At 38.7% G+C, this 144179-nt stretch overlaps 2 protein-coding genes across 4 annotated transcripts; both read right to left on the minus strand.

Annotated features, from left to right (window-relative positions):
* Nucleotides 1–17409: 17409 nt before the first annotated feature.
* On the minus strand, nucleotides 17410–39183 carry MFAP3L (microfibril associated protein 3 like). Of its 2 annotated transcripts, none has more exons than XM_064510962.1 (3): nucleotides 38916–39183; nucleotides 25931–26339; nucleotides 17410–22736 (listed from the first exon to the last, which is right to left on the minus strand). In XM_064510962.1, the coding sequence occupies exons 2-3, from the start codon at nucleotides 26211–26213 to the stop codon at nucleotides 21874–21876; spliced, it is 1146 nt and encodes a 381-aa protein (XP_064367032.1). In that variant the 5' UTR covers nucleotides 26214–26339; nucleotides 38916–39183; the 3' UTR covers nucleotides 17410–21873. The 2 variants fall into 2 exon arrangements, with proteins under 2 accessions (XP_064367032.1, XP_064367031.1); XM_064510961.1 differs by having other exon boundaries at nucleotides 17410–22739.
* A 28608-nt stretch (nucleotides 39184–67791) lies between these two features.
* AADAT (aminoadipate aminotransferase) lies at nucleotides 67792–85940 on the minus strand. Of its 2 annotated transcripts, none has more exons than XM_064510964.1 (14): nucleotides 85825–85940; nucleotides 84269–84337; nucleotides 82465–82633; nucleotides 81302–81434; nucleotides 80577–80651; nucleotides 79017–79226; nucleotides 78453–78518; nucleotides 77121–77203; nucleotides 75765–75861; nucleotides 74846–74907; nucleotides 72436–72500; nucleotides 70881–70987; nucleotides 70121–70222; nucleotides 67792–69478 (listed from the first exon to the last, which is right to left on the minus strand). In XM_064510964.1, exons 2-14 carry the CDS (start codon nucleotides 84333–84335, stop codon nucleotides 69437–69439), a joined length of 1278 nt encoding a protein of 425 aa, XP_064367034.1. In that variant the 5' UTR covers nucleotides 84336–84337; nucleotides 85825–85940; the 3' UTR covers nucleotides 67792–69436. The 2 variants fall into 2 exon arrangements, with proteins under 2 accessions (XP_064367034.1, XP_025978680.1); XM_026122895.2 differs by lacking the exon at nucleotides 85825–85940 and adding an exon at nucleotides 85310–85328.
* Nucleotides 85941–144179: the final 58239 nt, after the last annotated feature.

Below are 144179 nucleotides of genomic sequence, written 5' to 3' on the forward strand. Positions count from 1 at the left end.
CTTGGTTAAAACTATAAAACTTAGATGTAAAGGAAAAGTACAGTTTTTCTGTGGTTGAAACAGAAGTGTCTGTTATTGCTATTGTACTGTCTACATTTCATGGAAACTCTTGTATCTGATGGACTAATCTTTTTTCAAACTTCACCCCTTCTATTTCTAATTATGTACCTAGATTGACATGTGAAATTGGGATCAACTTTTGCTGCCTTGTTGCAGGCAGAACTAATATTAGCACCTGAGGTGCTTTCAGTATGACGATATGACACCTGTTTGTCTCTGGGTTCTCAGTGCCTCAGCTAAAGGAGAAAATCTAGTAGAAAAAGGTACTGGAGTAGATACATAATCTCAGGATACAGAGTGATGTAGCTCTTCTGTTTTGATGTGACTGTTTCACTAGCAAAGGATAGTTCAAAAGCAGTCTTGACTTTCTGTGCCCCTATTTTAGGAACTCATAACTTCTCAGAAATTTGTCCTTTGGGCTGAAGTTCCCTACTTTTGTTTGGAAGTCAAGGATGATTTTCAAAAATCCAAATCCAAAAAAATGAAAAACCTAAACAAAAAAGCACAGCTTAATCAGATCACAGAGTTTTTGGAAATATTGTTCCAGAGAAGAACAAATTTCAGTGGCAGACTGGTAGAAACAACGGATCAGGAACTTCAGCCTTCAAAGGCAGTGACCTCTACACAAATAGAAAAAAACCCCAGACTTTTCTCTGTAATCTCAGATACTGCCCTTTAGATACTCAGGCAGATGTTTATGTATGTGTATGTGCAACATACACATGCCTGATCTGTTCACGTGTGTAGCAAAGGGTAGAAAGTTCTTCAGCCGGATAGATTATGGAAGTGCTCCTAACTCCCAACCAAGCCAGCCAGTGCTCAGGACTCTGGTAGGAGCCAGGTTCTTCCATATCCTCCCTGACCCAGAACAGACCAGGCCCACCTTGGCAAACAGTAACAACTGGCAGGGGGTCTGGTAAACATTGTGTTTTCTTTCAGTGAAAATTTAGCTCAGTTTAACTGAAACAATAGGAAGTGGTACTTTAATCTTAAAAGAAAATGTTGCCAACTTTTAAAGAAAAAGAATGATATGTTTGTTACCTTACACACGTAAAAGTCTGAGCTCAGGATATTTTAAGCTTTGATATTAGACAGGCAAAATTTGACCTGCAAACTGGACATTTGGATTGAAGCTTTGTTGCTTAGGCCTAACTCCAGTTATTAACAGAAATTGAAAGTCATATCAGTAGTAGCTATGCTAATAATACTATCTCTGCTTTTAAGTGACATTTTTCATTGATAGATCACCAAAAAGGTAGATATCTTTTTCCTTGTTTTGTGGATGGTGACTCCCAGACACAGAGAAGTTAGTCACTTTTCAGGCTGTTAGTTCAAGTAGTTACAGAGTTTAGGTGCTCTGAATTCCGGTTCAGTGCTCTGTACTTTGTTCTTATAGAGCTGAAGTATTTCATTTGAGTGAGTGTGTGTGTTCAAGTAGCATTGGAAAACTCTGAACTGGTTATTAAAATGTAAACATTCATCTTGTTTAAGCTTGTAATCTATAGCCTTTCTTCTTGAACAAGGTTAGTATAGATCTTAGTCACAGTTGCTGCTGCAGGCAACTGTGAGGCACTATAATCTAGACAGCCACAGAGCTTGAGCACATAGGCAAATCAGGCAAAGCCTTGCTCTGCAGGGCATGGAAGAGTTGAACAGCTTAGCTTCTTAGAAGTTGTGTTGCCAGCAGCCTTAAACCATACAGAGAGGCTGCTAGTTGATAAAGCCTGCAGCAAAGAATTGCTAAGTGGCATAGTTTGTTTGTCTTCAGTAGAGTTATGCATCCTCCAGCAAAGCTGAAATCAGGCTGTGCTTAATACAGCCAAGTTTGCAATAAGGAAGAAGCTCTTTTCATTTTAAGCACTGTTTACATCAGGACCTATCCTGTAAAAGGTAGTATAAGTAAAAGGTAGAATATGAATGAACAAGCAGTATGACCATGTAGACTGAGTTTCTGCATCCTACAGCTAAAGATCCTCTTAAAATAATTTCTACATAAACTGCTCCATTTCCCTTTGAGCCATTGTATGTCTTTTTAGGAATATATCCACTTTTGATCAGGAATTTGTAGGAATATAAGCCTAGATAAGTTAGTCCAAAATATTGTTTCAAGCGTCAGTATATATCCCTTAAAATTACTGCTGCAATACATACAATGAAACTAACAACAAATTAATATGTTTGAGATATATTGTAATGAGAGAGAAAACTTAGGCCTGAAATGCCATGAAAGTTCTTGGTTCAGACTAGCAGGACTTAATGTAGTGTGTAGTGTAGCTAGTTAATACTGTCAATCACTTTGCATGAGAGAAGTCAGGCCAGCTTTTCTGGAATTCTCCTTTTATAGCTACGAATATAGCTTAACTCAAAAAAAGTACAAAATCTGTTAGCTGAGATAGTAGTTATTATTATTCACTGCATGGATATATCACCTTCTATTTGTGTATCTCAAAGAATGACATGAAGGTAGGTACTGCTCTTATTAGAACTGGTTGGAAAGACATCATGGGAGATACTGTCTTGACAGGATTTTGAAAGCTTACCAGTTCTGCCCACTTTTATTTTGGAAAAAAATGGAAACAAAACAAAACAAGAAAACATTTGACTGAGTTTTGGCATATTTAGAATAATAGGTTTTGGTTTTTTAAAGTTTGAAATTATGTCAATTGCTCATTAAGTATTTATTATAAAATAACAAAACCTAAAATCAAACCAAAAGACTTTGATGGAGCAGAAATGAATTTTGATTTTTTTTATTTCCTTTAAAATTTTTTCTGTGTGTAGAATTTTGAAGTTTTTGAAGGGCTTCTTCCCAATTTGAAATATCACAGTCTTTTTTTGGGCAAACTTCTATCTTCCATCCAGATCTAGCCCTTGTTAAACACTTGCAAAAACTCTTTCTCTAGTAGCTACCAAATGGGGACACTTGTAGAAGGATTTGCCCAACATAATAATGGCTGCTGGTAAAGCAAGTCAACCTCTTGATTCCAAAGCCACTTAGCTCTAAGTATTAGATTTTAGGATGGAGCTCAGATCAGCTTAGCACATGTTCTCTTGTAGGGTGCACACTTTTTTTGCTTGAATAGTGAAATCATAGATCTGAAGAGGTAGCTACCAACCTACCAGCATCTGTGACAAATCATCAAGTTCTTTGTCTCTTTCTCAAAAGTGAACCAGCAGGTATTGACACTTACAAATTACTGAGTTAGTTATAGCTACGTTTTGTTTTCCTAAAAAATTCCAGGCCAACATCAAAACCATTAGCTTTGAGGTTGTTGGGGTTTTTTGGATATAAGTATAAAGTATATTGTACATTATGCACTATATACACACTGTACTATAAATGGCATAATAGATATAGAATGTGGATAATATATAAAATATACATAATAATATTACATACTATAGGTAATGTGTATATATACTGTGTATATTCATGCTATACAGAAGTATTTTGTTCCTCACTAATGGCCAAAGAAAGAGTGGCAGCATTACTGAATGGCATGAAGCAGATTAGGGTTCAGTCCTGCTTTCTGCCACAGATGTTCCATACCTCTTTGGGTAAGCAATGTAGAATGCACTCCTATCCTTAGGTATATTTGTGACAAAACATCCCTCAGATTTAGCAGTGCACGGTCATGCCCTTTATAGTGTTGTGCCTCAACTCCCCACCTGTGAAATGGGTATTCTGATTCTTCTTTTTCCCTGACAATTTTGTTGCCTTGTCTCTTTAGCTCCCAAGTTCTTTGCTGTCTGGAACAGAGTTGATACTTTATTATGTGTGTGCTTGTACTGCACAGCAGGGACAAGGATCTGAGTTGGGGCTGCACAAATAAATGGAGTAATATGAATAAAAGTCATCATCAGCCGATGTATCAAAAGCAAATATATAAAAAGAGCAAAAGACATTCATGCTTTACAATAGCGCTTTAGAACAAGCCTTTTGCTTTAGAATTAGAAGATCTTTTTTATGGTACAGCAGTACATTCTTTATTACCTCTTGGAGCCAGTAATCAGCTTTTGTTTATGTTTTGCTCAGAGATTAATGTGAGATTCCACCCTTCCACGAATATTTTGACTTTGTTGGATTAAGCTTTTGTTTGCCTGAGCAGTTCAACTCACCAAACTAAATTAGCTGCTTTGAGAATACACTCAAAGCAAAGCATTTTTGTATGGTTTCTCTCATAAAAGTTTAATGCAGTGTATAATTAGAAGAAGTTGAGTGCTTCCATTAATTCTGCAAAGTTTTCTCACACATATATTCCGATAAGCCTAATATTTTGCTGACAGATTGAATCTAGGCCCAATTAAAGATGTATGCAAAGACATATATCATTGACCCCTGAAAAAACATCCCACAGGAAGGGAAACAAAGCAGGAGGTTTCAGGAGGCTCGGCTGGCATCTGCTGTCCTCTCAGAGTTTTAGGGATGGTGGAGCACTCTGTGGCAATGTCTGGGAATCCCAGATATGTGGTTAATGGAGTCCAGCAATGTGCAGATGAGCAAGATGTCCCTGTGGAGTTGATGCCTCTCTGTTTCTGCTGCAGATTCCTTCCCCTAATAGCAGGGGCTGGGCAGAAGCCATGGGGTTGCTATAGTTGTGAAGCAGCAGCAGTAGAAAGAAATTTGGAAGAGTTAATACTGCTTGAGGCATCATTAGTTGCTAATGGGGCTTGAGGAGGACAATATTGTGGAGATCCTCTCCTACTTGAAATCCCATGCAGTTTCATCCCTCTGCGTACTTGTAATAGTACTGCTGTAAACATATGCATAGCTCTGTTATTACTCCTTCTATTTTGCTTTCCGTTTGCCTCTTTTTATTGGAAAGATGGCTAAAATTAGGCTTTCTCAGGAATTGACAGAAAGGTTTATCCTTAGGATTATGACTTCAGTGCTCCACTATATTTTGTGTTTATACCAGCTTCCAATGAATCTTGGAGAGTACCATGTCTCTTCTTACTGAAATCATTATAATACTGTTTCCAAAAAGTATTGCTAACCCTGAACAAAGTTAATATGGAGCAAATCAATCAGTAAGTGTGTCTTATAAGACTCATTCCCCCTGCCCTTTTTAGTGTGAAGATTTGCTTTCACTTTAGTGTGAAGATTGCACTTTCAGTGCAAGATTTCACTAGAATGCACACATTTGCATGTTTAGTACGCTAAGCTGCAGTATAGTCTTTACTATAGACACATTCAGCTCTGATCATCTCAAGGTGATTTTGTAGTCTCTGTTGGGTAGCCTCATGTGTACACAAGTTCTTGATTCTTCAGAACCTGAGAGAATGGCAGTGTCTTACCTCTCCTTAAATCACTTTAGACCCGTCAGCAAAACAATAGTTCAGTGATTCCTGAGCTAATAAATGGACTGCTGCATCAGTTTCTAGCAAAATAAGGACTGCAGCATGTTAGAAGTAATGGAAGGCAGCTTTGACAACAGATATATATTGTGATTTGACATACATTGGTCCCTCAGAACTGTTCCCCTCTTCTGTAAATATATATATATGTAGCTTTTCCTCCTTAGGTTTGGTTAGTTTAGCACTGGAGTGTGAATGTAAGGAAGTTGCAAGGCTATCTGCCTTTAAAAGAATGTTAAGAAACAGGCACTAAACGTGTTGGAATTGTTTCAGTGCTCCTTACTGCTTTCTAAGATGCCTGTCCTCCTCTCTGCCCTATCTTCCTCTCTGCACAGGTAGAGAGATACAGAATATATAGTGAAAACTGTTTGCTCTCCACTACAAGTCATCTTTCTTTGAACATCTGGCCTGCTTTCCCGTTGCAACAATGTAATTCTGTGCTGTTCGTACCCATCCAGAGTTTCTGAAGGTCTAGGGAAAGAGGAGGCAAGGCTCAAGAATTGACTGTCTTCCTAAGAAAAAAGTTAGTAACATTTCGCTAGAACAAGTGGAACGTTAACCCCAGGCAGACATCCTGTTAGCTGTTTCTGTGAATTAGGTTTGCAAAATTACTGCAGTGCTTCTAATTTGTAGCAGAGCATCTAGCATGTGGGCTATAATTATCTCTGCTACAGTGCCACTGAAATTAGTCAGGGACGTCAGGAATGAATTTGGCTCCACTTTTTGTTGACCTTTTGTACTTTGTCAAAAAGATTTTCCATTGTCTGTTTCCCAAAACAGTTGTGTCTTTCCATAGAGGGCTGTGTTGAGTCCATAGGAGAGGGAACAGATAACTTAGCATCCACTCCAATTAAAGAATTTTTAGAGGAAAGGAAATCCTGCTATGGTGCCTGAGTCACCAAGCTAACTAACATCAAGGAACAGCAAAGTGTTCCCATTGTGTGCTGGATTGGTACTTCCTATAGTACGCTTAAAATTGTATTGCTTTCTCTGCTCTTAGGAATGTGAAAAAATTATTCTGAGTTTCTAGTTGCCTTATAGTTGGTATCTTTTAACAGAAATTTAGGATGCAACTCAGAGATGCCAGTACTAATGCACCTTCTGAGCAACTTTTCTTAGGCAACTTTTGTGCCACAGAATTTTTGTTTTAATTAAAAAAATGAACCTGAAAGCAAAACAAATCAAAAAAATTCCAAGGCCCTCATTGTCATGCTTGTAAGAAAAAACTTAAAAATATGTCCCAGGCTTGGTTATATGATGTTATTCAAGAACAGCTATTCCTGAGTAATTCTTTATGTGGATATTCTTGTTCCAGAATCATCATGACTTTCTCTAAGACTTTCTCTAATTTTCAAAGTGCATTAAGTTGAGCAAGAACACAGCAGTTTGGGAAGTGAAATTTAGATCCAGGCTCCTGAAAAATGCTTTCTTGGATACCCAGGAGATGTGCCTATTATTAGTGTCATCAGTTACAGGATACTTAGAAGAAGGAAGATAAGGAGTAATCATCCCAAACCAACTGTCAGTTCAAAATGGTAGCATCACACTTGCAGTACAGAGCTAGTAAGGAGCCACATCTTTTATCTATTTATACAAATTTAAAAATACCTAGTTTGGAAAATGAAGTTCAAGAGGGAAATCCTTACAAATGAAACTTGTGCACTTGTGCACTAGTGGGGACAGGGACAGAACTTTACTCCTTGTTGATGGAAGGAGGTGTTAATTAGCCAGTCAAGTACAGGACCCCATACGTTGTCTAGCAAAGAGATTATTTTCAACTCCAAGGAAGAGAAACCATGCTTATTTTACAAAGTGAAATGGTCAGCTGATGTCCTGGATAAGAAGAAAATAAAAGAAGTTGCACAGACCCTGAGAGGATTTTAAATGGGAGGTGGCCTATAGAAGTTGTCACTCTCCAGCTGGATGAGGCTGAACATAATGAGCATAATCTGAGATGTGTGGGTCACTGAAAGCGGGACCCTTTTGTCAAGAAAATGTGCAACTACTCAGCCGTATTGTGACAGGGAGAGAGAAATCTTTCTGATTTAAACTCACTGTAGGTAGAAAGATGCTTTTATTTGCATCTTACTTGACCTCGTTATGTGTTAAGAGTGATTTAAGAGTAGCTGGATAATAAGGAAACATTCCACACCCAAAACTATAGTATCTCTATATCCATCACATCTATAAACTAGTGCATCGGGGCATTTGAACAAGTACCTATCCTCAAAGCACATTCCCCAGTGTATGCAAAAGGTAGCAGTTGCACAGTCCAGGTGGAGAGCTTGTATTATACAGGAGTCTGGAGAGGAAGAAGGACTTTCTGGTGATGGGCCATTATGGCAAAGCTCACTGACAATCAGCAGAATAGTGGAGACCACTCTTGGACTCTGGGTGGCCCGAGGGGAGTTTGCAACTGCTCCTAGCTGGTATGAGCCACAATTTCAGCACCTTTAGCTTGCCGAAGCAGGAAAAAAACATATACTTCAGCCACAAAACACAAATTCCGGCCCCCAGTATGCAGACCACACAAGAGCATTAATAAGGAAACAACCCCTGGCACACATGGCAGAGGTGTGTGCAGCCCCGGGAAACCTTCAGAAGCTGCTTCAGTGACTTTATGAAATTTCTGGAAATTCTGAACTTTTGCCATTTGCATGAAAGATAAAAGGAGGTGAGGAGCTGCATATAGGAGTAGGTTTTACTTTTGTATCAGTTTGTTCTTTATTAGCATATGTGAATTGTTTCCTTTGGCTATTTTCTTTCTGTTGCTTGGAAACATTTTGTAAGTTGTCAGCACCATATTCTAGACTGATTTAAGATTCAGCTAGAATGAGCTTTAGTGAAAAAGCACATAGTCTGTTTTTCTTTTAAATAAACACCCCAAGAATATTGAATTAAAAGCTTTCTTGCTTTGTCAGGTTTTAAGCAACTAGAAATTACTTTTACTAGGACAATAGCATTAAATATACTTGTACAGTAAGGTCATCTTCCTCCTTAACCCTGTAGGCCTGTTGGTGAGGCAAAATTTCTCACCAAAACCATTATCCCGTTTCCTGAGAACCAGATTGATGCTGTTGCATGCATTACGTATCACTAATTAAATGTAGATTTTTTTACATTGCTCTTTCAACTTTCTTTTCTGATTGTAGTCTCAGAGAGCTAAGTTTTGCTGATGAGCCTACCACATCTAAGATACAACTTAGGAGAAGTACATCTCTAGGACTCTGACTCTGCAAGCTTTTGAGCACTCACCTGAGACATACTCCTCTCGCTTTAGAGTTTATGAAGATTAATGATGCATTGTTTCCTCAGCATTGTGCTTTTGTAATACTGACCATGGGACTTAAGGCATTCAGTGCGAAGTTGCGCTGAAAAATTGTGTGGTACACATGCAAAGTGTCCATGCCTGGCATTTTAGAGTAAATGTCACATCAGTACTTTTAAATGTCTGGTTCAATAGGTGGGAATCTCCAACAGAAATTCCTAAGCCTAAAGTAGGGTAATTAAAATGATTTGATTATATGAAATTGTCTCTAGGAGAATTCCTGTTAATGAGTCTAAGTTGGTTAATAACTATCTCTAAATGTTTATTTTACTTATGGGACTGTCAGCAACATGCTGACCTCTTTCCTCCAAATATTATATACTACTGTTCATAGATGAAGGAATATTAACAGGTTCATCATACCATAGAATCCACACTATTTAATAGTTTTAAAGTATCGTATTCCAGCATCATACGTGGCAAAGATCCCAACTTAATGTGAGCAGCTTTAAGTACACTATGTTGCATATAAGACATGCTAGTTGAAAGCCATGTTCTGAGCCAGTTTATTCTCAAATAATTTTTAACACGTAGGCCTGAAGTCCCAACTATATTGTAAATCATTCACTACTTCTGCTGAGATATGCAGTGATATTTCCCTAACTAAATGAGCTCCCGAGATGATCTTCTTAAAAGTTCAAGCTAGCTGAACGGTTGTTCTGATACATGTTAATTGGTTGGGAAGAAAAGCAGTGCAGAGAATTTTATGGTGTCTCATTTTAAACACAGCCGCATGTGTGTACTATGCCCAGTTCTAAGATCCCTCTCCTCTGAGGCATGGAGATGATCATCTTAATAACCTGTACCCCATTTTGAATTCACAAAAAAATCTTGGAATAAACAGAAAGGCAACATGCAGTAATGGGGAACAAAGAAGCAATGGAGAAGAAAAGACTAATGGCAAATATCAGGAAAGAGTCAGCACCCTTCACAGTGGTCCTGCTCTCATACTTAAATCATGTGCGTATGTGTTTTTCTGGATCTGGGGCTAACTGCACCTAGATTTCTTTCAAGTGGCAAGCAAGTGCAAGAAAATGCAGAAGACAAACTTAGATTTCTCTGGTGGAGGCAGTAATTCAGGCTTCTGTATCAGAAAGTCAGGGATCTTAAAAGAGCTGCAAAAGACCTGGAAAGTGGAAGTAAGGAGAACGTGAATTTGCCTAGCTGTGGTTTAGTGTTAGTATTTAGGATTGGAAGATGCTTATTTGGTGAATTTTAAGCTCATTTTCCATTTTCTGTTAATCTTTGGTTTTATTTAAAAAAAATGGGACTGAATGTGGACTAAAGCCCTTCTGAGATAATGAACTAAGCTAAATTTTAATCTCTGAGGAGGCTGGCTCCTTTTCCTTTGTGGAAAATTCTTTTGAAAGTTCGCCACAGGGAGCATTATGAAACCCTGAATTACTACTGGATGGTGAGTGTGAGCGATATCAAGAGTGTCAGGTGGGGTAATGGATCGGTGAACATCCTGGGTGCTAAGCAGTGTAAGATTAAAATGCAGATGGGTCATGGCAGATTCCCTTTAAATCTGAACTGTGTTAATCTGCAGAAGGCAGAGTACAGCCTGTCTGTCTGCTGGATCAGAGATCCTGCTACCTTGTTTAATCTTTTCTTTTGTCAGGTAGCCAGTTCACAGCCTAAGCTCTGGGCCATGTATTTGCTTACTTTTAATGTTTGTATGTTGCACAATGATGCAGAAATAAAATTTCAGTTTTATCAGTTCCGTTTTGAAGTAGATTATCTATTTGAGTAGAAAATCATGGCTATTCTAAACCTATATTTTCCTCTACACAGACATACATGGAAAGAGAAGCAGCATTTATTAACTGATGGTACATTAATGTCATCTATGGACTTAGGGAAACAAGGAGATATTTGGATTAATATGTAAAATATAATATTTGAGCCCAGTAGATCTAGTGCTTTATTTGATAAGTGTAGATGAAATCTCACACAAGATATTAGAGAATGCAGCGCTTTGTACTGCAGAATCTTCCATTCCTATTCCAACCGCATAGCCGTAATCATAAGTCATTCATGACAGAAATCAATGATCTTAGTTTTCTGACAGCTTTTGTTCACTGTTCCTAGGAGCTGTTTTCTGTCTTTTCTCAAGAGGGTGTTTAGAATTTAAGCTCCCTCTCTGCTTGTTTATTATGTACAGTACCATTCATTTGCTGAGTGACCACAGTGCCAAGTTCCAGCTTGGCATTTGTGGAACATTTTCCTTTCAATCCCTTGAGAATACATGCTTTGGCCTCTCTGATGCCCACAAATTCTCAGCACTCTAACGAAGTGGTGTGGCCTGGGCTGAAGTGGGCAGAAATATTACCGGCATCTGTCTCCATTTTTGTGGCTAACTTTTCAAAGGAACAATACAAAGGAAGACTTATGTTTTCTGATTCTGTGTTGGAATAAAATCTCTAAGTGCATAGGTGAAACATGCAAATATTCTAGTGCATGTCATACCCTACAGCAAACTTTTAAGAGGAATGAAAAAATACGCAGCAGTAGGCCAGACCCATAAAAGACTGTGTAATTCCACTCCAATAAAATTGACCTTTTACAAACAGCTATATGGTAGGTCAATATAAAGGCAACAGATCTAATTTACAAAATTAGAATTGCTGGAGTAGTTGCTTTCCAAACACAGTAATTTACCCAGTCAAAAGCACTTGTCATTTTCCCATCAATGCTGCTGATTGATGGTACCTCAAAACCTGTTTTGCTATTACCTGGAGGCAAGTGGAGTACAACTGCCATCACTGAGAAAATACTGATTTTTCTAGGGTATCCTGTGTTTGTTCTGCAGTTTGCAAATAGACACAGAATACAATTTAAACCATTGTGTGAAGAAAGTGGTGTGATTAAATCTGGAATTTCTATTCTCTTACCCTTTCATTGCTCAATTTTCACAAGTTAAAAAAAATCATTTAAATTCCCTTTTACAACCAGCAATGGGTCAGGTTGTGCTTTATTAAATCTAGCCCACTGCCCCATTACCAGATCCAGCCATTACAGGTTCAGCAGCTAATTAAGCATACAAGGCAGAGGCTTTAAATCTATTGATTTATCTTGATGTGCTTTGCTTCCATGCACCCTCTTTTAGAACAGATTAGTTGGTCTGTTAGGTTTCTGAGGTCTGGCTTTGTACCTGGGTACTGGCAAAGGAATCGCATGCCTTCTTGTGAGTTAACAATGAGCTGAGACAGGGTAAGGGGAGCCGGAACCGACTGTCTCATTCTCCATTAGGATTAGACAATCTCATAGCCCCTCATTAAGAAGCAAAAACTGGCTGGTCAGATTTTGAGTAGGCAGAGGAACAAGGTGCTGTTGCTGAGCTGAATAAGGCTGACATAGTTCTTTGGAGAAGAGGTGGCAAAGGCAGGGAGCTGATTTTGCTAGGGGTGGTTTTTAATAGTTAGTGTGAAACTGTCATCTTAATTCCGTTTCTACTGAACTGGACCGGTCTTTCTCCAGCTCAGTCCTCCCTGTCTGTTCTCATCTGCTCCAGGCTCATCTAGATTCACATCCTAAGAGCACTTTTCCACTTGAATGTTGGGAGCCTCTCGAATAGTCTTTATTTGGTACAATAGAAAAGCAAGCTCACATGCCCCAGTACTGTTGAGTTGCCCATTCCTGTGTGTATTTGCATGATCTTCAGGAGTCGGTGACTTAGTTGTCTCACTGAAGAACTCAGGCTTAGTCTCCCACAAAGAACTACGAGGTATGCCAGAGCAAATGAAGAAAAGGGGTACTTTGGTCACAATATCAAGCCAAAAAGAAGGAAGTGAATTCTAGTTAACTTTCTGACTGGGTGGTCTGACTTCACCAGCCCAGCGCAGAGCCTTTGGTCATGCTCCCAGTGCCCTTCTCTAGTCAGGAAGTAGGCTGGAGTTTTGGATGCAGTGCCATCACCTGAACTGTACAGTTGGGGGATTGCATCTTGCAAAGCCATCTGTAGTCTTTTGTACATTGCAAAATTATATGACATAGCATAACCTTAGCCTCCTTACAATATCACAAACTTCCCCAAGAAGCGTCTTTAGCTACCTTCTGATAACTGAGTAGTAACTGGGAATGATGAACTTCCATGAAGCAGTGAACACTGATGTTGTTTTAGCTCCTGCATCAATTTTACATGGAACATCTCCAATAATTACCTACATTTTTTTTTTCTGAGAAGCATGTGAAGTGTGTAAGTACTTGAGAGGCTTTCAGTCCTTGCTCCCCTGCTGAGAAGTGATCGGTTTTCTCTGGAGCTTTTTTCTGAAACTGATGTGCAGTAGGAACATAGTTCACTTCTTGTGGTGCTATATCATGTAAAAACTAGTGTTCTGAGGCTGTTTCTAGCACGGCATTCAGGTAAGTATGTTAAATGTTCTAATAAAAGAACTAATAGTCTGATACAGACTACATGAATAATGGAGATCTGGAGCCTCTTACCTCACTCTCAGCATGTATGTTAAAGAATGAGCTCTGTGTTTAGTAGAGATTACATGGGGATTACAAAATGTAGAAACTATAGTTCTGAAAAGCAGTTTTATTCAGCAGCAGATTATTGTCATTTTACTGCATACTTATGAAAAATAGAATGTCTAGTTAAAAGAATACAGAAAAACAGACTATTAAAATGTAGATACCCGTCTACGTAGATATACAGCACTTCAGTTAAAATATGCGAAAAAAAACATTTATCAATACATTTGATGTGTGTGCTACCAAGTTGTCTGCAGTGTCTACAAAACCATCTAATTTAGGGAGTCCCTTGCACTTGGCAGGCTATCCACTGAACAAGATAAATCAACACAGATAATGGAAAGCTGATGTACAAGTGTATGCAAGTGTAGTGGTCCATTCATGATGGAAGGCTATGCAAAAAGAAACACATGCTATTTAAGGCAGGGAATATATCATAAAGGGTAAATCAATGTTACTTTTTTGAAGTGAACAAAGAAAAGAACATAAAATATTCACAGACCCATGTGTGACTGAGGACACTTATTTCACTTGTATCTTGGGAATTATGCCTTTATCTGTTCTATTGATGTTGTTCTGCAAAAGTAGCTTGCTTCAGCCTATTGATTACTTCAGCATGTACCAACCTGGGAGTGGTAAACTGTACATCTGCGTAATTTAAATTGAATTGTACAGATGGGTGTGAATGATTTTGGCCTAAAACAGCCAATTGAAAAAACATTAGGCTCCTCCGATTTATTTTAAAAAAGGTGGAATTTAGGGCAAACAAAACAAATTCCAAACAGGAATACAACCCCCCCTCAGAAGGTATCAAAATGGAACGTTGCATGATATGAAGTTGTGTGAGAGAAAGCAAGAAGGTAAATCTCCTTCAATGGGATATTGATTTTTAAACACAAAGAAGAGATTACACTGGATAGAGAATATTTAACCAAGGAGAAGATGGCAGAAAAGAAATGCACTTCCACCAATCCCCTAAGGAAGCTCCAGTCACCTAAGCAGAAGCATAAAAAAGACTAGAAATCTCTTCCCTGTTGTAGGCTATCCTGAGAGAAGGGCTGTGCAATGTTTTACATACTTTTATAATGATTGAGGGGGGAGAAAAACATCCTTGACTTCAGGAATCTCTTTTCCCTCCATTTGAGTATGTTTAAAAACAAATGAACAAATGATTAAATGAGTTAGAGTTGTCTGATTTTTTAAAAATATATTTTGAATATATTCGGTCACCTGCGGATGTTTTTGAGTAAGAAGAAAAATTGTCCATTTTAATCCCCTTAAATTTCTTTCTGTTTTTTATCATCTTTTCCTGAGGCTGTTTACTCTGCATATATAAGGATAATGATAATGAAGGAGGAATTTTAAACAGGCAGGATTCATATTTGTCCCCTTATGAGGGACCTTCTTTTTCTGGCTGCTATTTTTTTGAGTCCTGCTTTCTGACTGAGGTAGTGTTCTCCAGGCAGGAAAGAGTGGATACCAAAACAACTCAGGAGCTAGGTATGCATCTAATAGGGCTAATCCTTCAGGTAAAAGCAGTAAGAGGCGGTAATCGGCTTCAGAAAGAGGGAAGGTGCTGTTGGAATTTATTTTGTTTCTGTGTAATTATCAATTGAGAATAACTGAGCGTGGGGATTTAATAAATGTGTTTTATTGGGTGGTATGATCAAAACCTATTCCTTTCAAGAGGAGAAGACAGATACTTGAAAAAGGGTGGCTTGTGCATCAATTATGAGAGCTCCTCAACTGCATGGGTCCCTGAGAGGACAGGGTGACAGCCTGTGGCTAGCCTGTGATGCATAGTTAAATAGTCCTGAAAGGAATTTCAAAATGAAAGAAAAGACAAAGCTCTTTCTGGTAATTCTTTTAGTTATTTACTTGCCCACATAGGAAAGTTCTGGTCAGACTAGACATAATAGGTATCTGTTCTCAAAATAGGTGGTGGTTAATGGAATGGCAAATTGATTTGATACTGATGCTTTAAATTTGTGTTAAATCAAAAGCAAGGTTTTACACTATCCATTCTGTATGGGGGTTGGCTGTTAGTTTTTCTCATTGTCTTGCTGTGGTATGAAATAGGACATGCAACTTATATAAAAAGAAGCTGTCTGGCACATTTATTGTTTGATGTCATATATTGTAATTTTGAAAAAGAAATCTGTAACTTAGCTTCACTATCTTTGACCAATTTATGGACTTATTCATGATACCATGGATTCACCCAGCCTTTACTGTAAGAGCATAATGACTCAGTTTGGCCCTGGGAGCCAGAAAGCTAAATATAATATGTAGCATTGGAGCCTGGTACAGCTGGGGGGAAAAAAAAATCCATTTGAGGACTTATGAAAGGTCAGTTTGGAACAGAGGTATTGAGTACAGAAATGCTTGTCTCAACCACTGACTTTGTTACGTTCTTAGGCTCCTCATCCCAGAGGTACACTGGGGAGTTGGTAGGGACAAAGAGAAAACAGGAAGGTAAGACAGAAAAAGAGGAAGATGGAGAGGAAATAGACAGTGAAAAAGAACTGATTCTGAAGTCTCTTGGCTATTCCTGGCTCTGGTGCACGATGTGAGCCAGAAAATGTCCACTCGTGGGAAAGTGGGGTTGTAGCACTGTAGATAACTTGGGCACCGTTCCTGAGCTATGTACCATCTTTGCCTGAGTCCAGTCTGAATAGGAGAGCAGAGACCCTCCACATCACCATGAAAAAATGTAAAGAAAACAGTTTGAAGTCATGATTTGTGGGGAATGGAAGATCTAATGCGGACCCACAGATGTTACTAGTGATCACACTTAAGAAACAACTACCCACTTGACTCCAAGCAGAGTTCACACACACATGCAGTCCACTTGGCACATCCAGGGTGTTTAAACTTACCATGTGTATCCTACATAGCTGCATGTGTGCAATAGAGTCACTGGGAGCAAGCCCCATCAGCTGTGCGTGTTCATGTGAGGTAATCTCCCCCCCATGACATAATTTCTCTTTGTAAGAAGCACTGGGTCTGGGGGGAGCTTGCTTCTGTGTTCAAGAGCTTAGCATGAGCCACCGGCCTGAGGGGAACAACAGCTTGCTGGTACCCTACCCTGGAAACCACTGGTCTGGAAACCGCTCTGACAAAATTCCTGGAGGTGGTTAGGGTGCTCACTTGAACACCTGGAAGTGGAACTGCCACAGCTGCAGAGGGGGTCTCACCCTGGCCGTATGTATTATTAATAAATACGGCTCTAGACATTATGTATTCCATATTTATGGTCAGTTTGAGACCCCTTCACTATATTTCATAAATACTTGTAGATAAATTGTGGATGTCTTTCAGCCCTGTTAGCTCAACTGAAATAGGTGAAGAAAAACATTTTTCAAAATTGGAGCACCATTTTAAAAAGCAGAATTAAACCATGAAACACTAGATTAAAAAACACATTAAATAGCCATTGTTTTCCTGCTATCAATTATGTTTTTCAGCCTAGGAGAATAGGCAGCTGGCAAGAGCAACTCCTTCATGTGTGAAAAAGCAAATGTCATGTCCGCCTACCCAGCTCTGTCAGTGACTGTTGCTGGCCTGCTACTTCTGTAGCACCAGCAGACTCAGCACTAGCTACTCCAATTTCTGTTTCTACTAAGTCCTGCCGAAGGCTGTTACAGAGTGATATATTTAACTGCTGTTGGAAAGGAGAGCTATTTCACCTATCCTTTCAAGGTGAATTGAGGAATGGGGGCAGGTAGGGCAATCCAAACTGCTATTTCATGGGTGCCTCTAGAAAAGGAGACACTTTGTTGGCTCCACCTTTGAAACAGCAGCAAGTCTTTTTACAAGCTCCACGATAGTGGTGAGAGAAAAAGCAGCTGACAGGTTCTTTGGGTATATGCAGAAGTGCTGACACTCTTCCAACAACAAGATGCTACAGATATGAGCAGTCACACATATGAGACTCTTAATAACAGCACTGACTAACAATGGGGTCTATATTCTTCAAAATGACAACAGCTCCCTTTTAAAGCTTTATTAGTACTTTCTTTCTAAAGAAAGATAAAAGGTAAATAATTGCTTCTCCTGTTCAAAGTTTCTGGAATATTAGCAGAAGTACAATGAAAGACATAGTTTACTTCCACCTGAAATGGAGCCATAGCATAGTCTTACTCGGAAACGATCATCTTTTTAGTGTGTACAAACTCAGCATATACTGTGCAAATTCTTTATTGAAACAATGATCAATTTACAAGCTGGATCATATTTCATTTTGCCATTTCAGCATGAACTGGTCTCTTTGTGGTTTACAGCTGTGAACTATAAAATCATAATAGTTATTCAAATCAAAATACAGTAACTATGCTTCCCAAAAGAACACATTCATATTTGTCTTACATTTCTTGTAACATTAAAAAAGATTTCATAATTAATGAAATAAAACTTAAGATACTTTAGTGCAAGCATTTTCTTTGCATCTAAGAAGCTTTCAGTTGTCCCACAAAGTATGACATACGTAGGAGGCCAACACTTTAAATAGTGTACTGCCACGTTATTCCGTGAGAACTTTTAAAATTCAACACTGACTGTTAATACTTTTCAGAATTAGTTGCTCTGAATCAAATTGAAGGTCAGAAAGCCCTGATTATATGTTACAGTACTTATGTCAAAGGGTAACTGCAAATTGAGGAATTGACATGGTATATACATTTGAATAAAACAGGCACCGATTTTAAAAAAAAGAATCAACATTTGCCCATAAATACCATAATCTGCTTGTGATTATACATTAATTAAATTAAAACACAAGAGCCAACAGCTATCAGGCCAACCTAATACCAGTGAACCTACATTAAAACACTGATCTATATTTTCTTTAAAGACAATATCCAAAATGACTGAATGGTAGGTTTAATCACAAGCGTATGAGACAATGAAAAAGATCAGCAGTAAGTGCTGCTCAAAAAGAAAAAGGTGAGTCAGTAGATAGTACTACATTCAAGTGCTCTGATTAATATTGTCTTAGATTTAGTGCAAAAAGAATAGTAAGTGTAAAAAGTCAAATCCAACACTGATTTCTTGTGCTGCAGAAATCAAGTCACATTTTATGAAGTTTTGGCAGAAGTATTTTGAATAACATAACTATACCCTGCACATCTCTTTTTTCTTCCTAAAGCTGGCTTGGTCTTCCTTATGGTTGTAGAACGCAAGTTCAGTTGGACAGGATTTTCCATATTTGAAGTCTTTTAAGAACCATTACTGTTTGGTGGACATAATAAATAAAACAATATAACAAAAGGTGTGCATAGTCCACATATGGGAACTTACCACTCTGATGTCCTTCAGGTGCTTAAGGTGCATGAAAATCCACAACAATGCAAATATTAATGTTTCCTTAGAACCATAATTAATTTTATATTTGCTAATTGTGTTCTTGCACCATAAAAGTTCTTGCACTGTTTCAGAAGTACTGCAAGACAAAATTCTCTACTTTATGGGCATGCAGCCAGCAAAGGAAGAGAAAAGATGGGTTTGGATCTCGCTTGCCAACTCTTTTGCGTATCTCCTGCAAAAGTGGTGACTGAAAGCATGTAAAAAGCTTTATGCTTAGAGGTGTGAAATAACAAATGCATAATGATATTGAAGACTGAGCAGCATACATGAAAATAGAATAAATATATAAAACAGAAGCGTAACACTCTATATTTTCTTTAGATACAGTGCTGGTCTGTTTTTATTCCATTAAGTACCACAGAGCTAAATGCACAAAAGCATGTCCATTTTTCTGAACATACTGCAGGTCACTAGAAAAAGTCTTTATATTGGACTAGCTAGACCAGTCTTACCTGTGAAGTCTAAATTTTGAGTGACTGTAGCTTCAGTAAAGTCAAAGGAAAAATTTCCTTTGACTTTGTGAGACCAGTAATTCTACACTGTACCATTTACAAGCATCCGGTCCAAATAACTGTAGCTCAGAAATAGTTCAAAACATACTTTTGGGAGTACTTTATACAAATGCTTTTTTGGGCCAGCCCTTTGAAAAAAACATAATCTGTATCTCCAAGGAAGATGGAGATTACATTACATTACTACATTTACATGGAGATACTAATGAAAACTGTGGGAGTTGTTTGCTCTCAAATGTTTATCAAAAAATAAATAATAAACAGGTTGGAGGACAGCCTGAGGGCTGCAGTCAGGATCAGAACTGCCTGGTATCGATCACTGTGTGAATACATGAAGGAGTCTGGACTCTACTGTTAAAAAATCATAATTTAAAATAATAAAAACTAAAATACTGTAGTATAATATCATGAAATAATTTTAAAGCATTAATTTAAGTTGTCTTTAAATTTTAAACTGTAGTTTTAAAGTTATTTTCAACTTTGAAGGAGAACACACTTGCTCATCTAAGTAATCTGACTGCTGGGCATCAAGCAGGTAACTTTAAAATGCATGACCTATGTTTGTAAATGCTGGACAGACAGGAAAATCAAGATGCTTCTTTACAGTAGATTAAGGTGAACTAAAAGAATTTAGTGCAAGTTCCTGCTGTTTCTGCCCTTATCCTTTTGCATACCAAAAGCAAATTCAGTGACTTGAAGAAAAAATGATGTGAACACTTAACAGAAATGTGCTTTGGACTCAAACAAGGAGTTCACAGCTTGGATCTGTAGTATCCAGTAGTATTTTCAATCATGCTGATCAGGAGTGAGGTTCTTCATGGTGTTCTCATAATCTACCCTGTGTTCTGGATTTATATTGCTTCACTCTAACTCAAATACTTTCAGCCACATTGTTAAAGAGCCTTTGCTTTGCATGTTTCCTTTTGGACATGTGCAAATATATTTTGTTCAGATATCTGCCACAGTGGTGAGCACAATCAAATGTCAGGCAACTAGATGCTGTAATTTTCACAAGTTCATAGCCTCATTACAAAATCTGGAGTCTGTTATCAAACGTACTTTTTTTAGTAATCACAGAAAGGTAAATATGAAGCCTTCTTTGCATCACCTGCATAAGTCGTGAATTGTTCATATTATTACAATATTAGTGAAGCTCTGAACTTTAACACAAAGAAGTCCTCACAGAACCCCCATTCATTATCAAGGGATTTTACAGACAGCTGCAACTACATTGATTTTATTTTGTCTCAATTACCTGTGCAGTTAATAGAGCTGATCACCTCCAAAGGACATCTTGTGCAGATGTGACTACTTCAAGAAAATGTCTGGAGAGCTGGCCATCGATCACTTCCCACAGACCTAACTGACTTCTTTTTCCTCAGTACACTAGATTCCAGATTTACTTTGAGTATCTGTATGTACACCATAATCCTTCTTAGAAAGTGCCAGTTCACCAGTTCCAAACTGAGTGTGTGTCAGATAATGAAGTAATATGCTATTAATCCTGCACAAACTCCTCCTTAGAAGTGCTTTCTTTCCAGACTTAGTCAGGAGAAGGTTCTTTTTATTGTCTGTCTGCAATAGAAATTATCACTTCCCTTCCACTTCAAGCATTTCCTGGGATAAGCATTGATCTTTTCAATGCCACAATTGCCCTGATCATTAAAGCTTTATTGGGATAGAGTCACACATACCTGAGCAGTGAACACCTTACCCAAGTAATTTTAACACAGTAAACAGTTTGTACAATCATCATTGTAAATTCACAGGACACTTGATTAATTTTAATTTCAATAAAACACTCTCAGGCTTATGCTTATAGGTGAATTTCAGCTTGATCCTCAGAATATTAATCTGCACAAAAATGAGAAGTCCAATAAAAGGGTCTTCTGCCACTTCAGTAATCAGCTGATTACTGGAGTTTGCATAATTCTTAATGCACCTGTGTATCTTCTGTTAAGGTAATACGTACTTACTCCCACCAAATACTACCGAACAACATATTTTGCACATTTACAACTGCTTTCCTTATGAACTTCTGGCAAAGTCAAAGACAGTCAAATATATGCACAAAATCTGCAGAATTTTGTGACTGCAGCTTTCTGTCAGATTTGAAGGGCTTTCCTGTCTGTAAAATATGCACCCAAGTTGTTTCTTGATGTGAAAAAACATTTGTTGGCATTTCATTCCATGGAAAAGGGTAAACTATTTCCCTTGTGCCTAAGCAGCATGGTCTCAAATAAAATGGAAACATTTTAACTTTCTTTAATAGCTCTCTAAATCACAATGCAGCTCAGCAAAGAGGCTTTGTAAATGGAATCTATTAGGATTTTATTTGGCTAGTGGAGTGCTGCCTCTTGGGCAGTTTTTCAAATTCATGAGATAATATTTGCAAAAACGCAACAGATGGAAATAATGAGAGCGAAGGAGGAAAATGAAAACCAGTTTTATGTTTAGTAAGGTCAAGTGTCCTACAGCAACACTACCAATGACTGCCAGTTGGCCACTACAGGTGACACCAGCCTAGAAAATGCTGAGGTAAATGTTTCTTGGAAAAACTCCTAATCCAAAAGAGCAATTAATATTAATGTAATAGCAATTACTCTGCCATACATCATGGTAAACTAAAGTCAAATTAACAAGAAAGTGCCAAATAATCCACATACATGCTTTTGCTATGATAGTCTCCAGGTAAGGCTTAGCGGCAAGTACAATATGTATTTTTAAAAGAGCTCCTGATTTTCCTGCTATGCATAGATTCAAGAGTAACTATCATACATGGCTTTCATATATAACACATGTATTTTTGTCATTTGCCAATGCTGTATCATCAGAACTGAGTTCAGCAGAAGGCTCAGGAGGGAGCTCTGTAGGAAGTGCTGGTGTTTGAGGAGTGTCTTCTTCCTTGGTGTCCAACTGCACACTTTCTTGTGACTGACCATCCATGCAGTCCTTTCTGGACAATGGGTGAACTGACACTTTTATTGCAATCTGTTGAGGTGGCTCATGCAGTGACGATGCATCAGAGTCAGCTGTGGGAGAGTCACTGCGCTTCAAAGCATTAGGGATCATGTACACCTCATCTGTTTCAGTGGTTTCCTGGCCTTCTGCTGTTTGCCGTACAAAATTCTGTCCTTGCTCCTCCAGACCGACAACCTCCATAATTTCTTCCATTATAGTCCTGCAGTTCATGATGAGAGGTGGCAAAGGTACACTTCGAGCAAGCTCCTCAATATAGCGAGCAAATTCCATGGTCTTGAATTGAGTAACTTTGGCAAGCTCAAGCGTTTTGGCTGAAGTGATAATTGGGATACGCTTAGCAATCTCAAAGGCTTTCTGGAGTTTCTCTGCTCCTTCTGTTCTGAAAAATTCATTGATTGCTTTCTCTGTTTTCTTCAGGTGACTGCTCATCATACATAACCGGGTAATGTTCAAAATCATAACAATGGTAAAAGCTACAAGGCAGACAATCATGTAATAGATGCCCATATCTCCAGAAGTAAAGACAACCCTCAGCGTCACAGTATTATTAACACTGCCATACATATTAGATGCGACACATGTGTATTTACCTCTGTCTTCAAAAGAGACGCTGGTAATGTTTAGTAGCCCATTGTCAAGAAACCACCATTTTCCTGCTGAAAAGGAGACAGAATAACTTGGTTAGAAGTATCTTGTTTATATAATCAGCATAGTCTTAATCATCAGCTTTGTCAAACTAGCTTCAGATTTTGGAAAAAGGAAATAATGTTGACAAGAAGACAGAGTTTACCATGAGAAAGGCTTATCTGTCCCTGAGATCCTAGCTAGGTTACTGTCAATCACTGGCATCAACTTTGAATAATCAGATCATGCCTTGAAAGTTTCATAAAAAATTAGTTAATGTGTGTGATATCTATCAAAATTTTCTAGTCAGTTAAGTTAAAGATCTGGCTACTTACTACAGATAGCCTCCCAAGCACATGCCACACTTTCTTAAAAAAGGATCAGTAATAATGGAATTGTGAGGCAGAAAAGTCTACTAAGCCCTCCTTGTTTTGTTCCCTGACAATCCATTTTCTTTTCTTTCTTTTTTTTTTTTTTGGTGTTTTGTTATAGTATTTCATATAATTTTCTTAATGTGAACTTTAAAAAACTAAAATTCCAGACATCATAGGCTATACTGCCTGCCTGCAAGGTGTTCATAATTTAATTTTGAAGTATGACTTAAAAAAAGTGGAAATAAGATAGTAGGAGTAAGATGGATGGCAAACAAAAGGATCAAAGTAATTTAGACCTTTGGATGTCCTAAATCACTGTTTATTTTTCCACCAACATTATGATTGTTGTATTCCTGTTTTTTTCTTTTATGGCACTGTGTCTTGATTCCTCCTGGCAGTGTGAAATGTTACAGAGTGGGAGCTCAAAGTTTTTCACCTATGTCCATGTGATTTTCTCCATACCATTATAGAAAATGATCTATAGCAATGACTTTGAAGTTACAGTTCACCATGTCTACTGTAAATCATAAAACACTCCAGCACAGCAAGCAAGCATTCTTAATTTACAATGGACATTCTTATGTACCAAGTATATATGAAGCACTAGTTTAGGAAGTTGGTTATTATTTATAAGACCAGTAATGCATTTTCACATGTTTTACTAAGCTCAGTCTTCTAGTACTGTTGCATATACTATCTGTATAAGCTTTAAGCCTTCAACACCTGCAATATTATTCATATGTAGAACCTTATTACATAAGTCCAGCTGATTACAGTGTGGCAACTTACAGAGCAAGTATAATATAGTGTGAATTCTATTACACCAAGCATGTTGTATTAAGAGAACATTAAGACTGCAAACACAGCCATTCAATATTCCATGAGTGCACATATTGTGTATCTCTGTTAATGCTGATTATGTAATCACATATTAATCTTCCCATAAGATTCCTGCTTCAGTCCATCAATGGACAGTTCTTAATTACATCTTTTTATCCTCCTCATTTAATGTGTGGTGTCAAGCTTAATAGAATTTTTAACTTTGCTAAAACAGCATATTTTGCCCTAGCCTAATTCTTGAAAACAGCTGAATCATTTTGCCTGAAATTAAAAAATAAAGAATAAATAAAAATTCAGTCTGCAGCAGACTTTCACATGAAAATTGACTCCAATCAGATAAAGTGTGGCAAATTTAGAAGAAAACTATCTTATAATGGAAACGTCAACATTTGTAAAAAATGACACTTCTTTCTCCACCTCTAGAATGAGATATAAAGTATTGATTGCTAAGTATTTCTTTAAATTGCAATGTTGGCAATGTAGGTCTTTATTCATTGTAAAATGACAAGACGCCTTGCTGATGTATCCTGGCTCCAGCTGTTAGAAATGACATAATGGCATTGAACTGTGACTCAATGGCTGGTTTTGTGCCAATGGATCCTGGCAGATAGTATAACCCTAATGAGAAAGCAATGATTAGAGAAGTACCATTGCTGGGTTTTGATAACAATTCAACACCATATTCTAAATAACCAAATACACAGTAAAGAAAATTCTTGTGCTAGGAAGCATTCCTTATAGAAAGACAGTCAGTTTCTTAAAGGAGGAAGTGCAGTGTTTGAAGTCTGAGTTAAAGTGTAGTTTTTACATCTGTAACTTTTACTGATTTGGTCGATGTTTTTGCTTGTCTACCTGAATGTTTGTATTAGTAGCTACTTCTCTCAATTGACTACACAAAGACCTAAAGTTAGATGCCTAAAATGAGGGAATAGGAATACTTCTGTTGGTGAACCCTAGTAAAACACTCTAGAGCACTAATTGCAATCTGCCATGACTGCACAAATTATATCTGAAAGTCTACTTATACTAATAGCTCAAGCAGTTCCTTTCTCTAACTTTACACAGAAAATGACTAAACACTGAAATGTAAAACACATCCAGTTATGCAGAAAGCTGGTACAGGTAGGCTATACTGTAGTACATACAGCTGGGTCAATATTACTTTATCATAGCAGAGCTTTCCCTCAGGTCAGCTATTAGTAAAACAAGCTATTCTGCACTTAATAGGAATAACTAAGAGTTCATTTCATCATGCTGTGAACAAAGCAGTTAGTATGAAAGAATTATATGAGTAAAACAACTTCCAAAACCCCTCAAAGGTTCCCTAAAAGTACAGCTAGGATTATCATCCAATCCAAACCTTCCACTTAAGGAAAACAAGTTCATGTGAAATTAAGGTCTCTGGTAAATACAACTGAGGAGTCTTAACGCAGCCAAGATGGCTCTAACTTGGTTTGTCCTTCTAACTGCTGCCCATATGTGGGTTTTTCTGTTGGTCATTCAAGGCATCTCCTGTTTCTCACACTCCCATGGTGCTACAAATAAAGACAGGAGGGCTAGCAGGGAGCTAGCTATGTTGAATCCATGCCAACTAACTATTCCCATATGCCAAGAGAATCCTTTCTTCAGTTGTCAAATAGCTTTTCAGTCTCTCTTGTTGGCAGAGAAGGACAAAGAGGAGAGAATGAGAAATGGGATCAAACCTGAAGCCTTCCAATGAGAAGAAGCCTTTCCCCCTTTGTGTCTACAGCTTCTGTTAAGGTTTTCAGCTTTTTGCTATGTGTTGCTATAAAATAACACATTATAAAAATGATACTGTCTTCTTCCAAGGTGTGCTCAACAAATTTGTAGCTGCCATGATCCCAGGTGGTTGCTTAGTTTCATACTCTTACACAGGAAAACAACATAGGTCATTAAATTCAGGTTTTTCGTCAATCTGCTATAAGCAAATGCATTTCTTGACAGACTAAATGAAATCATTGAGAACACTGAGAATATTAAGATCTTACCTTTATTCTCTTCCTCTTGTAGCAAGCGGCCATTGGAATTGTACCATCTGTAACGTGGACTAGGATTACCTTGGACATTGCAGTCAATCAAGGCACTACTCCCCTCCTTGACTATAATATGGTCGATGCGGGAGATGACCGCAGGCACAGATCCCACGTTCGTGTCAGTGCGGTTGAAAGTGCTATTGGTCACATCTTCAGCAGTTGTCACAGCTGCTAATAAGATGACAAGGCTTGTGGTAGGCAGAAAGTACAAAAAGTGGTGGCTGTTCAGTATGTTCATTTTCCTTCAGCAGGCTACGCAACTGGCTGGGAACTGGGATAGGTGACTGTTGAATGCAGGCCTTTGAGGTGAGGAAGTCACAGGAGAGTTTTACTTTGATCCATGCAATTTTATGTTTAAAATATCCTATAAAATAAATAAGTAAGTACAATGAGATGGCATGTATAAACAATCCATTAGATGTGCTCTTTTAAAATAGTGACACATCCATTATTACTTTTCACAATCATCTCAGTGTCTTGTCTAAATGCTAATGTTATCACAGTCCTTATTCTTACTGGAAAAAAGATGCATACATTTTCCTGACAATAGCGTTGTTCAGAGTGGCAGGCGTGGGAGAAGGCTTTTATCACCTAGACACTTAGCTGCTGCTATAGCTAAATTGCTGCTACAGCTTTATTCTGAAAGTTTCACAGATGTATTTTCTTTAAGATTTGCAAAAACAACAGGAAAAACAAAGATACAGCACATTAAAGCTGTCACTACCAGTTCAGTGCTGCAACTCTGTCACATGCCTGCTCTTAATTGAGTTGCGGAATATGGTATAAGAAAGAACTACTCCAGGAAAGATTTTTGGAGCTGGTCTTGGAACCCTTGATGCACACAGTTCTGAGCAAATACAATAGGGCATATAGCAAAACATCTCAGACCATTCACTTTTCTTAGGCTACTGCATTCTTTTACGTTCTCTGAGATAAACCTTAAGATGGAGGAATATACTTGAAAGAGGATATTTATTTAGTATTTTATAAAGTCATTTCCATGTCATTTTTAGAGCAGATTTAAGATGAAAAATACTTGCTAGTATTTTTCCCACAATTATGTTTTTAACCACAATTAGTGTTCAGTGCACAATTACGGGTAAGGTTTCATTGAGGTACAAAGGCAGTTGGGGCATTTCTGTTCCTTATGTGGCATTAAGCATTTTTCCTGTAGTTTTTGCACAGTCTCACGACAGTATTTTCCCTCAACGAGTCAACTACAATGAGCTCTTTTTTAAACAGTGATTTCAGTTTGCAGACAGAGGAGGGGGTTTACAAATGTGCTCTCTATTGGCCTTGTTATTGCTCCCAGTGAACACAACTGGCATTCAGTACTGACTGATGGCACAATGTTAGCCTCAAAATGAGCACCTTCAAAAACTTCACTCAGAGAGTAAGTGCCACAAATTATGTTAAAATCATATCAGAATTTCTAACTATATTGATTTTACTGATGTTTTTCTAAGAAAATGTTTGAAACTTAATGACGTTTACTAGCTAAAAGGATCTACCTGGAATCCAAATATAAATAACAGAAAGCATCTAACAAACTGTCTCGAAGTGAACATTCTGCTTGCAAAACTGTTTAAATTTTATTTAAAGATCTGTTTGACACTGTGGTGTCTCATCCACCATAGCATGGGAAAATGACTGCTGACAAGGCTAGGTTGGTTCCCTGTATTAAGGAAACACGAGAACTAAACAAACATCCCCCTTTTTTTCCTCTCACTTTCTTTTAAAAGGGAAAGAAAACACATTACTGTCCTTCACTGGTAATATCTGGTTTAGGTTGTTTTCCCGTCCACCCCTCATTCTCTTTAAGGCAATGAACTTGATTTCATGCAAATAGATACAAAAATAGATACAAAATAGATACAAATAGATACACAAATAGATAGTTATTAAAGGAGCAAAATATTTTCCTCCATTTTGTAGGATGAATCATCATGAGAAATGCCAAACTATGTTCTTTCGCAGAAGCTGCATGCATGGTATGGATGTCTGTCACAATTCCAAGCCTGCCCAGAATTTTTTCTGTTTTTCTGATTATTAAAATGTGAAAATGTTTGCCTTGAAGAGCTAGAATCATTTTTTAAGTTAATATGCAAATCTAATTTGTCATAAAAAGCTATATATACAATGACTTCAGAAATCCATTTCCAATTATTCAGAGCATATACAGCCTATGTTTTAAAAGTTTTCTACAGGTACAGTCTATACTTTGGAAGATTTTCCCTTAGCTCTAGGAATAATGGTTTAAAAAATCCTTCGATTATGCCTATTCACTTCAATAACTATTTACATCTCATTTCTTCTACTCCATTAACCTTGGAGACAGTCACTCTTTATGGTTACACCTATGCACTTTATAAAATGTTTTTGTACAATGTTATAGATCTGCATTGCGCCATACAGAAAAGCCAAAAGACACGTCACACTTCTGGCAAGAGAGCAGGAACAAAGACTGGCTGGATTAAGACAGTGGAAAGGGCAAAAGTACAGCATAAATTGATCAAGGTTTGCATTGCTAGTTACTGGCTGTGGCTTATTATTGTATTAGAACCTAATGTTTTTGATGGAGGGAAAGTCAGTAGCAATTGGAAATGGTGTTTAGTGTGGAAAACTTGCATTTCAGAAAAATATGAAACTGCATCACCCCACTGAGTAGTGGAATAGAAAGCCTCTGAGGAAGGACCAGCAGTGTACTGGGAAGCTCAGCAGTTGGCAGACCACTGAACTCTACAGCATATGGATGCTATGGATGGATGTTTAGAAAATGTGTGATGCTGTATGCTTACACTTGTGTTTAACTTGTGAGCATATGAAAACAAAAACTATACCTTTGTGTGGTGATAACCAAACTAACTGGTTCTTAACATGGTCAAAGGGCCGATTACTTGTCTGAAAATAACAGTGACTCCCTTATTCTGGCACCACAGAAATGTATCATAAATAGCTGCAGTAAAATTTAAGAAATAGAGTCTAATAATTCATGTCTACTGTGGAAGATTCATGCCTACTCATGTCAATCTTGGGAATGTATGTTCCTGGAAAGAAGAATATTAAGAAAATGCTAAGTACCTCTATAGATGCATTTCAGCTTAAAATAAATACAGTTTGATGGTAAGAGGAATAACTAGGCAGTAGCTTTAAAGCAGAATGGTCAGAAATGGTAGCTCCCACTTTCACATGCTGTTTGGGATAGTGCTCTTGATGGACAATTGAGTATGTTCAAAGAGCCAGGGACAAACCTCTCTGAAGAACAATGTTTAAAGATGTGGTTTAGGCAAATGTTTCCAAACACTGCAAATGTTCTGAGAGCAACTAAGAAGTGATAGGGAATCTTTTCTTTCATGTGCATCCTATGCACTGCTAATGTAGAACAAAAAATGGAAGAAACCGAAACATTCAAACATCTTATGGTGAGTAGACATCTCAGCCCCACCAGGAAAAAGAAAGTTAAAGGATGGTTGCTCTGGGAACTACGCGCCCTGGAGGCTTTGCTAATCTGTTAGGCAGGGCCAAAAACGCTGTAGTCAGGTTGAGAAAGTGGGAAGAAAGATTGATGGAGTTTTGGGAATAGGTAGAAAATATGCTTTTACTGGACTTTGGTATAAAGGGAGATGCCTGAGACTAAAACATGACTGCTAGTTATATCAGCCCACTTTTGGCAAAGAAGCAAGAGAACCTAGAACATCAGAGAAGTGGGCACAGTGCTGTCACCCTGGATCTTGGCCATTAGAGGCTGTAATTAACTGTGATAAACCTGATTAAGGCAGCCATTATTGTAGCCTTTTAATTCAACCCTAAGTTAGGGAACAGCTAGATTCACTAGACTAAAATAAAAGATTCCAATAATGCCTCAAGACTGAGGATAGCACAGGACACTCTTAAGAAAGAGGACATCTGCCATATAGAGTATTGCTCTGTGGGACTGGACTGGGTCTCTGGGAGCACTTTTGCCACAAAATGGGGATCACTGTAAACAAAAAGAGCAATTTCTGATCATGAAAATAATGCAAGCTTTCCTCTCTCCTGTCCCCAAATACATTCATGAGCTACCTGTGGAAGACTAAGTTTATAGTAGCTTTAATGTGGTGACACACACTGTCTTTTTTTTTTTTTTAATCTGTAGTCCATAAAAAGGAAAAAGAACCTCTCTAGCTCTTCTGAGCTCCCCTTGCCACCCAAAGCTGTAGTTAGGGACAGGCTTACCTCCTAAGAGGAAATTTGAGGAAACCCCAAACTCTCCTCTTGCACATACATAGATAACTTGCCCCTCATATTATATCTGGATCAAAATTTACCACTGAAACATAGTTTCCAGTGATCCTTACCTTAAATGGTTTTTTTTTCTTCCCCAACCCAAATGGTATAAGCTGAAAATCTGAAAGTAACAGTGCTGCTCATGGGATTAATTTCCAAGGAAAATTGCATGAGACTTGTGCCACATTCGAGAACCTTGGCAAGCTTCTCTGCTAAATGACATGATAGCCAACTCAAGAGTGTCCTCTGTACAGTTGTATCCAGAGGATCTTCCTGGAACATGCTCCACAAGGGCAGCTATAGGCCAATGGTATTACTCCTAACTATGTGGGACAGGGAAAACTGAGTTAATAAACTTTGTCCAAAACCAAACATCGGTCTGAATGGAAGACACTTGCAGCATGGACTGGCTGGGAAATTAATCACTCAGAGACATGTTCTGACTGACCATTTGTTTTTTCATGTCACAGACAAGCTTGCTTCCCAACATTACCACCACTGAAGAAAAACGACTGTGGATGAGGGGGCTGCATTTTTAAATACTGCATTTATGCAGAATGACATGATGACTTAGCACAAAAGAACAGAGAAAGAGGGCAGTGATGCATACCTTTGCCTAGCTCACTTCTGTACACTAGCTTGTTTTTGTTCTTGGAATAACGTGTAATCCTATTAACTGTGAGGTTATTCAATTCAACAGTGAAGCACAAGAAGCCAACTCATTGTATAATACATATATAAATTATATTCCCATAGTTTTAACATCCTAGTGCTGTCTTGCTTGACTTGAAAGTGATCAAGAAAATGAAATGAAGTGATTTTCATTCTAGTTTTCATTAGTCTATAAAAAACCATCAAGTATGATGCTACCAACACAATTAAAATAACCCTTCATTATTTAAAATCTACTCACTACCTTTTTTCTTGAAACCACTTTCCTTCCTAGTTTCTGTGGGCAATATCTTTACAGAAGGGACAATGGTAAAAGTTAACAAGTTTTACTGGAACAGGAATGCAGATGAAGAAACTAACTTATGTCACACAGAAGTTGAGAAGTTCACTGCTAATTCATAGGCTAAGAGTGAGAACCACCTAAAGAAAAGATTAAGCTATCGGGGACCAGGCAGGCAGATAAAGAGCGTCACTCATTTACACCTAGTAGCATCTTTCTGACTTATTTTTCTCATCACCTACTAGTAAACAAAAAGCAAGTCTTCTTCTGAAAAAGCTGTTCTGTTCATTCTCTTTGGGATTCTTCATAACTTCATGGCTTCCCACTTCCCTAGTTATGTCCAATAGGTGACACGCTGGTAACATCTGTAAGATCAAAAGCGTTCTCCTGTACATCTCCCGTACTCCCAACTGTGACTGCAGCTCCCAACTTTGTACATGTTTCAGTCCTGTCAGTTACTTTCAGCTGCCTGGGAATCTTTTAGAAACTTCTCATCAAGTCTGTGTGACATTGCACCTGGCCAAGTGTGCTCAGCCACTCAGTGTAACACTCGCTGCCTTCGGGTACCTACTGGGAGGGTATAGAGAAGACAGATCCAGGCTCTTCTCAGAGGTGCACAGTGAAAGGCTGAGAGACAATGGATGCAAGCTGCAACAAAGGACATTGATGGCTTGTTATGAAGAAATTTCTAATCATCAGGTTAGTCAAACCCTGGAGCAGGTTGCCCAGAGGGACTGTGAAATCTCCATCCTTGGAGATGTTCAAAATTTGAAAAGACATGGCCTGAGCAACCTGGTCTAAGTTGGCCCTGCTTTGAGCAGGGTTTTGGACCAGATGACTTCCAGATGTCCCTTCCAACCTAAATTATTCTATGTATAAGAAAAACAAATACAGAGATTGTCTTGGAGAAGTCAGTGTGAAAACATGTGACCAATCTTAAAAATTTCTACATAGGTGCTAAGAAGTTGCCTTGATGATTCCCTTGATAATCCTTTTATTTTTGAATAACAGTATTTTACCATAAGGAGACAGGCTTAGAGTGTTCACTACAGCCTGAAAAAATGCCTTTGGCACCCTCTCCTCCATTATACTTACATGGTAAATGGGTGCTTTTACCATTTAGAGAGGACTTATCTCCAGCCTAGCTAAGTGATGAGCTTATCAAGCTAGTCATTTATCTGAAGTGTCTGCAATATTGAACAATTTTGGTTTTTTTTTTCCTCCACAGATAGATAATCAGAACCTAAAGTTCATGGGCTTTTATCTGCTGATAGCTGTGGCTTTTTGGTGTTACAGAATGTTCAGTTTTGGTGAACTTAGTCTTGGAATAGGATAAAGCAGAAGTAAGTCAGACTCGGAGACAGACTAAGATAACCTTTACAAATTACTGACTTCAGAGGGTATATGAGTATGAAGAGAGTTTATTAAAAATATACACAATATTGAATGGTATAAAGAAGAGAGCTGAGGCATGTGTATTTAGTCTTTTTCATAATACTAAAACAAGACAAATTTCAGCAAAACTCAGTTGGAAGAAGTGGCAGTGGGAAGAAATCAAAGGAAGTATTTTGATTAGCATATGACTAAACTGAAAATTCATTACACAAGATAAAATAAGGGCTGGGAATTTAGGAAGATTCAAGATACCATATATAATTTACCTGCTCAGGTTCATGGATTATGATAGCTTATGCAGTACATGGAGACTTAACTGTCTTCTATGTATTCATGGTCCTCTGAATGTATGGCTCTTGACAGTGCACAAGTATGGCTATCAGTATGGCAATTCAGAGTCCTTTACTAGGATTCCTGTCTAATGAGGTAATAAAGAAGCCTATACATTAGTTTTACGTACACTTACACACTGGGAAGCTATTACAGACAAATGTGTTGATTTGTTTTATAAGGTGACACATGGTAAATAACAGAAGAAAGAAAATGGAAAAATCATGGGCTGAATCTTATTCTACCATTAATAGCAGAAATAGAGTAAAACTAGTAATGAATATCTTCTCCTAAAGCTATTTGTCCTAGACAGATCCAAAACTGTAGGGGTTTACAGACCTAACCCAAAAGTTAGATCTGTAATTTTTTGTTATCTTAGTGTCATGGTTCGATAGTGTATCAGTAAATTGCAGCAAGAAAGCACGAATTCCACATTTTATATGTGTGTTCAAAAATGAATGCTATACCAAGACTCCTGGATTAAGGAAAAAAGCACATGCCACTATTTAGCAATGGTAAAATGAAGGAATTCCTCCTGTTGCCTTTACAAGTGTGTAAATATGTTAGAAGCCTAATTGCTAATAAATATTTTACTGTAAGTAATTCAGTAAAGTAAATCAATTTTGTAACTCTGTATCCTACTTCAGGCCTCAATCTTGGAAAACTGGCAAGCACATGAAATCCTAGACTTTAAGACCTGTTCACTTTAAAGACTTTAATGGTCCCGTTGATTCAACCATGTCTTTCAGCTGTCTGGTGAATGCTGCACTCACTCCAACCCTAATCCATTGACCTAAAAATGACTAGATGAAGCATGCCTGTTGTTTAGAAATTATCTGGGGAGATTATTTTAAAGCTCCTCAAGAATGCCAAACCTTTGAAAAATTCCCTTTTTGATGTTGCAGCTTCTGTAATCCCAGCATCTCTGCTGTTTCAAATCAATTTATTTGTGAAATACATTTAACAAAAGCACTTAGGTGACTTGAATGATTAATTTTTCATTAAATAAGTTGTAGTTCATATGTGTATTTTTATATGGACCGAGCAATGTAAGTGTTCTTCCTTGGAGGCATCTGGACTAAAAACAAAACCACATTTTATATTTAATGGAGAGGCTTGCAGTTTTAAATCAAGACAAGTTTCCTGGTGAAAACGTTCTTCTACTGAGTTGTGGAGTACCCAGATCACAGAGCAGATTCGATGCTATCAATAATGAAGAGACTTTTAAAGACCTGGCTGATGTCACAGAGCTTATGTTTGATTAGGTATAAAGTCTTTGCAGGATTTTTAATCTTACAAATAAACACGTGATATGTAGATCATCTAGATTTATTTAGCATTTGTATTTATTTGGAGGCTGGACAACTGCCACTCACTGCAGTTTTGTTTACAAAGCTATTATTCCAGAAGCATCTGTATGGCTTTGAGACACTTAACTCCTTGCAAATGTTTAGCATAGCTGTTGCCTTGCTGTTGCAGTAAACACAGGTGGATCAAGGCTTAAAAATCCCCTTTGCTGAAGAAAGAAGGAACAAAGAAGATGCGCAGAGAATCTCTCCCACACTTCCAAATGCATCTTTGAGCTGCTTGGCATAAGTTCTAGGTATCTTTAATTTTCTTTACTCACCTCTTGTCTCCTATTTATACCAGCACTCAGTAGGTATTTATTCTGGCGACAGTTTAAAAAACTGAAGTCAGCAGATAGAACAGATCACATACATTCTTGGCATGGCTTATGTGACCCTGCCAAGAACATGGGGCCCGATTCACTTCTCTCCACTTTTTCTTCTTTTGAACTGTATTTGCCAAAGCTAACTACCCTTTAGACCCATCTAGTTGTTTTCCAAATGAAGAAAAAATCCAGATGCAGAATGTTGTAACAAGATACAAAATTAAAAAATAAGTTTTCTTTAAACATAGATATGAAGGGCTTTGCAGGGCTGAAGGCTTCTAGTATTTAAATTCTAAATTTTGGATGTGCTTCGAGTATTTTCAATGCACTGCATATAGTGTTTATTACAAACAGTATTTTAGCAAACAGCTTCCATTTTAGTTGGGACATGAAAGAGAATAAAAAATTAGGAGAAAACAGATTTGATTATGACTAATTCTTCTATATCCCTATAGAGTTGCAAGATGCATATAATTACCAGTTTTTAATGATTGGCTTCTACATTGATTGGTTTCCAGGATACAGTGCAAGGAGGTTACACGTGGATGCTGTGACTAGGACAGGATTAAACTTGTCCAAGGTAGAATTTAAAGGAATCTGTAACCATTCATGACTGATTCTAATAAAAAGGGTCATTTCAGGCTAAAAGCAAGTGAAGTAAAGCTTTTTTCCTTTCCTATCTGTACCCTTAGCTCCTGAACACAGAAGGACAGTCCTTCAGCTCATCAGAGCTGAACTGTGTAGAGCCCAACAAGCAGGACTTCGTCTGGAAGCAGGGCCTGCCTGTGTACTGGCAAAGCCAGGGGTGGGTTTGCCTATTTCTGCCACAAGCAACAGAAGGGGAGAGTGGAAGGGATGCAAATGAGTTTGCCCTACACCACACAGGATCTTGAGTGTTGCTTGTACACTGCTGTGACCAATTCAGCTCTTCCCAAGCATGTCTGTATATGGCGATGTCTGTGTAGTAATTTAGCTGGAATCCTTCAATAGTTTACTAAAGGTCCTCTATAATTTCAGATTTTTCACCATTTAACTACTTTGGTTTGAACACGGTGAAATTAATGTAACTTTTTAAGGGGGATGCAGTGGCAGCAACTTGCAATAGATTGACCAGAGTCAGACTCTGTATGCAACATCTAAAATAGGAACATCTTGCTGAAATAGTAGTTGAGAAATGTGCTCATAACTGTAAACCATACCATGTGAAGGGCTGTACTATATAACACCACAGTCTTCTGGTATAATACACTCACCCTTCGCTAACAATTAATCTACATACTGGAGAAAATCCATCATTGCTGATACGACTGTACACCATACAGTCTATGCATATGACTGGGGATTACATAGAGTGGTGCAGTTAGGGGAACATGCCCTATCCCTGCATGACTTAAATATATCAGCAAAAATCTTTAATGGTATAAAACTGAGTGGCAGAGTGTGAATTAAATGTAAAGTCTAAGCTACATAGGTTATTCTTAATGTAATTCCTCCATGTGTGGTGGCTCTCTTCCAGAATAAGTTGTTTAGTTATGTCAGTGCAGGGTTCCTTATCTCTGATAAACACACACTACCCGTGTTATTTACTCTGAAATAAGAGAGCTCACTACCAAATTTTACTGAATAGTTGAATCAAAATAACTAGGTCTGTCTGAATTCCTCTATTCTTACTCTGACATAAACAGGTACAAGTTTTGTCTGCCCTTCACAGCCTTCCTAGCAGATAGCTGTGATGCTCTAAAATGTTGCTATGAATTATTTTAATTATAGTAACTGGTGAAAAGTAATAGTATCTCCATTGCCTTGGGAATTATGTTTCTCAGATGGGTCTGTATGTGGACAGAAAGTGATGCTGCTTTAGTTAGAATTGTTCTAGCAAGAATTTTGAGTTTAAAGAACTAAATAATGAAAATAAGGTTAAAGAGATGTTTGCACAGGTACAGATGTCCACATTGCCAGATAGCAGCTCAGAACAGCAGAAACAAAAAAATTCCAGGAAGTATCCAAGAGCTTGGCCTTACACCCCAGTCTTTTGGTGATTTGGTACTATGGTCCAGGATATCTTAAAGTGGGATCATACGCATGTGTGTCTGCAAAAATTTCTAGCAAAAATGCAACTCACTAGACAGAGAAAGAAGACCCTGCGGGCAAAATTCAGTATAGGCTTTTTTTGGCTCCTGGCATGCTCACTGTGTTATCAGTTGCATCCATATCTCACAGGTGCCTTAATCAGCATCAAAAGTTTAAGCCATCAGATATATTAGCCAATCCGTCAATCCGTCCTCAGATTCCAAACTCTCTAGGCAAGAATGGAAATGGAGAATGTTTTTGTTCCATGTAAAACCTTCTCCAGCATTCATATATCATTGTGTCATAAACGTAACAGTCTTAAAACTGTATGGGGATGGGTTTGTGTCTTGCTGTATGAAGGTGACCACACCGCTTAAAGAGCTTTTCACTTCCTGTGCCTTGGCACATATATGGTTGCAGCACAACTGAGAACTACAGAGAAAACAACAGCAGCAAAACCCACCTGAGTCTAAATGCTGAGAGCATATTTCTGGTTGTTTGGGGGTGGGGGGTCTGTGAGTGATAAATGCACTTTAACCAGAGGTTGCTGTGCTGACTCCTTCCTGCTCTTCTCCTGTTAGCGCAGGACCTGTCTCACTGCAGAGAAGGGGGGGAGCAGGAAGGCAACTGGAACTGCACAATACGGATTTCTTTAGAATTCGCTGGCATGCTCCGACCATGTTTTAATTGCTTTAAGAGTGTCTAACTTTATCTATAAACTTTCAGGATAGGAAATGTGTCTGTGTTGGACAAATACCACATCTGTGTTAAAATAGGAGGAAAAGCTTTCTTTTGGCGGATATTCTGCTGTTTGGCTAGACCTCTGATAACTTTAAATTCTTCAGAAACAGTATACAATGAACCCCCAAGCTGTATAAGTTGCACTTGAAATCAACTGCTGTTGATATACTGCAGTCTAAATTAGAAGGCTTTCTAGTGTAAAAAAAAAAAAAAAAGAAAAAAAAATTCCTACTACATCAACCACAAACGTATTAATGGTGCTGTTGCTAACTGTACACAATAAGCCAGACAAAAAATGCCTGCCGTGCAAACATCATCCCCATTGAAAAGATATCTACTGTATTTTGTCCTACTGCAGTGCAGAGAGAAATTCTTCCACAATGTATGGGCTCTAAACAACTAAAATGCTACATTTTTTTCCTTTCAACTCCTTTCCCTTTTTCACTGTGAGCTAACTTTCCAGTCTTTCAGCCAAACACATATCAAAAGGGGTCACGTTTAGTATCGGGCATTGCTTAGAAAGTTGGTATTTTTATTTCCGGAGCAGGGTTATCAGGGAAGCTCAATTTGAGATGCTTCAATTTAAAAACTGAAGGAGAACTGTTAGGAAGTGTACTCTTACAGGACTCTCCAGATAAATGTACTAGAAGAGTGCCTGCTCGGTAGACCTGTCTGTTCTCTTACACTTGCATGTCCTATGCTGCTTGAATTTGTCCTGTGAAGAAAGAGTATTTGATAGCATTACACAAGACCGTTCTGAAGTTTAAGGCTGTTGTTCCCTCAGGGCACTTCTGAAATTGAGTTTTATCTCATGAGGCTATCCTGTGAAACAAAAGGGTAATTAAAGCAAAATATCAGGAGGTTGCCTTTATTTTAAATTTAAAGCAGCACAACTTAAGCTCCCTTAAAAAGTCAGGTCCATGGGAGAGGTCTCTGCGCCGCATTAGTAAACCCCCCCCCCCCCCCCCCCCCCCATTTCCAGAGCGTGACAACAGCGAACATCAAAGCCGCGGGTTCAAGTGGGAATGCAGGAGTTCGAGGTCCTCAGTAAAAGCTCTGGGCTTATCAGCTCTTTGCCTGGCGAAGCACATTTCCTTGAAAACCCCACTGCTAATTCGAGCTCATCTCCCGAGCTTTCAGGCTGAAGCCGGCGTTACTTGAGCAGCAGCCGCGCTCCTAATTCCCGCGGCGGGTAACCACCGCCCGCTACCGCGCGCTCGGGCTCCGCTGGCGCGCCGCCCGGCAGCAGCCCTGCGCAGAAGCACGCCGCCGCTGCGCCTGGCCCCGCGGGCCGCAGCCCCGCGCCCCACTGCCCCGGCACCGGGCTGGGGTCGGCGAGGCGGCCCCGCCGCCGCAGCGGAGGGACGGCGAGGGCGTGCGGCCACCGGGAGCCGCGGCGGGTGCCGAAGCCCGGCGGGGTAACGCTGCCGCCTGCGCCAGGGGGACGGAGGGAGGGGGGGACGGAGGGAGGGGCACGGGGGGACGGGACCGCCGCGCCGCCGCCGCCGGCTCACCTGCCGCCGGGTGCTCCGCTCGGCCCGCAGCCGCCGCCCCGCGGCAGCGCCCGCCCGCCCGCCCGCCGCGGCGCCCCTCAGCGCGCCCCGCGCAGCACCATGCCGGCGCCGCGGCCGGGGCGGGCGGAGCGCGGCGCCGCCGCAGTCCGCGATCACGGGGCGCCGCCGTGCCGCGCCGTGCCGCAGCGCTGCCCGCCGCTCCGCCGCGGCTGCCGGCTCCGGCGGGGGAAAGTAGGTCAGGGCGGCACTGAGCATGCTCGGGGCCGGGCCGGGGGGCGGCCCCGGCACCCCGCGGGGGTGCGGGCGCCCCGGGCCGCGGCGCCCCCTCCCTCCCTCCCGCCCGCGGCCTGGCGTGGGCTGCGCGGCTGCGGCCCCCGTGGGGGAGCCGGGAGCGCCGCGGGGTGCGAGGAGCAGCCGCTCCGCCGGCGGCAAACGCGCTCTGCCCTGTGTCATGTCCGCGCTCCGTCGGGAGGTTTCTTGGGCAGGACAAGGCAGACCTGGCTGGGGCAAAGCACATCCCTGCCATCGCATCCCCTTTGCGTGGTGTCTGCGGAGGAAGGACTGCAGGAAAGGGGCGGGGGGGAACTGTTTGGACAATCTTGTGAAGCGGAATGCTGTGCTTTAGATAGATGGCCCATGTGCTTTTCCGTCAGTGCCATGTCGCTGAATCCGTAGCAGTATTACAGCACCCTCCCTACTCCAGGCTTCCGAGCCCGGTCTCAGGCGGTCCCAGCCTGACTCTGTCTATCCAAACGCTCTGGCTCACAAGCGCGTAAAGCTGACCTTTAGCCTGAGCCAATCTGCCCGAGTGTGGTTGTCGCTACCTGACGCCAACTGTGCAGCTGCCGTATGCTGCTTGGGATGTGTGCGGGCAGCCACGCTCAGAGCGCTCGTGCTGTCCTCCTGCCCCGCTCCCCCGTGCTTCCTCACTGACCTTGTGGCATGAGGAGAGGAGGATGAAGGGCCACCTTCAGCCGAGCGTCAAGGCCAGTGGGATAAGCCACAGAGGTCTGTTTCCAGGTGTTTGTATTCTTCCTATAGATGGGCTCAGACTCTGCTTTTGATATCCTCCTCTAATTGCTTCCAGGGCAGTAACTGAACCTCCCCTGCTTCTGTGAGGAGGGATCACATCAGAGAGCATTTGCTGAAACTGCCAGAAAAACATGGGTTAGGGCTCCTATTTATAGCAGGGGGAGGCATATCTGAGGTACACTGTGGTGCCGGTCAAAGCAGGTCTCCAGCCTGCATAGGAGAATGAACAGGAACAGCAGTGGCTGTGCTGAAGCCGAGAGGAAGACTGACTCCAGGGAGCTGGACGTGTTATGCCAAGGGCATGGGCACCTGGACTCACCTCCTTGCACACAAGGAGAGCGCTGGCATGTGCTGCCTTTGAACATTGATGCAGCCAGTGGTCAGGAATGGTACAAGGGCTGGGGTGGATAGGGATCCTGCTAGCCAGGACCGCTTCATATTTCAGGATCTCCAGCATAGGCAAACTGGAAACCAGTGGGGGAGAAGCATCTCATGTTGTCAGACCTGGCGGAGCCAGGTGTCAGCTGAGGGAACAGGTCAAGGGGTGTGCTTCTTACCATCCAATCTCCTGCCCACACAGCAAAACATTTTCTTGATGGCAGGAGTTGTTTCAGTCGCAGGACCCCTGCTGTCACTGGCTTGTGACTTGTACTAGCTTGGCCCCACTTGTCTATGCATTCGTTTCTCCCTGTGCCCTTCTTACCTCATTTGATTATTGGTTTTGAATATTGTCGAGTGGCTTTTATTCATCAGTTAATACTGGAGCATTTCGGTGACAGAGTCCCCCATCTTACAAGCTCCGTTAAGTCAAATTGCGCTCTGTCACTCTGAGTGACCAGATCTGCTTGAGATAGTGTTGAATTTTTGTATTTGGAGATGTCACAAGCTTTTCCTAAGTCCCCCTGAAAATGACTGTCCCTTCAATCTCCTATGTTTTCAGTGAACATAAGCTGGTATTGCTGGAGAAAGCCATAGTAATTTGGATACCCACACACCCACTGAAGAGGCAGTTTTGCTGCAGTTTTTGCCTTCTTCCAACACTGAATGATCTTGATGAGAGCCTACCACTGACAGCTACCTTACTGGCTCGATGCCCTATGCTGGGAGATCACTGTCTCCCAGACTTCGTATGGTCCATGCTTGCCCTGTCATTCACTGTAGCTGTCCTGCAAGCAAGTCAACAGAGAGATGTAGCCATCCTACCATGAGAAGGCTCCTGTGGCTCCATGTAGCCTGCAGTAGTTAGGAAGCAAGGACTTACATCGCCACAGAGGTTAAAAGCAGTGACCCATGCTGCTGTCCTGCACTGTGGTTTGATGCTTCCTTAGTGTTGTTCCCTTCTTCCCTTGCTGCCTTGTACTGTTAGTACCTGTAGTACTTAGTACCAAACCCGTAGCAGCCCCGAGAAAGAGAGCTGAGCTGTCAAGAAGGAACTGCCTGTCCAGGGCACGCGGTGCAGAGCCCCTGTCTGACGGTTACCTCCTGGTGACCAGGGGGAAGTGCCCTCCAGCGTGTCAGGCTGTCTTGGCCCAGGGCAGGGCCTGTCCCTTGCTTCCAGCATTAGACATACCCACCCAGTGTATCATTTGTGCCTCAAATGCCACAAATCTGGCATAATTTCTGAACTGACTGTGCGCCCTGCTGGCTAAATTTGGTGTCTTTGGTGCATAAGAAAAGATAGCTAAGGTATCTGGGAGAGAGAGGGAGAGCTAGCTTCAAATTCATCTTTTGTCCAGCCTGGAGCAAGATTTGAAGTCCTAGTCTGTCAGGTGAGTGAACAGGTTTCCGGAGGCATTTTCTGTCCCGCCTTTCTGATGGTGCTTGCACCACATGTGTGCAGAGAACAGGTGCACTGAATGGAGCAGGGACTGGACCGCAGGTCTTCTGAGTAGTACTCTAGCTCGAGATTAGCTATAAAATCTGCCTAATTTATTTGAGATTACATTATTATATACAGCTGAAGGAGCTTCAAGAGTAAAATTGAGCATGTTGCTCTTTCGTTTACTAATATTGTCTGCTGCAGATAAACACTGGCATTTTACAGTTAGTACTACAGTGAGCACATTTTTCTCCCGTAAACCATAGCGTCGTTTTAATCAACAGCAGCCTGTTACCTTAGAGCAAACAGAACTTTGGTATTGCCGACAGTTGTGTTTGAACAGTGTAATCAGGGAAGCTTATCATGCTGGTATAAATACGATTAAATTGTACATTTTGCTTATTTACAGTCCCTCCATCCACTAGGTGCAGCAGAACATGGCAGTGGCTAAGAAATAGCTTTGCTTGTATGCAACACAACATAAGGCCATGGCAAAGATCCAAAACAAAAAAGGAAGTTTTCAAATGCTATTGACCAAAATAGCCATATTAGAGAGCTTGCAAGTCAACACAGATACATGAGATAATATTCTGTTTAGTAATTATATTGGCACATTTTACATCAAATGGAAAGGAAAATTTTGATCACAAGAAATGCCTTTTTTCAGTATGGTAATGCTACTGTTTTCTTATTTAAGTTTCTGTACCTCAGTAAAATTAGGCCTTTCATAAATGCTAAGGAGAAATTAATACCGTTCTTTATTATGATATATGTGATAAACATGCTATATTAATTCCATTTAATTATTTTCTGAAATGAAGGCTACATTTTGTTTGTATTTGTTTCTGTTACCTAAGAATGTTGCGTTAGTCACGGTAATCACTTCATTACCATCTGAAAGACGGGCTGGAGTTCTATTTTTTAGGAAAGATGTGGGCAACTAAGGCATGACTTTGTCCTACAACTGATGTAGGCTGGGAGGGAGATCCAGAAATTTTACCTTCCTGGGAACTCCCTGCTGCAGCAAATGTGCCTAACTGGTGTGGTGAGCAGTGACATGGGAGAGGAAAGGAGGTCTTGCCTCAGATCAGACAACTGGTTTGGGGGCCAGTCCAGAATACATCTTTTACTTTTTTTAAACCAGTGTCCAGTCCTGCAGTAAGTGAAAAAGGACAACACTTCTATTGGTAACTGATAAGGAAGAGACCGTTCTGTGTATTGGTCCTTTTTATAAATGTCCTACTCTGAATTGTGTCCTGAAGCATTACAGCTTGTATCATTGTTAGTATTTTATTTTTGGTTCTCCCCTGACATCTTTTGAAATGAGTGGAAATAAACTAAAAATTTTAGGCATGAAGTTTTTGCTCTTTTGCTCTTTTTCATTTGTACCCCATATAATAGTGTAGTGGTAACTGTTTATCTTCTGCAGTTCTGGATTTGTTAGCTTCCAGTTTTGTTGGCCATTTCTTTTGTCCTCTACATATGTATGAATGGGAGTGACCTATTAACTTATATTACTTCATATATCTTATATTATAAGGAATGAGCTTATAAAAAATCTTATTTTTATACCTTTATAATGCCCTCTCTCTTTGCTCCTCTCAGAAGGGGAAGAATTCTTGTCTTGTTATAGACTTTCTCTGCACGGATCCATTTTCATCACTCATTTCTGAGGGAAATCTCTTCCTGAACCATGTCATAGACACTTAGGAAATGAAACAAAAACATTAGGTTTTTCACTAGCATTTCACTGCATTTTTTCACTGTAGCATTATCTTGCAGACATGCAAAGTATGATTCCTCTTGAAATTTAGCAGCCTATATTTTGTGTTTTCATCTCCTCTTTGAGGCAGAGGTTCTCTCATTGTTATAATATATTCTTGTGGTATAAAGCATTGCTGTCCTATAAGAGGTATGTAGATAGTTTCCGTATGGGTTTGTATCTGTGTTGAAAGTGCTCATGCTCAGACTCTTCAGTGATGTGTGCTGCAGAAAACCTAGCCACAAGGATATGCTAAACCAAGGTTAGTTATGTCTGCATAAATTATTGGCAGCAGAGCGGGGGATGAAATCCACACCTCTTGTGATCTGAAGGGAAAATTCCACGATGAAGTAACAAAAAAACAGATTCAGAGGGCTTGGCACAGTTGTTTAGATGTTGCCAAGCTTTGTAGGATATGAAGAAGTAAAAGAAGGGCTATGCAAAGCCCCTCTGTCCCCCCCCCCCCCCACCACCACCAGCAAATTGCAGGGGAAAGTAAAAACATTAAACCTCCAACTGGATTTCGAGCCTGTTTCTATTTTCTTGGGCTTGTTTTAATTTAATGCAGTTCTCATCTCTAGTTTGAGACCTGCTGCTTCCAATCCAGTTTCAAGCCTCTTTCCCTAGTACGAAGGGGAGCAGACTTCCCATGCACGCAAGGTCTAGAAAAATAAGTCTTTAAGGCATGCATACACCAAAATGGATAGGAGGTGCTAGCTGTGCTTAAGGGAACTGTCCATGTGTAAGTTGAGGCCAACTGAGAGCACTTCTCGTGGATAAGAGAGTTTTGGTTTCATTCTTTTTTTCCGCCCTCAATCACTGTCCCTGCCCCATGAGTCCTTATACACTTTCCTCTTTCTTTTAGCTACCGAAAACTGCAGGCAGGGTATTGCCTTAGAGGACACTGACAAGATGAAACTCTAGGCTAGAAATCAAGATGCACTGAGCCAGGAATAGAAGGATCTGAATACTCTCTTGAAGCCTGAGTGGGCTTTTGTCTTCAAATAGCAATTTTGGATGGCAAATGAATTGGTGTGGACCCTGGAAGAGTCCAAGGCCTAAGGGTCAAAACAATTGGCTTACGTTTACCTTAATAATGTCAGATGCCTCACACTCTTTAACTCTTTTCATTTCTACACCAAATAATCTTATTCATTTGAAGTTTCTACTCTGTGAAACAATGATCATTTTTCTAATCACCTTTGCTGACCTCCTCTGCCCATGTCTCTTTAGCTGAATAAACTTAGACGGGGCAATGAAAAATAATTCTACACTACTAATTAGCTTTGAAGCATGCATTTTTACCATTCACTGCATAAACTGAATATCAGACGTTATACCACCATGGAAACAATCTATACCTGCATGTCATGAATGTAAAATAATATGATGCAAAGAATACAGTGCTGAATCGCACTTGAATGAGAAGATACGGGAATGCTGCATGACCTTCAGCAAGATTTGGTATTTATGTCATTGAGAAAGATGAGCCAAATTATTCATGAGTCTGAGAGGGGGAGAAAAGACATGTCATCTTGGAGCAGTTAGAATTATGTTATTCCTGTGGGAAAAAATCAGGATGATCACTTGAATATTATCATCTCTGTTACAGTCTTACCAAAGTGAGAATTTTATGATTGTGGCATCCTCTGTTTTTATTATCTAACTGTAAGATGATGATAGGAATTTATAGCCTCAATCAATGCAATTTTTATTATTTTTTGTTTTTTATAAAGCAAGTGCTTTAAAAAACAATGTGAATCAATAAGTGTGAATCCTCAATAAGGTAGCTATAGGATGGGGCAAACTTTCTAAGGAATAAAATGTGATCATGAATTAGCATGTTAAAAGCAACATAATAAGATGATGAACTTTTAAAGATTTTATAAAATAGAAACAAACCCTGAACTTGTTTCCAGTAAACTAGTCTTGTAGATACCCATATAACCTCAGGGCACTTACAAGGCAATTCTCTTAATAGATTGATTTCAAGTTTCTGAAATACAACAGCTGGCTTATTATTGGTTTGGCTGGAAAAGAAGATTCAGAGAATTGTCATTTTAAGAAGCTGTAGCCTTGGCTATTTGCAACCAGTTATTAAGCTACACCAGGCTGACCAACTGGTAATGTAGTGTTAACATACATGTGATTTCTGACATGTAATGAAATACTTCTGAGACCCTGAGGGAGCCTCTGGCTTTCCCTCAGGCTGTTTCCAAGGGGGGATGCTTGCCTGTGACAGAGCTCTCCAGCCACTGCCTTCACGACTTCTACCATTAACAAGAGCTGCCCAGAGTTCCCTTTTGGGGGTGATCTTCTATTGCTCAGTCCTTAGAAAGAAGTGAACAGTACACTGTCCAGTGAACTGCTTTTGGTCTTGAAAGACATTTTTGCTAATTATTTTCAGTAGTGTTTGTAATTTGCCTTTTTCCCATGACTTTCTTCTTCCACTTTCTTCTTCTGTCTTAAGACAACTCCAGTTGTTTCTTAAACACTGTATTTTCTATCTTTTTAGTTTTATGGTATAAATAGTCATCTAAATGAAGCCCACTTTTAGTACTGTATGGAGGTTCAAGATTTTCCATTGCCTTAAAATAAAACTTCACATTTTCCCTCTTACATTAGATCAGTTAAAGCAGTGCGTGTTTATCCCTTTTCAGATGCTAGTTCATTCTGCTCATTAAGTATACTTAAACAGTACTCAAACATTTATCCAGAAACCCTTTCAACTTAAGACCAATTTTTGTCAGAAGGTAACCCTGCCATCTGCTGGAAAGTCTTTAGAAATGTTTTTTGGTCTGTAAAAACGAAGGGGGAGAGGGGTGGACTGAGTCTACAGATTTTACCTACAGAAAAGGCCACTTCGGCTCTGCAAAGCACAGGCTGATTTCCTGTTGTCTAGAGGAAATGTGCACTGGAAATGCATGAATAATGAGTTGCTGGAGAAGGGATCAAATGTGTGGTAAAAAAGCCTTGCCCTCTCAGTCCATTGACATTTTCTCTGTCGAAGATTCCCTGATTTGTCATCCTCCTCTCCAGCGATCTTTTGGGTAGTGTCCCGGGACGAGGGGGGTGGCAGGGAGTCCCCTGGCCTTGTGGTTCTCTGTGTGGTCAGGAGGGCTGGGAGCTCAGTGGGCAGCTGAGGATGCAGAGCATCTGTAACAGCTTGGAGGTTTCACCTGCATGGGTCTGATTTCTGGTTGATCTAGACCCCAGGGATCATGAAGAATTCATCTGGAGAGACAAGAGCAGCAAGCGTCTGGGCAGACCAACGAGAAGCTCTGCTGGGGGAGCTGTGCGTGTTCCTACACTGCAGGCCTCCGCTTGCAGGTGGTGCCTTGGAAGGGGTGCTCCGGTCTCATCTGGGGCTAGTCTAGTCTCTTTTCTATAAGTTAGAGCAGACTTTGCAGCTGCTGGGCTCTTCTGGCTACTGGAAACACTGGCTCTAGTAAAAGGAAGAGACTTTTCCTAGCTTTCTGAGCTCACATTGTTTTCTTCCTGCAAGTCTGTGTCGCTGAGAGGTGCAGAGAAGTTTTTGTGAGAGTCAGTCATATGCTGCTGTGTCTGTGCTTCTAGGAGCATCTTGCCTTGAAGGTATCAGAGCTGACATCTCTACTGACCACAGACCCACACTGTGCCACATTCTTGTGACACCCCATCTTTGGGGGTGAGTTTTGCTTTAGTTATTCCACAAAAGTGGTTTTCTGCCTGGCAATTAAGCCCCACAGCTTTGTATAAAGCTCAGTCTAAAGAACAAGAGGGATCATCTCCTCTGATAGGGAGGGAAACAAAACCCAACCCAAAACAGGAAATCAAAATTTGCTGCATAAGAGTTGGAGAAATTCATAAATCATCTGACATTGGCTTGCAAGGACAGTAGGCTGTGTTCCCGTTTAATGAAGTACTGTTCAATGAGTACAGAGATTCCCAGATAAATCTGTCTGTAGGTGGTCTGCACCCAGCACAATCCTGGGCAACTTCACCAGCTCTGATGTGGCTATATGTATTGCATAATGTTCAGTCCCAGCAAATAAACTCAACTGAGACTTTAGCTATGCTGATTAGGATGTAATGCTTGATCAAACTCATGTCCAAACATCTTGCCTGTTGTCTCTGTACTGGAGTCGCTGCAGAAGAAACTAATTTAGATGTGCATATCAGCACCCAGCCATGCTGATATGTCTGGCTAAGACTGGCCTGTCGACATGACAGCTTTCCTTTAGCAGGTAGAAGTTTCTCCAGAATGCTTTTTAAATGCAAATGACTTTGCAAATGGAGCATATTAAGCATCTACTTCAGTTTTGTTTTAAAGACTGGATTGAAAAGCGAGATACAGTAGGCAAGTAATTTTAAGGATCATCATATAATGACAGGGACGTACTCAAAGTCTCTCTGTCCTCTGGATACAATTTTTCAAAAGAGATGTACTCCTTAGGAAGAAGACGACCCTTCTGTTATGAGGAATTAAGGCAACTTTCTTTTTGATAGCACAAAAGACCAAAATTGTTATCTACTCTTCATTAAAATTGTCATTTTACAGCTAGCCTCCCCTTGGAAAGACTTTGAATAAGCTTGGTATTACTCTCAGATATCAAAAGAAAAAAGTAATTGGTACCAGCCCATTGTCTGGATGTTAATGACATTCCAATTCTACCTATGCTGAAAAAATAATTTTTTCTCAACATGTATTAGAAGGAAGGAGGCTTGGCACAATCATAGACATACTTAAATTAAGCCGGAAAACATTTTAGATTATTTAGTCTACCCCACTGCTTATGGAAGATTGTCTCCTACCATGTAACAGATGGCAATTTTAGATGGCTAGTTTTTAGAGCCCCAGAAAACAGAATTTACCTGGAACTGAAATGGAATGAACTGATGACCTGTGGAAGGCCACCGCTTCAGGAGTGGGGCCGACAAGGTTGGCCTCTGGGCTTGGCAGAAGAATCTCTGCACTACTCATAAACAGGGATAGTTTTGCATTACCCATAAACAGGGGTAGTTTTGCAATGAGAAGACTCTGGAACTCCTCAAGCTGCTCTTGATCTCGATTGCGTGGGAACACTGCAGTGGCAGTGAACATTGTTTGCAGTAAAATCCAAGATGTTCTTTCCCCATTCTTCATGTATTTAGAACCCAAGAGACATCTTAGATAAATCCATTTGGTCTATGCCATGCCCAGTCACCTCACATGTACTGTGGGGCAAAATTGTATTCAAGCTATGCACATCAGTAATTTGGTGGCAGATATACCTGTACAGTTCAAGTAAATAGGTAAGTCAAGATAATTGATTCTTCATAGAAGCAGGAGCACACTGCTTTCTCTTTGCTGCACATTAACTAGTGTGTGAGTAATTGTTTCTCTTTGCATACCCCTCATTTCTGGCCACACCTGTATTTTAAATCTTTGCTGTACTCGTCTTTTATTCTGGGGCAAGCTTAGATTCAAGCCCACACTGAAGTTAGTAAATCTTATAAGACATAAAAAAACCTAGATTTTGAAAATTTAGTTGTTGCTGCAAATATTCAGATCTAAGAAATATGTCTTTGTTTCTAAACCTGAGAAAAGTCATGTGGCCACGTGCTGGTCTATGAAGGAGAAACTTGGGTTCTAATGTTGGTCTAACAAATGACTCTAGCTGATAAGACATTTTTACTTCTCTTTCTACGTTCCCCCAAATCTATGAATGATTATTAATATAGTTTTTACATATCAATTGCATAATTGATCTTAATATGTCTGATAAAAATGCTGGTTTTGAGAATGAAGCTTAACTGAGTGTCTTGGCATTAAATGATTGGTGGATGTGCAAGAGAAAATGCCAAACTTAGTTTAGATGTGAAAAACAAATCCCCACAAATAATAATCTGAAGAAGTCCTACTTCCCAGTGGTGCCCATCAGTGAGGTTAATAGGATTCACTTGAACTATCTGGTTGGGAGGAGCTGTAAAGAAGGGAGCACTGATAGGGCCAAGCTGTGAGCTGTCAGTATTGAATCCTTCTCCAGGCCTCAAAGACACCTAAGAAATATATCATCCACTTTCATTTTTTAAGTGTAGGGAACATTTAACACTAGCATGTAAAATGTGTCTGTTATATTGTTTCATTTCAGAAATGGAGGCTGCTGTTTCCCTCCAGGCTGATGGGCCCAAGAGATCATGGCTAACAGAATCTGGGAAAGTGTATAATTTCTGCATTTAAATAAATAAAATCCAAAGAGCAAATTTAGAGTAAATGAATGCATTTTCAATGGATGCATGGATAACTCCAGTGAGGACATAAAAACAATGGTGCTAATTGCATTCCAGTTGCCAGAGGATTGGAAAATGGATGTAAACATTTGACTGTGGGGCAGTGGAACCTCTGCTAAGCTTCAGCTTAAAAGACTTGGGCACTCATCAGTTGTTTAAAACAAATTATTTGCATGTGAAGGAAAACAAAAGGGAGGAGGATTTAACAGGATTCAGTAGGATAAAAAATAAGCAATTCAATCATAAGCTTTAGTTCTTCTCACAGCATTTTCAGATTTTTTTTTTCTGACAAGCTTATGTGTAAGGGCTATTCTCTACTGTCTATGGAGATTACAATTCCTTGTTTCAGGACCTTAATTTGATCTTATAGAATTCAGGTAAGTAGTTGTAAGTATTTTTGGACTAGATTCTAACAAATAAGCCATACAATTATTTACAGCAATAATTGATGTGTTTCCTATTTTGTGGAAATATCATATTTGATTAGTAGCAAAGAAAGAGTTAGGTCCTGCTTGGGTTATCGTGTGACTGTCCTGTGACAATACAATAGTGAAGGTGTATAGTAGACCTAGAAATTGTTGTAAGCTCCCTTCTGCTGATTGGAGAGTGAAAGCTTAGGAATGTATGTCCTCGATTAGGAAGTTTTGTTCTGGAAGAAAGTAAGGACAATAGCTTGGTAATGAGGGTAATGGATGTTAGAACAAAAATGTAAGCTGGAACGAAAGCTGAGCAAGGATATTCCATAAGCTTTAGAATAGCAGTTGTTTTTTTCCTAATTTCACTCTATTTTTTTCTAGTTTCCTTTTTTCATAATAGTTATAACTTGTACAGTGTTACCAGATATTTATATAGAAAAAGTAATTAATAAATGAATTTGGGGGCTTCTAAATGCCAACAGGCTCAAACTATTATCAGCTCTCTATAATTTTAGTAACTAAACTTTTCATACTTGGATATCCAAGATACATGTTGGGCTTTACTGGGCCTGAGAAAAGCCAGAGGAAATATTAATGGAAACAGCATTTCTGAGTGTTGCTCACCAGAATAGAAAATTCCCTGGCTGATAGTATCCTCATAATATTATATTCTAGTGTTTTATTTTTTTTGGTATAACAGCTGTAAATCTGCTGCAAGTCAACACTGCAGTCTTGCTAATCTTGTTATCTCTGCAGCAACACCTCTTGCTACTTGCTATCTTGTTACCTCTGCAGAGAATCAGAGAAAAGAACTGGCAGAGCCATTTTAGTCAGTAGGTAAGAGATATTAGTGCAAAGATGCATCCCTGATGTTTTTGTACATGCCTGGAGCTCCAAGCACCTTTTTTGTGGACATTTTCTGTGTACAACTTATTTAGTGAAATTTTATTATCTTAAATGCCTAAAGGAAATGAACGTGAACAATGGATGAGATCTAAATTACTGTAATAATCACGTGATTCCACCTTCTCACTCCTTGAAATCTGTGAAGAAGATATCACATGACTCGCAACATACTCAGAACAACAAAAATTCACAATTTGGGCAAAAACGTACAAAGCATTTTTGCATTAGTAGATAGTTTTTACTTATCCCTCTCTCCATGGCTTCTTCTGTGGTTGGCTGTTGTATTTCGGAGGTTTCCTTAAATCGTAATCTATAAAAACATTCTAACGGAGGGATGCTACTGCTCTGCCAAGCCTGGCCCCCCCCAAAAAAGACACAACGTGGGGAGGGATTTAAATGAAATATGTTTATTGATACTGCAACCCTCCAACACTGTAATAGTAGAAGAAGTTTCTAGATGAACAAGATTTCATCTGTAGCACTGACCAAGCAATTCCCTGTTCCTGTGTTTTTCTGGAGCCTGGGTCAGGCTTCTTTCTGTCCATCAGTGATCATCCCAAATCAATGACATACACAGTTCAGCATAACTTAATCAGTGCTTGTTTTTAAGTTAAAAGATTTTAAAAGAAACATAACGGTTAAGTGCAGGAATGTTATCTTCATGTGCACTAGTAATAGTTATATTAATCTGATCCTTTTCTGTGCAGCATATGTGCGTGCATGCAAATGTGCGTGTGTAGACCCTCTAGACTCAGATTCAAAGCCTGGCAGCTTGCTACGTCACCTCTTTCAATCATTTGGTTATGTGATCTGTGGCTGCTGCTAATGCATTGTGTTTGCAGCAATTGGTGGTACCAACTTGCCCTGCCTTTCATAATGAAAGCTGTAACTTTAAAATTATACATCCTCTTGAAAAATTACTCCTTCCAGACAGCCCCTTTGCAGCTAGCACCTTTCAGTTAAAGGCCTGTTAACTTCATTTGTTGCTCTCTGCTTTTACACAGAATAACTACCTCAGTGGTAGGCTGGAGGCTCATTGACAGAGTCAAAGGAAACTTAAGCCAAGAAGATTTGAGAAAGAACTTTAGGCACTTAATTTGATGATCGCTTTTGCTACCAAGTTTATGCAGACAGTGCCTTCTGACTGTTAGCATGCATGGCTGTTTGAATAATGCTTGTTTCCTAAAAGGATTTCTTTCATTCTTGTCCCTTTTCTACTCATTGTCAAGATAAATAGTGTTTTCAGGAAGGTCCAGCTCATCAGGCCAATTTTGTTGGCAATTTATTTTTAAAATAAAATGTACAGAATCAAAAAAAACGCTTCCTGGGAACATATGTGTCTCATGTAATCACCTCTGAGTCAACTTATGCTGTGACTGTAATTCTGAACTTGAAGGTTAATTGATGCAGCGAAATCTTTCAAAATAGTTTTAATTTTTGTAGCAGTTCTGAAAAAAACAGGAAAAACTTCTATTGAAACATGGCTTGTATAGCATTGTTTACCCCATTGAGAATAACTGTTTCTACAGTCTAAACAAGCTGACCTTTTAGCTGCCTGTGAAAAAATATTTCTCTGAAAGAATGGGCCCACGGTGCTCCGCACTGTCCAACTTGTTTACTAGCTCATAGCTTGCAAATCAACATCCAGTGACCCTTAGCCCTGCATTTCAGACACTTCTCATCAGACATACCAACTTTCAGGCAAGCAGCTTGTACCACAAAAGGCAGTAGGACAGGCACCAAACTTCCCTTTCTTGTGCAGGGGCTGTGGGGCTTTGTGAGTTACTGCTCATCTCATCAGGCCCAATGGTATTGTGTCCCCGTTCATCAGTTTTCAGCCAAAAGCATTACTTTGGGGGGGGGAGGGGAGGAATATCTAATTAGTTGGTGTGTGGGGTGTGGGTTTTGTTGTTGTTGTTGTTGTGTTGTTTGTTTTTTTTTCTTTTTTTTTTTTTTTAATGCTTTGTCTGGACAAGTCATGACTTACCGAGGGGGAAATAAACTTTGGAAATGTAGTGGAGTGCAGTCGCTTCCAATCATCAGAGTGATTCTCCAAGTTAGGTCCCTTCAGACACTTCCCTTTCTGTGAAACTCCAGCTTTCAGCAATGCTCAGAGCATCTTTTCTATCTTCAGTAGGCAAAAGATCTTGCTGGAATTGCCTTCAGTCCTTGGTGTTTGACAGGCAGCAAGATATCCCTGGGCAGAGCGGAGGGCGATTTGCCTTTGGAGCCCTGGGGCGTTCCTGCAGCACATGTCGCCCACTTTGTGAGTGCAGCAGTCAGATGGACCTGCAGCCATAGTGCCTGGAGGTGCCTTGCTGTCTGTTAGCTTCTGGTGAAATTGCAGATATTGGTTATAGTTTGTGATGTCCTGAGTGATTTAGGCCCTGTGCTCTTTGCCTCTGTATCTCCCATTTTTGGGGGGATAGGAGCTCACTGAAGGTAAGTCGCAGGGTATCACTTTCAAAAGTGGCTCCCAGTTGAAATCTCCCCAACTCTTGCATTCAGAAAGCCCTGAAAAATACCCTGGAGCTTATCCACATGCAATCAGTCCATAGTGTCTGCCTGTTCCGGCAAAGAAGGCCCCATAGCTCTGAGGAGAAGTGACTTTGCGCTCCAAGTGAAGAGGTGTTTTTCTGCCAGTCTGAGGCCTTGTAGTGTGGCGAGGCATTATAGCGCGTGACCTGTCAGTTTAAAGCCAGCAATGATTATGCTAATTTGAACCTCTTCCATGCAGTTTGTTTGTGTGTGCATGTGCAAGTGTACATATGTAGTTTCTCGCTTTCAAAGACAGGCAGATTGCTGCATCACCTTTTTCCCTCACTTGATCAAGTGGCTCACGGCTGCTGCGAACTGACGACACTTGCAGTTATTACCAGCTGCTCCAAGTTATAATTTAGATACTCTCGTTAGACACTTGCTATGATGTAGACAGAAAAACAACAAAAAAGGCAATCTGTTATCAGATCATAACACTATTACCCGTGAAGCCTTTCTGATTTTTTTTCTTGAAGTTAGTCGATAATGTGTTCTGATCCTGTAATATGAATGGAATTGTGGAATACGGAGTAAGAGGAGACAGTACGAGTGCACGGCAGAGACCATCTCTTCTCCAAAACACTACTGTACCCCTGTTGACAGAAGCTTTCTTATTCCTGTCAAGCTTTGAGCGTTTTAATTTGTATGAAGTTCTCTTGGCACTGCTTCTGCCTTCTGGCTGGGATGAAGGTGAGAGGTCAGACAGAATAAAACGGTGGTCTATGCAGGTCTAAAAGATAATGCTAAAGCCCACCCTACTTCTAGTTTTAGTTTCTGTCTGGTCTAGAAGAGGCCTGGGGCAAGACCGTGTCCAAGAGACCCTGGGAGAAAGAACAGGGTGCAAAGGTTAGAGCTGAAGTTGGGACCCGAGTTCGCAGAGCTCTGGGGACAAGGGTAGCGTCCCTAAGGGGAAATGGCGCTGCCAGCTGTGGTTTGGCTGGCGGGACTGTGGCAGGCTTGCGAATGCCACTGTGAAAGGAGGGAGCTGAGAGTGGGATATACGTAGGGTTGAGGCTGAGATACGCTGAAGGGCTAGAGTAAGGCTAAGTAATGTTTTGTTTCAGTCTGAGTAAAGAAATGGTGACAAATTAGATTTTTGGGCCACCTTTTGCTCTGGAGCTTGAATGAAAGATTGGGGCAAAGACTAGTATTAGAGTTGGGGTGCAGGTTGGGGTTTGCTTCTGTTAACACCAGTAAGCACTGCTGAAATGTGGGACTGGAAGGAGTTATTAGGCTTGGGAAAAGGCTACTGTCATGCTTAAAATTACCATGAGTCTTAGAAGAAAGGGTGGAACAACTCAGATGCAAGTGTGGTTAAACTGATATGGGTCGTCCCACACAAATGCATTTAAGTCAGTGCTGATCAGTAGTTTTCAGGAGGCTGAGCTAGCGCCACAGGTAGACACGCTTCAGATAAATTCTCTTATTTGATTTTGCTTGGATTTTGGTAGATACAGCAGCAGCACAGATGTATCGAGCGCACTGACCTTTCAGCCATTTGCCTGCTGCGGCAAGCATTGGATTCCTCTGGGCCCTGGAGAATCCCAGTACATTGGAAGCAAAACCAAGTAAAAGTGTAAAAAAAATCAATGCTCTTGATTTCAGAGAACAGTGAAGACATGAGTCAGCCACAGAGATGTCATCCCTTACTACCCTCTGTCCTGTTCAGCCATCATCTCGTTAGAAATCGAACTTAAGTGCTATCTTACGTGGAGCTTCCTCTGTCTGTATTTTTCCCCCAAGTATTTTGATTTTTTTTTTCTTCCCTTCTTTCTTCTTCTCATGTAGGCTTAAAAACAAAACAAAACAAAACCTCATTTGGTGGATGACCAGTGGTAGCTGGTGATGGGTTAATTGAATGCCTGGCCATGAGAGGAAGCAAAAAGATGCTGCTGAGATAACTGTTGCCTGATCACTGCACAATGTGCCTGCCTACCTGTCCAGCCTTTTCTGGGACTGCCAACGTGTTGCATGCCCACATTCAGCTGGGCTTGTGAACCCAGGCACAGGATGGTTCACTTGCCTACCTGAAAACAGAGGTACTTTTTCCTACTTTTGCTCTCATGGTGGGCACAGAATGGGATGAAAGATTTATTTATTTATTTATTTATTTTAATCTTGGTAATTATGAGTAAGTACTTGCCTGTGTGAAAGTGCTGATGTGCTTAGCTGGCGCCTGTGTACGTCTCTGTTACTTGAGCCTATTGTTAAAGCTTCATTTCAACCTAGGGAAAAGAAGAATCATCAAAACAAATGCATATGCTTATGCAGTTTATTTTAGGCAATGCTTTTGCTTTACTAGAATCTGTGAGGTATGTTTCATCCTATTTTGGAAACCTGATGGGTCATTGCACTTGTGATGAGTGGATCTTCATGGGTCAAATTATTCTGTTCTATTATGTCCTATGCATATTACACAGTATGTGAAGTAGCTTTGCCTTAATCTGCTATATCATCAGTCATGCAATGTAAAAATTAAGTACAGAAGGAATCATCATCCACATGGGATGCAAGGTTTTGATGATAGACTGAGGGATGATGCCTATTTGGTGTTTACCTTTCCTTTAAAAAAAAAATAATGAAAAGTGCTTGCCAAGGGAATCACAGATCTACAGATTTGGTTCTGTAAAGTATCACCAGTAACAGGCCACTCTGTAGTCATTCATAGATGAGCCAAAAAAAGAATAATATTTGATTCCACAAGGACTTTTCAAGGAGAAGGACTGTCAAAATCAGCCGTGCTACCTTGACACACTGCAGAAGGCACATCACTCAGGAGTGTGCCATTGGGGAAAAAGAAGGAAGACGTTCTTACACCTGTGTAATGAAGTACTGGTCCTCCACTGGTTTCTACTATGTAACTAGAGGTTTGCCTTATGCAGCACATGACATTATGGCATTAAAAGACTCTTGAAGCGAGGAATATTAAAGAGTAGAGGATGTTTGTTCATTTGAATAGCACAGAAATCCTGAATGTGTTCTGAAAGTTTGTAATATGAGAAACCATTCTGAAACTGTGTTTGCCCAGCAGAGATGATTTTTGGAAAAAGAAGTAAACTTGATCATTTTTCCAGCAGGGTCCATGGAAAGAAAAGATGGTATATTAGGCTTTTAATATTTAAAAAATAGTCTGGATGGCACAAAATGTAAAGACAAAAATCTGCTCCTTTCCTTTAATTAAGAAAGTCAGATAGTAGTGCAAAATTGTGGCTGGCTTTTCTGGACTAGAATAAGGATGCAACCTCTTTCCCTTTGTATTTCTACAGAGGGACAGGTAACATTTAGAAGTAGCTTGCTGTGCTGAGGTAATGTCTATGGTAGCATAGATCTACAGAAGCTGAGTTTTAAGGCAAGTCCAATCGTGACTGTGGAGATCTTTCTTCTCCAGCTGGCTTGGCCACCTTGACCCGTAGGGATTTCTGAGGAATGGAATGTTATATTCAGCATCCCTTACAGTGAGTGTTACAGACCTCTCACTGCCCAGTGCATTGCCTGGGATATAGGAAGCACTTAAAATGAATGTTGCATTAACCAGCAGAGTTGTCAGGGCAGCCTGGTAGGCTCAGCACCTCCTTTTCTCAGCACAGCTCCATGCAGCATTTGTGTTTTCCAAATGAGCACCAATGAGTTTAAGCAGCTCTTGAGTTTACATGAATACAATTAAAAACAAGAGTTTCAGTCTTGCAGTAGTGGGTTTTGTGAGCCCAAATTCTAACACTGGTGAATGTCAGCCTGGATGGCCTCTATCTGCCAAAATGTATTTAAAACAAAGCACTTTTTCAATATGCTTGACTATTTACACATTTTAACTGGGACAGATGGAAAATATTTTGCTCTTTGTGAAAGAAAGTGTTCGTGACAGGAATACTAAAAAATACAAGCAAATACTTAACTATTCATACTGAAGAAAATAATATGGGTTATCTTCTATCATAAGGAAATCAAATTCTTGCAAGCAAAAAAGGAAACTTTCTAATAAGGAACTATTTTTTTTCTAGTGTTTTTTCTTTTTCATATCAGCTTAGCACAGTGATGGAGGGGGGAGGTAGTGCAATCCGTGACAATGGAACAAGAACCAGTGTCATTCGAGTTTATTGCTCTTGGGGCTGTTTTGTTCCTCTCACTATACACAGTCACTGGGGAAATTGAAAAATGGTTACAGGCTGAAGGGTTTGGTGTGTTTTCTAACACCTGTATGTGCAAAATCAACATTCTTCTCTTTGAGTTATACTCTGGTTCTATAGATTATTTTATGCTCATCTCACCCATCCTTTTTCTGTCTGTTTCTGTGTGAGAGCTCTGCTCTGAGGTTCCCATTTGGTACCTGGTGTATCTCTTCTTTATGATCAGTACTCAATGAGGGTGATTTTTCTCTCTTGTTGGAGGAAAGAACAAGCTTCAAGAGGACAGAATTGTGGCTCATTTTTCTGGATATCCTGTTTATTTCTTTCTAGCTGGAGGGGCATGATTTTCTTGCATGGCCAGCTGAGACGGAAAGATTCCCAGAAAATAAGATGACCTGGCGAAATTTTCTTCTTATTCTGAGATAGAAATATTATGGGACCATATTTTTATTCATTGCTTGCTTTATGAATGTATAATAGTCTTATCAGCATGCAGTACCAACTTCTCTAGCGGTCCTATTACAAAGTGCTCTGACTGCTAATCATCTATGTGGTAGTGTAATCTGCAGCCAAATGGAGAGCTTCCTTTCTGCTCTCCCATCCTACAGCACAGAATTAGCACTGCCCTGCCACCATGTGCAAATCTGAGCCCTTAACTGTAGGGACTTTTGTGGGCAGCTCTGTCATTTCAGTGCTTAGGAGACCTCCTTTCCCTTCTGCATCAGCTTTCCTGATACAAAATTCCACATTGTAAATTAGATATTCCTATGGAGAATAGGTACATAGCAAAAGCTCTTTCTTTTTGGTAAAAAAAAAATGGATAGAGGGTTACTCTGGAAAAATGTAAAAGAAATCCTGAGTTATGGTGGGAAGTGTTGGAAGTAGTTCTTTGCAACAAGACAGACAAGGTTACGTCGTGTAGCAGACCAGAGAAACTAAGCCAATTAAGAGAAGAGTTACGAGTTTAGAAAAGATCTCAGAGAAGCTGTAGGTAAAGAGAATCAATCGTCATCCAACACAGTTACCAAGAGAAAGTTTCAGCAAAGAATCACTTCTGCTAAATAACCAGGATTTGGTCATGTGCCTTGATTTATGAACAAGCTCATAAACAGAAGATCTGTCAGCTCAAGGAAACTTCAACATCTCTTTTTAGCAACCAGAATAATAAAACATGTAACACACAACTCAGCTGCAGCAACAGCTTAAACAGAAAATATACTGACAGGAATAAGGCAGAAGGAAAGACCAGAGGGGGAATGCGGACTTTAGAAAAGGCTTCTCTTCAGAAACAATTATTTAATCTGTGAATTATATTCATAAACTAATAGGGTCTTTTTATCTCTATGGATCACAAGGAAAAATAGTGGTCATTATGTCACACACACTCTTTCCTCCCAATCATCTCTGTACTGTAATCTTTATCTAAATACTTGCTTGAAGTGAAGGTGAGTTATTCCTGCAAAAATTCAAGACTTCAGGAAAAGCATGCCTGACTGATAATATCAGGGGGAGAGAAAGGGGCCTGCTTCTGAAATGCCTAATAAATTAAAAATATAATTTACAAGCAAAACAATGGGCAAAGGAATTTAATTTGATGAGAAGGCTATTACTCTGGGTATCCTGAATCTGGATTCCTTGTATGTGGTAGAGCTATACCTGAAGACATACAAAACAAATAACTTTCCCTGCCCTTGCTCTGAGGAATAATGTGGTTGGTATAAAACTGAGATAAAAGACGCTGTCCCTATGCTAGAGACAGTTCCTGCCAGGGGGGTTGTAGGTACTGGGATTATGCGAATCAAGTCAAAGAGCGCAAGGGACACCCATGCCAGGTTTTGACCAGAGAAAGTGAAATGCCCTTCTTGGCTGGCCTACCATGGAACCGTTCCCATCAAGACTGTAGATTTAGTCCACAATGTTCATGAGCCATCACTTAGAGACTAATAAGCCTATGTTACGTGGCTTGAGTATTGAGTATTGAGTGTCTAGAAGCATTTGAAATTCAAGTGAAGGCCTAAATGAAACTCCTGAGCATTTACAGTTTCAGCCCCTAACTTGGTCACTGAACGTTGACGTATACTCTCAATTTCCTGTGTTTGGTCAGATAGTGGCTATGGTGCTGCTTCCTTCTGTTCCTTTCCTGCCCCAAAATCTCAGGTGCAGTTTGTGTTTGCTTCAGGTTCTACCATCAGGGCTGTCTGCTGTTTCCTACTGAGCAGGATGGATCCATTATATCTGCATGTTCTGGAAGGACTGGGAACTCTGAAGAATAAGGAATATGTGGTAATTTTTAATCCATACAAAATTGCTTGTTTCTCTGAAAACTGCATTAGTTTACCGAAGGTGTTTGTTTTGTTTCTTTGTGGAAATCATTTTATAAGTTTAACCAGCCAAATAGGAGAAGAATGAATACTCTTTTTTTGCAGGAACTGAGTTTCGTAACTTTACTATGAACTCAGTGTTTACGTTAGGAAGGTACTACCATATTTTCTGAAAATAATTTGGACAAGAAGAACTTGAATGTAAATTCAAGAAATCCAATTCACAGGTTGCACAATACAGACAGTGCATCTGCTCACTTTCAGCACTCCGATGAAGGAGACCCCACACTGCTTCACTTCAGGCTTCGCAAAGCTGGCTGTGGCTAACTGATGGTGCTTAGGAAGCTTTATATCAGCTGGATGGCCTATGCTCTCAGTATTTAACTCTGTCATAGCTGTTTTTTAGAATCTCTCTTGCTAATATGATGATGACTCCTTTGTTTTCAAGAAATTCAATACAATATTCATAAATCAATTGGTGAAAAACTGCATGCATGTTACTGCTGTAGATACACTGCATTGGATGCTAGTATTCTGCTCTTTTTTTGAAACCTTTCCCAAGAATAATTTAATTATGTTTTTTATTTCCCTGATTATCTTCACCCATATCCTACTCATTTTTTCTGCTGCTTCATCTGTTTGTGTAAACTGGATAGTGAAGCAGCATAATCCTTGGGCTGGCAACAGTGTTACGCATTGTTAAGGAAGCTCTTGTTTAGTAAATGTTGAACCTGTGTCCTGAAAAGAACTCTAATTAAACTGTGCTGTTAGATGTTAACAGTTCAAGCTTGCCAGATCTTGACATCCAAAAAGCATGGAAGACAAGGATTAAAAAGGAGCCACCTGCTTGTAAATTCACCTGAAAAGCACCTGAACATGGGTGGTTTCTCAAATAGGAGCACAGGTAACTTCATTGAGTAACAAAGGCAATTAATGCACATGTGCAAAAACACCTTAGGTTGTAACTGTTGCAGCAATTGACCTATTTTCCTTCTCAAATCAAACTGAGTTTGATACTGTCCTCTCGAAAAATTAAAATCTTACTTTGCAGAAAGGAATGGGTGAAAAAATAGGGCCCCACAATGCAGTATGAATATAAACCCCTTCTCATGAACAACATTATCAGATGCATCTGTTCATCCTGGGCTATTCATATTCAGCAGCACTGTACTCACTTGGTCCATCTGATCTTGAGATGCCTGCTGAAGGAAGAGTATACAGAACAGGTAGGATCTGTGCGAATTAAATGTGCGACCAGCAAATAGCTGCACTTCAGAATGAAGATACCTTAGCAGTTTTTTGAACGTGTACATTAATTTCAGATAATTTGCCCTATAAAAATGAGCTATAAGAATAACTTATGACCTATAAAGTAACTTAAAGGGGATCAAAGTATATTGTTCTTTCATTTTACATTTAAGTTGTTACAGCTTAAATACATAGAATTATTTTTTCTTAGCTGCTATGCTTTCCAATACCTCTTCAGATCAGAGGTTCAGGTGAGTTTTCCTTTTATGCTGTGTGGAACCAAGCTATGTAAGGACAAAATTCTGTATTTATGATTTTGTTGGGACTGGACAGATTCATGAAAAAGGAAATTTTGATCCTGTAGATTAAAAACTTGCAAGACAAAAATATAAAATGGCTTCTTAGAAATAATGTCAAGCAATTCCTGATGTAATTTTAATTTCTTAAAGCACTCCATTGCACCTACGTTCTGTATAAGTTTCTGCTAAGTAATTAGATGATGTAACTACCTGGCAATATCGATAGCACCTCTGTGTATCAAAGTGCTTTACAAAGGATGGTAGCTATCATTATCCCCGTGGGGATAAGGTACAGAGAACAAGGGGACTTGTCCAAAGTTACTCAGAAAGGAGCAGGAAATTCACGTCATCTGAAGCTTTTACAGTGGTCTGTCTGCTTGGCAATGCCATTAAGATTTTTTCCCTTTTGAACATAACCATTCCATTCATATTCAACTGCAGTTATGAAGGGAAAATAAGATATTGCACATATATTCTGCATGTCAGTGCACACATTGGCTTAAGCTGGTTGAACACATGGAAGCTAACCTAAGATTGGAAAAAATGGGACCTAAACAAAAGCTGGAATTCGATCAATAGCAAACTGACATGTAGCAGACTCTGGGATCTTTTTACTCCAGCTCACCTTGGTATATGTTTAGGGAATTCCAAAACATTTTCTGAGTACTGTGTTTGGAAAATAGCCCAAGTCCTGAACTGTCAGGATGCAACTATCCTAATAGTTACCCTTCTGAGATACAGTACTAGATGGATCTCCTCAGCAAATTCTCCCTAGGGTCAGTGTTGGTACAGTCTCTTATAGTCATCCTGGCTGCCTTAAATGAAGTGTTTGGATCAGACTTGCCACCAGACAGATTACTAATGGACGGATTCATGTATGATGTGTCCTGCGACAAATGCAGAGAATAAGGTAACAGTATGATCAGTCATTAAGTTAATACAAGATAAACTAAATGGTGGCAATTGTTAGACAATAAATAGGCCAGAATCAGAGCCTTGCTTATTGGAAAAAATGTTTAATTTTGTCCTAATGCAAAGACACAAATGCGGAAATCAAAGTGCTTTATCTGAAGATGTGTATATGCATTGCTGTCACGTTGTTGTCATTGCTATGTTGTATTTATATTGTCAAAGCATACAATTACAGATCAAGATGAGATTGTGCTAGGTGATACACCAAGAGAAAATGCCTTGTCTAAATGCAGATATCAGGGAAAAGGCAAATGCTGGGTACACATGGATGCGGGAGGACAGAGATGACAAGGGACAGGCAAGGCAGAATTGATGACTGGAGCAAGGAAGGGGTGTGACAGTGGAGTCCTCACTGAGCTGCGGTGAGGTTGAGCTGAAGCTCAGCAGAGTCAGGGCACAATCTAGTTTGGAAGGAGATGAGCTTTGGGCATGGACGTAGCTCTGGGAATCATCCACACAAGTGATACTGGATTTTTGCCATGAAAGAAATTTCCCAGAGATAAATTGCTTAGGTAGCTGAGAAAAGAGCTAAGGAGCCAAAGATAGAGCAAGGATAATCATTCCAGGAGAGCAAGAGGTGAAAAATTTTGAAAGGCCTATTGGGGGAATCATGAGAGAGACCAATGAGAACAGATGAATGTGGAAGTCCAGAGGGAAAAAAAATCAAGCAGGTTAATTGTGTGGTCAAGGAAGATAAAGATCATTAGGTAATTTCTGCATAGAAATTGCTAGCAAATTTCCAGCATATTGGAAAATTAGATTTAAATTTCTGTGCCTGATGAATTTGACCTGTACTGAGCTGCAAAAGTGTGGGTTAAATACTTCACGTGAAAAATGTGTGAAAAAAATTGGATGTTCAGTGATCCACCTTTAAGAATCAAGGTTGTTCTCTTTGTTAAAGAGTTTGTGATGATTTTTTTCCTTTTTATGTTTTTCTGAAGTGCTTTTTGCTGTTTTCTTTTGTGTTTGTCTTAAAAGTGTTTGTGGGATGCCTGACATGTTTATTGTTTAACTGGCTATGTGTGTACTAAGACAGTAACTCTTCCACTCTCTACCTCTTCTTTCTCAGAGATGCAGGAACTAGCTTATTTGCTTATTAAATAAGGTCTTCCAAGACCTTGGAACTGCTCTGAAAAAGGTGTTTTATACAACCTACCAAGAAAACTGAACTGGTATTTCCATCTTTCCTGTTTAGTGTTTTGGGGGAGACAGTGAGAGTTTTATGTATTAAATTATACACATCTGATTGAAAGAACATTCCCTATAATGCAATGAAATCATTCCGTGTTGTCAGAATTCTGAACGGAAAGAGCGCTATACCACAAAAACAGAAACAGAAGTCATAAATAGGGATGTAACTCCAAAAAAGCTCTTCTAGAATAACTTGTTTATCACTAGTGCAACTTCATAAATGTCAGCTAACATATCAGCCATAGGGATCACTTTGCCCTGTTAAATTTTGTTAGGTGCTGGTTTTCACTAAATGCACTGCAAATTTTAATATAAAGATGTGAACATAAATCTATCCAATGTTTCAAATTGTTTTTGCATTCTGGTGGCTGCAAAAAAGGAGGCAAACAAGCCACTTGATGTGATAGCTATATTCAGTCTTTGCTATGTGTTGCATAGCAAGAGATGTTCTGCCTTCTGCTAAATTATCCCAGCTAAACACCGTAGAACAGTTCCCGTCTGATTGGTACAACATGGTATTCACTCAGGAGCTAGATTGGATAGGGTTTTCCTGAAGTAGTTTTATGTGAACTAAACTGGTGATGACTCATGCTGATGACACAAATAATTTCTGGATCTAAGTGAAGCAGCAGCCTGGGGAAAAAAACAGGAAAGACTTCTCAATTCTGCAAAAAATACTGTTAGTTTTTATAGACGCAGATTCTAGATCTATGGTCCAGACAGCCATAATCCTCTTTCCCAGTAGAGGCACTCCTTTCTCCAGGGCTGCTGCCCACCACTGTTTCAGGGCATGTCCCCCATTGTCTTCTGACAGTTATTGCAGCAGTATGGCGCCACGCACACTCTCCATCGTGTCCTTAGTGGTTACAGGCTGGTGTGATGTGCACTGAGAACACAGAGTTTCCTATCTGCTAACACATCTGGATATCAGAGGGATTTTAAGGTTGGCATGCCAAGCTGGATATGGTTAAAAATTCCAGCATTCAATATGCAGGAGCCAAACTCCTGGGTCAGGCATTCTACCTCTGTTAATGTTTGATTATTTATTTATTTATTTATTTATTTTTGAGGAAAGTGCAAGAAACTCCTCTGATAAAACTTTTACATTCAAAGTTCATCATTAGCCAAATGTAGAGGAAGATACTGTTCAAAGTTCTACAGAAGTAAGGAAACTGAAATATCTTCACATTAATTTTTTCTAGGTCATATCATGGCATATTCATTTGCAATATCAATAGATCTGACTTAATGTAGGTTGAAAATAAAAAGAAAATATAATTTTTAAAGTATTCTCCAAATTCCATACAGCTAACGGAGTCTCCTAGCAGCAGTCAGATTTGTCAATACATTTCTGGGCTATTCATTCTCAAAGAGAATAACAAGATCTTTATCTTTCTTCCATAGTAATATGTGAGCTTTATGCAGCAACACAACAACTTCCACAGCCATTATAAGAAAGATGAGGTATTACTATTCCTAGTAGCGATGTTAGAAGAAAGAAAGTATGTTTCTTTGTATTCACAGAGTTCTTTTCATTCAGTATCATTACAGTTCAAACACTGTGAGAATGACTATTCTCTTCCCATCTAAGAGAGAGTCTACAGTGAGGTGCTCAAAAACTGCTATTAAATAACAAAAAACACTGAGATATTGGAATATGAACTCTCGCAATTCAATGCAGTTCTTTAATGTTAACTTGAGGTTTAACATAGAGGAAACAATTATTACAGAATAAAGTTTAAAATGAAACAATTCACAATTTAGGGGAACTTCCTCTCCCCCTGCCCCAGATTAAGCCAAGTGTTTTACACCGAAACTCCTCTAAATTCTTGGACACCACCATGAATGCTCAGGGATTTATATTCAAGTACATGAAGTAATTCTCTGTATGTTCATGTTTTAAAATTAGGACTGTCATATTGTATACACGCATACATTCTCTCTTCTAATGAGCTTCCCTCAAACAATCCTTTTTTCCCTCAATTATTAATCATAACTTTATACCAGAAGGCTGGCTCTTGTTCTGAAGTAGAGAGATCAGTTTGCTTCAGATAAATTTTTATATTTTCCTTCTTTTATGTTTTCCTTTCCAGATAAATGGCCTGTGTAGATCTAAAAATTGTGGAAATATTTTATGCAGAAATTTAGGAATTATGTTGAAGTTACTATAGTTAATATTTATAGACATTCACTGAAGGGGAGAACTGTCTCCCCACATCCACTGAAGGGGAGAACTGTCTCCCCTTGCTAAGTCTATGTAACTCTAAAAGCAAAAATGTGACACATCACACAATGAATCTAAATGTGTGCAGCAAATCTGATGTGTGTAGGATGGGTTGGGATTTACTTCCCTTGTGCTGTAGCACTGCTTGGGTCATGTGCTTTGTCCTGAACTTCTGGAGATTCTTCTTCTACCAAAGGCCTGAACCTCCAGTAGAACCAAGCTGTAAGTACAACTGGAAGTGCAAGTACTGGACCACTCAGAAGTGAGTCTTTAGATGCAGTCTGCCTGAGAGCAGACTGTGTCTTGCTGCTCGCTGTAGTACTGCTGGAAATGGTTCTGCAGTTGCTACTGCCCCTACATAGGTAGCACCAGAGCAGCTACTGATGGGAGTCCTTTCCTTCCTCCCTAGCCTCTCTTCCCCAAATGTAGATTGTGCCACTTGCATGACATTGCTTATATCCAGGTATGAATGAAAGAGGCTTTTTGATTTTGTGTAGCTCAAAAAAAAGGGGAAAATGGCTGTCTGTCCATCATTTCTTATCTACATGACCTGTTGTTTGGCATTTTCCTTTTGTCTCCAGACTGCTTCCTCTAGCAATGTTTAATCTCAATGAACGCTCTGTCCCAGGCGACTAGAAACTGCATTTTAAGAGCTTCAGGGAAAGAGTATGTGCATATAAGATTTCACTGTCATTGTTCGATTTGTATTGTTCAGGAAATTAATTTCATTTCAGATGGTTCACCACAGTCAGGAAAAAAAATTAACTCTCTCTAAATTAAATTACCTGATTGTAAGAGGATCTAACATGCAGCAAATGGAATTGCATTTTGCTTATATTCAACTAAATCAACATTTAGATGTTTGAAAGTCAAGAAGTGTATTATTCAACACATCACCATCATAAAGCTTGCTTAATAATGATGTTTTGATTACATTTTTCTAATTCTAAGTCTGGTTTAACAATGGCAACAATATTTGCCCAGGAACAGAAATCAGTCTGGCATAACACTTGCATTTATTCCTCTGTAAAGCATAAGAACTATATTATTTTAATTAAACAGCTACATCAATTCATTCTGTTGTATAAAATATTTTTCTAAATTGAACAGGAAATGAAAATTCATGTTTTTGCTTTACTGATGACAGCAAAATCTGAGCTTTCAAAATTACTACATGCGGTTAAGAAACAAGGTTGAAAACTGACAAATTAGCTGCTAAGCATCAGTGTATAGAGGATCCTGCTAGTTTGGACCCCATTAGCACTATCAAAAAGTGTAAAAAAATGAGTGGGTTTTTTTTTTTCAAGGAACTTAAAACTTGAGAGAGACTGTCCAAGCACCGTGCCCTCAGCTCAGGCCACTGGGGCCAGGGTGGAGTGGGAGAAAGGGCTGCAGGCGGCCTGGCCAGGCCTGACCTCAAGGACTGGTGGCCCGGCCTGGCCATGGCAGCGTCACAGCCTTTCCTGCCCTGGCCTGGCTGCCACCAGCCCTGGTCCGGTCAGCTCGTTTAGGCCCTGCAGGGTTGCAGCTGTGTCGGGGGCCCTGCCTGATTGCCTGGCCTCCTCCATGCCCTGCTCCAGCTGACAGAGAGAACTGGAGAGAAACACAGACATGCTGCTGGTGGAAAACTACAGCACTTCTATCCAAAGAGTAACCCAAACTTATGTCACTGCATATGATGTGGAGCACTGGAGAATGTGAAAGGATAAAACTCTCTGAAAGCTTTCTGCCTGTTGGCAAGTATTTAATGCTTTAATGACAAAAACAAGGGATTAGAGATCAGAACATTTCTTTATTTTTTTTCATTTTGCTTGCTTTGTACATCTGATAGTGTCATTGTCCATTCGACTGTGTCCCCTGTTTGGTTACTTAGGCTTTCCATTCAAAAAGACGTCTATGCTTAACTAAGAGAGCAGCAAGCAGTTCTACTAGCACATAGACATGCCTTTGCAAACCAGAGATTTTCTAACATCGCTACGGAATAATTATTCACAGACTGAAATGGAAGCTAGCAATCAGAAAACCTTTTAAAAACTAGGAAATAAGCTGCAAATCCCATGCAAATTTCAAGGGACCTTAGGTCAAATAATTTTATTTGTGATCACAGCCTAATTTTGCTGGATCAGGTTCAAATTTTTAACGTCCTTACATCAGTTTAATCTGACAAAATCAGTAAAACTAAAGTAAACTTTAGTAAAACTAAATATTGATCTCAAATCTCCAAACTCTGAGGCCAAAAAAGGCAGGAGGACAAAAAGGGAAGTGACACACGCACAAAAACAATTCCAGCATAAGGTGCTGGAGGAATATAGCATTTAGGATTAAGAAACAATGGCTCAGATGACCTCAGGTGCAGCTTCCTAAGTACCTGGCTTCTCTGTTTCCTGGCCAAAACAGGAAACAAAACAAAAGTCCAAGACAGAGCAAAAGATCAATTCAAATGAAACCATGTATTTGACTGGAAACAACATTTTGCTTTTGAGTATTTTTAAAGTTTTTGAATTGGAATAAATTTAGTAATGCAAAGTCCTGTCAAAAAATTAAAGCAAACTGTCTTTCACTCTTACATTTCTATTTTTTAGCTGAAACAATGAATGCAAATAAATATAAACAAATTTGCCACAACTTCCTGTCAAATCAAATGATTCCAAATGTGATCCTGAGACGTCTCTTAGCTTAGCTTAATTAAATACTTGAGATCAATACATAACATTAACTACTTGAATGTAGCTAATGTATAAAAGTAATACTCTTTTTTTCATGAAAAAAATCACAAAGTGAAAAAAAGCTACTTCTAAACATTCACTGTTTAAATTCAAAATATTTTCCCATTCACACTTAAAAATGACTGTATGTGGTGATTCATACTAGGTCAGAAAGCATACTGTTAACTTCCACATCACCTAAATGATGTTATTTGTGAAACAGAATAGGATTTCCCTACACACATAATTTTAAAAGACTAAACTGATTTTGTAAAAACCTTGTTAAAATTTGAAGTAATTTTTGAAATTCACTTAAGATTCTCTCAAAATAAACAATTTGGAAGATGTTTTGGAAAAAATACACTGTGGAAACCACACCTCAGTGTTGGCTATTTCTCACTGTGGTGTTCTTGTACACCTTAAAATATGCAATACTTGCACTGACATCTTGAGAGTGGTCTATGTCTTTTTTTGTATGGTATTACTGTCACAAAAAGTTGTATATGGTAATCATTAAAATATCCATGCCTACATTCTCTACAAACCTTTTTTTGGATGCTGATTATCTAAGTTTGGAATCCAAGCACTGGTACCATCTATGGAAATGTCCACTGTATTGTGCTTGCTTTTAAAGTGTTCTGATGAAATCCAAATGTTAATAAATGTTTTCTGGAGATGATTTTGATTTCCAAAAGAGGTCTATTTAGCCTTTTCATATAGCTTCTTTTATAAGGTCAGCCAATCTCTTGAAAGCCTGCAATGACACAAAGATGGCTGGCATTCATATTCCAGCATTACTTAAAGAGGCAATACATTTAATATGTAAAACTACTAAAACCACCCTAAACATAGATGAACTCAGTATTTTATACTGCAAAATTCTGCTGATATTTGCTGTTTTACTTTGTTGTTTTTAACAACTTGTATGGGCTTTGAACCATATTGTGGCTAGATAGAACTTTGATATTCAAAGGTTATCCAGAGTTCAGATGCAATTAAAGAGCTGTATTTTTAATACAATTAATGAGCTCTGGAAGAGTATCTCTTATAACTGTACATAATGCTAAAGCAAGCAGCAAAACTTACTCTGATTTCAGTAAAGCATTTTGGAATAATGTCTGTCATCATTAAGTGCGAGAAAATCTACAAGTATGGGACACAGAAAAAATTAAGTGGTCCTAAAAGTGTGGTACCTTTTAGGTCATTCAGATATGAGTATCTTGCCTAAGCAGCAGCTAATATTGCTTCAAGATTACTGCTTAACTGCCCAAGATTACCAAAACAAATACACTAACAAACAAAAAAACTCCTAATGAGAAGTAAGTGAAAATATGGGAGCGTTGTTATGTGAGAAACTGTTCTTCAGAAGAATGTAGAAAACCCTCATCTCACTTACTTGATCCATCTGGGCTGGAGAAGACAGAGAGAAGGAGGCTCTGACATAAGAACTAGGCTCTGAACTATCAATATTGAATGCTCCTCCGGGAACCAGTAACACCTAAGAAAAATTGATTAATCATTCTGTTATAAGCATTCCTTTATACAATGGTAAATTAAATCTGAGAAGACTCACTGCTGAAACACTGTTTTCAGAATATGGTTTAATATGTTTTGTCTACTCAAAAAAAGAAGCCAAAAATAAAAAACCTGGAAGCAAGACTTTTCATAATACTAAAGGGGTCTGTAAAAGCCACAGGTTAGGTCCAGCTTATCATCGCAATGTACCTGTGAGGCGGATGGTTTTTGCTGTACATAGTGTTGACTCTTACAAATTGTAGAAATAAAATCACATTTAATTTCTCGTACTAAAGAGATACAATGGACAGCCTTCATTGATTGTGTGTGTGTATATATATATATATACAATCATACATATTACTATATACATTATGTATTATACTATGTATTATATATAATGGGATAAACTTAAGCAAGCAGATTAAATATCAGCATTTGAATACAGACATGAAAGTATTTCATTAAGGAGTCACTACACTATATGATAAAGCCTGACAAAAACTTGCAGACTTAGTGATTATGCACAGCAAGTTCCCTCTTCGTATATTCATGTATATGGGCACACATATATGGTGAATTTGTTTCATTTTTCCCTCATTCCATTTTAACATCAGAAACCATTAAGCTGTAGTTCATACTTCTTTCTGCAAAGCTTTTTCCATGATCAGCTGCTGTGTGTCAGAAACTCCCTTAATTTTGATCCATAAGAACATGCCTGCAGCAGGAGGGTACCATTCTGCCAAGCCTGGAGAGAGAGAAAAGAGGGGAATCAAGAAAAGAAACTTCCACCCCATCTGTAATCAGTACATCATAGATTCAGTGATCTGGTAGATTTGTTGCTCAAATGAACTCAAAGAGAATATGGCCACAGAGCCAGGATGCCACTTGCTGAATTTAAAGTACCCCAATGAAATCCGTTTGGGCTTACTGCACTAATACAGGAAAGTGTGAAAGTGACTGCTCTGAACTTCAGAATGGCCAACAACAAACTAAAGTTGTTGATTATTTTCAGATCAAGTAAACATCTTCTCCAAAGAGTCCAAAATCATTCTTCTAATGCAGTTTCTTCTAGTATTGCATTGACTATCAATATGTTGCAAAGCACAAAACTGTAGGAAGTACTTGTTTTCCTTTAAATTAAAATGATTATAGTATTTTTCCCAAAGAAAAGAAGAGCCTGGGAGTTAGGAGGAGCATGGGAGGTCTTGGAAAGGATTTATGTCTTAGATATATATGCAGACTTAATGTGTACCTTTTGTTTACCTAGAAAAAATTCCTTATCTCTTTTCAGACATGTTTTTTGAAGAAGCTATTTATTTGGCTTGCCATCTTCTCCAGCTCTTGATATATTTAACCACTACATATCTACAAAATAAAGGTCAATCTTCCATACTTACATAGCTCCTATTATTACAGTATGCATTTTTACATATGAATATATTCTCACAATCCACCTTAAGATAGCCCAGTGCTGATATATTCTTTTTATACTTGGGGAATTGAGACAAAGAGGGCCTAGGTCACTAGTCATTTAGAGTCATGCAGAAAAAGAGGAAATATTTCTTATCTGAAAACCTTGAATTAGCAAGACTAAGTACATTAAAAATTGCGTAGTGCACAAGAACCCATATCCCATCAGGTAGGTGGTCAGTTCATGAATAGTTATTGTTGCTTCCGCGTTAGACTGACTAAAAGGAGCAATACACCAGCAACTGTTGATCAGATTCTTTCAGTGCTCCGAAATTAACATGAAAGGGGACATTTGAAATTAATTTCTGACAAAAAAAAATGATTAGCATTGCTATTACACAGATCATTTATATCTTTTTTTAAATTAAGTCCACTATATCTGGCTATTTCAGACAGATTTTAAAGACAGAGATTTTAAACAAAAAAAGTATCAAAACATAGTGGACTGAAATATATGTCTTTTGTAAAACTGCTTTATACAGTAATGTAGTGGGCTTTTTTCTCATCGCTGTCTCCTTGTTCCATTTCAGATAAGCATGAAAACAGTGGCACTAAATAATTTGTCCTAAGCTTAGTATTTAATGCCACTGATTAGTGCTATGATATAGTGCTTATCTATCATGTCAGCCAGGAGATGAACTTTATAGTGATTTTTCTTGAATATGAAGATGATAAATAGCTGGAAAAAAAATCTAAGTAATTAGCTGTGTTGCACTCACTGACCTTTTAACCACTTGTCAGCAGCCATGAGCATTGCATCCCGCTGGGTTCTGTAGAACTCCACCACCCTGAAGGTAAATAATCAAAGTCACGATCCCATAGCGCTAAATATTCCCTTTGTTTCCAAAGACAGAAACAAGGCTTTTGTACTTGAACAACCAGAGCGAACATTCAAAGGAAATAAGAGCATATCCTAGATGGGCACAATACAGTTTACTGTGTATATGAAACTTCTTATATGTATCCAGTAAGTCTTGAATGCTTCAGTGTGTCTCCAATGAAGCACAGATCAACCAGAAAGAGGAACTGCCTTTGTACTTGTTTCTTAAGCCTTACATATGCAATGGAAAGTGCACTATTAACTCTGTATGTTATATTCTTTCTGCCTGTCATATCAGTGGATACAAGCCCTGCAAGCAGTACATATGAGTCAGAACAGGCATACAGAAGAAAATGAAGGACTTACACATGTGCAAAAGCATGTATTCAATATTTGTGCATTTGGATTGAAATTGTGTAATAGGTATACATGGAAAAGATATTTCACAAGGTAAAAAGCAAATCATTTGATAAACCTGTCATGACTACCTGACAACTTCCTCTGTTTTAAACCTCTGAACCTATCTATCTCCCTCACAATTTAAGCAAAACTTCCAAATAATTCAGTGTCATATTGGCAGAAAGGAGCCTAACCCAAGTTCCAACAGGAACAAATCTTGTGCAGTGACTACTTGTGTTGACATAAATTGATACAGCTGTGAATCTGCAGCAGTAGACTCCAGAGAAGTGCCTAAGGTCAACTTCATGAGTCTACTTCATGCAAAAGTGTTCTCTTCTCCATAGAGATACCATACTTAACAGTTTGGATAATTTTACATTTACAAATTTTCTTTTCTTTTGACACTCCCTGAAAGAGTACCTTTTATTTCTGTATATATTTTACATAATTCATAAACAAATGCTGACACCACTAAAAGCTAATATAGTCTACCACTCTGCCTGTACGAGTTACTACATTCTGCATGAAATAGGAAAACACTTACTCAGTTTCACCATGCCACAAATTCTTTTGTGAGTTTTTTGCCTTTCTGTTGTCCTTTTATTTTCATGATGGAATGAAATCATAAGTGCTAGTGAGGCAGGACTTTCACCAGAATGCAAATGCTTCAAACAATACACTAGCTCCTACTCAGAAGCATGGGCCAACAAACCAACCTTGCTCATCATTGAAATCACCTGTTTTTAGTTACCTGTTGAGCCTAATCAGTAAGTCACCTGACAAAGGAGTCAAGAAAGTTATAAAGGCTTGCAGATGGCCTACTGTAGTACTATTTTCATTATGCTCAATAGGAAGAAAGCCCCTTTGGCTTGAGAATAGATACCTGCCTGCAAGAAACATAAGGTAGGCTAAGTGCATATTTCTCTAAATGCTCAAAGATACTACAAAATTATCCCTATTCCTGCTTTTTCTGTGTATCCTGTGATACCTAAAACAAATCAAAGCTGGGGCTGGTGTCTTTGTGGTGGGTGTGGTGGTATTTTTTTTTTTTTTTTAATAATGGTGCTCATAGTATAGGCAACAGGTAGGCAGGCAGTTGGGGATAAAAGTGGTTGTCACAGTCAAATACAAGATTTTTTTAATACTTTTGCGTACTGTAAAAGGCCTCTACAGAGTATGACATACTGCCCACTAATGTGGGAAGCTTGTAATTTCAGTGCTTCATTTGAAATGAATCATAAATACTCAAGAGAAACCATGCTTCTCCAGTGTAGTAAATTAAATACAAATGTATGTTGGTCACTACAGAAGAAATGCCTTGCTGGGTCAGACCAGTGGTCCATCTTCCATCTTAGCCCGGTATTGTGTCTCCAAGAGCGGCAAATGGATAAAGGCAATGTTTAGGGATGGCAGGTGAGCCTGGTTGCTTTCTGTAATTCTTTCTACTTGTATTTCTCCAGCTTGCATAACCATTGGATTAGGGATGTTAGAGGGTAAATCCCTGCCAAGTTAGTGAGGCAAGATTTCTCTTTATGAAAGTCATGCTGACTCCTTCCCAGTAGATTATGGGCTTGGTGATCACATTCTTTGCTCTAACCTTACCACTTCATGAAGGATGAAAGCTACATTCACTGGCTTGTAGATCACAACGTTCTCTTGGGTCCTTTTCAGGTGGGAGTTGCAGTCACTGTGCGAGAGGACTGGCATACTGCCAATCTGTAGTGGTACCTCACATGCCTTGACCCTTCTTGTGATCTTTCTTATCCATTTGGTCTAATACTACTCATATATCTACTTCAAATTGATGTAGCTCCTCTGACCTGTTTACTGCAAAGAATGTTTGCTGTATGTAACAAAATGCAGAAAGCATGCAAAATGACAGATGATGGGATTCAGCATATGACATGATCCTACCTGTCTATATGTTCCAAGAAACCCTTTTCTCCCCATTGCTGAAGAAGCTGTGATATCATAATCTAAAGAAGTAAAACACACCATTAATACTGTATTTTAAATAGGACACTTCCTCAATCATCAAGCAAAGGAATCTAGCCCTGTATGTTACTCAGTTCCACAGGGGCAAGAAACTACATGCAGGGTCTCTTGGACACCTTTACTAAACAAAGGTAGCAGCAGCAACAGATCACTATAGTCCATGTTACTGCTGTCTCCAAGGACTATGGTAGTCTTAGGAAGGTGGCAGGGGAGGCAAAGGAGTAGAATGGAGAGCTAAATATAGGAATCTGGGAGAAAAAGGGAGGAAAACGCATTACTTCAGAGATGTTCTTTCCCTGTATTAGCCTCCCTGCTTTAATGCTGCCTCTGCGATGAACTAATGGAGCTGGAACATGGATATATATCCAGATGTGCTTAACATCTCCTTTTCTTACTGCTGACTATAAAGGGGCTCTAGTTAGAAGATTGTTTTATGACCTATTAGCTGCCAATATTGACCTAACTACCAAGTAAAATAAAAAATGGAAAAAAATCCAAGTAATTCCAGTATGTGCTTTACACTGAGGTTTTTCAAATGAGCCTATTGGCAAGAGATACAACTCAGCGACCTGTTTTAAATCTTAATTCTTGAAATCCTAGAGTTGATAGCATATTGGTTGAAGCAGTAGTGCTTTCCATGGATTAAGATACCCTCAAGCTCCAGCTGTAACTTCTATGGTGGCTTCTCTTTCTTTGGAAGAATCAAGAATGTGTGTGCCTTACTAAAAACAAAGCTGAAAAGTGCAGAGCACCTATAAAAGCTGTTCATCATTGTTTGCTATGACTTGGCATCTGTTGTCTTTTCCAAATACAATCCAGGTGGCAGTTTGGTACTTGCCTGTGTGAAAGTACTGGTGTGCATTGTTGATACTTGTATGTGTAGAATAACTCTGTCGATAAGAGGCTTTGGACCTGTCAGAAAGCCTATTCTCAACCTAGGAAAAAGAGGAAAAGATTACAACAGAAATACAGTGTGCTAATCCTTCATGTGAATTATGGTTTAACTTGTAACTGGGAAAACGTAACCATTTAGTAGCTCTGTATCATGAGGATCACTTCTGCATTTAAGCTCATGAAGCTTATGAGCTGAGTCTCTAAGTCATGAAATTAGCATTAAAAAAAATTAAAATGTTTTCATATTTGCTTCTTAGTTCTGAGACTTCAGGACATATTCCACATTTGTAAGCTTTCCTCTGAAACCAAAAAGGCTGCATGAATCAAAGGGAAGAAAAAGATTTTCACATAATAAAAAATTATGGATGCTCAGGCTTTACGAGAAAGCAGATGAGAGCTGGCAAGACAGGCTTACTTGTTTTTATTCCCTTTCAGCACTGTAGAATAAATGGATTTTATACTGATAAACTAGAGTCTTATTCATGCTTCAATGCTTATGACCTATCTTTACTCACAGATTCTGACTGGTGTTTTTATTTGAAGAAAAATAGAACTAGTAAGCTCATATGTCTTTGACAAAGATAAAATTGCATCATGCCTTTCTTGCAATGTCACTTCTGAAAGTGCAGCCACACTTATCATCATGTTGTCTCTTCACTCCCTCAGAGAAGGGGCTACAATCCACTAGCTGCCAGTGTAGAATTCACATTACTTATAGCTATTTGATTTTTAACTTGCATTTGTTTATTATTGTAATGTGTTAATTTCTGTGAAACAGAAAACAGCCAGCTTAATTATTCAGGCAGGTGGAGACAACTTGAAAGAAATCCAAAGCTAGAAGACAAGAGGTCAGTATAACCCTCCGATTAGGTTGTGGGGGAATGATGTCATCATTTTTCTCCTACATGGCAAAGTGCCTAATAGAATCGGCAGGAATGGAAAAAGATAGAAAGAAGTAGAAAAAGATAATGGAAGTAATAAGGGAGCAAAGTTTCTAGAAGTTCCAGGAACAGAGCTGGAGTCCAGCATCTTGATCTTTTTGCCTATATGGTGTCTGTAAGAATGGGTGGTCTGGGGATAGTTGATTAACAATCAGTATCAGAAGAGAAGTGGACTCTGGAGTTACATGACTGCCATGAAATGGCATGAAAAGTAAGCAGAACTGCAGATCTGAAAGTATTTTTCAGAAATACATAGGTATTAGTTGAAAAAAGTATGGCATATCTGATCATTTTGCATGTAGTATTAGTCTTGTGCCTGAAACAACAGGCAATGCTGAGCAGTCTGAAACTGGCCTTACCCTGATGACAGAATTTTAGAGAAAGAGTCAGTCCTGATAACTCGGCCATCCACATCCATTGAAAGGAAAGTTGGAGCCCATGGCTTGGAAGAAAAATAAAAAAAAAAAAAAAATCAAGTTGCTAATAAGGATTATGATGGAATTACTTTCTTTACTATGGAGACATGATTTTTTTGAACAAAGGAGTTTTTTATGATGGTAAATATTTTACAGATGAACATTCAGAAGACATGCAGTAACTTGCTGACAGATGATTGTTTAGACTAGCTTTCTGGGATGTGATGACAATATTCTATGAAAGTCAACAAAATTGGTCTTGTTTTTTTGATGCTTTTTACTCACTGCTCTGCACACATGTGCTCAGTTCAAGTTTTGGTATGACACTATAAGCAGAAGAGACAAGTAATGCATTCTCTGCCAAGATTTTTTTTATGGCTTATACAGAAAGATACTGTAATTTTTAAGATGAGTCCCATTGGCTTTTAGCTTTGTCTTAAAGAAAACAGAAGATAGGACTAATTTTTGAGAATCTGATTGGGATCAGAACGTTTTTTCCTTATCAGATATTCTATCTCTTTTATACCTTCTCCCCTCCCATTCCCTTATAAAACTGTACAATGAGTGATAATATAAGTGAAGCAGCTTTTATTGCCTCCTCCCACAAAAAAACCTCACATTTCAAAATGGAAAATATTAAGCTTTAGCTTCTACTCATATTTTTTATTGCTTTATAAGACCTGCTTTTACTCCCAAAGTTAGATACTTTAGCAGACTTTGCAGCTCTAGATCCACATGGGAAGATGGCTCAACACTAGATTGTTACCTGTTTTGGGGGGGGGGGGGGGAAATTACGTGAGGAAGGAAAGCTGCCTATCCAGTACTACCTCCGGTGGTCTGTGGGAGAGCTCACTGAGGGTCTCCATAAGAAGACAAAGGGGTGGAAATGGGATATGGTAGATAAGGAGCTGTGGTATTGCACTGAATGGAGGAAGAGAATGGACTGAAAGGAACATTAAGAGGCTGCTGCTTTGGAGTGCTGCTTCGGTGGTGTGCGTGTTTTGTTCTGGAGGCAGACAGAGTCCTTGTTGTTTTCTGACTAATGAAGGAAATTTTTCACCACATAATGCTTGAGGAATTTGAACCATAGTGATTAACAGGACTGAAGTGATAAAATGTCTCAAAGGGGACAAAAACTGAAAGTAGCAGAGAAATGGAATGACTGTTAGGCCTACAATTAATTTGGCAGGAAATGAAGGAGAAGCATGCAGGGACACCCATGGCTCAAACACTAGTTTTCTTCTGGACTGGAAAAGAAGCACAGAAACAAATTACCTTTTCAAACTGAAGAAAGTAGTAAGGATCGTCTTCTATTATAAGGAAATCATATTTTCTTGCAAGCTAAAGAAATGAATACAAAGATAAGATTCAGTAAAGATGCTGCAAATTCAATTCTTCACATATCCTGAACCTATTTCCAGGACCGTATTTTGATCTTGCCTATTGTTTGTTCACTACATGCAAGGCCCTATCAAGAGAAGCTTTCAAATCCCAGATTTAGCTATCAAGCAGTTATAAGGGTAAACATATACCTGTCCTTGTAGTGTAGGTACTATAACCAAAGGTCTGCTCCATGTAGTGCTCATGCTGTGCAGAACGTTTGCAATAAGCCCAATTTGAAGCTCATGGGAAAGATAGCAGCCAGGAATGGGCTACTATTGCAAGAACAATTTATCTAATGCATAGCCTACCTCTGAAGAGTTGTCGTGAAAGAGGTTCCGCTAGAAACAAGTACTGGGAGGAATAAGTAACAGGCTAAAAGGCCACACATTAGGTACCCTCAACTGAAATGACTTACCTATTTCCATACACAAGATGTATCAGGCCTCAGCTACGTACCTGGTATATCTCCTTCTTGCGCTCTGTGGTCAGGGAGTTTCCAGTTGGGTTGCAACCATTTGGAATAGTGTACAAGAATTTAGGGATATTGTGTCTACGGCTTTTTACATCTTCTGGGCTCCAAGTAGATAGAATTTCCTTCAGAGCTTTTGGAATAATGCCATGTTGGTCACTAGGGACATTAATTATGTTACAACCCAAAGGTCTCAGCTGTTGATAGGAGGAACAAAATTGTCATGATCCTGTAATTCTAAAATCTGCATTTTGTCATTGGCATGGTAAAATTTCAGTGATGCAAAGTCTTTCTAAAAGTCTAGATATATGAGTAATGAATTTATTATAGCTGTCTCAAACTCAATTTGCTTGTGATTCAGGGAAAAGTTTGCCTGAATTTGCTGTATTTGTCCAACTTAACCCCCTACCTTCCATTTGCCCTGTTAAGCCAAATAAGACGCGGGTCACTGAAAGACGGATTGCTGTCCATATGTAGGAAAGCATGTGGCTTTGCATTTGGAAAGAGATCTCAGGGATTTGTGGTCTGTGCTCCCCCAGGACTTCTCATGCTCTGAACACAGAACAAGTTCACTGCATTCTTTTTTTTTTTTTTTTTTTTCCTCTAATAATTTACTCTCTAGTTCAGTGGAGCTGCCAGAACTAAAGCTACTCTTCACTGACAAAGGGCAAAGAATCTGTTCTCAATAGATATGTTCAGGAATACAAGGGAGAATGAAATGGTGTTACTACAGTGACATGTTGACAGCCATGTGTAAAGAAATAGGAAAAAATTAACAAAAAAGCATGCAGTCTCCCCTCTGTGGAATTTCTATTAGCACTGCATAGCTCTGCATTTTTAAGTAAAAATGCAAGTTGCTGCAGTAACAAAAGTGTGAAAATAAGTTCTTCATGAAGTCTTTTTCTTTAGTGAAAGATGTACTCAAATCAGCACAGCCAACAGCATCAAGATAGCTTTTGCCATAGTGGAAAAAATAATGAAATAGTGGTACATTATCTATCCTAACTCTTCTTACAGTTATTGCACATTTTGAGTCTACATTCAACTACAGACAGACTAAATTAACTTTCTGAAGTAAACACTGCTGGTTTTGTATAGTTCTTACTAACTTGCATCTTAAAACTCACACATGGATGTTTCAGGCCTTTTCCCATGTTATGCTATAAGAAGTACAGTATAATTGGACCGTAAAATACTCCAGACAGATATGATGACATGTTCAAATATCCACTGTTATAAAATTGCTTCAAACCTAACTTGGTCATGATGGCTTTCTCTTTCCAATCTCAAATGTGATCTTAGCCCTAGAATGAACTAGGAATCAGAAGAGGAGCTTTATGTTCTGGCAACAGCTTTTATAGAGTGTTTAGACTTAAAAGCTTCTATGAATTAATCTTTATGAACTTCATTAGAATAATACTAAAAACTCTATTCTTGGATACCTTTTTGTAGTAAATACAATGTGTATAAACCTGCAGATCATGTACCAACTTGCTGTTTACTTCAGATGTGACATTTGCAACATTCTGTTCCTAAAGAATACTTACAGCTGCTAGTGTTCCAGAATATGTAGGTGCATCCAAAAGGATGTTGTCCCCAGGGTTAATGAGCATTTCAAACACCTATGCAAGAAAACTGTATTTTAGAAAGATTGTGCCATTCTTGTACACATGCTTCATACTTCTGACATTCTAATGGGATTATAAATCCTGATTACATATTAGCATTTCCATAACCATTTAATTAACTATACTGTCTGCTAGGAAAACAATGAATGGATTAAAACTCTGCTTTAGAAGCTAAATGAAGCTAGATAATCAACTAGAGAATACCAATTTGAAATGGAAAGACAGCTCTCTAATATCATACAAAAGAAACAGTGCTTCAATTACAGAAAGAATCAGCCAAGCAGTAGTATCAGTGGACTGAGAAGGGCTATTTTTTAAGGAGGTCTAACATAATTAGAATTGAGTTATGGTAAAGCCAATAATGCATCAATGTACTTAGTGGCCTATAAGTAATAAGAAATGTTATCTTATGATATATTGTCTGATAAGCTTTTTATTTTACCCATTCAAGTAGCCTTGACAGATGAGACTGATGCAACAATTTTATTGAATTCTATTATTTTGTATTGATAATACCCTGAGATGTTTAAACTACTCTGCAAGTTGTTATATAGTGGCACTTATGCTGGGTATAACTGAACTGACTGAAGAATATGCCGCTCTCCAAAAGAAATAATGTTTAACCCATGAGGTTTTGATCTTACCTTACATAAGCCTTCCTGGCTGCCAGTTGTGATGCACATTTCCATTTGTCCTTGCTCAGGGCTGTAGTTGGCTGTGGGGGGATTATGTAGATTCCTCTGAAAATTTTTTAGCCAAGACAACAGTTCTGGAATCCTGAAACATAAATTAAGGTGCATCTAATATCTTGTATGGGCTGAGGCTAGGCTGCTCTTCTAAATCAGTCAAACTTAGTAGGCAGTCCTGAGTCTGGTTTCTTGAACTGTCAAATCTATATAGATGCTAATTTTATAACCACTCTATCAAATGGTGAAAATGAGGTAAGTGTTTATCTTATGGAAGAGCAGAAGAGATAAGCACCTACCGTCAATACATCGAAAATTATCATAGCAAGGCTTGGGCAGAAATGATTTGCCAAGGAAGGAACTGGGGATGGAGGCTGAACAATATCCGCTCCTAGGAGTGATCTCTCCAGATTTAATGTAGTAGGGTGACACAGTTTGCAACACTTGCTGCTAATAGGCAGCATGTAAATAAGGAATTTGGAAACAGATTTTCCAAAAGTATGTCTTAAAGATGGTAAGACTTTGTAAGAAGTTCCTAAGTGACTGGATACTTAGGCTGTGTTTCATTAAAGTATGAGAAAATCTTATGTCCACTGTGTGCATCTATAGGTACCTAAATATTTTTGCCACCTGTCATGGGGCTGACTCAATACTGTCAGTTGGGGTGTTCAGAGGGCTAAACTAACTTCATCGATATATGCAATTTTTTTGTATTAAACATGGCAATACTATAAATACCTCAGTTTATCACAAATAGTAAGTGTTAATTTCTTTAATATATTGTACCAAATAAGAGCTAAATGAATACTCCACAATGTCAAAATGATGTACTATGCAGTCTCATTTAAGGAGTATCTTATTTCATAACATAATGATCCTTCTTAGTGATCCTGGAGTCTGGATTCTGAAATACTAACAGCCAGGGAATGCTTTGGCTTGATAAAAATACTAGTTTTTTTAAATTATTCATCTGCTTGGAACTTTCTGCTTAAAAACTGAAATCTAAGTATAGAGGAAAACTAAACTTAAACCTCTTTTTGTAAAGATCAGTTATAATAATAAAAGGATTTTATGATCGTTTGATGCTGGTATCTTGAAGTGTAAGCTGCCTTGACAGGTACCCTGCTGAGGTGGAGTACTGGAGAGCCCTCTTCATCAAATCTTCCCCAATCTCAACAGCAGTTCCATGTTCAACGGCAACAGTAGCCTTCTTAAATGGGAAAGTGCTAGGGTTTGGTACACCTCCAGCCAGTGAGATGAGTGATGGAGGAGACTTTTGCATCAGTTCAGCTAGAGTAAAAGAAAGACCTTGATTACAATTTGATTGTTGCAACAGGTAGTCACATCCTTTAATTCAGTAAATAATAATGAGCCAGAGAGGTAGTTTGCTCCATTTTCACTTTTTACTATTTATTGAAGAGAAATAAATTGAAAAGAATGATAGCATTTTAAACTTGTCTTTCTACTTTGACTAAATAGATGTTAGTAAAATTACTTTTGGGGGAAAAAAAACCCCTTGTTTAAAAATAAATTTTAAATAGTTTTTGCCTTGTTTGTATTGCTCTTCCATTAGCACAAACTTTTCTGTAACTTATACCTTTAAGCTTCAATAATTTATTATTTTAATGATACTGTGTTTAGACTGATATTTCAAATGATTGGTTTTGTTTTTATGTTCAGCCTTGCTCTAGCTGATGTGGCAGTGGTGTGGCCTAAACTAGTAACATCTATGATGACAGCCCTTTCCATAAGGGAGTGGGAGCATTTCTGGCAGCACAGCTTTAGTGGCACCAGCACTGTGTAAACAAAGCACTGTGAAGAAAATGTTGACAACTCTTGCCTTAATGTCACAGTTTTATAATCCTTCAGATCCAGTCTGTGCTCTGCTGGCAGCACAGACTGGAGCTTAATCAGGCAAGGGCATTTGTTTGCACTGAGTCTAACAGCTCACAATATGGCATTCATGCTGGCCTAATGCTTTTATACTAGATATGAGAGGACAGGTGATATCACATCTGGTTTAAAGCCTCCTGGTATTAAGTTTATTCTCCACTACTTATTAGCAAACTTGAGCATAGGGAGTGAATTCGTATCAGTTCAGCAATGCAGGTCATGTCTGTGACACTTGATCTAGTAGAAAGACTTCCCGTGTCATCAAAACTGCATCCTCAATGTATGTCTTTCTGTGTAAGCCAAGTTACTTAATGTTTCTGTTACAACACCTATCAATGTATCACTTGAAAAAAGTGCATAAATACCTAGACTGAATTAAACTCGACTAAGTTGTACCTGTATGAAGCATTCAAACAGAACAGCAAATGCCAACGCCTTGCCAAGAGAAGACGTTGATCTGTGGTAAAGGTTTAACTAGTAGTATGTTTCATGCTCTGATTCTGTCAGGTCTGTGTAGGTTTCAACTGTGTACACGAGCAGACAGTTGAACTTTTTGGTCACTCAGATTATATAAGATAGTGTTAGTAATGTTGTCTGGGGTGGGGAATAGTATGGATATTAATAGGGTACAGAAAAGCTATGTGGAAAGAAACATTTGGCTGGGACTGATGTTCAAGTCATTAGCAGTTGCTTGTTCCTGAACAACCTGTGTAAATTCAGTAGCAAGCTATGCCAAAAGCTCTACTTCAGAGGCAGTAGCAGAGATTTTTCAGGCATGTGAAAACAGTTACTCCAGTCTGGATGGGTTTCTGCAATGGCGCAAGGCTATTCATTGTATTCATCCTTATACCTGCTTGACATCTCAACTTTACAAAAGTCAAGGCAGTTAAACTGGCCTTGCAAATACTTGTCAGCTTACTGCATGGCTTTCTCTTGAGCCTTCTCTGTTATTTAGCCATGATGTCTTAGCAAAATCCAGAGGGCAGGATGCTATTCTTCAAGGGATCCTGTAAAGAACAGTGGTGTACTCACTTAGAAGTCTTATTGGAGATGCTTTTCTTGCTGCACTCACAGAGGTGATGAACTGAGAGTAATTCATATCTATGGGGAAAGAGCAATTAGTTGGACATTAACCTGGAAAAGTGAATAGGACCCACTGCTTTGGTATGTGCATTTTCCGCAAATAACGCCTCCAATTCATCATCTCCATAGATAGGCTGTTTTGTAAATTAAATATCATTTTTTTTTTTGCTGTTAAAATCAGTTTTGAGGAATTCTTTTTGGAGTTGGCTGGAAGGTTTCTACTTCATACTTACTGGTTCTGCTACAGCTTTTCAATAACATCAGCACAGTGAGATTAGGTCAAATGCTTGTGTTCTGATGAACAGAAATAGCAACATAGCTTTGATCTGGGTAATTTGGTCTGTTAATGAACAATGTATACTGAATGTTTGTCTTAAACCACTTTCAACTGTTCCCAAACAAGTAAAAGCAACCTTTGGCCTTTCTTCCCTTTTTTTGCTTCAAGCTGTGGAGCTCTAAAAACACATTACAAATTTAGAGATCTGACAGATCTTAAGCACCTATCAGCTCCCTTTTAATGAGAATCCAGCTAAATTTCTTTAGCTGTATTAAATATTGCATTTAAAATGCATTAACTATTGCAAGCCACAGTTGTGTCACAACAGTTGTCAGGATAGAAGACAGGTGGTTTTAGCAAGGATAATTAAGAATGTATTTCAAAGTGTTTTAGACTTGCATTTTTTCCCCTCCTTTCCCCTGGTGTCAGAAGGGACTAGGTTAATACTGAAAAACATTCCTGCAGGAAGCTTCAAGGCCTGTTCTCACAAGAAAGTTATATGCTTGTCCATAGAGAAACAAAGCACAGGAATCAAATGTGTGTTGAAGATGGTCTAGAATTCTGAATATTGCTTTGTGTGCTTTTACTGAATTTGCAGAAAATAATTCTCTAGCAGCCACATGTGCATGCTTGTGCTTACCGTTGATTAAAAATGTTGTCAAGCAATGCTGCTCTAAATAAACATGCCTTTAAAGAAAAAAATGTTAACTTACTGTTTTTTCCGCCCTAAGGAGGTTTTTCCCTAGCAGGTGCACACAAGGGCCTGCAATAGCAATTTTTCTGTACATAAAGGCTTGCTTTATCATTTCAGGCATAGCTTCTTTTATTCTACTTATTTCTGCTGCTGGTCCGAGGCCGAAAGGCTGGCTCAGGGCATGCTTGGGGGGGAACTCTGACAGATTTCACTGCGTTCTCAGGTTCTCTTTCGGGGTGTGGAGGCGGCGGCGTGGGGGGAACTCTGCCCGTTAGGGGACACCCGGCGGTGGCGGCTACCGGGGTCCCCCAGGGCCAAATACGCTACCTCCGAGGGACCGGACCGCGCTCCTCGGGGCTTAAAACGCTATCCGCGGGATAGCAGCCAGCGGCGGGGCCGCGCTGCCCCCCCTCCCCCGGGCCGGGCACGCGGTCCCCCGGCCCGCTGCGGGCCAGGCGGCGGGGGCCGCGGCGCCCCTGCCGCAGCCGCTCATGGCGGTTGGCGGCGGCGCCCGCCGCGCGCGCGCGGACCTACCGGCGGCGGCCGTTGGAGAAGCGCTCGGCGGCCCGCGCTGCTGCGCATGCGCCAGCCGGCGGGGCGGGGCGGATCCCTCTGCGAGGCCGGCAGCGCCCGAGGCCGTTGGGTCGCGGCGGGGAAGGGCCCGGTGGGGAAGCCCCGCGCAGCGGCGGCGGAGGAGGGGAGCCGCCTCCTAGCTGGGAGGGGAGGGGCGCCGGTAGGCAGCCGCAGGAGTTGCGCAGCCAGGTTGGTTGCGTTTGGTTGTCGATCCTGGGCAGATTCGTGTGAGACCGATCAAATGTGTAGCTGTCACGTCAGCACCTCTGTCCGAGGCGCCGAAAGTTAGGGCGCAGTTTGTGTGAAGGTGGACGGGGAGGAAGCAGGGAAAGGCCGGGTGCACTGGCGGGGGGAGCGGGAGGGGGAGGAGGAGGCTCCTTCCCGCTGGGCATCGCCTGCGTTAGCGCGCGCCCACCTTCAGGGGCAGGTTAAATGAAGGGAGATGAGGTAAAAGTTTGGGGTGGGCAGAAGTAGAGGAGAAGGTCCTATAATTTTCCTTTTATCCAAATGGTTAGACCTAGTGGCGCTGGCATGTTTGATAAATCCGACAGTGTGAGTTTTATTTAGTTTAACGCTAGCAAAGGGGCATCCTATGAAAGGAGAGGTAAAACTGGCATTGGGGGGTCAGGGAAGCAACGATGAATAGCTGAGGGTCTGGCCCTCCTTGCACCCAGAGCTTCGTAAAGCCGCGGGGCAGCGGTCCTGCCTGCCCTCTGGCTGCTTGTTGTTTCGGAGCTGCGCAGGATGAAGGAGCCACGGGGATTAAAATGCATCAAAAAGGGGTCGTTTTTCAACCAGGTCATGCTCTGATGCAGTTGACTGTGTGGTTTCCCTAAGGCTTCCGCTGATGCAAGGGAAGGGGGTTTGGATCGAAATCTGAACTGGGATGTCTAAAAGTGAAGTTCTTTCACGGTTGAGCAGGATGGGTGCGAGGCGAAGCCAGGTCAGTTGTGCTGCGGTGTGTGCCCTCCTCCGTGGGCGTCATGTGCTGTTGTCTGTGCAGCCTGTGAGACCACCACCTGCTACTCAGAAAGATCTGGTAGCTCGCTGCCTTTTTCTGGTCACGGCTCTGGACTTTGGCAATTCAGTGCCACCTCAGTCCTTGCTCGTGAGTGTCAGGTGGAAGAGAAAGGTCCAGGTATAGAGTGGCTTGGAAAAAAAAAAAAAAAGCAAAGTCACGTGAAGTCAGGCATGCTTTGCAACGTATGGGTATTTCTAGCTAAGGTGGAGGCAGGAGAATAAAAATGATGGAAGGAGGTGAGCACCAGAAGACCCAATGCTTTGAATCAACAGATTTCACACGACTTTAAGGTGCCCAGAATTTTAGGTATGCGTTAACTGGCACCTTCTAAGACCTGTTCTAGCTAGGGTTGGTGTCTGAGTGAAATGGCCCTTGGAAAAAGAGGAGGCACCATGGCAAATTATCTTTTATTTGGGTGACTTTGTGCAGTGTCAGGATCTGCCAATAATCTCCATTTTTAGATGGAGTGATGTGAAGTAGAGAGGGTGTTCCTTCCCAGTTTTTGCAGTGTGGGTAAGGATGTATTCCTTTGCTTAATTGGTGTGCGAGCAATACTACAGTGAAAATCGTATTTCACCATTGACTTTTATGGGCTGTTCCAGTTTAGGTATTCACCTTTCCAATAATATGATAAAGACCAGAATAAAGGATAGGTGTATAAATAAGAATTAATCCAGAGATTAGTAGCCTATAAAGAAAACCATTGGGTATATGAATACCCCCCCACACAAATATAAATGAATAGCTATCAAACTTCCACGGGGAACTGACTGCGAAAACATTGAGCTATTTTGTATGCAACTTTCTTTTCAGTTCCAAGTTGTCTGTGTTGCAGTTCGCGGCACTGACCAAAGCCCAGTGAAGTCGAAAAAGTTGATTTCAGTGGGCTTTGGTCCCTTAGCCAATTACGGTGTCATCCCATCGGAACAAATTAAAAAAGAAATTAAAAAGTGTACAAATGTTTGGATATTTATCCCTGCTGAATTCGTATGGCAGATCTCTGCAGTTTATTCATCACTGTTTATATTCCTTAGCAACCACAAATCAAAATGAGTGCTCTGTTTTCCTGCTGTGGTAAGAATAGTTATTTCCTTGCTGTCTTGGTGTATTACACAGACAGAACAAAGGCTGTTTGTCACGAGTCTTACGTAATTCGTGAAGCAATCGGCTGTGCACTGGTAAGACCCACATATGGCTGTTTTTAATGAGCAGTGTTTCTTGTCTCCATAAAATGTACCCTACATCTCTCCAAAATAGCTACCTAGTTAGGCTAAACTAGACGTGCATGCACTCACTCTTGCACAAAAAAACCCACAAAGCACTTTGACTTAAGGGAACCAGAGATTAGGTAAATTATATCCTTGCCCTATTTGCTTTGCTTCTTGGAACTTCAGAAATACCGAAACAGCGTTCCTTTTAAAAGGGCCAAGAAGAAAGCTGCCTTTCCTTTGAGATATTTAAACACCAGAATTCAACCTAGATGCTGTTTTTTGTGAACATACTAGTTTTAGTGTAAAATATAAGTAACCTTAAGAAGCCACAGTGTAACCTGAGGTACTGTATATTTTTTAGTTTTAAGGTGTGTTTGTTTCGACAAAGATTTGTTGAGTGGCCTATTTGAAACGACTGAATGACCTGTCTATTCTGTACTGATTCTGTGAAAAATACGATATGGTCTACGAAGGACCTGGTTGGTACTAAAACTGTAGGAAGGATTAAAACTTCAGTATTGGTGGTCCAAGCAGTATGAACATTGCCTTTGGAAAGCCTCAAGGTGTGTGGCTTTGCACTGACTCTCATTGACCGTAAGATGGCGCATATGCACTTCATTTCGAGATGGCAAAATCGAACTAAATAAAACTTCCTGATAAAATCATATTGGCACATTTTATTTGATTGTAATTGCTTCATTGCGGGCAGTTTCTGAAACCTGAAATTGAGTCCCACCTGAACTGCTTTGCTGTTTATGTTTCGATTAATGGGTTAAATTTCAGCCAATAATGCCTTTTTAGTGGTTGGAGATGCAGAGTTTAAAAAGTGGTGCTGTCAGTGTAATGTTACAGTATGAAGGTGGAAGTTTTAACATGACAAATTGGAATGGCTGCTGGTGAGAAAGTCGCGTAAGATCAGAAAGTGGATAGATGTGAGAGCAGCCATTTAAAATATCAGATGCAAATTGTTTCTATCAAGGATACTTCCACAGGATAAAATGCTGACTTTGGCAGTACTTGTGTGTTCACAGAAAGCCCTGTATGCAGCAAACCATCATGGGTGTGCAGCAGAAGATCTGCACATCAGCAGTGAAGATCATGAAGAACTCCTCAACAGCGCAGAACAGAGTTTGCATTTAGGACGTGGGCATCTACTGACACAGTTACTGCAAAGTTCAGAGGTACCTTTTTCTCCTGGGGGAAGCTTAAACTGCTAGGAGAGTTCTGCCTCTGTATTTGGAGTGAGCTCATGGAAGAGATGTGACATTTACTGTCCTTTGGCTTGCAAATTACATGAGTAATTTCCTCACCCTTTGTCTTCACTATAAGCTCTTGAGGAAGCTCCTGTAGTGTAATGTCTGTACAGTGGGGTGTTTTGCTGGCAACTAATCAAAGCTTCTGTAAAACAAATAGATTGCTATGACTTGTTCCTCTCTCTTGCAAGGCAGCCCCACAGTAAAATTTATTTACAGTGTCTTCATCCAAGTTTTGAGAATTTGGTGTACCCTGAAAATGGAAGGGGATTTAGGGAACACTGAAGGAAGATCTCAAACAGTTACAAATGCTACTGCCTCTTCAAATAAACTTAAACTATAGGCTAGGCTCACCTATCTGCTGTTTCTGCTTGTTGATCACTTCAGGTTTAGGAGAGCATTCTTAATGTACCAGTCTGTTTTCTGTTTGTGCTCATTCTATTTTTTCCTTTTTACTTCTTGCTCCTTGTTATGCTTCAGAGACTGTCAGCTGAAGTCAGATGAAAGTGATGGGACACCCATGGTACTCATAATGCTCATAGCAGATGTCAAATCATACAGTCTTAGAGCAAAAGACTACTGTGGTTCTTCAGAGTGGCACCTTTGTCTTATATATTTGAGGCAGCCCTCTGTGCTGAAAAGGCTGCTGCACCAAGAAATGTAGCAGTCTTTCTCTTGGATTGACAACTCCTCTTCCCCCACCCCCCTCTTTGTGGTACCAGGAGATGTCGTCATTGCTTCTATCTTTGTCCTTTTCCTCCTTTTCAAGCAGGGAGGAGAGTAATTGGAAGTAGTTTTCTAGATATTCTAGTACAGATTCTGGAAAAGCTGACTTTCACAGTAAAGTCTTCCTCAAAAGCAGTTGCTTGTTCCAGAATGTGTGTGTCTGATGGGATGTCTAATACAATGACATGCAACAGACCTGTGATGAAAAGTATCAGTTCTGGCTTATTTTTTTTAAATCACTTTGTCCATGATGTTGAAGCTGAAGTTAGATGGAGTGAAGATCAATAATGCATCCAGTTAATACACTAGCATATAAATGAAATGAATCATAAGAAATGAAATGACTTCCCCTGACAGTCTAGAGATAAATACTGTTCCATAAAACCTCAGCCTTGTCAATTTGGATTTATATTATAGGGAAACAGTTGCTGACGTGAACTCTATTGTGTAAATCTTCTAGGAAGTGGGTACTTGATCTAAATTTGCAACATATGTTATTCCCTGGCCTCAGCCTTTATTGCCCATTTTCATTTAGTAGGTAAAGGAGTTTTTTCTCTCCTGCCTCTATATGTTCTTCTCTTTCTAGCAAGGTCATATATTTTGGTCTGAATGAAGCAAAAGAGCAGCATGGAATGCATCCTAAAGGCTGAATAAGATCATGGGAAAGTAAAATTGTTGCTTCATTCTTCTCATTGCCTTGAGAAAAGATTTCGTGGGTGTGGTGACAACTGGTACACGAGACACGACGCTACTTTCACATCTAGTGTTCATCAGGCTGCTGAAGATGCTTTTTCATTGTTGTTAATTCTTGATTAGAATTAGGCCTCTTGTCATGAGAATAAGTTCATCTCAACTTGGGCATTTAATCTATTCAAGGAATGTGAGTTCTCTCCTGTGTTACACGTCCTGTAATACCTGATCTTAGACATACTTCACAATTATTGCATGTTATTGAAGAGTCCTTGAAAAATCTGTTTTATATTTATAGATACGTTAAATGGACTAACTCTACCTTCTGCTTAGTTTCACTAATGGCTATTGTTTTTTCATGTTTGCGTTACCATATTGTATTACCATGTTTGGCATGTACCTACCTCACTGCTTGCCAGTGCATTTGAGATCCAAACCCCAAATGGGTGAGAAGCTGCAGAAGTTGTAGAGTCCTTTAATATAAAAAGTTGTTATGATGTTGACTTCAAGATATCTCTAATGAAGGATAAGCATGCCTCAAAATACCTGAAGAGAAAAAGAAAAACAATTCAGGAGCAACATGGAGAACTGAGAAGGTGAATCCCATCCATTTATTGGTGTGCTTGAGGAATACTTTTTGTAATCTAAGCCTGTTACCTTTTTTTTTTTTTTTTTTTTTTTTTTCCCCTCAGATTGGCTCTCATTTTGCCCCATCTTTTGTCCCTCATACTTGAGAACAGCACCTCTAGTCTGTCAGAACATGCTCACAGAACTAGGGTTCCCTGCTGTGGACAATTGCTACATCTTGCTGCTCCTAACCTAGCCTAATCCTAACCAGACTTCTAAATGTTCAGTTGTTCTGTTGATGCTGATCTGTCAATTCAGGTTGAAGCAAGGTCTTTTTTAATTAGTGTCCTTCTCTATTCCATAATCTTTATCCAGAAAGGTGCTGAGCCCTGCAATTGTGGGAGTGAAAAAATGTTCATTGTTGCTCAGATTCTTATGATTCTATCCTTGTAAGCAGTCAAGGTGACCTTTTTCAATGAAGCAAATTCCTGTCTTCCTGAATTTTGCAATGCTGAATGATTTTTGTTTGCATATCTCAGTTTTCTTCCTTTCAAATTTTTTATTCCTCAGTTCATTGTTTCTCTGTCCTCCTTTTCTCTTGCAACTGTAGCTCTATCCTTAGTTCCTTAAACTTGTTCCAGTTTTGCTTTCACGTTAAGTGGAACAGCTTCCCAGCTAAAGCAAATCAAATTCTCTCTCTCTTATTTCAGAGGAGGTCCTTAACTAATGTTTTAGGATTTAACCGCCTCTGTTATAACAAAGGCATGTTTTGTTGTCTGTGTTGCTTTGTGCCAAACGTGATTTTTTTAAAACTGCAGCCTTCCTGAGGTGTTGACCACAACTGTGTTGCTACTATGTCTAATACTGTAGTGTGTAATATAACTTCCATAGGACAGTCAAAATGATGTAGTATTTGTTAGAATAGCAAGACAGATGGAAACAAAATCATGAATTTTACAGGTTTGATACTTCTTGGAAGTGCTCTGAATGGGGATGGATACAGGTTGAATAAGACTATGGTAATAGATCACCAAATCATAAAAAGAAAGTTCCAGGAGGGAGAAGTTTATCTTGTTTTTAAAATAGTACAGTCAGTCTCTGAACTTCTCCCTCTCACTTTGTGAAACAGCTTTATTTCTGTGTCAAGTGAGTCTCAGTTGTGCTATCATTGTTTACTATATTTTGTACTTCAGCATTTATGTGCTAGGCAGGTTTCACATCCGTTTCCCTTCTGGTTTATCTGGGACCAGCTTCAAAATCCTCAAAGAGATGACCTCAGCCAAGTTCATTTTTATGATCTGGATCTGTAAAGTACACTGACTTTCTGTATTTTTTTTTTTTTGCATATCACTAAATTTAAAACATGATAAACAGTTCTGCAAGCACCAAAAATCTATGGACTCATACCTCTCTGTCAGCATATTCAGAGGAAGCAATTGCATCCACGGAAAGAATGATGAAACAGACTGTATCATATAGACTGTGAACAGCATTTTAATGGCATTTTAGCATTTGTCAAAAGTTCTTAGCTCTGCAGTTGCTCTTGTTTTGCTCCCTGTTTTTATTCATGTTATAAATCACTGCTTTTAAAATGGATTTCAAAAGTACTTTTTTTTTAATGCTGTCAGCAATTAACCTATGAAACTTAATTCCTTAGGGTGCTATTAAAGTATATGAATTAGATTAATTAGTAAAACTAGTAAGGCAGAGATTGGTACAAGTAAGAGGACCTACAGAAGTAAGCATAGGAAATAAAAATATTCACAAGGCAGATTCAGTAAGTGGTATAATAAAACAGTTCATCTTCATGCATAGAATATGTGTGGATTTTGTCCAATGTCCCTGCAGCACAAAGTGTAAACAACTGTTAGTTGTAATTCCAAACTAGGTATGTCATTGGCCTTATTGCATGAAAGTTTGTGTCTTTTGTAGAGCACAGATTGAGAGAGTGTAGGTGGCCTGTGAACATCTTATTCAAGCAGGTGAGAGGCATTTCAAATAAATTCTGTAAGGGCTCATACTTAAAGTATTATTTAAACCTGTTCTTTACACAAAGTGAAATATAGGGAAGGAAATTAAATCCAGCAAGATGATTAATACAGATATAAAGATACTTTTACTACATTTGCCACTAATAAAAATTGCAAAGGAATAGGGAAGTGTATATCCCCCTTCTCTTAATGCCTTCTAACTATGGGCTCAATTCTTTCAGTAAGAGTGAGTGGTACTCAATATGAATACAAGAACTACTGTTCTTCCGAGATTCATTTTCTAACCTTCTGCGAGTTTCTCCTACAATCTCTATGGGTTTTTTTCCACAGAGCCCTGGAAGTTCAGTTTTTCTTGGTCTTGCTAAGTGGTGCATGGTAGAATAGCATGTAGGTCAAATATGATCTCAGGGCCATGCTGAAGATCTACTAACACTGGTGAGCAATCATTCATGTTAACAATCCAATTGGTTGGTAAAATTTTTGGAAGAGCTCTTCTGTGAAATTTCTACTATGCTAGAATAGGGAATCCAGCATTTTTTCCATTCAGCATTTTGGTGGTCTCTTCCTAGTGCTATATTAAGGATTGATGTAATGGATTTGTCATCTTTCGCTTTCAGCTGTTTGTGTGTGCTGTTCATGTGTGTATTTAAAACAAACTTTTGTTAAGTCTAAAGGTATGGATCATGTGTTTAACAAGTCCTGAATTCTTTCCTTAAGAGAACTTTGGAAAGGAACTGGTGTTCTCATTTGTATTTTAACAGAAGAGAAAGAAGCACCTTCTGTGGATATATAGAAGCACTCTGATACTGGCCTATTAGGACTTCAAGTGTCTTATTTGGCAGATCTTTCATGGACTTGAGGTAAAGCCACAATCCATGTGATTTCATTGAGACCAAAATTTCTCCCAGGCTTAATTTAACCCAGGACTTAATTTTCAAGAATATGCATTTAGTTTTCCCTTCTAAGAGTTTAGGATGATTCTTTACTGAGTATTCTTTACCTCTCTTTAAATTTAATGTGCATTTCATGTCACTAGGTCATATGTTTAGAGGATGACTCAAAGATGGAAACAGGAGTGCACACAAGACATTACACTTTTACATTTTGTCTTTAGCTTGAACTTTAAAACCATTCCTACAATAGTGCGAGTTACATGGAGTTGCAACTGACTGAACCACCTATAGAATATTTCCCAGTAAACTGCAGATAGAGTGGAATTAATATAAAAGTAAGGTAGAATCGAATAGTGCACTACCAAGTAAAAAATGCCAAAATTTTCAGATACAAATGCCTCTCTAGATCTGTTTTTCAGTCTGGGGAAAGGCAGTCAAGACTATAGGACTCTACATCCCACTGAAAGGACCAAAGTAATTAGTTCACTTTGGGAAATGGAATATAGGAAACTTTGAAAGTGTTAGCTTTAACCTATATGGATTTTAATTTACTCTTTTTAAATGAATGCAGGAATGCCTAATATATACCATAAAGGTGGTATGGGGTTTTCTTAACAGGGGAGGAAAAAAGGGGATACCACAGAATTGAAGAAATGTCTTATTCCTCCTTTAAGGAAATATGGTGGAGCTGTCTTATTGATGTGGAGATAGGCCTGAAACAGCGTTTTGGAGTTGGACTCTGTTTTGGGGTGTTTACAGATACGGAAATATTTCTGTGCCACACTTGGTGTTTTCACAAAGTACCATACTTGACTATTTTTTTGTAGAAGTGATATTTACTTGAACTGTAATGGTTATCTCTTGTTGTTCCACAGATTAAGCCCATATAATTTTTAGATACGCTATGCAAAAACCTTATTGTCTACTAGGTTGACAGTATTATCCATCTCATAATGAAATGAAAAAGTATCTGCCTTAAGGACTGTATAAAACTTTTTTAAACTAGAAACTGAAGCTATATCTATTGGAGTTCATTTTATAATGCAAGATTAATGCCTGCTTAAAAACATTCAAAAGATGCTTTTTCTCAGGTGCAGTATGAGGAAAATAAACTTAGACATCATTATAGACATTTTTCTAATTCTCTGTGGGAAAATATTTAGAAGATACTAGAAAATGTGTTAAAGCTTATGATTCTAAACTGTAAAGTAAAAATACTAATGCTATAAGCCATTGAATAAGACGAGTCAGACCTGTATTTTCTGCCTGTCTAGTAATTACTTTTTTCATTTAAAAAATTTTGGTATAGTAATGTCTAGAAGTCATGTAGGCTTAATCTGTGGAACAGCATGGGATAACCATTACTGTTCAAGTAAATATCACTTTTACACAGAATAGTGAAGTCTGGTACTTTCTGAAAACTTTAGTGTGACACAGAAAACAACCCAAAGCTGGGTATAGGACTGAGTCTCTCTAGCTAGAAACTTGCATCTATTTAACCCTAGCTTAAATTATTTTCAACTAGCTCTTTTGATCGCTGTTTAAATCCTGCAAACTTTCTTCTGACCTCAGAATAGAAGGCTTTTGTATGCTGTAGTTCTGAGTTCGTGGTTAAAATCATTTTGGATAATGAACAGCCCTCACCTATTACTGATAAATATTCTGTATCTTATGCATTAGAGCAGTTTTTTATCTCACTGGCTTCTGTAGAACTGTTTCTCTCTAATCAAATTGGAGTAAAATTTCATTACAGAAACAAAATTTTCATGAGGGGTGCAAGATAGGGAAGTCATAATGGCTATAAATATTACACTGTATATACAACATTTTAGCTATTGGAAAATGGCATATTTGAAAAGTTCTTTGACTTCATAGGGGCTTTTTGCCATATTATGTCTTTTGTCAGTTAAAGTAGGAGAAAACTTTTGTTATTGACTTACGTTACTGGCAAAGGAAAGCAGTTAAGTTACCGACATATGAGTGACTTCTGGGATTCATTAGCTTTCCTGTTGCAAGAATATCCTGGATTGTTGTGATCTGTCTGTTCAGCAGTGAATCTGGGTGTTACCACTTAACTGCTTTGAGTTTTGGCTGCTGGAGTTAAATGCTGTAGTAACTGAGATTTCATATTAGTACACTAATCCAAGCCCAGAAGGGCATATCAAAGATGACACCAGCTTATCTTACCATTTAAGAGCAGTTTTTAGCAACTTGATCCCAACTAGCTTTAATACTAAAATATTCCACCCAAACATGCACATCATTGCTCATAGGTTCCCTGTTTTCTGTGTGGATGTGACATTGTGGTATATTTTGTACTTATTTCTGCATTTCTGTAGTGATTAGGAAGTGACACTTAATTGTCTTTTAGTTAACTTCAGTGTGACATGTTTCTAAGGAAGAGTTCATTGCTTGTTTCTGAGAACTGAGGAAAATTGTAGTTGTGTACTTCGGCAATCCTTAAGGAATGACCAGGCTGTATTTTTAGGATAGTTCTGGCTAATACCGTGTCTGTGGTGTGGCAGAGCTGGGTTGGGAAGAGCTAGAGGAACACTGTTGCAGATGCTTTTGGGTAGATCTTGTGCTGTGGTACTGCCTGTAACTGATTAGCTGCATTTGAGAGTGTCCTTGAGATTCAAGGAACTGTGAATCACAAAATACCATACCATGTATGATCTTCTAGAAGTTCTTTGTTTCCGGGGCATGCAGGAGTTTTTAGGAGGGATTATCAGGTTCAGATTTACATGATAGCTTTTTGGAAAGATTAGTGCCTGCTCTGGGATTCACTGAGGAAGCTGGGGTGAGGAAATGAATCAATATGCTCTTGCTTTTAGGATGGCTGCATATGCTCATGCAGAGACTTCAGGCTGCAACTTACGGTGTCTTTTTTTTTTTTTTTAGAAAGCTATACTCGTGTAAGCATGCTTAACTCATCCCCAACTTTAACTCCTAACCAGTTCCCAGCTTTGCTCTAAATCCACCTACAGTAGACTGATGTGGAGTGATATAAATACTTTAAAATGTTATTTAGGATATAAACACTTGCCTTATTGAGTACAATGTGGAATTTTAAGTCATGCTGACTGCTTCATTCTTGAAATCTGCAAATTTCTTTGTTAACATCTATCATATTACACAGTACAATGTGTTACTCATGAGGCTTTTTGATTTATGATTTTTAAATCAAACAATATAAACTTTGTGACCGAGGAAACTTTGAAGTTTTCTATGTTGTTGAAAACCATGTTTCTGAAAGAGAGCCATGCATCAACTTTCTGGCTTTGAGAGAAACTGTTAAGGTGTTGTCCAGGTATTTGGAGTTGTATTTTACAGACTTGTCACACTTGGTTTAAAAAAAAAAAAAATAAGATTTTTATTCTTATTGCTGTCTTGATAAACACCATTGCAGCTTCTGAGGTTACCAGGACTGCAGTATATTAGACATTTGAGGATTTCCTATCAGATGAAATGCTGTAGCCTCCTCCAGCTACCACTCACCTTGACAGTTCTGACTGACTTTTATGACATTAATCGCTTGACACTAAAGCAGCTAGAAATACTCTTGAACTAAGAAAAGTTTGCAGCTGAGCCTCACTTTGGGGCAGGGGGAATACTGTAAATATGCCATATGAAGCTGGAAATCTTTAAAAATAATTAGAAAATGCTGGCTTAAGGAGGACTCTCTATCCTTTAGTTTAAGGACTACAAACTCATTTTGGTATGTTTTGATTTTTGCTTGTTTTCAGTAGATAAAGGGAAAGATTTTTGTCCTGCTACTTCCAGTAAATAACGTGATTCCAGGCATTTATAGACATGTCAGTGAGCTTTCAGTAAATACAGTTGTAAAAATGATGGCTTCCTTAATGTCTGCGGCTGTGTGGGGAATGCTACATCATATTTAATGAAAGATTTTGGGATTTGAGTCAAGTATGAGAGCACTTTGAAAGTTTTTTGAATGACGGGAGGATAAACTCCCTCATCTTGATTGAGACTTTTATAACTCATTTTACAACTCCTCAGCTCCTCCAGAAATAATTGCTGTTTCTTTTTCCCTCAACAATATACAATTGACAAAACTGATGTTATTCTGTGAAACTTTGATTTTGATGCAACTGCGTGTTCTGACAAAGACCCTTTCAAAGTTTTGCTATCTATCTCTATCGCATTTGTCTGCTTTATGGGCTGTCTGACTGACTTTCTTTACAAGCTCTTTGTTTAGGAAAAGTCACCCAAGAAGCTGCTGTCTGACAAGGTTTTGGAATTGTCTGTCATCAGTTTTTTTCCCCCCTCCTTTTATGCTGATACTAACTTCACTGTAGCCAGTAGTTTAGACTTAACTTTGAGTAATGTTTCTTTTCATCCCTCTAGACTGGTTTATAATGCTTTCATTCACCAGGTAATTGTTGGCTGTACTGTGGTCATAGACATGATATTTGTCAACTCCCAGACTAGACTATACTGGAAGTGCTGAGTATTCAGGTTCGAACCTCTCCAGCTATTTTGTAAATTGACCTGTAGTTCATGAAAGAATAAATCTGAAAAATACTGTAAGCTGCTTCAATTTTCAGAACTGTTAAGAGATCTGAAGTGATGGTCTTATGTTAGTTCTCTGTCTCAGTGAATGGTGTCTGCAGTAGTTAAGACTAACAAAGAGTACATGGAGTGCAAAATGTTTGGATGCATACTATACACCTTGTTTTGTATTTATTGTGGTATCTGAAGTACCAAGCACTGATAACTGTTGATGGCAGCATGTCAAAGGCCGGATGTCAGTCATTGTATTTCAAGGCACGCTTTGTAATTAATTTTCTGTCTAATTCTTCTCTTTGGGCTTTTCTTTTTTCTTGAGGCCTCTTCTCCTTTGAGGTCTTTCATACAAGACATGGGTAATAATCCTACAAGAATAATTGTTGGCGGTATGCCTGAGTTGCAAACCTGAATTTTGTAGTTGTTTGGACTCTAGTGTTTGCTTCCAATTATGCAGCATCAAATGAGAAGGCTCAGTTTTTACACTCGTGAAATCAGAGTTATTTAACACTCTGAGTTCTCTTCATCCCAGGCTTCTATGAAGCAACATGATTCAGTGAAAAGAAAACAAATGATTTTGTCTTTTAAAGGTAATCTCTTAGATTAATGCAGTCCCTGCTTGCACATAGATGCTCGCTCCCTGCCACTTTATTTTTCTTCCAGCTGTGCAAAAAGCATACTTTGTAAACAGTTGCAAAGAAATTTGAGGTAGAAAAACTTGCATGAAAATGGCAAATGGAGAAGAAAACATTCTCTCTTGTTAAACATTACATCCAGCCTGCACTGCTCTTCCTGTCATCTCAAGATGCAGTTGTTCTTTCAGATAGTTCGTTCATGTCATCCACAATTAAAATACCCTTTCTTCTTCAAAAATGCATCTCAGCATTTGTTTATATGAAAGGTTGTAAAAACTCCTTGCTGCCTTCTGGATTTCACTATCCCAAACTAGGAATCTAAGTATCCTGCACTGTGTGTAAGGAGAGTTCTACTTGTGAGTATGGGATCCCAACATACAAAAATCGAAATGGATGATGGCCATATTTCTGCCCTTGGTTTTTGCTAAGGTCCATTTCTTTCAGGGCTGCCTAACTCCACACTGAACTGCAACCAGAAACACTACCACGAGACCCACAGTTTTCTCTGGGAAGCTGTTGCGAAGCTGTACCTGGCAGGCAGCAGTTAGATGCTTCCTGGCATACCATGGGACAGAATTTGATGCCACCCTCTCAGCAAATGGCTGTGACAGCAAAGCTGTAGGTGTCTTGTGATTTGAGTTCTTTTCAATTTGAAGCTGTTCCTCTCTTGATAGTATAATTTACTGTTTACAGAACTGGAGGACTCTTACCATTTGCAGCTGGAGGGTTATATAGGTCCTTGTTCAGTGAAGCATGTAAGTGTGCACAGAAGCAGGAACTGGCACCCAGCCTTGTGCCCTAATCAGTAGGACTGTGGCATGAGCCTCCAGATTTCAGCTCACCATCTTGATTGTTCCCTTCTGAAATACACTGCTAGGTGGGTTTAAGGTAAAGGTATATATTTTGCTTTTCTATGGTCTGGTCAGTTAGGACATTAGTTAATCCTTCCTATGTATTCTTAATTATCCCTTATTAAGGGAGAGACAGACACAACCATCAGGACTGTGGGGTTTGTTGCAGTTTCAAGGTGCTTAAAAACTGAGCACCACAGTTCTGGACATTGCTGTGTCTAGGTCCTTTGTAAATACTGAGTACTGAAATTCCTCTTTTGTATATAGTCCCAGTTAAGGTTTGGTCCAGTGCACACATGACACTTAAGCCTGAAGATTTTTGTTTTCCACTGTGAAAAGGCTAAGCTGTTCATCCTTTCCCCATTATCGGTCCTGTGCACAGATATACTCGGTGGTTGTCATTTTATTCCTTAGAGATGGTTGCAAGTCTCTGTTGCAAAGGGTTTGACATTGATATGAGTTTTACATGAGGGCTGCTAACAGTCCAGTGCTCTGGCTATTCCTTGAATCCCAATGAATACCACTTTCTTGTTGCACATGGAGGGGAGTTTATTCCTACAGTCGCATGCTGCTACATAGCATGTGAATAGCAGTCATGTGCTGCCCATCATTCATCTTTTGTTTCCTTTCTCTGCCTTCTGTTTGTAACTAAGTGCATTATATATGCATACAGATTGACCATTTTTTGAGGCACAGATCACGGTGGTTAAATGCTGGCTCTGCTGAAACAGATAGGAGTTGGCTTAGGATTTCACATTAAACCCAGCATGTTTTTTTTTCAAAAATATCTAGTACCTTTGGAAGAATATTCATCCCATCTAGGAGGATTTCTTTACATGACAATCTTTATGCATCTTTTCTGTAGATGTTTTTTCCCCCCTCTTCAAAAACAAGATGCTTATGTTCCCCTTACGCTAAATATCTAAATCAATAACTTATCTGTGTAATGTAATGGGCAACAGCAACAAAAATCCCGCTTCATGTGAGCATCTTTTGAGGTATAATGCAGGCTGCTGCATGAAAAATGATTTTTGTACTGTAGAAGAGTAAATGCTGGGTGGTCATGAAAACACTGGAGGTGGTTCTTCTCCTTCAGAGTGTGCTTTCTATAAAATAGGAGTAAAGCAGGCCAAGTTTAGTCAGGGCTGTCTCGCTCTTCCCTGGGGTGGCAATTTCCTGAACTCTTTCTGTCATAAAATTAAGGAAGGAATGAAACACAAAATCAACATGGAGCAGGACAATTAGCAATCTATTCAGAGCTGATCACTGTACAAATTAGGATTCATTCTATTTTGCTACTGTCTTTAATGAGGGTAGCAGCTGCTCTATGTGTATTATAACACTACACAAAGGAGTTTAGTTTATTTTTACCAGCATAGAAGAAGACAGTATATTCAGCAAATACTATTTCAGGGAAAAAACTGCCTGTATTATGAGACTCTTCAATTATTCCCCCTCTGCTCTATATAACTTTCTCCCTTACCTCTCCAGTAGTCTTCATTAGTCAAAAACTCATTTTACCACTAAATTATAAGAAAATATTTTCCACAGATAATGGAAGTAAAGAGAAGTCAGAGACACGTCAATAAACCATTCTGAGGATCACAGATTTTCACAGAAATGACATATGGCTTGCTCACAGCTGCAGTTGTATTGCTGTGGTTTACAAGGAGACTAATGATTTAGCAGGTGTCTTCTTTCTGGTTTTAAAAAACAGTAACTTGTCACTTCCATTTTTTTCTCCTCCCTTAAGTCCTCCATATGAAAACGTAAGTCTAACATGTCTTTATTAATTCAGTCTTACTAATTCTCAATAGCCACTGGGGGGGGGGGGTTCCTTCTGCTGATGATTTAAAGGGCTTGAACTTAAGTTTTGTTCTGAATTGACTCCTAGTGAAGGACACTAATGTGTCTCCGTGGGTAGTGATATGAGCATTTGTAAATGCCCTACTTCATTTCTAAGCAAAAAGTTTTGAAACTGTAGGCTTCAGGGGGTCATGTAGCTTAGTCTTCAGAGTCCTAACTTTGACTTCAAGAGTATCAGTTTTATTAGGGGAATAACATTGTAAGTAACAGCACAACTGGGCAAACCATTGGGTTTTGGAATTCTTAACTTTGGAGCTTGGTGTGTAGGAAGGTATTTGGATTGAATGGAAATTTTCCTCAAAAGCTTGAGCAAGTCAGAATGAAAAACATGACTGTGTGAAGTTGACTTTACTGTTTAATTTAGATTGAAGTTTGAGGTTTTTGTTTTGATGCCAGATATATGTATGTATATAATTGTATGTGTATATAATTGTATGTATAAAAAAACTTTATAAAGACTTCAGGTTGAGGAAATATGACACTTGAAAAATGCAGAAATGTTTTTTTTCAATGTATGAAAATTTCAAATGTAATTGACAAATATACAAAGCTTCGTATGCTAATGAAGATGCATGTTTTGTTAAAAGTTTAGTCAACCTTTTTACATATTCTCTGTTTTTTATTATTAAATCAGTTTTGCTTTATATCTTTAATGTATATACAGTGCTGAGAAGGTGTAAATATTTCTATGCTATGAAAGTGAAGCATATTCATCTGACACCAGGTTATGTTATTTACCTGTGTGCATTACTGATAAAAAATGCTTATGAAACTAGCCATTTTTATGCAACATGTAGATTGTATGGGGCATAGCTGAGGAGTCACTGCTTCAAGAAGAACTGAATCTACTACATACAATGCTATCGTTGCGGGTTCAGTTGTTAAGACTGTTTTGGATGAAATTAAGTTAGACAATTGAACATAGACATAGGTAAAAATGTTCTCATATGTATCATTTAGGGCACAAACTGCTTCAATATTAAATAACAAAATGCATACCTAACTTGGATATAAATGGAATTCAAGGTTTTCTAACTTTATCAAAACTCATAAATGTGTTGAACCCATACCTACTTGTGCCCCTTCTGTTAAACAGGCAGCTGTTTTGGTTCTTTGTTTAACTGTAGGTTTTTACATCTAAAATGGACTGTAATGCAGACCATCTGACCCCTGGAGCAGAGCTACGCCTTCTTCAAACTAATTCTCTTCTGCTCCATTCCGTTGTCTTAAGAGTACTTGTTTTCAGGACATAGTCCTTGTAACTAATCACACTGTTAAATGAGTCTCTTATGTGTTACTGAACCTAAAATGTCAGCATACTGCAAGCCCTCTTTTCATACTTGAATTACAAAAGGTAGTTTCTCAAATCTTCCTCCTTGGAATTTTTTTTTAATGTGGCTTTGTATTGTAGAATTGCATCTCCTGAAAGCTGTCATCAGACTCAAGGCATACTCTGAAATTTCTCCAGACAAGTAGTTTCCAAAATGGTACATGGCTAGGATGGAGCAACCTTGTCTTTTGCAGTGGAACAAATAGCATATGATTAAAATTTCCAATTAATATAATGCTGTTTATGTAAGTATTATATACTTATACATACATACATATTACATACATCTATTTAGATACTTAGTATTATGTACATACATACTTACTTGACTGGGAAAGGGTTTTTTTTATGGATTTTGCAATTCTTATGGATTTTATATTTTGAACTCTGCAGAAATAAATGTCATGCATTACACTTATTTGATGCGACTTAAATATCTATCTTTAGTTACGATTTTCCCTTTAAAGTATATTTGAACTCACTCAGGGATCAACTATATTCCTTCTTAGTTTTGGTAAGAGAATTAAGCCATTAAAAATAGTGAGCATTATAATGCACTGTTTAAGTTAATGGGAGGCTTGTAATTTATAGCAGTGGGTGTGCAAGATCAGTAGTCACCCACGTACTTGTAAATAAAGTCCTAATTATAACTAAAAACATGCTGACTGTGTAGAAACCTTGATCTCTCCTGGAGTAGAACATTGCTGCCTATTCATTTTGCTAGATAACCGTCCTTCCAGCCTGTCGTCTTACATCAGCTCAATAACAACGTTGCTGAGAAGGCTAACATTTCAAGCCAGTGCAATTTTTCAGGGAACTCATATCTTTTTTGCTAATGAAATTGCAGACAAATTTTATTGAGGAAATGTAACTGCTTTTTTATTTTACTTATTTTTTTAGACTAGGTTCAGGCATTCTGTGTGCCATTCTCTGGAGGCTACTCATCTGTACAATGCTGTGTATACTTTTCAGGAGCTGTGAAGAAAAGATCTCTTTGAAAGAGTTTGCAATTGAATGCCTTAAACCTGCTTTGGGATTCAAGGAACAGAAGATTGCAGACTTTCTTATTACTTTGGTATGTGTTTATGTAGATGTTTGTGTAGGTTGGGCTTTCCAGGTCAGGCTGATCACAGCATAAGATGGGAAGGTGGGAAAGAGAAGTAGTAGTAGTGCTTTTTATTGCAGCACATTTTTTTTTTATATTGCTAGTAAAACTGTGACTTTTCTTCACAGTTCCTTCCAGTAGGCAGAGGGCTGGTGACTTGGTTTTGCTATTCCCCTCAAAGATGGGATGGTTAAAAATCAAGTAATGGGATACAAAAATTGTGACAGGCTTCACATTATGGGAGGACAGCCTGAGCCAATAGCTAGTGCTGGACCAATCAGTGTAGAAACACAGTGACTATGGTCTTTGAAATCCTAACCCCAAAGTAAGGACCTTTCTGTCTTATACAACCACGTGAAGGTTCCATGATGCCTGGTACAATTTTGACCAGCCTTTAGTAAGATATTGGTTTTACTAAGCAGCTAATATTTTTTTTTAGTCCCTATAGTAATTATTTAAGAAAAGTTGTGTGCTGAAATAAGGATTGTTATGTGACTTCTTGTAAAGGACTTTAAGCAAAAATGGAGATATCTTTTATTTTTTATTTCTTGGTATTAAGTAGTTCCAAAGATTAACAGTTAGTCAGATCAGATCAATTACAGAGGTAAGAGCTGTGGTTACAATGGAAAGAAATAACCAAATAGGTCAAGCAGTGTTCTTAAAATGAGAATTGTAACTGAATTGGTTGACATACCAGCTGGAGATGTATTTGATTCTTTACCTTGGACTTACTAGTATTGCCCTGGCTCCTAGAACAATGAGAATAACAGTTTTTTTTCCAAAAAAAAAAAAAAAAAAAAAAAAAGTTACATCTTATGCCACTGATATATTGACTCAGCTAACTGTGAAGAAATATTAACCCCAAAAGCAGCAGTCAGTGAAAGATCTTTGTGACCTAATGTAATTTGTTGCTATTCAACAGTTACTTATTCATGCAGGTAAGTGCCCCAGAGCTGAAACATCTTACTTGCAGTGAATTTGGGAACAGAGCTGTGCTTTTTAAAGAAGTAAATTCATTTTTGGTGATGTTTAAAATGCTATTCCTGTTATCATTAAGGATTTCAGTGATGATACTGTGTGATGCTAGTGATTCACTGGGTACTTTTGAGTTATGCTGTTAGCACACAGTGTTGACTGTCTATGAATGTTATGTAAAGGATATTATAACATTCATAATGGGACTGTATATATGGATTATTGGATTTATAGTTTATATCCTATTCTTATGCTAGGAAAAGTCTTTGACAAGGGGTGGGAAAGGTGCTCAGTTTTCCTGTATAACCTTGGAAAACTGCTTTTGGGTTCTTGTGACAGTGTAACTATTTTGCCTAATATGAAATTATTTGCTAACATTATTTAGTTCTCAGATATCTGACACTCAAGGTAGATTTTAAAGCCTGTTATGTTTCAATAAACCTCCTGACCTGCTACTCTCCAAACCCATTAGGTTTGCCCAAGGACATACTTGCTACTGCTTCTCTTCTGTTTTTCCTATCTGAACAGATTGCACACTGTGTGAATAACCTCAACCATGCAGAAATAAAGGCAAAGACCTGCTTTGCTCTTTGCTCTCTCTTTCCATGAGCAGATTGGATACAGAGATGCTCACAATGATTTTTATAAACCTGTAGGCAAAATGCATGAAGAAGTTTTGCTAGAAGGATAACAGTTCAAGCATGACAGAGCCACTTAAATTCAACCAATTCTCTTCCAGTGCAACCTGCTTCCCCCTTTGGATATGTGGAAAAATAAAATAAACTACTGTATTTCTCCCTCCTCCTTCCCATATCGCAGTAACATTGGGGAAGATTGTGTCTCTATTGTTTTGCCTTTCGTTGTTCTTTGTAAAACAGCCATCAAGAACAAGCCCATCAGAAAACAAAGTAGTGCACCTAGTCTGATAGAGTGTGCTTAACAACTGCTTATTGTTGAAACTGCTGAGGAAATTGTCTCTACCTGCAATAATTCATTTAGTTGTGTGATACTTAATGCAATTCGTAAGAGAAAAGGCATGGATTTCATAACAAGTTTTAGATCTGAGGCCTAAAACATCTGGCTTAATTCTTATAATTTTACTTCATCAGCTCTAAGTAGAGACAATGTTATTCTTGGGCCAAATCTGTTACCTGTAACACATGTTTTTATAGAGGGTAAGGTCTCTATAGACAGCAAGGGAGTCTATTGGTTTAAGCCATTTATTCATATCCATTTTTTTTTTTTGATTTTTCTCCTTTTGGGGCTCAATTTTTATGTTGGTATGCTCTGATTTTTGTTATAGTTTATAAAGTACCTATATTCCTTAAATCTTCATAGATAATCTGTGCATGTTAATGAAATATAATACATGTTAATCATACGGTAAAAATCCTATCCTAATACAACTTCAGTGGTTTTTTTGCAAACTTACGCTGCTGGAAGCAGCATGATACCTGGCTGATTTTCGCATGAAGAGCGATGAGATTAAAACATGCGTGTTTGTTTTGAACTGTTGTTTTTGTGGAAACAGTCATCAGCCAGGGTTGAGTTGACCAGCACAGTTTTGCTTTTTAAATTACTCTGTTTTTCCCCACCTGACCACTTATTTGGGATAACCCTTGTTCAAAGTTAAAAAGAACAATATTTAGGTAGATTAGGGAAGGGCCAAACTGTCTAAATTACATTCTAGTAAAGTTCACTATTAAAGGAGACCACTTCTTCCTCTGATAACATTATCTGAAAATGTACTAGTAAAAATAGCGATCTTGCTTTAACAGCCATAGTTTATGTAAAGAAGTTCCTTCATAATCTGCACCTATAACTATGTGTATCATTTCACTTAGCCCTGAGCAGTGTGTGATAGATGAAATCTACAGCCCCGGGAATGTTCTGAGTTGTGGACACGTACTGTGCAGCAGCGTTACCTTTCGCTTTCTTGAGTTTTACTGATGTATATTATCTAGCAGTGGAGTATACCCACAGGCCTACTCAGGGCCAGCTCAAGTGGAACTCAAACTCTCCTTGTTTCTTGTCAGGACAGGAATATATGATGAGTCTGTACCAGCTTATTTCTTAAAGGTTCAGACCACCAGTTTTCAAATTTATTTAGTCAAAGTTGTTCCCCTCGCCTTCCTCCATGCATGCTCTTGTTTGGTCTTGAGTAATTTTGTATAGGAATGCATGAACATACAGCCAGTTCTTATGGCTCATACGCAGTCAGTGTGGTGATTCTTGCTCTGCTCATTCCCTGTTAACAAAGCCTTCTCACTTCAAATTTGTTCTATGTGTCTGGGCCAATTCATTCTGCAGGGAGACATGCAGTTCTGCAGTCATTCCAAATGTCTGAACCCACTCCTGTGCGTTTCCCTTGCCTTTGCATCTAGGTGCATGGATAGGAAAACAGCTGTGTGTGTCTGTAAAGGGTGTTGGTGAGGCAGAAATGAAGTAGTTGGGTATGTATGTGGAGAGTGGGAGGTTAGGAAAGGAAAAGCAAGGTGACAATAGAATAGGTCATAGCACACTTGCCTTGAGCCATCAGCTGTTGCTTGTCCCTGCAAACTTGAGCAGAGTTATCTATAGGCCTAGGAAATAATTGCTAGATTAGTCAGTCTTTATCCCTGCCAAAAGTGAAATTGCTCTCTGCAGCATACTTTAAAACTTTTATCTGTGATAGTTTGAAACGTGAAGCAGTTTTCACAGTAAGATTATTTCACAGATAGAACATCTTAGCAAGGAAGTTCATATCAAAATTTCTGGTTTTGGTCTGCATTGTTTAACTTTAATTCTTGTCACACTATGTAGATCTCTTTAGAAGTTTTATCTATCAGATATTTGTGGATACTCGTGCTCAGGCTTCACTGTTATTTAGCAAATATCCTTGTATTTAACTCCTTAATTTTTCCTCATTAATCAGTTTCTTATATTTGTGTTGCTCTTCAGTCTATTAGTGAGCTCTATTATAGAGCTGCATAAAGTATTGCAAGTGGGGTCACACCTAACAGAAGCAATGATTATTGACTTTTTTTTTTTTTTTTTTTTTTTTTTAGTATAGCTTTGTATCCTGTAATCACTAGGAAGATTTTATAAACCACTGGTAGTGCAGTTTCATGTTTCTTCCATCTTTGCCTGGTTGGATTCTTTGTTTTTATTTCTATTTAACTTATTTTCTATAAGTTTATATCTTAGTGGGACACAATAGTTGTCTTTGTGTTGTGACAATGTATGTGCATAAATGATACCTCTAATTTAGTGATACGCATTATACAGCTCTGGAGTGACATCTCAACTGTAAGTTCCTAATATGTGCTCTGCAGCTACAAGGAATTAGTGCTTTTACTGTTCAAAATGGCATTACATGCCCATAAATCAGTGTTCTATATGTCATTTCAAGAGATGATGCTACTGTTATCAGCTAAAAGTTTCCGTTTGGTATTTTGCAGTTTAGGAATGAAAAGCACTGTACTCTTGCTTGATATTGTTTTTATTGATGCTAACAAATTAACGTGATTTTTAACGGAATAAACTAGCTTAGACTTCCAGTGTACTACCTTTGCCTGCATTTCTTCTGTTTTCTTCAGATTTTCTCCATTTTTCTCTTTAAAAGTTTGCTATGAAAATGTTTATGTAGACTTGGATTCCATAATAGTCCTATTTTTATCAATAAATATCTAAATATGTGAAGAAATAAGCAATCTATAATTTTTTTTGCTATAATTTCTTAGCTGTATACAAAAGATAATAGCCACTTTACTGCTATTTTTGTATCTTAGAATTAAGCTGACCCAGGTATTCAGAACTTTTGTGGTTGTGAATTTTACATTACTTTAGTCCTGTACAACTATCTTGTGTATCATTTTTACTTCTGGATTGGTATAAATACTGGTATATGCAGGTGTAACATTTGGAAGCAGTCATTCCTGCTTAAGTAACATTTCAGGACAAGTAAAGAATGAGTGAATTTTAAAATGCATTGTCAATTTGCCTAATACATGTCTCACAGCTGATTATGTTTGCTTTTAAACTTCATGCTGTAACTGATTGAGGTACTCCAGGCCAGATTCACAGCAGCAGCTCCATTACACTTAAAAGAAGTCAGTTAAGATACGACCATCTCTTCGCATGCTGCTTCTTGAGTAGCCCCTGTTAACTATGAAATTCATCAGGCAGTTGGCATTTGCTTTTAAACTGTTAGAAATATCCTTTCCATTATTTTAAATATTTAAGTTTGCTTTGATAACGCTTTGTAATCCACAAAAATCTGTGTTGGTAGTAACTTTTACCTTTGTATTGTATAGCTGTTTCAGTAAATTTGTCATTAGTGTCCTGTCTTTAGCAATCAGTGAGACGTAAGGATAAAAATCAGTGAGACGTAAGGATAAAAATCAGTGAGACGTAAGGATAAAAATCAGTGAGACGTAAGGATAAAAATCAGTGAGACGTAAGGATAAAAATCAGTGAGACGTAAGGATAAAAATCAGTGAGACGTAAGGATAAAAATCAGTGAGACGTAAGGATAAAAATCAGTAAATCTTTGAGAGAACTATTAGCTTAAGAAGGCCAAAATCTGTAATGAAAAGCAGAGAGCAAAGGATACTTACTTGGTCAAGGAAAAGGTATAATCCCAGTTATTGCCAAAATAAAATATACCTCTTCCTGCAGACCTTACTTTCAGGAAAGAAAACTGCTCCTCAAAAATCTCAGAAAAGATGTCATACTACTAAGAAAAGAAGTATATACTATGCTATATACTATACTTAAAGACAACATAAGGCTCTTCTGAGAATGCTGCTATACCATTAATAGAACTATAGAAATTTTCTGAGTATCTCAGTGCAGTCGGTAAGTGTTGGAAAGAGAAGTCTTTGTCTCTACCATGTGTCAGGCAAATTATTTCATGGAACAAAGGGGCTGTGTTTTTGCCTGTTACTGAAGTGTTTACATGTACCATATCCTGAGAAACTCGCTGAAAGAGTACTTTCTAGAGTAAATGGCTTCATAATTACAAGAACTGTTTATAGAAATATGCCAGTTTCAGATAGTATCTAAACAGAGTGAAATAGACACAGTGCCTTTGGGAAATCTTTTTTCATACAGTCTGGGCTCTTTTTTCCAAGCTCTCCACTGCTGGCTATGAAAGATGCAGTCTGCAACTCTGTCTTCAGTAGTTTAAACAGATGGACTTAGACTTGACCTTTGAGAGTGACTTCCTTTCTCTTGACATCTCTTATGAGTGACATTGTTGAAGATGGACTTCTTCCAATAAAAAAAGAAGAGATGACAGGCAGGGGATTCTCAGAGCTTCAGGAGTCTGCGCCTGCCTCCCTTGTGACCTTTCAGGCATGCTTCTAGAGAGTCAAGGGTGTTTTGTTGTTTTGGAGATGGCAAACCCTTAGCTCACGCATCCCTCCCACAGAAGGAGCGTGTATTAAGGTATTTTTGTAAGTGCTGCCTCAGTTCCAATGAATGTGATGTTGAAGTTGTTGGTTCTGATTCTTGGCTTTGGCACAGCTCACAGCTACAATTGTTTTTTTTTTTTTTTAAAAAAAATAAAATCATTGGGTGCATACTGCAATATGATCAGCACAGGTGGTATCTGGGGAAGCTTGCCATTGAATCTTTGGCCAACTTTTCTCTTGAATATGCACAAATTGTGCTATGATACAGGAAGCAAAAGCTGTATCTTTGTCTTAGTGGCCTGTTGCTGTGTTCATATATCATCAAGTCTTGGCTACAGATCATGGGAATGCTTGAGATTTTTGAGTGTTGACTTATAAGAGGTTTTTTTGACAAGAGGAAGGCATCCTCTAGTTTCAGAAGCAGTTGCATTGTTTTGTTTGACATTTTTCAAAAAAACTAGTCTTTTACCTATTCAGCCAAAATTGAAGACTTCAGCCTGAGCGGTTAAAGTATGTTCAAAATTATAAGCAACTGGAAACAATCTTAGGATGAAGAGAAAGGAAGATTTTTAAGTATTGTCTGTGTAAGTCTATTCTGTATGTGAAAACAGACTTCACTCAATGAACTTCAGTGCACTGGTGTATAGGTATGGCTTGAATCTGAACATTCTCCTCATTTACTTAAAATTCTGTGAAGGGAATAGCTTACTCTCTCTGTAATTATCCAGGGGGCTGAGATGATCCACTTGCTGACAGCTGCTGAATTTGAAAATTACCACCTGTTAACAGTACAATGATGCCCAAGTATTGCATCAGCTTTCCTTGTAAGACATTGAATGTCTCTAGGAAAATCTTGAATCTTCAGTAGCATGTGGTGAAGATAAGTAGGAGTTTATTTGGCTGTCTAAATGTGGAAAAACATGCCAGCCTGCTCATTCTTCCTGATTTAGCCTTAGCATTAAAAGAAATTTGCTTTGCATTGTGAAGCTTGCCGATGTCAGAAGGAAAAGAATTAGGCCCAGATGGCATGATACTAAATAGAGCTGAGTACAAAGTGTGCATGTAAAACAAGACTAGTCAATTTTTGCTGATCCTTTATAAAAGCATGAGGAAGAAAAATATTTGCTTTTTGAATTCCTCTTCCTTAAAGAGACCCAAAGTATGTATGTGTTATAGCCCAACAGCAACCTGCATGACAAACTTCCGACCATGAAGTTGTAGAGAGTTTTTAGCAGGATAGTGTTGTCATTGGTTTTATTAGTTGTCAGATTTCCCATTTCCATCATGTTTTAAAGCTGGCTGTGATCTGGAAGTTTAAGATCATAGGTGGACAAAGATCAACTCTCTAAAGATAGAAAAAAGAACAGCAGATCGCAAATACACTATTTGCTCTTGATTTGTTAAATGATTTGTGAAGTAAGTGAAAATGAAATGTCTTATATGCAGCTAAGTTTGATTTCATTTCTACCACTTGCACCTTATTCTGATAAAACTTTAGATTCTGGCTTTTATCCATATTGAGGACCTTCCCCTGCCCTGCCCCCCACCACCCTCAAAATCTACTTTCTTGTTCAGAGAGGCTAGTAATGTAGCTCTTATTTTTCAGGCTTGTGCATGCAGTATTTCTGTGCATCAGCAGCCTCACCCTTTGGTGCAAGTTTATAATATGTTCTATGGTAATAGCCAGAGCTACAGATGATACAATTTTTTTTAACTTGGAGAAGACAGGCCAAAATTCAGAGAAATATACTTTGGTTCTTCTGTAATTAAATTACATCCTCGAATAGCAGGCTTTTTGCTGTATAAATGTCTTTGTTTTGCTGCTGATTAAAATTGCCTGAAATATTTTGCATACAAGGTCACTGCCTGTAAAGGTCATTGCTCCTTAAAAAGGGGTGTTTTATCTTTACCAGAAACGAAAAAAGAGTGGAATGCTTTATCTGAATCTTCAGGGTGCATATTTTCTTTGCTCTTTGCATCACTCTTTTGTGATTATGGGTCTTCCTGGTGATGCATACATGCATATGCTCACGTTACTTTTTACTTTTTCATACAATGCCTGGTATCAAGGTTGCTGTGGTTTTGGGGGCAGGGGGAGTCTTTCAAGATGCTGCTGCTGAATCATAATCCTGTCAAACAGAAGAGATTTATGTCAGAGGGGTTTGAGGAAGAAGCATCCATACAAATGGAGATGACAAATGGTCTTCCACACATTCTTTCTCAAGTTTTTGGTGTTATTTACAGTGGTTTATAACATATCTGGAGCCTGGGGAAGTAAACAGAAGGAAAGAAAACTTTCTCAGAATGTCTATAAAATGAATGGATTCAAAGAGCTTCTCTATTCATTTTCCTTGCCTAAAATCCAGCTGCAGCCCCTATATTCACTAAGTTGTATTGTGATAGCATTCTGGTGTGGCAACCTTTTTAAAAGCACTGGGGAAAAAAGTGTGGTATTCAGATTTATTCCATCTCTCCATCTTCAGTATCCGTAGATAGCACTACGCTGTCTAAGCTTCCTCCAAGCAGTATAGGTATATGCTAACTCCCTCAGTAGAGAACCTTTAAAATGATGGCATTCAGATAATATTGTTCTAATTCTCCTGTTGACTTTACCACTCGGAGTTGATCCCAAAGAAGCAAAAGCAAAACAAAGGAATAGACTGTTCTCATACACTAATGCTTCTCTTATGTGAGAAGATAAGACAAAAACCAAAAAAGCCTGGTTTTGTCTGGTGTAGCATTTGCATTTATCTGGAAAATGCGTTTAGGCTTGGAAACGGATGATGTAATGACTTTTGTTATCACAATTGAATGTCTTTATTGAGAACAGCCCAACCAGGTATATAAAAAAGCTTCTTAGCGCTTTTAAATTCGTGGCAACTGACTTTCACGTTAGCTGGGGTTAATTCAATTTGCTGTAGCATTTAGGATCCTTAAGTGGTTTGGTATTTTTAACTCCAGTCTTTTTTGGTGGAATGAATTTTGCCCCTTCCCCCAAAATATATTTGACAGTATTTATAAAATGGCATGCACAAAGTGTTACCTAGGTGTGCTCTGAAACCTGCTTGCTCTACTGTAGGATGGGATATGACTCTAATGAAATATTCTCTTATACAGTGGAGAAAAATAGATTTTGTTTTGACCTTTAAGTTGAGCTTTTCTGTTCCGAGCCACATTATTTTGCTAAATACAAGGGAACGGGAGCCAGCCTGTGACCTTTTGTTACCATGCAGCTTTGAGAAATGGCAAAAGTCGTTCTGATGCTCAGAAGTTTCACTACAGAGATATTGTTAGATTTTTTTTTAAAGGAAAATTATTTGAAAAGATTCAGAATTGTAGCCCTATGCCAGAACAATGTAAGAATTTTTTAATATGGCATAAATAAATTGAAGCTGTTTCTACAGAGGCAGTAATATCTGTGAAGTTAATTGCCATCCACATTGTCCTCAGCCCCTTTTGATCCTGGAGGTCCTCAATATCATATCAATGAATGGATTTTAACCTCAAAAGTCCTTTCAAGTAAGGAAGCTGTAGCAGAGAACTGATTAAATGAGTTATGCTTAATTTTCTGTGACTTCTGTGAATTTGGGTTTGTGACCCTGCATCTTTGCTCTCATAGGATAGTTCACTTTCAACTAGTGTCTCATTCATAGCTTGCTAATTGAGAGAGATGCAGTGTTCAGAGGAAGCAGAGGTATGCTTTATTTTAAATATTCATGTTGCAATTTAATCCTCTTCTTTAATCCTCTTCTCATTGTGCTTCTCTCTGCTGAGGAGACTGATGTGTGCCTGTGGCTGAAAGATGTTTTTCTCTGACCAATCTTTGCAGCACAGGGTTACCACTGAATGGTGAAGACCTGCCCTGGGGTGTGAGGTCCTGCAGGCATGGAGCCCTGTTCAAGATCTTGGCTTCTGCAGGAATGCAATATCTGGGGCTTGCTGCCACTGAGCAGTGCTCTGCCTACAAATAAAAGCATTTACAGAGCTCCCATCACTATGTGCTGGGATAGGTTCAGGGCAATGAAAATAGTTTCTCTAGGAGCTACCTGTGACTCTGGATTGATTTCAAAGCATTCCTTTTATTTTTTTTTTCATCCAGCGGGCTACCAAATCAAGCTGGTCCCCAGCTGCTTTGCACAGTTCCCCAGATCTGGGATACTTGTTCCTGGACAAGCTTGGTCCTTTGTGCCTTTCTAAAAGTTAATACAGAAGACTTTACATGTGAATATTCCCCGTATCTCCCTTATCAGATAGGATTCCTCCCTTCACGCTTCTGACGTTCCTCATTCCTGATTATTGACTAGGTTATGAACTTCTCTCTTTGGGCCTGTTTCTTAAGCCTGTCATGTTGCATAATAAAAAGTGAGACTCCAGGAGTGTGCTTCCCAAGCAGGTGGACCTCAGCTAGCCAAATATCTCATTGGCTCTATGAACACGATATATTCACCCAATGCCAAGGCCCCTTTTCTGAGAGAAGAGACTTTGTGGATATCTGCCAGTTTAAATACATTCTTCTATGTAACATACACATTTAGAACTATTTGTTACACAAACCTGTTACTGAGAGCAGAGAATCCATTATATCCACAGTGTCCTTATAGAGATTAGCCCCAATGAAAAGCAAGTGTATTTGAGAATGATGGCATATTAAAGTGAACGCCCTCAAAACAAGCTTTCTGGAGCTCTAGAGATACATTTGTGATTGATTTTGAGGAATGATGTGTTTCAAGTTGCATTCAGACCCTGAGAGATGGGTCATTTTATTTTGATAAGTGTGTGTTTCCTTTGCAGAAGAAAAGGGCTTCAGGTAAACTCTATTTGAAGTATGTTCTAAGGACTGCAGCCTTATGGTTAGGCAAATGATACTGTGCAGTTTGGATCTGGATCCAGTCTGCTACTTGGGTCCACTGCTGCATTTCCAGCAGATGGGCTCTGAAAGTTGTAGATGATGAAGATAAATAATGTGAATCCACTGTGTCAGTTAAAATTGATGCTGTTCTGTTTTTAAGCCTCAGTTCCCTCCATTTGCCACTGTAATTGTTCCACCTCTGTCTTCCTCTTCTGCCTGGGCTCTCTGAAGAAGGAATGAAGCTCTGTGAATCATTAGGCCACATAAAGCAGGCCTAGCTGAGTTGTTAATCAAGGACCAGGTGGATAAAAGGGTTGGGGAAAAGGGTTCTAAGCCACCAGGCCTCCTGATACAGTCATGATTTGGCAAAATTTAAAACACATTGGCTAGTTAGACCATTCCTCCAGCTAAGGTGCACACAACACTCATGTAATATCTGTTTCCTAAAGCTGTATCCTAAAAATGCCTGAAGGATTATGGGGCTAGGCAGTCCCATAGTTGTAAAATGACTTTTTTCCCCACTTTATACTACTGTCCCATCTGGCCAACATCTCCCAACTCTAATAATGCTCCTTTCCTGCTCACTTCATTTACCTAAAAATGATCAAAAGCACAGTAAGGCCATTTTAATTGGTAACAGGAAAAAAAAAAAAAAGTAATCGGTAACAATTCAAAGCACAGATGTGTTAAGGCAATGGAAGTGCTCAAGAATAGCATAAGGAGGAGTAGTAGTGAAGTGGCAGTGGTATGCGGGTGGATAAGCAGTAGAATAAAATGAGTGCAAAGCAGGGATAGCAAACAGGTATATTAACTGGAGCTTTTTTTAGGTTGCTGGTAAGGGTGCAATACTTTCAGAGGCTGCATCTAAACTTTTGGATGTAGGAATACTTCCTGAGCAAGGAAACTGAGTATATGGTTTACAACTGAGCCTTTTGGGCAAGATCCATCTGAATGATGAAGGAAGTCAGGTCTCCAGTGTGCTGTGGAGCAGAGCTGCCCATTGGTATAAATTTATCCAGAATTGACTGGTAGTAGTAACGATGTGTTGCACTTGTACTGATACAAAACCAACCAGGCCTCAGACAGTTGGGTTTCTAGTTCATTGGTTATCAGAGCTGCTTCAGTCTGTACTCATTTACCAGTTCATTCAATTGAAACATTATTGTATGTGGACATGAGGTGCCTGTCTACTGAGTTACTCAAATGTAGCTGATCTCTGGTATGGAGAGGAAGCTTAATATTTCTTTGCCATTGTCAGCTCTAAACGTGGCCTTGAAAAGTTACCCGAAATGTCTCTAATCCTGAAACATGTATGGAAGGCCAGAAAGTTGTTTTTCCCTTGTGCCTTTTTTGTCTGTTTGCATGCTTCCTTACCGACTATCTTCCCTGTGATGACAGGGGAAAAAAAGAAAACAAACAAAAAAAACCCCTTATAGCTGTCTTTTTTGATGTGCTATTGAGAACGCATCTCTCCCTCCTCCTAGTACTATAAGACTGTTTCTCTGAAGTACTGTTTGTTTATAGAGTTTGCAACATTTGAAATGACAAGGTCAAGCAGAGATGTATACTTGTTATTACACATTCGAAATGTACTGAGTGACTCCAGTTACTAGATGCCTGCAGAAGTGGTCAAAATATCCCTTTGCTAAATGACAGTTCTAGTGAACATAAGGCAATGCAAAGGGTAGTCTGTTAGTACAGAGGGAAGAGGGATTGTTGAAGTTGCATGCCTACCATCATGGTAAGGCAAAGAACCAGTAATAAAGCATTTTTTCCTCTGTTCTTTACATTGTCGTGGTGTCTTGCTTTGGGACTGTGTTAAGTCATACTATAGGAAGCTTTTTCTGTCACCTTGAGCGATGAATATTTTTGTCTAACTGGACTCTTGTCCACAGTTTGGTGTATTCTTGATGCTTTTGTTAGACCTCTGGAGGTAGAATATAGTCCTATTTCAGTACATGGGGAGATAGTTGTATGCATTTCTCGCCAATGGCAGGAGAATACTCTCTGTAATAATACTCCAGCTGTTTGGGTTTTTATAGCTGAAGTATAAATGGAAGAACTGCAGGTCATATTTCACACAGTTAATAATGCTTCCTTTTGTTTTCCTTTCACTTGCTTTTATTTCATTAGACACCTAACAGCAAATCAAAATCCAAATTATTGTCTCTTTAATTTATGTGAAACAAGTGAGACAAATGCAGGATAAGTCCTTTGTTCACTGAAGGATAGTTAAAGTACTTGGCAAGCACAGGTAATATATGTTCCACTACACTTACCAACAAAATTTACCTTTGTATCATTACTAGGAAGGATGTGTCACAACTTGCAGTTCTAAGATTTTCAGTGCTGCTTGAAAAGCTTGATGAATAATTTTTTCACTTGCCATGATTAGGTGAAGGTGCACTTAATCTGACCACTAGAGGCAGGTATTGGATAAACATTGCTTTTTAGCTTCCTACCAGTTCTAAAGTCTCTGTAAATCTAAATTATTGTCTCTTTTGGATATACTTGTCTGTCTTCTGGATGTACCTGTTCTGTGCCAGAGATTTGGTTTTGCTTTTAGCTGTGAACTATTAATTCATGTTTGACTTGCTTTTATTCATTGCTTCATTCTCTGTCCAGAACCCTTTTGTTGTTTCAAGACCGTTCTCCATGTTTGTGATGTGGCAGTAGGGTTGCTATGTTTATCCTAGTGTTTATCAATGATAGTTAAATCTCTAGCATGGAGAGAGAGAATGAAGCAGAGCGCTTTCCCAATGTACCTCCCTACATAAGATATTCTGGGGAGCAATCCACCTATTTACTGCTGTGAACTGTTTGTTTATGACTTGGCAGCAGCATTGGAAATTGCTTCGTGTACTGTTTTCTTGAACAATCAAGCTGCAGCTTTCCCATTTATCTAGCATTATGTCTTGGAAACACCTATTTTTATGGATGGCAGTAATGAGGATTAGGCAGACCCTGCTGAAGAGTATTTTTGGATTTTTCAGAACCTGTATCTAAAATTCTTTTACCTGGCACTGAAAGGGTTAACTCATTTTATCAGAGCAGCACTTAATCACTCAGGGACTACAGGGGCTTCTTTTGCTGTTTGCTTGCTCCTGTGCTATTTCCTGTTGTTTGGGCTGTGTCAGCATATTACATCATCCTGTCTAGAGCTCATGCAGAAATGTTAGCAATTCATCTTAGCATTTTCCCTATGTCAGCTGAGGGTGCAAACCAAACTAACATCATTTTTCAAAATGCCACTTTTGGTGGCAAAGAATGAATCCTGCAGTCCTTACGCAGCCAGAAAATCCTACTGATGATTTAACACTGCAGAATCTGACTCAACCGTGTACAGAATTCTCTCGTTCCAAAGATGACCATTGACTTTAACTATTATCCGCTACAGTTAGGTAGTGAACATTGCTGCCTAATGTACATTATAGTTATTTTTTTATATGTGCTTGTGAATATCTAAATGGTATTTTGAGAGCTGAAATTTTGTGTTTGATACAGATTTTAACTCCAGTTGATTCCATTGGCACTACTTTTGATTTATATTATTAGTAATAAATCCAGACTTAAGTCCTTTTTTCTGTCCAGGGATTGTTTGGGATTCTTTTTTGACCTTCAGTCCTAAGGTGACCAGAAATATGTGACTGCATTGTGTGTTGCTCAGTAAAGAGCTAGAAGATAATGATTTGTTTCAAGTTTCATAAAAGAAAGTAGCCAAGCAAAGAAAAGAGATCCTTCTGTGTCCTAGAAAAGTGAGAGCTTGCAATGTGAATTCAACCCTACTGGTTACCAAAGAATTCTCAAAGGAAAGAGTTATTGATAATGACCTAGTATCAGGAAGATCTTTAGATTTTGTGCAATATTAGAAGTCAGAGAAGCTAATCCCCAGTTGAGCATGCTTTCCTGTTTAGATTCTCTAATGTGTAATAACTTACTTTTCGTAGAATTGTGGAGACCTGAAAAAGGCCTGTGTACCCAAAGCTTTTCTGCCTTTTCAGTGATACCAGTTGATCTAATGAGATATTATCACTCTGTATAAACCTTACCTTTCTTCAATATAATGCAATTAAATCAATCCGCCATGAGACACAAATCTATAGGAGAAACAGATGTCTTTACTTCTGCTGCTCACAGGCTTGCTTGTTTTACGGTGGCGATAGGCTACATAGGAAGAAAAATGAGCACTTTTCCTGTTTTTAGAAAAGCAACTCTTTGAGAAGTGCTGTAACTGTTAGAGTTGCTATTGAAACTATAACCGATACTACTGAAACAATCGCAACTGTCATGCTTATTGAAGAGTATTTCAACTTCATAGCTGGTTAATAATAGAAGGAGAATGTATGAAGCTGCAGAAATGTCTCCTGTCTATGGCTAAAAGAAATGTCAAGATTTCTAATAAAGCTAATAAAGATCCATTTCTTTTGTACTTCTAATGCATTTGTGATTCAAAAATCAATAGATTCCTGATGAACAAGGGAGACTGATAAGACAGGAAAAATAATCCATTCCTGATGAGCCATAGGGATTGAAGTGGTCTAAACTGGCTGCATGCAGTATGTCTCCCATCATCAGTACCTGTTCTGAACATACTCATATTAATATTGGTCTCAAGCCTGTCATTTGCAATGCCCTTGGGATACCTACACCAAAGACCAGGAAAATGTCTTACAGAATACTTGGTCATGTGTGTCCCCTAGAAACACAGAGGCTAATTTGGCCTCTTCACAGGAGAGTAAGTTATATGTTTTAAAATCCAGCCTTGGTCTTGCAAAATTTGCTCCTCTTCTCTGCATATTGTTTTGTTTTCTATTGAGATGTTTGTGCCTCTCAATTCCATAGTATCACAAGCATTAATTCATCTTTCTTCATAGACTGGAAGATTGATTATCCCCATTTTACAGGTGGCTAAATGGAAAGTGCAGCAAATCTAGGAGCTAGTTCAGATAGGCTGTGTCTATTTGTTTTTCTTTTTTTTTGAGAGGTAGTGTGAATTTTGAAGTGAATCTCCTGACTGTTCCCACTTACTCTTGTTGTTTTGGCTTGCAGGGCAGTTTGCGCACAAAGTATGTTCTTTTCAGAGAAGACTGTACTGGAAGGTGTCTTTGAACATCTCACTGAAATCATAGGTTAATATGTGATGAAATATCTTACTGAAATGGATTGGAACTGCCAGGTCCCTAAGGGTACATTTAGTCACCAGAGTCCATCATTTAGGTGATATTACTCAGCTGTCATGTTACCCTGTAGGTACTTGTGTTTCTGCTGTCAGTCATGCCTAAGGGCTGATTCAGCTCCCCAGGCACCAAACTACTTATCTGTAGCTCAGACTGAAGCCTGAGGTTCTCTGAAGTAGGATTGTTGAACTCTGAATATATTTTGGTCAGATACTCTACCATAGAGTAGCATAACATTATTACCTGTTAACATTACAACATTCATGATTGATGGGTGAGCCTGTTCATTAACGATCAAAAGTTGATTAAGGAATTTCATTAAGGATCAAAAACTGCAATGTGAGATGTGAAGTGGAGATTTGTACTGGATTTTCTGTTTCAGGAGCGCACTAAACACTAGTCTAAGATGTTATACAATAAATTTTCTTATTCTGTACTATTAGTTTCCCTTTGTTTAAAAGAAATATTTAGGGCAGGGATTTATGCCTCTTTATTTCTTGCTTAGGGAGTTACTGGCTATGAAGTTAGTGTGAGAAAGAACACCATAGACAGATCAGAGGTCAAGATTTTGTTCCCAGTTTTGGTGAAATATCTTTCTTTTACATTTGCTTTCTGCTTAACTGTAAGACAATCTGATGATTTATAATTTCCACAGGGTATTATAATTTTTACATTGTTACTCAACAGTTCCAACAGGCTAAAAGCATTTCCTGATGTAGATTATGTTTCTAAGCAAAGATGAATGGGCTAGTTGGTATAAAGAATGGAAGAGGAAAATTGAAGGATTTGAAGATCTGCATTTGCAATGAAAGCAAAATGTTAGATGAAACCAGGCTTTGACAAGAAAGCAGTTCAGTGATGTAAGCCTTTACTTGAAAGGGTCTGCTGTTTTAAGGGAGCCAAACAAAGCAACATTTTGCTTGTCTACAGACACTATGCGAGTATGCAGTATTCTGAGGGTGTATAAAACATCCTTGATAAAGCTTAGGTTTCCCTTACTTCATACTTTTAGTGAGAAATTAATACACCTTAAAAATGAATAAAAATGAAGAGAAGGCAGGTTCAGATCTTCTGATACTCCATTTGCACTTTGAAAAGATAGAAAAATAGTTTCTGAGTCTAAAATGAATATCCTACTTCAGAGTTCCTGTGCTTTTCAAGGCAGTCCCTGGAATGCCTGAAGATGATGACTGAAGTCACATTTTTGAGTTCTGATAGGCAGAAATTCTGGAATACATAGCTGAAAGACTCTTGGGAGAAAATACTGAAATAGCACTGAAGGGCTGAGCTAGGTTCCAGGCCACTGATAGAATTTTATTATTTTTCCTTCCTTGCAGCTTTATTTCAAGATTTCTTATATCAATTTTCTTTGCTTCTCTAACCAATTGTACTTTGTGTGAATAAGCTGGATTGTATCTTTTTGCTTATATCTTTTCAGTCTTTAAAATGATCTTAAAATAACCCAACAGACACTTGGCACTGGCTTCCTTGGGTATACCAACTTAGTATTAAGCAATGGGCAAGAATGCTCTTGGAGAAGTTGCACCTTGCTGTTGAGTTTGAGAGCCTTAGGATCAGTTTGGAAATGTCATGTATTGAGTATAGAGTGAAGTCTTTCTTGGTAGATCGTCCCAGTCAGTTGGCAAGTAGGAAGCAATGGGAAAATGCCTTATGACTGAGATTATCCACATATATGATAGCCAATCTGTGTCATCATAATTCTGAAGATGAAGTCCCTGGACTCAGGTAATGCTAAACTTAGGAAACCAGTGCCTAAGGTGCAAAAAATGAAGATGTTTCCTACAAAAGCCTTGTGATGTATCTATAAGAGAAGCACTATACCTAGGGGAAGTTTCAAAGTGCACCATTTCTCTCTTCTACTCTCTGTACTGAAATTGAAGCAGGGCAATTTTTTCCAAGTGGTGAGGAAAATCAAAAGTCCTATAGCTGGATAATAGTCTAATCAACGTAAGTGTTCATCTTGAATACGTTAATGTGAAGCAATGTCAATCCTCTTCCATCCAAGACAGCATGTCTGTTAACAGTGTAGTTACTGAGACTACAAGATTATGTGACATCCAGGTGTATTTGCAGATGATACAAAACTGGGAGGAGTGACTGATACACCAGATGGTTGCCCTGCCACTTAGAGGGACCTCAACAGGCTGAAGAAATGGGCAGAGAGGAACCTCATGAAGTTCAATAAAGAGAAGTGCAAATACTGCACCTATGAAGGAATAACCCCAGGCCCCTGTACAGGCTGGGGGCTCATTGTCTAGAAGGCAGCTTTGCAGAGAAGAACCAGGTGGGTCCTGGTGGACAAGTTGAACGTGAGCCAGCAATGCGCCCTTGAAGCAAATGCAGCCAACGGTGTCCTGGGCTGCATTAGGAAGACTATTGCCAACAGATTGGAGGTGATCATTCCCCTCTATTCAGCACTGAGATCACATCTGGAGTGCTATGTTCAGTTTTGGACTCCCCAGCACAGGACAGACATGGCTATATGAAGCAAATCCAGCAAAGGGCTGTAAAGAAGATTTAAGGGACTGGAGAAGAGAAGGCTCAGGAGGGATCTGAGCAATGTGTATTAATACCTGATGGGGGGAGTAAAGAAGATGGAGCCAGACTCTTCTCAGTGGTGCTCAGTGACAGAATGAGAAGCCATGGACACAAATTGAAATACAGGAAGTTTTGTCAGAACATAAGAAAACACTTCTTTCTATGAGGGTCATCAAACACTAGAAGAGGTGCTCTAGAGAGGTTGTGGAGTCTCCGTCCTTGAAGATATTCAAAACCTGACTGGACGTGGTCCTGGGCAACCTGCTGTAGTTGACCCTCCTGAAGTGGAGGGTCAACTGATGAACTAGATGATTTCCAAAGGTCCCTTCCAATCTCAACTATTTTGTGATTTAGAGAAGCATTTTTAGTTCATAGGTGTCCTACTGAAAAACTCAAGACCAGGACTTTGTTTCCAAAAATCTGTGGTTTCATCCTTCAAAAAAGTAAATGCGTGTTCTCAAAGTTTACAGTCATAGCTTAGTAAATTAATTAGATTATGAAAATTGTTTAAGCATTGTCTAAGTATGTGAAGGTGAGAGTGGTTTACATTAGGTTTTGAGTTTGTTTTAAACTTTTCTGAATTAGGCCATGTAGGGTAGATAGAACCCTTTTCTGCTTGACTGAAATACACATTCAAAGGGCTCAGCTTTCTGAAAGTCCCTGTACTCCGGTAGATACTCTCTTCCATTTCAGTGAAAGAGGGCTGTTAGCTATCCTTTAAGTTTAAAAGTTTCATGTATACTGTAATGCTTTCTGTAGTGCATTTGAGGAAAGTACTCATTTGAGGGTCATAAGATACTGTCTTCAGTTTTGTATTGGTGGCATTATAAAATTATGTGACATCTAGAATAATTTGATATCTGCTGCTGACCTTTTCCAAAGGTATTTAATGTGTATGACTTTAGCTATTGGAGTAATTCCTTGATTAATGCCATGCAGATGTTTAAATAGCTTGATGAAACAGGGCCTAAAGGAGATGTGTTTAGAAACTGATCAGCAGGTGTGTCAGCCTTGAGCAATTAAGCTTGGGAGTTCAGTTTAGATCATTATTTGCTGTCGGAGTGGAGGATTGGCTTAGATGCAGGATATGTCTCCACAGGCAGATTGCTGCTGTTCTGGTTTCTCTGTGTTAGCCTGTGTCTGCTTCCCTCTTATTGCCACTCCCATTCTTCAGTGCTTCTGCCTCAGACACTGTGCAACTAAATATAGATTAATGTTGTATGACAACTAAATAGTAACAATTTGTAAAAAGGACCTAGAGTGGTTCATCTTGTCTGTTAGACACAGGATTTATCGAGCTCACACCACTCTCACTGTTGTGTTGTTTCCTTTTAATCCCCCTTAGCTAGAGTTAGGTGTATGGGAGAATTTGAGAGGGTAAGGGTTATTTACATCTGGTGATACTAATTAAGTTACAGACAAAGCTACCACTCTCTGTCTTTACTTTCTGCCTTCAGAATAAAGGGATTTTCTGATTCCCTGTTCATCCCCTCCACAGGATGGACAGATTATCTAGGCTGGCCTTATATGAATCCAATTTCTATTGCTGCAAGCTGCTACAATGGAAGTTGTTCTTGGCTTTCTGCCAGGCCTTTTGAGATTTAATTCAGTAGAGAAGAGAATAGAGGAAAGGATAATAATATATCATGTTTTAGGATTGCTGCTGCCTCCAAATATGCTTGGAGAAGTTTATTTAAACTGCAGTAGCTGTCCCCTTTGGTGATGTATAATGATGTGAGCTCTTCCCCTGAAGACATTGTTCCAGGTACCCTTCTGACATGAGGTTGAATTCAAGGTTCTGATTTTTCTTTTCCATGCACTTAATAGCAGTGTGTCCAAGCAGGCACCTCTCCTTTGCCATAGGATCCAGCTGGCATAAAATTCCCACAATAGATTAACACACCCATTGAATCTCTGAAGATGAGAGAAGATCTGTTTTAGTGCTGATGTGGTTTTGGGCAGCTGCAGATCTTGCTACCTTCAGGATCAAATATAAAACCTGTCTCATTTTAAAATTATTTTTCTAGCATCATAGTGTGTAATAAAAAGAATGTTGTTGCTATTTCTTTTGTTAGAGGTAAGACATGTCAATAATAACTACTAATGTGTGAAGGTGCCATATGATGAGCTTGGCGTCATATCTAAATAGGCAAATTAAAATGCACAGAAATCATGCAGGGTAGAAAGCAAGTCCACAGTTATTTCAGAATTTCCAAAAGAAAGTGCAGAAAAATAATTTTTTTATATCTTCACTAAATGTTGCAAGACAGTGCTCCAGGAGTCTGTGTTACAGTAAATGCAGATTCAAGAATTTGCTAGATTTTGAGATGAAGACTATCTCTATCTCCCACCAAATAGTTTAAAGAACTTGGAAACACATGAGGGCAGTATGGCAGAAGTGCCCTGTGTTGTATCTTGTAGTGCTGTTTTCCTAATTCTTCTCCAAGTGTATTGGCTTTGCTCTCTGGGTGCAAACTGAGATATGCAGGTCAATGCCACCCAGCTTTTCTCCTCATTTAGGATTGAGATGTGACAAGAGTGCTCACAGTGATCACAGTCTAATGTAAGCTTAGTGAACTGTGCAAAAATGCTAAGTAGAACTTCTCCTGCACCTTAGAAATATCTTTCCCAGATGTAGGTCAGAGATGAAGTTGAACTGACAAGTCATTCTGTGAAAATTTTTCTTCAGATATGTTGCTGTCTTAAGAGAGGAATTAAAAAACATAATACAGGGTCCTATCATGTTAAAAGGACCTATGGAGAGGATTCTGCCTCTGTGTGTGGGAGTGAAATAGGCATTTTTAGAAGGTTGAGATCATTGTATGATTAATATGTGCCTTCTCTCTCCTAAACATAGTATCTGAAAGTTCAGAAACTTTTAGATGGGTCCTGAATTGTTCCCACCCCCCTCCCAACATTTTTCTGTTATGGATGTTTTTTCTGAAGTATGAACAATACCCCTCTTTATCAGTTTCTTTCCCTCACTCCCTCTGTAGCTGATACCAAATGACTACAGCATTTCGTGTTCTGCAGCCCCCATAATTTTGATTTAATTGTGAACGATGCAGACAAGTACAAAAGGAGAAATATGTGAAATACTGATCAGCAACAGCACAAGGCATTCTGCTTAAAATAAAAATAAAGGAATATTGTCATCAGATAAATAGCAAGCCCCAACAGGTCTGTGCTGACTCTTATAAAACTTCTATATTTATTACATTTTGCTCAATATTTATCATTGTTTCATCAGCCTTAAAATAGGAACTGCAATTGCTTTGTTAAATGGATTCATGTTATTTAGTTTTGCTTTGCTTTCTGTAAGCACCAGTGTCCTTTGCTGAAATGATATTTTATAACTTCAAGAATGCTTTTTAGTAAATCACAACCCATACCCCTTTCACTCCCATTAAAAGTGTGATGGGGTGGTCTTCTAGCTGACCAACATCCTCCAAAATGTAGTAGTGTCTAGCCTCTCCTTCATTGGAGGAGGGGGGGAAAGAAGTCAGTTGCAGCTGTTTTAGTCTTGCAGCACTAGGATTAGTATAGTGCCTAGTATAGTACTTCATTGGGTAGAAAGTTTGGATCAAAGCAATCAGTTCAAGCATAACTAATCTGTCTTTTCCCTCCAGAAAGGATCCAAAGCAGAAATGTGTGTCCATATGATAACTGGTGGGTTCCCAGCAGAATCAAAGTGAGTTAAGTTTAAACATCACTGGAGCACACAACATTATCCACAGATATCTGTTGTTTGCTCCATTGTGGCATGCTGCTATTGTAGGAAGTTCATGAGAATCAAGCTCACGTTATGCTCATGGTGGGCTAATTATCCTGCATTCTTCCTGCATGTGAGAAAGGACTTGTTGAGGGTTTTGTGGCATGGCTATGTTTTAAGAGTGCCATGTGTTCTGAGCAGTATGGCTGAGCACTCTTAAAAAAAAAAAAAAAAAAAAGAAAAAAAAAAAAAAAAAAAGCTGGTATGAGAAGTGATACAGGCTATGACATCTCCACTGACGTAGCCTTCAGGAATGGCTTACAAGAGGCATAGCCACTAGGAATTTTTGTCAATTGTTCAGCTTGCTTCGAGCTGTCTTGTCTATCAGTTCAGAACCTGTGATGTTAAGATTGAACAAGCTCAGACTGAATGTGTTTTATTTAAGGAATATTAGGTAACCTAATGTTTTAGTCTCTTGACTTTTAACAAAGTTAATAATTTTCAGTCAAACGTAACTAACCAACATGACTAGGCTTTTCAGCAGTTGACAGCAATTGATGGATGGCTTTTATGTAAGAAATTTCATGATGTTTGGGAGATAACTTACAGCTGTGCCACACAATTGCAGTTCCAAGCCTATAAGCCCACTGGACACCTTCCTGTGCTCACTCTGTATTGGCAAAGCTCAAGCTTTTTTCATTAGCATTTTCTGCTCTGTGCTGCTTTCTTTAGAGCTAATGGAGACCCTGTCTTTGTTTTGTAAGAAGCACTGTCTGTATTGTTTTTTTCATTTGCTCTCTTGCTGTTTCTGTCTTCCATTGCTGAGAGCTTCACATTTGCCATAGTCTTGCAAATGTGTTTAATTTTATACAGGCATAATTACACTGATCTCAATGCAGGTACTTGTTTGGAATTAAGTATATTGAGATCAGGACTTTACTGTTTAAGTTCTTTATGGGAAATGAGATTTTGCATTCTACAGAGACATACCCTGGTACAAACACTCCAACAAACAATGTCTCCTTTTACTAAGGAAAACTATTCATAAATAGTAACCCAGGCCTTGATCCAGTTCTTGTTCCTGTCATCAGCAACTCTTTTTGCAAACTTGCAGTGTGCAGGATTGTGTCTGAGTTTAGCTGGTCGGGATAAACAGTTGCATTTTTTTTAAAGTTTGCATTATTGTTGGGACCCTGACTTTGTATCTAGGAAAATAAACAATATGGAAAGAATTAATAAATAAATGCAGTGGCATTAAACAATGTGACATTGAATATACTCTGTATGTGCTATCCTATCTGTAAATATGACCAATCCCACTGATCACACAAATTAAATTTGTCTAAATGTGTAGGTTTAAGGAAACTGTACATGAATTTTTTTCATTTGCTCCATCTTACTATTCTTTTATTTCTCTATTTAGGTCTGTACTGATAACCTAACACAAAATGTACTGTTCTGAAAAAGCACCTGTAGACAAATATTTAGTTGTTTCTTTGGTCTGTGAATTCATCTACCTACTCTTTCAATCCATTTTTTTATTACAAAATATTGAAGTTTTGCATGACACTTATCATTCATTCTTCAAGTGGAGGAAGAAAATTCATTACTGGCAATAAATGGATACAGTCACATTGCTATCACTGTAATAACATCTGCTGGTGTGTGGGGAACTTTGGACCAATCTATTTTTTTTCTAGGTGAGTAGGATTAAATTAGGAAGCATCATTTTTTCTACATAATAATGCTAAATATTGTCAGCAATTGGAAACCAGTAACATTTTATAAATGAGTGCATCATATTGACACAAATATGTATTCTTTTGATGGACCTTTAAATCCTAGTTTCAACACAAAGACTGTTGGTGTAGTAAATTAAAGCTGCCTTACTGCAGCTATTTTGTCTAATGTTCTATCACAGACTTATATTAATATTTTATCCCCTTTAATATTATTACATGATGCAGGCTTTATTTAAATGGATTTGATGGGCCTCTTGGTTGGCTTGACAACCAGAGGGAAAAATTAATGTTCTGCATTTAATCTCAGCTCAAGGAGCTAAATTATTTTGGAGGTTGAAGCTGTCATGCATATCATGCTAAATTATTTAATGTAATAACTATTAGCCTGCTGTCTATTTATAGATTTTTTTTTTAAATTGTTGTTTACTTCATGCATCTTGAGCTAATTTTGAAGGGAACATCTCTTGAGTTCTCCTCATCCAGTACAGTACTACAGTATCTTTCACATATATAGCACTGGAGGTTGTTTAACCAGCAGTAGAACAGCGGATGATGGAGTCAGCAGTCTTCAAAGCTGTGGAAATAAAATAGCTTTCATGCTGATGAATTGCATAGTGTACACAGTCTGTGCAACATATGCAGTCTTATTCAGTTCAAATATATTTAACTTTAAAAGTTCATAAAGGAAAGAATTATTTCCTTGTTTTAAATTTTACTGAAGAGAGACAGATCCAAAGGAGGAACTGCACCATGAAACTTGTAACTTGGAAGAAAATAAAACCCAGATTTAAAGCTCCAGGATGGTGGGTTGTTACCTCAAGAACACACTGTGCTTTAGGAAAAATGTAATGCAAGATAGACTGAACTATAAAATGTTGTTAGCAGTTGTTTAAAAAATGTTACAGTAGGAACTATCACAGTAAAGCTTGAGGTAATATATTTATCCTTACTGTGGCGGGTACGGATTTTCAGCATCTCCTGTGCTGTCTTAATCTGCAATGCTGAATTATGTCAAAAAGGGATGATAATATACATGCTATATAACACTGTTAAGCTTTCAGGCCTATTTGTGTAGTGAGGGCTCCAAGGAATATCAGTGTCTAAATATGGGCATATGTGTTGTGTCACTGTATTCTGAATTGCCTCTTCTCCCTCCTGGCACAAGAATTAGCTTAAGTCTCACTTCCGTTATTTTTCTGTTCCTTTTAGTATCAAAATAAGAGGTGCTTTATCTTAGTAACAATCTCTATGTGCTGCTTAATGAAGTCGAGCTTCTGTAAGTGAAGTGTTTCCCTTAAAATAATGTCGTTTTTGACTAATGGATCATAAGGAAGCACTGAAATCTGAGAGACTCTTCCTTGTAGTGATAGGCCAAAAGTATTTCTGTGCTTTCAACAGAATTCATGCTTATCACAGATAAAGATGGAGAGCACTGTACTAGCCTTCTGTGAGTTGACACGTTTTTATAAATGTATAACAACAGAGGAAGTCCTCCTATAAGATGTCCTGTAGGGTCCTTTGACATAGGATTAAAACAGTTAATAAACTAGCTGCTTTTAGCCATTAATATAACCAGAGTAATTTCAAAATTGCCTTTTTCTTCTGATAAAACAAAAAATGAAATGTGTCCTTTTTCTACAACAGCCCACATGAAAGATGTTTCTTTAGATTTATTTTGAACCAAGACAGGATGAACAAAGATCTCTTTAGTGTAGTCATAACTAATTAAAACAACTTTGCTTCCACTGTTTTGACTGCATGGAGTCACTGTTTTGCATGCTATGGAGCTTCTAAATGGAGTAAATCTTTCTTACTGTCTTCTGATATACCCTCTAAACCCTAGCTTGCATTCATCGTGTACTCTAACTCTTCACCACTGCAAGTTCATTACTGTAATATAGGACTTGAAACTTTGTTGTAGCAGGCTATTTAATAGTTCCAATAGCTTGAATTATAAAGAGGAATGCAAAGATGAAATAATTCCCTTGGTTTCAGTACAAAGCAGGTCAGTAGCAAAGCTAGGAATAAAACTTCAGGTGGCTTGAGTCTTATGCCTTGACCACAATGCTGCTTGACTCCAGGGAAAGTTGTTTTCCTTCTCTTTATTCTTCAAGATCCAGCTTGTCTTTCCTAAAAGACATTCAATCTCATGACTTGATACAATTTCTCATAGTTGAGATTAGAAAGGTGAATGGGAAGAAGCCAGGCTCTCTTTTATTATTATTATTATTATTATTATTATTATTATTATTATTTTTAATGTTATGATGGCTGTAAGTGGAGAAAGTCACCCTAATGAATGGTACTAATCTCGACAGGCTTGTCTGTGCTTTCTGTAAAAGACATTGGATAAGGAGAGGAAGGATAAAGGAAGGATTTTGTGATATAGGATTAAACCTGTAGTCCATTTTAACGTGTCTGGTGTTAGTACAAGTGCTCCTTTGGCAATTCTTATTGGGCTAGCTCTATGACTGCTCAAATTTTTGCAGTTTTGCAATTTTTGTACAGTTTTTGCTCATTGCTGCCTTTTATAAAGGTTTGTCCTTAGATATCAGTCATAGATGCTCCTGCTGGTCTCTTCCATTTAACATAAGAACTTTACCCTCCATTTCTTTTTAAATCAAGTGGATCTGTTCTTTTTCTTGTTATTCTTCCCCCCACCCCCACCCCCCAAGGTATTTGGCAGTCTTGAACTTGAATGTTGACGTATTTAAAGCTTTTTTTTCTTGATGAAGGTCTACGGTATTTAATATCTAGCTCTCTTCATACTGGCTGGGTGAACAGGCAAAATGCTCACCAGGCTCCTTTAGCATCTGTATTCCTGCCTGTGGACTTGCTACCCTGGTTTAGGTATTTGCCAGCTTTAACTAATTTTTGACCTCTGATACTTATGCCCCACACACTCTGCCTCCCATGTTTGTATGGAAATGGAGCATCGTAATCTAATTGCTCAGACTTCTAGGACCAGTGCTGGTCTTTTCCTTAAGATATCTCACTTACTTAGAGGTGCTATTTTCCATAGCTTGTGCTTACTACTTATGTCTGTCTTGGTGGTCACAGGGCACATGCAGATCCAGAGAAATGAGAGGAGTCTGTGTTCTTTGCTTCTGTTTCTTCACCACTTTCTATTTTTATCTGATGTGAATTCCCTAGAATATCCAACATTTGTTCTTAGGCGTTATTTCTCCTCTAAGTCAGGTGACTTTTCCTTCTAAAATGGCTGGGTGCTAAAGTGTAAATAGAAGAGCACTGAGTCTTAGTTACCTGCTGAGGTATATTACTACTACTAACTTATTATTTATCTGTTACTATGTTCTAGTTCACTATTTGTCATATTACTATTTTTTAGATTCCTGATCCAAAATGGAGAAAAAGGGTAGTCCACTAACTCTGTGACTGAAACAAGATTTCTGATTTTAAAAACACAGGAAGTTCAAGTCTCAAACCAAAAAAATAAATAGTCCATAGGCTCCCTTATTCATCACAGCTTGCATTTGGTTGTGCATTGTGAAAGGCTGATTTAAAAAAAAAAATAAAAATAAAAGTATGGTGAAAGAACAGCCTAAAGTAGTTTCTTTGGACACAGTGGCTGTCTGTGCAGTGTTACTGTTGCTTTGCCTCCACCAGAGAATTAACGTGACATGCCACAGTTAAAGTATGTTGTCATAAGCCTATGGGAGCCTTTCAGTCTTGTTAGCTCAACTGAATGAGCTTCAAGGGATTGAATAGTTTCTTCTTTAGTTTAGTCAGCTAACGTGGCTTTAGATTTTCTAGCCTGCTTCTAAACGGAGCTTTTCAGTCATATTAAGCCCACACAGTTGAGTAAACATGACTGAAATACACATTAATTTTTTTGCCTGTTGAGACGCAGCCTTAGAGAAATTAGAGTTGGGAAAAGGTCTGAGGACAGGGACACCAAGCTCAACCCTATATACTTGAAAGTCAATGGCAGGTTTGCTGTTAACTTCCACAGGATCAGAAACATAGTGTAAGAACAAGATTTCTCAAGCTATTTCTCTAATTAAAAATTGATTTTTGGCTTTGTGTGGATTAAAGCTGCTAGATACAAAGTTGTTGGTGGTTTTCACATTCCCACCCTGTAAGGCCAGCTGGCATAAAGCTCATACAAGAACTGAGCTGGAACTAGTAGTAAATCTGATTCTGCTTTAAAAACAACAAAAGCACTGCCAATGAATGTCTGGCACCTGCAGAATTTTACTGACCTTAATATAAAGTACTTAATAAAACTGCCAGAATCAATATGTGTTGATTATAATTTTTTTCAAAGCAAAATCCATCTCTGACTGCATCTCAATTCTTTTTTTTTGTCAATATTCTGTAGCTTATTAGATTCTTTGTGGGCTGCCAGTTTTCACTTGCTCTGCCAATTTAAATTAGTTATTCCCGAAGAGAAGCAATAAGCACATTTTGTGTTTAGTTAAATGTTTGTTTCCCCTCGAAAGGAAAGACCTTGCAACTGACATGAGGCTGCTTTCCAGGATCACTGGGTCAGGGTGTCTCTCCCTGCATCCCTCTAGCAGTGTTTGAAATCTGAAGCAATCCATTCCAACTCTGAGCTCCTTCAGTGAAAGTTTCTAAATGCAGAACTTTTTTTAAATCTATTTTCAGTTTGAACTATTTGTGTTAAAGTTCATATCTGAACTCAGAGGAAAGTCTTCCTAGACCATTACCTTATTACTCTATAGTAACTGCTGTAGAACTATAGCGAAGAACTGCTGGTCTTTTGGTAGATTCTGAGGAATGAATTCTCTTCATAATCTGTTTTTTGTTTGTTGGAGGGTTTTTCTTATTGTTTTCTTCTGGTCAGGCTGTCAAGTATACAGTTGAGCCTGAAAATCTGCAGTAGGAGTGCATAGTAAAGCATGCAGAGTGTATGACTTGCATGAAGGGACTATGGACTTCTAAAACTGCTTAAATGTCATTAGATGAAGTTTTGCCATTAAGTGGGAAAGCCTTAACTGAGCACTTAGAACTTCATCCAACACATTGTTATGGAAATTAGGCTTGTCAGCCACCATAACAGGGCCCGACCCTAGGTTCCTGCAGAAAAAGTTCAGAGCCAAATCAAATCAAATTAAATAATTAAATTTTAATCATGTGTGTGCAGTAGTTACAGCTCAAGCTGGGTGCCTCTGAAGAGGGAGCCCAGCAAAAAAAAAATCCTAGGCAATTATAGTTTTCTCAACTTAAGTTTCCCACCCCTCTCATGGTAGTTAGACCAATTGTAATTTTTTAGGTCTGGGGTCTCCTGCTCCTCATTGGATCTCATCATTATTCCTAGGTAAGCTGTTTTTCTCCTTATCTTTATTCTTGCGGTCTCTGCTGATGGTTGTACCTTTATTTCTTGTTGGGTCTTGTGGTTGTCTCCCAAGGTCTTATTTTCAAAGTTTTGACATCTTCCCTTTCGGAGTGGGTGACACAGGAATGCAGACTGCGTGTGGCTTCCTTATCTTCCCAGCCTGAACCAGCTCTGAGGCACTTTTCTTACTAAACTAAGTAAAGGTTCATTACTTTATCCAAGTGCGGCCTAAGGCTTCAGCAAATTTCGCTACTCATGCTAAGCAAGTTTTATATAAGTTGTGCTAAGCGGCTACCTCTAGGCAGTTTCAATTCACTATTCTTTAACAACATCTACCATTTAACAACCTACTTGGTGTTTCTGCATTGTGACTAAAATTGCAGCAAGGAGAACTGAAGTTACGCAATAGGATGAGCTTTCTGGTCATAAGCTTGAGACGCATAGGAACAGACTGGGGAAGTTCTGGAGTCTCAATCAGTGGATGTAAGAACAGATTAGATGTGTCGGAATGGTTCAGGTATTCTTGATGCTGGCTTAGGGAGGGATGTCGCCTGATACAGCCCTGCCGGTACTATTATCTTCTGACTTACACTCACACAAAGTTATATACTTGCTATTAGATATAACATGGGTAATATAATGAGGAGTATGTAAAGAAGAAAACTTAAGAAATAGTATAATGTAGTTAAACCAGAATAGTATATTTCTTTACTGTATCATTTAGAGGTAGGAAATCATATGTGTTTTCATTTTCTATGTATTGTAAATATATAATGAATGTAGTACTTTCTCAGAATATAAAGTTCAACTGGACCAACAATTTGGGAAGAAGAAAGTACTGTTGTCTCCTTTTAACACAGAAATCTGAGGCATAGTGATGCTTACTTAGAGTTACACTGTAAGTGTGAAGTCCAAAATATGTACCAATTCACTGACCCTAAGCATCATTTGTCTTGCTGTGGTTCCCCTGTGTAGCAGGAAAGTGTGGGGGCATCCAGAAACATGTCAGATAGTCATTTTGCTGTTATGAAGGTAGGGCATATACTGTCCTGTTAAGAATCTAGCTTTTAACAGTGGTTTAAACCATTCTGTACTTAAGAAACCCAGTGTTTCCTTATTTATTAGCTTAAAACAATTAAGCAGAAGTAGAAAACACAGGTTAGCTGCTTCTATCACTTGTTCTTAGGTGAAAGCTGATGAGAATCCTTTTCATTTTGCAGTTTTTCCTAATGAAAGGGATGTGTTCAGAATTCCTAGAGCATATTCCCTCTTTTTTTATGCTGTTGTTCAGTAGGATAGTGAGCTCTCCAAAATCAGCAAAAAGGTGTCTGAATCCTATTAAAACGATTAAGAAAGTAGCTACTTACGCGTTTTAATAGAATGGATATTTTAATGGTAAAACGTTCCTGTATAAGCAGTTCTGTTGCTGAAAGTCCACAACCTTTTAATGCTCCCTTCATCATTTTCTGTAATTTCACATCATATTAGCAGTTACGTATAATTCGAATCCTGATGAACACGATTTAGCCTGCTTTTATTCTTAGCAGTGATCCTCCTATGCTGCCTTACCCTCTGTTGAAATATATTTGAAGTGTATCTCTGTGTTGAAAAGTTGCAGCCCTCTGTTGAAAAATTTGTATAGACTGGCCTGACTGCTCAGCATTCTCGGCGAGTATGAAAAGCCGGGGGGAAAAAAAAAGAAATCTTGTGTTCTTATGACCACCTTTGAGGCAATAGTGCCAATAAAGAAAAACAGGAAACTTAAATCCCACACCATTCGGGGAGCTGGTTGTTCAGCATCAGTAAGAAAATAACTTTGTAATTGCAAAAGGTGTGATAAGACAGTGGCAGTTGCATGGTTCCCAAAAAAGTGTGTGTGAGGTTATGCTGGTAGAGAGCCTCTCCTCAGCTGCTTGGGATCTCGCCGGAGATCAGAGACAGCTCTGATCTATTCACTCTTCTGTGCGGAATAAATAGTACTGGTGAGTATCGCTGGAACGTGGCCCAAAGGATGCACTTGATTTTTGTACCCTGCCTGGCTGTCTGACACTTTTTTTGAAGGACGTTTGTTTGAAAGTGATATTTATATATGTATTGATTGTCTTGGAACGTTCTGGATTGAAACACCTGCAGCTGTGTGGCTAGAGAGAAGACCACTTTCTGCTATTACCTTTTGGATGTTAGCTTCCCTGTAGTTAGAACAAAGGCTTGTCTTTGGCATTAGCTCTGACACAGAATTTTCTTTAATCGTTACCAAGGATGGAAATAGAGCATGATAAAAGCTGGATGAGAGAGAGAATGGAATAACAATTAAAAACTTGGAGTACCCTAATCACTCTAAGTGTTGCAGACAATTGGAGGAGCATCAAGCCCAGAAGTTCCCTCTTAAAAGTCAGTGAAGTTACTGAAAAGGATTTTAGTAGTAAAGTGACAAGCGATCCAGTTATCAAGCTGTGATAAAGGAAGGGGAATGATACTGTGCTTTGCAGAAAGAATTTTTCAGTGAGATTTTAGAGAAAAACAAAGACGCACAGACTTTGGAAGTGTTCTGAAAGTCCTGAGGCAGTGTGCAGTCTGGTGGAACACCTGCATGGAAACCATGTTATAATGGAGCACTGTGGAAAGAAAGACTGCTGGAAGATTCTGGTTAGATATGGAGAAAAGCAGTGAGACTTTGCTGAACAGAATTAGATCAAACTATAAATTTGGAAGCAAAATAGGACAATGTTACACTTAATCCAAGAATAAGCTTCCACTGTAGTCAAAATAAGTTTATAAAAAATAATGTAGGTGATTTCACAAATCATCAAAAGAAAACACTGAGTTAATCAGTGTCTGTTTTTGTGTAGGTAATTATGAGAACTCAAAGGTGTGACAAAGCCTGAAGGTAAGAATGGAAAATACCTGAGGAGAAAAAAATATATATTTTGTGCAGCAATGGAAAGTAATTGTGAGAAGTCTTCCATAGGCAGTTCTATCCAGTGACTAAATTATCACCCTGAACACAAATGAAACTTGTATTTACTTATAAGTTTGCCCAGTCATGCAGAAACCAGTGCATTGTAATGAAAGCTATCATAGAGGGTTTACAAGCTGCTTATGTTGAACACGAGCAGGTGTTTGTGTCTCAGCTTGCACAGTTGGGGAACATGCTTGCTAAAGATGTCTGACAGTTAGATGGGATTGCTTCAGGAGATGAAATTACATATTCTAGGGCTGAAAACATGTCAAAAACTAAAATTTAGAAAGAGGTGTTATCCTAGAAAAATAGGAACTGCTTTAGATAGAATAAAATGTAGAGAAAAAAGCCAAACTAAATGAAAGTTTGGAAATAATGTAGGAAAGACTAGATTCTCCAAAAGAAAGTAAATGATGCTATTAAAGGATAATGTTAACAGTATTTGGCACCGTTCAATATCTGATAGTGTGTTATACTTAATATGCTTAAGGAATGTTAAAGGCCTTGGTCTAGAACTGATACTGAAGTGTTTGTGTATACTGTAAAATTAATTACATGATGATCTCCGGTTATTATTTGCACAGTTCAGAATGAACATGTTAAAGTGTCACTCCTAAACATGTAACTTGATGCATAAAATCTAGCTTGAGTACAAAATGTGGTGAATGCAGATAATGGATCACAGCTCGATCCCTATCAATTGACCTACCAATACAGGGCATGCAGGGACTGTTCTAGTGCATGGTGCTGTGAACTGCTGCACTGTTGCTTGCTAGAGGATACAGAATCAGACTACTGGTTGCACAGTCACTCCTGTTAAAGCAGAAAAACACCCAACTGGATTTATACGCTACAATAAGGGTTGACAAGACCTAACATTCTTGTAGCTACAAGACAGTGCATGTAACTGTCTTATATTTGGCACAACATGGGCATAAGAGATGCTAGTTTTTCCGGGCTTTGCTTCTCTATCTGGGATACTTATTGAATGCAAGACCAGTAGATGAATTAGGACATGTTAGGTAATTAAGTAACATCAGTATGAAGAGCTGAGTAAAACAACGCAGACTAAAACTGCCAAGATACATCCTTGCATGTGAAGGGTGTTCTCACTGACTACCTGACAACCTTGATTTACATAGTGTTTGTTCAAGACTGTTTTTTTTCCCTTTTAAAGAAGGGAGGTAAATGTGACCGGTTATTTACTGGACTGAAATTGTTTGAATCTGTGTTTGTTGAAACTGATTAGTGTTAAAGCCTGACTGATGGGGATCCTTCCCTGCCTCTCACAGGTTGCTGTTTGAATTCTTTTCTTTCATGTACCCAATAAAGATGTACGAAAATCATAATTAAAGCTCATTCTCTGGATTTTCCTTGATTACTTCTGCGTAAAGTGCTACAGATATTGGTTGTAGACCAGTATGTAATGCTGCAGTGTTAATTAGCTATAGCCTTTCTTCATCTGTACTCTCTTATATTTCAAGGATTGAAATGCTTTTAAAACGTAAGGTGTCAAATGGCAGAATCTTCTTTCATACTTTGTTTTTCCTGGTTTTTGAAATGCCATACTTTTTGCTTCATCCTAAATCAGCTGAATGTATTTGCTTCTATAAACAAGAAGGATAAAAGCAAATGATCAAGAGACAGATATGGAAACACTTTCCTCTTTGTGGTTAGTCCTCTCCTCATTATTATTAATTATTGTGGCAGGTCCATGGACAGGTCCAGAAGGCTGCTTTGGCCTCCAATTAATTTGGCACGTGTGAGTTGCTGCACTTAAGAATGAATATCAAGCTAACTTCTAGGAGAGAAGTTTGAAGCTCTCTAGCCTGGAATATGGTTTCAGCTGTTCAGTCCAAACATTTTAAAGTCTCCACCTCTGAACCACGTTTGTCTTGGCACATAAGAAGTCAAAGGATCTTGAATTTTATAACACTGTTGTTTCCTTGATCCATTGGCAAGATAAAGTAATAATGTGGTTCTGAATCAGGCTCACCAAATGCTTTCTGTTTGGTACTGGTGTATGTAAATGCAGAATCCGACAAATGCAGATTCATGTAGCTCAGCAGAAGTTTAACCTTCTATTGGCATCTTCTGTGCCAAACTTTTAGATTATGAAGAGCATCTCATTATCAAACTTTTATTTGAAATGAAGCTATGTCATGGAATATTAAAGATCTACAGAGATTTAGCCTATGAACCCTTTTGTGTATTTGCCATTATCATTTCTGGATTTTTTTGAAAAAAATAAACCTTAGTTATCAAAAGGAAATGTGGAATTTGCCGTTTTATTGTGGTGGCAGGGCAGGAAAGCTGGAATTTTCCCACAAATTCTGAACTATGATTTATTAATTTTATAGAAAAGGCATCCTTAGGTCGTGTTGGTAAATTAGTATATTTTTACATGGCAAAAGGTAAAATTCACACTCTTGCTTAAGCATGTATTACTGTGGTTTTGGCTGTTGAAAGAAAGAAGCAAAATTAAAAGATTGTAGACAAATTTTGTTCTGAATAGACAACATTTTCTATGAGAAGTCCTGTGAAGTAATATCAATGGAATGTTCCTCCATTCAGTGGAGGAGAAGTATTAGAAGATCATTTTAGAAGGTAGAAATCTCAAAGACTCTTTAAATGTAGTTGAGCCTCTGGATGCCTGATTTTGTTGTGCAGCCATGGATGTAGCAGAACACGTGTCACCAGGGAAAAAGAATGCAAGGTGATGATTTGCTCCCTTTGGGACAATGGAGATGACAGATAACAGTTATGTCCTCACCTGCTGATTCATATCAACTGATAACTTACTACTTTCATTAGCAATGGTCCAGTCAGATCCTTTCATCACACTTCCAATTCAATGACCTGTGAAATCAGAAATGTTCAGGTCATTGTCAAAAAAGTATATACATTATAAGCATACATTGTGAGAATACATTACAGTTGATAGTATTCAGTTCAAGCTGAAAATAAAAGCTGAATTTCATCTTCTAAGAAATGTTTGAAAGCATGCGTTTTAGGAAAAGTGATATGCAAATATGACTGAGGATGGCAATTAAGTACAAGTGCTTCTCTTCTGTGAAGCTGAACTACAGTAGCAACCAGAATGCCAAAGGCTATTCCCCTCAGACCTCCTCCAAAAGGTTATAAAAAAAAAAAAAAAATCAGTGTTCAAGTCCTAGTATTTTGGGGTTTTGTGGAGACTACTTGTTTTAATTACAATACTCAAATTCTACTTCAGAGTACTCTATTATTGATTTATTAACAATTGTTAAAATTTGTCATATTCAAGATGGAATGCTAGCCACAAAGAGGTCACTGGGAGTACAGCTAGGGGCTTTAAACAAAAATTGATCTCTTCTCTCTTAGACCCTCCTGAAGCAGTAATTGTTACTATATTAAGGCAACCAGAAGTCCGTAATGAGCCAGGTTTTCTGTGAGCAGTACTTAAATTAACAGTTCTCTGCTCATTAATAGGTCAGCAGTGAGACTGTCCTTAAAACAATGTAAAGATTGCTTGGTTAAGCATTCAGAAGCCAGGAAATGCCAAATCTTGGCCTTGTGGATGTATAACATCAGAGTTCCTAATTAGATTAATACATAGTGTTTCTGAAACCATACAGTGTATGGTTTAACTGGCCTATTTATTCATTAGATTTGGGTTTTGAGCCTTTGTTCTTCATGTAATCTAGAATGCATGATTACATACAAAAAAATCTCTATAAAATACAGAATTCAAATAACCAGCAGGCAGATCTTTCTTGCAGAGGAAAAATAGAGCTTACTTCTAGAAATATCTTTTTCTAAGTTATAACCTTTCTGCAAATGATTTTTTTTGTCTTCCCAAATACTGTATAATGATGCTATATATGTGCTACACTTAATCTTTACATTTTGTTTAGAAAATGACCCTATTATTAAAGGAAAACGTTAAATTATGAAATTTGAGATTATTAGATTAAATTATGAAAATTTACACTAGATCTATGTATAATGGATTTGTTTTGGTAGGTTTAGCTTTTTTGCCTGCAGTGCTGCACTATTATTGTGATCTCCTCCATCTTGAAGGAGGGACAGTTTGGAGATGGGAGTAATTACTTTGTCAACAAAGTGGAATTATATGGTACCAGACTTCCATTGAGTAATATCTAATCTGCCTACAGTGCACACCCCCTGCCCCCTCCAAAAAGCAGAGTTAAGAATTAGAGGTATGTATTTATGGCCATATCACAATAAATTGTATAGGATTGGGGAAAGAAGGAATTATAGAAATTAGAAGTTATTAAGGCAAGGAGAAAAAATGATTAATTCTGTTAGATTGTATCCATATTGTACAGAAATTTTGAAAATTATATTAGGCATGAAAAGGAAATCAACCCCACAGTGATAATGGTAAGGGATAGATATATCCTGTATATAGTGGCTGATTGCTTGTCATGGTTTTGTTGCTGCTTTCCTGTTGTTTGTTTGTTGCTTGCAGTTCTAGTTTGATGTTTTAGACACTGTGTGTGTGTATATATATGTAGATATAAATAAAATAGAACAAGAACTTCTCAGTCTTTCCTTCTGTCAGTGGTTTAGAGAATTTAAAAATATATTTCAGGTCTGGAGTCACAGACACATTATTCTGAAGAATTACATTGTGACTTTAGGTATGTTCAGGTCTGTGATTAAAAGCTCTTTACATATGCATCCATCTCCTTTAGCTGTTCTACTGCTTCTCTTGAGAATAACAGTGCTATCAAAGTGACAAAAGGCTAGGTTGTACTCCTAGGGGAAGTAATTATAGCAGCAGAGAGCAGAAGGTAAAATTATCATTTGCTTGCTATTTTATAATGCTGTACCAAATATTTATCATGGTATTAGTTAAAAAAAAACAAAAAACAAAAAACAAAAAAACCCATAAATGTTATGTAGATTTTAGAATATAACAATAAATGCACTTACACTGCAATGAAGAGCTAGGTTTTCAAGAAACCCAAATAAAATATATTCTAACAATAGTTTAGTCACAGTATAAAATATTCAGGTTTCTGGGCTCGGTATTTTGCTCTCTTGTTTTCTGCATAGAAGTGGTACATTTACCCATGGGCATTCTTACAAGCTTGGATTGGTTGTTCTGAAGGTGAGCTTTTATTGTTAGTTTATAGTATCCAAAGGGAGATACTGCATGTTTTTCACATTTTGGAAAAAGATATCTGAAGAATAGCCTCAAAATCTAAGTTACCTGAGGTATCAATGTAAAGGCATACTTTGCTAACTTCTGTAGTGTTTTTGGGTAGTCTTGACTGTGTCAATAAGATCTTAAAGTTTAGATCTTTCATTTAAGTATTTGGATGAGAACAGAGCTCCACATATGGTTTACAAAAGCCAGCTATGGTTTTGTACCTCTTGCTTCCTCCTTTTCTGTACTGCCATTCCTGTGGTAAAATCCCCTGCAACCATTAATCCAGTCCTTGAATGTGCAAAGTGCACGTGGTCATATCCATTCGGCTCAAACATCTAACCAACACGTTGGTGAGTTCTTACCGCCCTGCAACTGACTGTGTACAGGGATCGGGCTGCTTTGGAGATGTATAGCCACAGGAAGGATAACAGACCTCAATCAGACAGGGTCTGCTGTTTGTACACATACAACTAAATGTTTGTGCTTCCCACAGAAGCTAGTGGGATTGTCTGTATATGATCTGCACTTTGCATTGCTCGGGCAACGTATGAGGTTTGTGTCCAAGTGGCTTAACAGTAAGCCACGGTTTGCTTGTTAACGTAGTGGGGCAGCATCTGTCTTCCTCTGGCATGGAATTATAGTCAGCTCCGTGACAGTCCTCCCTCTGTGCCACAATGCATTCAATACAGCTTTGCTGGGGGAAAGAGTTTGTATCTCCACATTCAGCAGGAGGAAAATCAGAATAAGAGATAACGCTTTACTTGCTCAGGTCTCTTTTGTCATTGAATGGTCATTCTGGTGAATGCAGCTTAAACTCAAACACAAAGTATTTTTTTTCCTGTTGGGCTGCAGAAAGTCAGGGCAATGGGTTTTCTGTAATGCAGTCTCATGTGGGTGCTGAAGAGCTCAGGTTAATATTTGTTGGTGAAAGCTAGATTGGAATTGCTCACCATTTCTGCATTCCTCTGAAACCTTATCTGCTGGCTGATAAAACTGAGAAATAACATAACGATCTTTCAATGTGCTTTCAGTCAGGAGACCTAGCAAATTCTACGGATTTTCATTGTGCCTCTATTGAGAACATATGGCCATTAACATGAGGCAAGGAAAAAGAATGCATAAATAGGAATCAGCATATAAATTGTATGCTATTTGGAAAAGCAACATTATGGTTCATATATTGAAGTATGTTATTAATTGATAAATTCATGTTTGCCAGAATGTTTAGTAAACAGCTATTCATTTTAAGTTCTTTTCATTCACTTGAAGCTAAAAAAGAAAGAGGATTTAATTTCATTTTTGCCTGCACATAAAGAATAATGTTTAACTCTGTAGACCAGGAGTTACTTTGATTGATGTATTCATTCCATTTAGTGTATTGTGGTAATACATATCATGAAAAATCATCAGAAAAGATGTGAGGTGTTTTTGTATTGATTATGCATCTAAGTTATGTATTCTTATCAAATATAGTTACTTCTGTGTTCTTGTTTACTTATTCCTGAGTTGTCATTTCATAGAAAAATTTCATTGAAACTCTTTTGTATTCTGTTTTCAGTAAAATTTGGAATTAAAAATATTTAGCATCTTGTGTCAATAACGCTCCAAAATACATTTACTTTGCACATAAGCAGTATATGTGTATACAGTAAAAATAATTGTGTTTTTCAGACTTCAGGGTTTAAGTGCTTATTCATGAATTTTGAATTAGAATTGGAGCCATTAAGCATGTTGCACAGTATGTTATACTGAAAGATATATTTTATTAGCTTCATGAATACAATTAACCTGCCTCAGAAC

The sequence above is a fragment of the Dromaius novaehollandiae genome, chromosome 4 (genome assembly GCF_036370855.1).
Source record: "Dromaius novaehollandiae isolate bDroNov1 chromosome 4, bDroNov1.hap1, whole genome shotgun sequence".
NCBI lineage: Eukaryota > Metazoa > Chordata > Aves > Casuariiformes > Dromaiidae > Dromaius > Dromaius novaehollandiae.

Excerpts from the sequence above, each read along its gene's own strand:
- AADAT (XM_064510964.1), bottom strand. The coding sequence starts at position 84,335 with ATGAATTACTCTCAGTTCATCACCTCTGTGAGTGCAGCAAGAAAAGCA. Across the intron at positions 70,988-72,435 it reads TGCTGACAAGTGGTTAAAAG|GCTTGGCAGAATGGTACCCT; the intron begins GTCAGTGAGTGC and ends CTCTCTCTCCAG. Across the intron at positions 69,479-70,120 it reads CTCCAGCCCAGATGGATCAA|GCTTTCAAGAGATTGGCTGA; the intron begins GTAAGTGAGATG and ends GTGTCATTGCAG.
- MFAP3L (XM_064510961.1), bottom strand. The coding sequence starts at position 26,213 with ATGAACATACTGAACAGCCACCACTTTTTGTACTTTCTGCCTACCACA. Across the intron at positions 22,740-25,930 it reads ACAAGAGGAAGAGAATAAAG|CAGGAAAATGGTGGTTTCTT; the intron begins GTAAGATCTTAA and ends TCTCCTTTTCAG.